Raw genomic sequence first — 127,005 nt, forward strand, 5'->3', positions numbered from 1 at the left:
GTACAACTGCAGCAAGAACATGAATAAGTCATTTGTTTCTTCCCAGATACAATTGGTCAAACTGCCTATCTAACTTTAAGATAAGAACAGCTACTGTAACCAGCAGCATAAATACAAACACCAAAACTCCACCCACTTTTAGAACCCTAACTTCAGACTCTAATCTTCCAAGTTTCCAAGCAAACTTTAGCTTCCATTCTTCATTGTCAATTGAAGGGCTTGCTCTACCATCACATGTGATCACATCTTCTTCAAGAATTTTATCAATCCACAAAAGCAAACCACACCACTTCTTGCCTACAGTCTGCACCAAGGTAAAAGAATCAACCAAATTTATATCCAAAATTACAACAAACAACAACAACAAGCGCTTATATTGTAGTTTGGGCAACCCATGAACGGTCTCTCTGGATTAGAATCCGTTGTTGACCATTGCAGAACTGGTCTCAAACCGCATCTACACCATTCTGGCAAACGCGAGTCCCTGTTCCTGTTCATTCTTCTCATGATGCTTCTAAACGATCGTGTGTTGTTCAAGCTCTCAGCAGCGTTGCTTGCGCTAGCAATTGCCGTTTGGGTATCAAGATGCTGAAGAGAAACCAACGGAAGAGACCAGAAGAGAAGAGAAGGGCACTGGAGATTGATCTTTAGATTTGGGAATTAGGGATTTTAAACTTCGAATTAGGGACCAAATTGAGTCAATAAATTCGTTCATCCACCTCAGCTAGCCGTTAGCATTGCCCAGGTGTCACCAACTTAGCCACATCAGCTTTCCGATCACGCCAGCTGGAGAAAATGTGCCAAAAGGACAACACTGGGTCCCGGACTGTAACTTCAGGTACTATTTTGGGTAATTATTAAGTTCAGGGACTATTATGAAGCACGAGTGTAATTTCAGGGACCACTCTGAGGCTTAGCTCTTAAATTAATGGAATCAACGTAACTCTTATAATAAAAAATCAAAATTTCTCTCCAACATCGTATTGACCTGGCGAAAAATTAATAATTAAAAATATTTTCTACAAGTCATTAAAAATTTAAAACTTTATAATTTTACCAAAATTATAATTTAAAATTTAAAATTTTTTATTTTAATGATTTGTTGAGCATTTATTAAAACAAAAAATTTAAAATTTTTTTAATAACAATCTTAACTTGTATTCTTAGATATAAGAATTCATAATAACTAAATTTAAAATTAATTAATGTTTTATCAAAATTTAATACTAAATAGAATAAAAATATTTTTATATGAAAACCAATCAATCATCTACATATTATTGTGGTTAATAAATTCAATTATGCTAACTGACCAACAAAATATAATGTTTTTGGCAAATATTTCACTAATTTTAAATATTAAAGACTAAATTCTAAATCTTAATAAATATTTTTAGAAAATATTTGATTTTTAATAATTTATAAAAATATTTATAATAATTATTATTTTTTATTTATGATTGAATGCATTATGAATATTATTAAATGTACTCTTTATTGTACTCTTTGTATACGCTTGGATCATATATAAATAGATGTAAATTAATTCGATTTACTATGGTCCAAAATTAATTCGAAGCAGACCCATTCGAATTACTAGTGACGTCTTAGCGTGCATAATTCGAATCACCCTGATTCGAACTACCCTAAGACTACATGCAAGCATAATTCAAATTGGACAAATTTAAATTACAAGCATTATTACTACTTCAAATAGGACTAATTCAAATTAGCGTTGGTTTGTCTAATTCGAACGAGACTGATTCAAATTACATAATAATGTGCTTTTGAAAGATCCTGGTAGTGTTTTTCAATTTGGTAGAATTGTGTAACTTGGTTCTCCATTTGATTTAATTGTGCATTTTACCCAATATATAAGGTGCCTATAATAACTATGATCAGATATAAAGTATACAACAAAAAATTGTTTGGCAATCAAATATGTTCATATGATATATATAATCATTAGCGCTATATACATCGAAGAGTCATTTGCCTTGGTGGTAACATGACATTGTTAAAACTTTTCCTTCTTCCAGGTTTTTAATAACTATGAATGGAAATACTGAAATTTGCCGGCAGTTTAGAACCACCGCAAAACAAATGTTGTTTTCGTTTATTTGCTATTTAGTGGCGGTTGGCAAAATTGATAGACGTTTAGCGACGGTTATTCCAGTGATTGAATAAAACCGCCGCTATCCGTTTACCCGCGCCCCATCTTCCGGCGTTTCATTAAACCGCCGCAAATGAAATCGCTGCAAAATGTACCGCCGCTAAGTGCCGCTTTTATTGTAGTGTTCTTCCATGATGTAATATGCAAAGTTCGGAAAACTAATTGGTCATCATATTGTTCTAATTATTAGTTTATCAATTTAAGTAGTTTAATTTGATTTAACCGAAATAATTGTTTTATAATAAAATAATAAATAAAATATAAATAAATATACTATTAAAATAATATTAATAAGAATAAAGTATATTTTTTGTTCTTGAAATTTGATAAAAGTTTTAAAAATTATCCCTAAGTTTTATTTTGTTTCAATTTTATTCCAAAAATTTTTTATTTGCATCAAATATACTTTTAACGGCTAAATTTTCAAAAAAATTAAGACCAATCTAACAATAATACATGAAAATTATGCTTAATTTGCTTGTGTTATTAAGGGTTGTTCTTATGAAATTGTTGTTAAATCGGTCTTAAAACTTTTTGAAAAATTAGTCTTTAGGGGCATATTTGATGCAAATCGAAAATTTTTAAAACAAAATTGAAATAAAATAAAACTTAAGATTATTTTTAAAATTTTTATCAAATTTTAAAGATAAAAAATATATTTTACCATATTAATAATTTAATTCTAGTTATATCACTATTGAAAGTATTAAGAAAGTCACAAAAATTACCAAAAATTAATGAGAATGAACACAAAGCTGATCATAATGAATAAATTCTCATTATATCACTATTGAAAGTATTAAGACAGTCACAAAAATTACCAAAAATTCATGAGAATGAACACAAAGCTGATCATAATGAGTAAGTAATAGTCTTAAATTCATCAAAAATTGAATGATTTATAAATTACGTACTTAGTAATAATATTAACATTACCAACTAAATAATTTAATTAATACACCACTCCAAACACTATCATCCATAGAAAATTACAAGCGACAAATTTACCTGAATTTCTAATGAAAAAATTTTCAAATGGATTTCATAAAGTTCCGGAAAAGGAATGATTCATCTATCAATTAATCACACGTATTCAATCTACTTCATATACTCTTTAAAAGTAGTCTCGGATCATCTGCAAAATAACAGTAAATAATTAGCAAAAGTTATCAATTATGGTATGGCAAAGTTAAATTTTCAAAAGTCTATGCTGAATTAACTAATTTAACAGTCTAATTAAACACAATTAAGCCCGAAATATAAATACAACATTACATGATATTTCAGTAGAACAACATTACGCAAAAAAAGCATAAAACACAAAACAACAGTAAAGTAGAACAGTCAGAGCTAATTAATAATCAATTAATCATTCAATAAAAAGTAAAAACACAAAACGTTCAATAATCAACATGATTTCTAAATAGAGCAGAAAAAACAAAGAACAAGCACTAGTAATGAGTACTGACCTTCAGTCTAAACAATCTGGATAGAATATGACGGAAAGCAGTTGAGTGCGAAGAATGATGACAACCAAACAAGGACGAGCAGAATGGCGACCAGACGACGACCATGCGATTGATGAATAAGGAGAGGGGTTGGAGGATTGGAGCATGGCAACTAGACAAGGACGGAAGTTCCTAAGCCCGAAGGACGGCAACAGGAGTGCAGTTGAGCAGACTAAGACAACAAACCTCGAGCTCGAGGAAGAAGCTGCGATCAGTGAGAGCGAATAGGAGTTGGAAGCTTGGAGCACGCCGACAGGGCGAAGAGGGAAGCTCCTGAGTGCGACGAACAATGTCAGTGTCCTACTTCTTACGACGGTGGTGGAAGCTAAACGACTAGTTTTTTTGTTGAGGGCAGTGCAATGTTCTAATTCAGAAGGAAAGAAAAGGAGAAATGGGCTTGAAGGTGCAAGGAATCAAGGACAAGGAATGAAAGTATGGTTTTCTTTTTAATCAAACTCAAACAACATCGTTTCATGCAAACCAGCATATCTAGGGGTGGCAATAGGACGAGTAGGGGCGGATAGTAAAAAGTTAAATTCTAACCCGCTCCTGTCGAATACCACCCCCCTCTTATCTATCTCTATAATTATTAAAATCCAACAAATAAAATTAAAATTTAAAATTTATATAACCATCATTACATACATAATATAAGTTAAAGTAAAAAATTTAAATATAATATAATATTATTAATCATTTTACTAATTTTAGTTTTGTATTTTTTTTTTAGCTTCTTAGTCCGGATGTTTTGCCAAAAAAAAGAAAATAACAACAGAAACACATGTTGCCCATAACACGGTGAGAAGAAATATGTACAACTGTGTCGTGAATTCACTCAAAAAGATGATTAAAATTATATCTTTAAATTTTTATTAAAACATATATTTAGTATTTATATCCTTTTATTTTCTAAAATAAAATGTAAAAGGACTTTTAAGTTATGGATTTAACTGCATATACAAGTATACAACTCTTTTTTGAATAAGGCTACTGCCCTTATTAAATTCAAGACGCAGTCGGTCTCGGTCTCACATTTTATTTGAATGTTGAAAAGACAGAAATTATTTTTAATATAGAAATGGAGATGGTGTTTTGGTTGAATATTGATATTTGAAGTGTATTATAGTATTGTGGAACTCATTCAACACGCCCTCCACGTGTTGGTCAATACGCTGCCACGTGTCCAATACGCCCCCACGTATTAGCCAGGATACTGACACGTGTCCAACATGCTCCCACATGTTGACTTTTCACCTACAAAATCCATCCATCTGTAATTATACCAAATAATTTCATTTCCCAAAAAAATACCAATATTTCTTCCATATAAAAAAAAATCAGCCAAAAAAGGAAATGAAAAAAAGAAAATAGAAAAAAAAGTTAAATTATTTGTATGTTGTTTGGATGAATGGGAAATAAATGAAAAGAAAATAAAAAGAAATTTTTTCTTTGTTTAGATGAAAAGAAAAGTAAAAAGAAAAAAAATCATAATAATATAAAATTACATTAATACCCTTATCATAAAATAAAGTATAAATATTTTTATTTATTCATGTTTATTATATTTTATAAATATTATAAAATATTATAATTTTATATATTTAATTTAAATTATTTATCTAATACATATAATATTTAAATATAAATTTTTATTATAATAATATATTAAAATTAAATTTATATTAATATTTGTCAATAACAATATAACAAAGGGTAATATTAGAAATACAAAATTATAATTTTTTTTGTTTTCTTACTTGTGATGGAAAAAAAAATTTAGTGGGATCCACACTAAAATTTTCTTTCCTTCTTATTTTCTTTGCTAACCAAACAAAAAAAAAATATCATTTTCCATCTATTTTTTTTTATTCATTTTCCATCAAACCAAACATAATGTCAATCTCAACCCATAGAAAAGATCATAAATAGTTAAATACTAGTGGCTTAATGTAGCATTTCTAGCACTACGCTTTTATTGTCCCAAACTTAAACTGGATTCATTTCAATGGAACATACACACATGCAACTATGCTAGTATGCAACATAAAAAAATAAAAAGCCTCTTATATAGAATCAAAGATGTGGAGATCTAATAAAAGAAAAAAAAAATTTATACTCTAGTACTCTACTGTAAAAATGTTACAACAGCAAAGAGAAGTGTAATAAATAGTGTAATAATTAATTTATTATTAGTAGGAACGTTCTTTAAAGATTTACTATGAGATTTAAATTCTCGACACTTATTTAAACAAATTAGTAAGATAATCACTAGAATAAACTGATTTGATTTTAAAAAAGATATTCTATTTTTTTTATATAAAAAAATCCAAAGCCTAAATCCAAAAGAAAACTATAAAATAAAAACAAATCGAGATAAAGTTACCCCTCTACAATCATTTAGGATTAACTTAAGATTACAAAAAATATTTATTAATAAATTAACATCCTAATAATGATTGGGGAAAACTCTGCGTACAAGCGATTAGGGCTTGTAAGTATTACAAGCCAATTAAACTCTAATCCCCAAAATTCGCTGCAAGTGTTACGTTCCTTACACGCGCTACATCCCTTCTTCTTCTCCTTCTTTTTCGATCGTTCTTTTCTCCTCCTTTCTCACTGGTTTGTTCTTCGTCGTTGACGTTAGTTCCTCCACATACTGTTACGGCACGTTTTCATTGCACCTTCTTCTTCTTCTTGCTGCACGTTCTTCTTCTTCTTCCTCTTCTTCTTCTTCTTTTCTTTTGTTTCTTGCCTTCTCTTTCTCCTTATTCATTTACGTGCTTTTCTCTCTGTTTTCTTTTTTCGTTATTCTCGATTTCTATTATTTTTTGACATCAAGCTCTGAAATCGTTTTTGAAGAAGAAGAAGTAGCAGAAGATGAGGAGGAGAAAGAGAAAGAGTTCTGAATTATGCATGATTTTGGGTGTATTTCTTAAATCATTTGGGTGTATTTTCTGTAATCTTTTGGGTGTATTTCTATAATCGTTTGGGTGTATTTCTGTAATCTCTTGGGTGTATTTTATGTAATCGTTTGGGTGCATTTCTGTAATCTATTGGGTGTATTTTATGTAATCGTTTGGGTGTATTTCTGTAATGCTTGCCATTTTTTCTGAAATGAAAAATACACCCATAGATATTAGTAAGATACACCCATAGATATCAGTCAGATATCACTCAAATACACCAAAATGATTACAGAAATGCACCCAAAGGATTACAGAAAATACACCCAAACGGTTACAAGAATTCACCCAAACGATTATAGGAATACACCCAAAGGGTTACAGAAAATACACCCAAAGGATTTAAAAAAATACACCCAAAATTCGTTGAAGTACATCTTATGCATAATTCAGAACTCTTTCTCTTTCTCCTCCTCATCTTCTGCTGCTTCTTCTTCTTCAAAAACGATTTTACCATGAAAAAAAAAAAGAGAAAACAGAGAGAAAAGACGTAAATGAAGAAGAAGAAGAAGAAGAGGAAAACGAGGAAGAAGAACGTGCAGAAACGAAAGAAAAGGAGAAGAAGAAGAGTAAGAGGAAGAAGAACGTGCAGCAAGAAGAAGAAGAAGAATTTCAGAGACCATGAAAATCGAAAAAAAAACGAAGAAGAGGAAGAGGAAGAGGAAGAAGACGAAGACGAAGACGAAGAAGAAGAAGAAGAAGAGAAGAAGAAGAAGAAGAAGAAGACGAAGAGGAACCGTTTGAGTGGGGCGCGTGTAGTTACGCTCCATTCAAAATGAGTTAATGCGCGTGTTAATAAAGTTTGGGCTGATAACTTGTAAAACTTGTACGGCCTTTTTACTTGTATGTGTAGCAGGCCCCATAATGATTTTAGACTTTTCCTGACCAATTAATTTGTACATCTATTACTTTTTCTATATATATTTTCTATTCTTAGTTTCCAATTCTTTTTCATCAAGTTTCCAATGCTTCTCATTAGGGGTAATCTATTTTATGTATCTATTTTATGCAGAAAATTTAAACCCAATTTAAGGGTAAAGACTAATCCGTCACGGTACTGAGCTCCATTTAAGAGTTTGCTGTTGGCCAATGAATTGCTACAGGGATAATCTATTTTATGCAAAAAATTTAAACCCAATTTTTTATTAGCCCATTCAACAAAGAAGCCCAATTTCTCCAGGCCCAACAAACATTACCATGAAGCTGCGATTTGCCAACGTATATCACGTTACTTCACAAGTCACAACAGAGTCACAGGTTACGCATCAGAAGGGAATATGTACAACTGTGCCATAGGATCCAAAAAGAGTGATTAAAATTAAATCTGAATTTAGCAATCTTATTAAGGTCTAATTTAAGTAATTAACTTAATTAAATTTTTTTTGATAAAATAACTTAAATAATAAATGTTTATATTAAAAGTAACTTATAAATAAATTATTTTGTGTTTGGATTTTTAACTCTAAAAATATTTATTTTATAGAAATATAATGAAAAGTAGAAGTATTATGAGAGAAGTCATTTTTTTAACTTCTCTATAAGCTCCTAAATAATATTTTAAAAAAATTACAATTTAATTTTAAAAATTAAACCAAATATTAATACTAATACTTTTCATAAGTCAAAAATTAAAAAAAAATTATTTATAAAATTTCAAACGCGCCCTAAATCTATCTCCTTAACTTTTTATTAAAACATATATTTAGTATTACATCCTTTGTATACAACTCGAGTTTTGATTTTTGAATAATGCTACTGTTCTTGTTAAATTCAAGATGGCACTTGGTCTTAGTCTCAGTCTCGGTCTCGGTCTCGGTCTCGGTCTCAGCCCATAGAAAAGACATACTAGTGGCTTAATGTAGCATTTCTAGGACTATGAATCTTTCATTGTCCCAACAAACAGATTAAAATGGAACATGAACACATGCAACATACATTCAGAGAATCTTTGACTTCTTTTCTCAATTATTATCAATTATATAATAAAAAAATAAAAAATATTATTCGTGTATTAAAATTAACTAATTATATATTTATGTATAAATATATATAATTTAATTTATTTTTAATATATATTTTATGTTTATAGTTGATTAATTTTAATGTACATGTAATATAATTATACAAAAATAGAGTAAATTACAATAAATTTTTAAAAAATTTAAAAAAATTATAAAAAGAATTATATATTAAATATATATTCTAAAATACGATTTTAAAAATCAAATTTTAATACAATTGTTGTAGTTATTATTAAAAAAATAATAAATTTTTATTTTTTAAATTTAGTAATTTTTTATCAAGTAATTTAAAAAAGTTTTTTTTATCGTGAATGACTACTTTTTTAAAAAATAAAAAGAAAAAGTTAGAGATTAAATTTTGTTTTAGATTTTTTTTATTTTATAAATATTTATTCAAATGTTGGCACAAAAATTTAGATTTAATGGATAAGTTATTTGTTAAATATAAAATTTTTTTATTACTTATAAAAAAATTATAATAATTTATTGATTATTTTTGTCGTATTTTTAAATCATTCAATACTTATTTTGTCCATAATATATTTAAATTTTTTTTTATCAACAGCTAAATCTTTAAAATATCGAATTAATAGTTAACCCAAAAAAATATAATAACATTCACAGTATTTTGTTACTATAACATTTGATTAATATGAGAGAAGTACTAATAAAGAGTAAAAAAAAAATATACTTAATTAAGGACTTATTTGGGTGACCTTTTAAAAAAATATATTTTCTAGAGTTATCTTTTTTTAAAAGATTTTATAAAAAAGTAAAAGTAATTTTATGCTTTGATATCTCATACAGAAAGATTTTTTTATCTATTAATTATATTTGGATATAATGATATAAAAATACTTATTTATTTATTTATTACATGAAAAACATATTTTTTTTAAAAAAAATCTTTAAAAAAAGATGTAAATTACAACTTTTCAAAAAAGATATTTTTTATTTTTTTAGTACTTTTATTTTTACTACTAAAAATTTACCGAACATACTAAAAAATAAAAAAATCTTTTTTTATTAAAATTTTTTTAATCAAAATAATGAATTACAAACAAGTATTATTATAAAAAGTTTAAACCGTGACAATTTTAGTTATTAAAATAAGTAATCAAATCAACGTCCATTAAAAAATGTTATATACTTACATATAAAATCAATGACTAAATTATTTATATATGAATGATGTATTATTTAATTTTTTTAATATATATTTTATATAAATAAAATTACGTACATATAAAAATTAATCGTTAAATTAATTATTCATATTTGATAGCTTACTTTTTAGGTGCATGTAAAATTCTTATTTTGTATTTTAATATATATATTAATTGCTGTTTTAGTAGTTGGGCAATTATTTTCTAATTAATTTAGTCACAAAATCTTTTTCCAATTCATTAAAACTTTAAAGAGTGGTGTTTAAGGGTAAACACTAAACAGTAGGTAAAATCCAAACGTGAGGCTTTGAGTTCAGAGTGACGAACTCAGTCGAACTCATCTCTTTCTTTCTATCTCTTTTTTTTTTTTTTTTTTTTCCGATGGAGGACCCAAGAAGCAGTTACGGGCAACTGTTCATTGAAGACTCGGAGCTTTATAACCGCATTGTTCTCGGTGCCTTCTTGCCTCATAGCGCGTGGGCTTCACTCCCTCGCTTCTTCCAAACATGGCTCCGCAACTACATTGGTGGAGTCCTTCTCTACTTCATCTCTGGCCTCTTATGGTGCTTCTACATTTACTATTGGAAGCGTAACGTTTATGTCCCCAAAGGTAAGATTTTCCTCTTCTCTTTTTTTGATTGTTTGATTCTGTGAAAGATAGATACAATCTTTGTTATTTGATGTAATCTGGTTCTTTTTGTGCTCTGTTTCAACCTTTGTACTGACATCTACATATTTGGATTTGGATCTATAATGCTGTGTTGTATTGTAAGTGCTCAGTTCAACATTCGTTTAATATTGTTAGAACTTAAAATTTTGGTCAGAATCTCTGTTCTTTATGTAGATTCGAGCCAATGTTTAAAATTTTGCAATTACTCACCAGTCACCTCCTTGTGAACAGATTAATGAAAACTCTCCCTAATCATGATCATAACTAAACCCATATATAAATAAAAAAGAATAAAGAAGCTTGATGCTTTTCAATTTGTCCCTAAATTGCAATTACCGAGGCAGACAAACATGTCCGAGAATATTGACTTCAACAACCCCTAGCTTTCTCTCTCTCTCTCTCTCTGCTTTTTTTGATAAGTGAACTCCACTTCTCTTTTCTTGATTGTAAGTGCTGGATTTAGCTAAGATTGGTATTTCACTCTCTCTTGAAGAGAAAGATGTTAACAGCTTTTAAATGAGCAACAGGTAATTATTGTGAACTTCTGTTTTGTGATGGACGACTATTATCTTTTCGGGGGATTTCGTTACACTGTGCTATGGTTTTTCAAAGATGCAGCAGTAACGTGTTTTCTGTTCTCTTTTTCTAATCATCTTTATAAAATCTTAGGATGCATTTAGTTTGTATTTTTATTTTCAGTGTTTTCTGGATTTTGTGAAAGAAAAAGTGAAAACAGGAGCTGAAAATAGAAAACAGGATTTTATTCTTTTCACTGTTTTCCTTCACAAAAAATTCAGAAAACAGAAAACATTGAAAATAAAAAAAGAAAATGAAAATGCAAACAAAATGCACTCTTAATTATTTTCCTTGATTGCGGCTTACTTTGGCAAATCTCACTATTATAAATACTATTTTGATCTTAAAGCCAAAAACCATAAATTGTACTATGTTCATACCTCTGTGATTGTTAATATAGTCTAATCAATCAGAATGTTCATGCTCATTAACCCCATTAACTAGAGCCTCATTTGAATACTTATAAATATTTTTCATCATTTTAGTTTCACCAATTGCAGTTTGATGGGCTGTATAAATATGATATATGGATTATTCATTGAACATAGCTTTTCTATGTCATTATAGTTGGGCTTAATAATCCACAAAGTCAATGTATCTATCAGTGATATTCACCAACATAGCTCTAATCGCTTTCTTTTAGTAAGCTCGCATGTGATTTTTGCACATCTGTCTCAATTTATTTCTTAAGTTTAGTGTTTCAGTTATTTTAAGAACTTATTAGTATTGTTTTCTTGATTTCTGAAAACTTACTTTTGCAGATTCCGTTCCCTCACGTAGAGCCATGCTCTTGCAAATTTCTGTGGCAATGAAAGCCATGCCTTGGTACTGTCTGCTTCCAACTGTTTCTGAGTACCTGACAGAAACCGGCTGGACAAAGTCTTTCCCTAGAATATATAATGTTGGCTGGCTTTCCTATGTTGTGTATTTAGCAATTTATATGATTATTGTAGAGTTTGGTATTTATTGGATGCACAGAGAGCTCCATGACATAAAGCCACTTTACAAGTATCTTCATGCTACTCATCATATCTATAACAAGCAGAACACTCTCTCCCCGTTTGCTGGTGAGTATGTTAGATATTCCATGTTTCAAATTTTCAATAAGGTGTTACATTTATGTCATGCTCGAATTCTGATTGCATTTGATTATTCCTTATGTTATATTGTAGTTGATATGTATATAGTTTATTAAATCCCAAAAATTAGCACTCATGTCCATTGTTTAGTTATTGATGGCTGATGCATATGCTATGATTGCAACAACAGTAAGCTTTTGTTGATCAAAATGATTCAATGTGTGATTTTGAGCTATTGTTTTCTTGATGTGCCTTCAAGCTAATCACTCAAATCAATTTATATAGGTGGAACACAAATTCGATAATTACAGTAGTTACTTCAGTTTGAGCTTAAATTCTTGCATTAGCTTTGAAGTAAAGGAGTCCTTCTGAACCTTATATCATAAGATACAGATATGTTCTTTTCAGTTTGGTTAGTCCAAGAGCTAGGTAGGTGGTGATCCTGATTGATAAGCTCAAGGAGAAGTCTTGGAAGCCCTTCCAAAAGCTGTGATTTTGTTTTGAAGCTAAAGGAAACTTTCTTTTCTTTTACTCTTTTTGCATGTCACCTCTTACCAAATTAGAATCTTGTCACTTGATTTTGTTTCCTTATTATTAAACAACCCTTAGAAATGGAAGGAAGTGCCTATAATTGAAGTAGTTGTGACTTGTGAGGATACAACTAGGAATGGAATTATGAACATCTTGAAAGGAGACTGGTTAGAAACAAAGGGAATAGTGGAGTTTTTGGGAGGATACAAAGAAGGATATGAGCACAATCAATCATAGAGTAAAGACATAAATCTGTGCAGATGCAAACAATTTACAAAATGAAAATAATAGGTGCTTCTTTAGGAATGAAAAAGTAGATTTTTCCTTCAGTCATATAAGGTTCCAGTTGAAATTCCATTTGAGGTGACTTATTGTTTTGATAAAGAATGTTATTAGTTTCCCAGATTTAGGGTAGGGATCATAGTATTAGTCATTTTGCATAAGTAAAATTCCTCTGATTCAATATTCTGAATCCTCAGACCCCAAATCTTTTCAGATAGAAATTACTGGAGCAGTTTCATCTTGTCCCTTTCTATCCGGTTCTGTTTGTTTCACATTTTAAGGCCACCCCAGTTGAGAAATATTTTGTGTGTCCAGGCAGATAGTGATTCAAATGTTGTGATGTCATTATTTCTTTTCATTTTAGTGGATGTTAATTGCATGTATTAGGCCTAACATAAAATGACTGAACATTTGGTCAGAATTCTTTCTTAAATGCTATTTTACAAACAAAAACATGTAACTAATATCCGCGAGTTCAGTTTTACTATAAAATGTTTTGCATCTTATATTTTTGCTTGCTAGAAGCAAAATTTTCATGCATTGGCTTGTTTTGTTCTGCATAATATTGGCATGCAATTCAACTCAGGTTCACAATTCACATTTTGATAAGTTTAATCACCTTGTTTCTGCAGCTATGAATCTATATTCTTATCATAATTCATAAATTTGGCCTTTAACTGTTTTTTGCATGTATCAAAGGTTTGGCATTTCACCCTCTTGATGGGATACTCCAGGCATTACCACATAGCCTTTCTCTATTTATCATCCCAGTCCATTTTACTGCACATTTGGCACTCATATTCATCGAAGGCATCTGGACTGCGAATATTCACGACTGCATTCACGGAAAAGTGTGGTCTATTATGGGTGCTGGTTACCACACCATTCACCATACCACATATCGCCATAACTACGGCCACTACACCATATGGATGGACTGGATGTTCGGGACTCTTCGTGAGCCTGAGGAGGACGAAGGTAAGGCGATGTGATGAGTTACAGTCTTACATTGATATTTGATTATCCATTTGGTTGCATAGTCTTGAGTTATCTTTTACTGGATGGTTGAAATGTGCTTTTGTTTTTTCATGTAAAGCATAAAGGTGTTAAGTGTATTTTTGTTTTTCTTGTGTGCATCACTAGAAGATTCTAGAAATTAGAGAATGTTTTAGGGTTCATGTGGATCTTCCCTGTATATGACTCAGATTGTGTGTATGCCATAACTTATGTGGTTGGTGTTATTTTGTTTTTGGAGGCAGAGTTTGGGATGAAAGAAAATATATTTTTTTCTCGGGATCAAGTTTTTTTTAAGTGAAGAGATCCGTGAAATGAAAAAGTTAAAAAGTTGTGTTTAATTGCTCTTAAGATAATGGGATTCACATAACCCTTTATTTTATCACTTTATTAATTTTCTAATGAAAGAAAGGCATTCATGGTCCTAGAATATCACAAAGTTTGAGAAATTTGTCAAATTTTGTGACAATCAAAATTACTTTAATTTATAAGAATGAAAACATAGTTAGGTTTAAAAATAATTTTCTGGTGAATATGGAGCAAGTCTTTGGGTTCGATTTATAATCAGAATGAGCTGGCGGCAAGGATAGAGCATGTAAATGGCATTGGATGGATTCAGATCTCATCTCAAGGCCTTATTAGAGGGAATAACATGTTAATTTTAGGAAGATTTCAATACTATTAATATATAATGCTTAAAAGATTTAATTAGGGCAATAAAAGTTGAATACTAATTTTGTTGTAGGCATCAAGCCCTTGAACCGCATGTGATCGCCAATAATGCTGTGTACATTCATAAATGCGCATACTTAAACAAAAAAATTAGGAAAAAGATTCTCTAAAGTGACAATGTTAGTAAAGTAGTAAAATGATGTTTTAATTATTTTTAAATTTGCAGTATTTATTATTTGTGAGTTCCTGTATCTTAATCCAAGGGTGATTAACGATGTACTTTTTCTCTAAAGTGACAATATAACTTTAGAGGAGCTGAATCCAAAAAATTATTCCATTACGTGGGATCGACTATATAGATTAAACGATGTCGTTACGTTCTATTATACATCATGTTTACGATGATTATACATAGATCTCTTTTGATCAATTGTATATTTTTTTAGGTCTTTTTCTATCATTCGCCTCTTGTCTACTTTCTATTTCAGCCATCTTCCTAACCAAATGTTATGTTGATCTTCTACGAAATTCTACCATATTCTTTTCAATAAACACTACTCTAATTCTCTTTTTTACATATCTGTTCCTTATTTTGTCCATACGTGTGTGGTCATTCATCTATCTCAATATTTTTCTCTCTACCACACTTAACTTATGTCCGTACTCATTCATTGTCACCTAACACTTTATCTCATATAACATAATCGGTCTAATGACAGTTTTAAAAGTACTATTTTATGGCATATAAAATTAAATGCACTCTACTATTTTGATCAGTCTACTTATATCTATCATTTTTAATCTTTCTATTATTATATATGATACACCCAAGATATTTAAAACACTTTATTTACAGCAAGATGGTTTCTTCAATCTTACCGCAAGTAATCATGAAAACTTAATATGAAAGTATCATGCGGATAACAAATCCCTCTTCAATCTTCCCAGCAGCTTCCCTCACCTGCTCCTGTTCAAACTCTCTATACCTTTTTTACTTTTTCCAATTTTAATTGCGCGCACACACACACATATATTCATCTTACTTTCACGCAATGTTCGAATTTAAACCTAGTGAAGTTAAATGTACCTATCTACTCTATTATAAATGTAGCTAAGTGCATTATCCACAATTTAAATCCATTTAGCCACGCTTCAAGTGTTGTGAGAGACCTAGTTAGTAGTTAGTGTAGTATAAAGCATGCCACGCAGGTTATAGTTAAAATATGCAGTTGTAAAAAGAAGAGTAAAGGTCTAATTTGGAAACTGAAACAAGAAGTATATTTTGTTTTAGTCCTTAAATTATTCTTTAAAGTTGCATTTTCAAAGGCATTTTCATTTATGAGCTGTCAATTATATATTAACATTTGTTAATATTGACTGATAACTTGACATGTCATGTGGCATAAATAACCAATAATGTATCATATTATAAATTAATGTAACATGGCATGAAATATCATTGGTCAATGTTATGTGATATGCCACATTATTGTTCAACTCTATGACAGACCATGTAGCATGTTGATCAATGATTGATTAGCATAGGATCAAAATAACCTATATATTCTCACTTCATGGACTAAATACAACAACAACAAAGTCTTTGTCCAACCAAGTGGGATCGGTTACATGAATCAAACAGCGTCATTAAATTCTATCATATATTATGTTTATAGAGAGACCATTTACATGTAAATATTTCGTAAACTAAAAATTTATGAAATTTTAGAATGGAGCACATTTACAATTTTAGGAACCAATCTACTCGTTCAGAAGCTCTCCTAATCAAGGGCACAATCACCAATGTTCAAAGAAATAATATGAGGCCGATAAAAGAGAAAACATGTATAAAAATCTTGGTGTTAGGCATCTTTTTTTCTTTGGTCCTTTCATGAAAGGCATGAATATATTGTCAGGTCTTTTCTCCACACCCACTAGAAAAGGAAAGGGTTATCTTGGTGGGAAATGATTCAGCATATGTCACCAAGGTTATGACTTATGAAGCAAATGCAGTGATAAAAAGTTTTGAAAGAATGATAAAGGTGTTGCATTACTGCCCTAGTGGAGAAGATGGTATCCAAAATGGCTTGTCATTTCATTTTAGGTCTTGATTTTTGGTAGATCTTTCTTTATTTAAGTGCCACAAAACACATATCACAGTCAACAACTTATCATTTAAGCCAAGATTGTGGTCCAACATTAACTAAAATCTGAAGACCATCACATCCATATTGCTAATCTTTATTTATTTTGGTCCTGATTGAACTACCAACATTCAGATCTTATTAATAAGAACTTGTCTAATCCAACTTGATTTAACTGAAATTCCATTAAAGGAGTAAAAGTCTCCCAACTATATGAAATTGATGCCTTTATAGTATAAAACTTTAATAAAATGGAGGATGCACGTAAGTTTTTATAATCCCTATTTTTTATTGTATTTATTAATATATAGAATTATAGACTGGAATACTTTATTGTAAACTTTATTGGCTGTGCTGAGCCTTACAAATCCCCTTTCAGCTTTTCCTTTATATCCAAACTTTTTGCTATACAGTGATTTACAATCAGCTGGAGCAAAACCATCGTCCATTTGACCAATGAAGGAAAAGGAGGGGGAAAAAAAAAAGAAGAAAAAGAAGAGGGGGGAGACCAAATCTGAAGATCAAGCTGGTATTTTACCGAAACAAAGTATCTTTATGATTACATTTAGATCAAACGATTGATTTTACATGACATTCAATTCATTACAGCTGAATTATGGAACAATTAAATAAGCAAAGAAAGCATAAATCTCACATTAATACATTCATTTAGATTTAGAATTCATTACCTGAGGAATTGGAATTAGATTACCCGCCACGTTTATACTTAAAAGAAAAATTTATTCTTCTGGATACTGTGTTGTGTACAAACACTACCAAACTAACCCCTTTCTTCTCCTAAACCTATCAACATGGTCTGTGCTCATTCGTGATTTTTCTGGTTGGTTTGATTTTTTCGACTTCTCGAGGCGGCTATCTAAACTGTTTCTCGAAGCTTCTGGAAGATCTTTACTAAGCTCAGATGCATTCGAAGTTCCAGATACGACTTCATTGCTAGCTGTGGTTTGGTCATTGGTTTGTACTACTGTATCCTTTTTAGAACCATTTGATGTTCCTTTAGATTTTCCAACTGTCTGTACAAATTTCTTTAGATGTTTAATGAATTCTGGGTAAAGCTCAAGATTACAATGCCCACCACCACTTACCCACAAGGGTTCATACTTTTCCTTGCAAAGCTCCCAGAGCTGTTTCCCATGGGATACATCCACGACTTCGTCGGCTGTCCCCTGAACATGAAAGAATGATCACCATCACTATTAACTACGAAAGAAATATTTGTATGCTCTTAAAACAAATTTAATGTATATTCCATACACAGCTGTAAACACTTCCTTCCATTCATAATATAGAAACTACATAGAACATAAAGAAATGGGTGATTGTAACTGGTCTTCTTGATAAAACAAGTAATTTGAAGTTTACATTCAAACGCATTTAGCATAAAACCTTTCATACTATTAGTAACAAGAAATATTAAGGTTTTTCATGTGTGCCTAGTTAATTGTCTCTTTAAAAAAATGAAACACCATTTAGATACTAATCGTGTAAAATGCTTATGACTTTATAAGTTAACAAATGTTATCAAATTATTCAATTCATAAATCTAGGTCCTCATATCATGTTTATGACTTTACAAGTAAACTCCTACAACTGAGTTTATGAGCTAAACATTACAATCCGAGTTTACCAAACCTACACAAATTTAAGTTAATTCTCGAGTTTGATCACCTTGATTAGCACAAATATAAGTATTGAACTAATCAATAGTGAAACATGCGACTAAACCAAACACTCACCTTATTGCAATAAGAATTCCTTTTTAAGAAGAGCTAGCTACAATAACAACCAAGGCTCGGATTTTTGGCATTTAACATAACTACAGGATAGAGAATGACTTACATGTATAACCAAAACTGGACATTTGACCAGACCAATCTTGTCAATATTCTGGATAGAAAAAAACAAATTGCATAAAGTCCCCATATATATTGAATGAAACAAATTGGAGTACAATCACGGAGAAAACTCTACCTTGTAAATATCAAACCAGTATGTCCGTTTTACCGGGTACAACACTCTCAGCCCTGACAAAATTGGACTATGCAAGACAACACCTCTTAACTCTGGTAACCGTGAAGCCAGATCAAGTGTGGGACCACTACCAACAGATTGGCCATACAGTATCAACTGCTCATCTTTCACTCCATATTGCTCTTTTAGGCATTTATATGCAGCATCAATATCTGCATATGTATTATATTCAGTTGGCTGCTTCAACAGACAAAAAGGGTAATTGTCAAATTACAAAACAATATTTAACTCCACAACAACCATCATCTTCAATAGAACGAGTTATGAAATCTTAATTGTGACAAAACCATACTTACACAGTTCAAGAAGTGTTTTCTTTCTTTCTTTCTTTCTTTTTGGTCTATGTGTCTGTTTTTCTTTTCTTTTTTTTTTTGTGTTGTTGTTTTTTTTTGGGGGGGGGGGGGGTCAACCAAGAATAGTATGATTCTTTCTATGAAAGGGAAAAAAATATGAAGGATATTATTAGCATTTTTGTTATGTTAGCATTTAGCAGCCATTAAAAATACTGGTATCCACATAAATACTAGTATAAACAAGAGTAAATGTTATGTCAATATACCGGATTAGTATATCAATCTAATATAAGAATGTAAGAACATATACATGTAACCAATACTAACCTATTGAACAAATATTGGTTACTATAACGAAAATGCAAACACAGAAGCATCATGCTAATACTGATACATGTATTTAGATCTATTAGTCAATTACACTACATTGAACTAACATATAAGTGGTTTAATTACTTAAGAAAAGTAGGAAAACTATACCTTGAAACCTAGCTGTTGAAAGAGAAGAATCAATCTCCTTAAATACAACATCAATCATTCCATACTACTTCATATGGGAGTATGTGTATCCCATAATACCGAAAACACTACCAAATGGCTATAGTTTATATACAAAGGTTTTTGTATTTGAAGTAGCAATTCTGAAACCTAGGGTTTTATAAACCTAAATTTCATAAATCAATATTTTAAATAGTTTTCTAAGACAACTTATCCAAATAAGGGTAGGTTTGGTATTCATTGCTCATTGAGTGGGTGCTTGTACTTATCAAAACAAATTGGCATTTTATGTTTGGTAATGAAAAAGTTCGAATTATTTTGGAATAGCATAAACAATTTTAAATTTTGAATAAATTTAAATAATTAGCTAGCACCGGAAAAAGTAATGGAACTATTAAGCTAATGGGTAATGTTAAAATGTCGAGGAATTGATTTAAGTCCCCCCCCCCCCCCCAAAAAAACAAAAAAAAAAAAGGCACCCACACATTTTTTTTTCTCAATATTTTCATGGAATGCTGTGTTATATTCCCTTTGGCTAAAATTGTTTGTGCTTTGTGAAAATGATTTGCTTAAAGAAGACATTTCCAATATGTAAAAATATACCTCATTCTTTAAATGTAGGCATGTTGTAAAAATATCATATAATACTATCATATCTCTCAAGTCCTATAAATTTAGTAAAATCATAGTCATATAACAATACTATTAAAAACACCTTTATGTTTTTCATGGCCATAATTTCTAAGCACATATGATCAAAACACCATACAATACTATTAGAAACACCACTTTAATTTATGTTTTGGTTCTAGCCAATAATTTCTAAATATATATGACGACAAGAACTCAGTCTTGGGGTCTATTTGGTTAAACTTAGAAGAGTAGTAAAACTGAAAGTAAGAGCAAAAATAGAAAGAACATAGGTAAAAGCTAGAGTAAAAGAATGTTTTGCATTTGGAGATAATTACACACGTACTTTTTAACAAACTAAAATTGTTCAAGTGTTTGGATGTCATAAACATGGAAGTAGTTCTTCTTGTAAAATTTCAACTAAGTATATGGAGATAGGGTGAAAATGAGGGTAGGAAGAGAGTAATAGTTAAAAATTTTTAAAGATAAATTTGAAATTCTAAAAGGAGAGTGTTTGGTAAATATTCAGGAAACAACATTCTCTCTCCTACATCCTCTACTTCTGGGAAAAGTAACTCCCTACCCACTCAAAAATTACAGATTGGTCATTTATACTACTTTCTTCTTAGAAGTATAAATAAACAATCCAAAATTTATCAGTACTTCTTTTATAATTATTGAGTAAAGAGAATTTCTTTTTTTAATTTAAAAAAAAAAAACTTTTTACTCTCTTAAATAGTACAAACAAGTGGCCCTCTCTTAATCAAGTGCCAAGAGTTTGATTCTCACCTTGGGCATGGATAAACTTCAAAATCTGGACTAGCTGTCCCAACCATTGAGATGCTAACAAGCCAGTAAGGGATTGGCCTAATTGTGGACCCCCAAAAAAAGAACAATCACATGCATGGATCCTTCTGTGCTTTTGGCTACATGGATCCTGTTCTAATTTATAAACCATGACTATATTCAAATTATTAAACTGCAAATCCATTTTGGCAGTGTTATTTAGTTTTTTCTTGGTGTCCTCTATCTTTATCTATTATGACACCCTCCATCAAATACACTCTCCTCATTAACAAGGTTTTCGCATCCTTCTACACACATGAACAAAATGAGAGTGGTAACTGGTAACATCCACTCCCTAATAAGTGCTACTCCAACTTATCCTATTTTAGCTTAGTGTACCCACTTAGCTATTGAAACTGTACCTGTATCCACTCTCCTCTAACCTAAAATTACTTCTGTTAAACTTGTATTCTGTGAACTGTTGTACTTGTACATATAGGAACACCATCTACCTCCAGACCTTGAGCTTCATAGCTATAATCCTCTACCTTCCCTCTAATTTCCTCCCTCCCTCCCATCCTCAAATCTCCTATTGGAGAAGACTTCATACTTAGTAAATAATAATAATAAATAAAAAACCCCTTAAATTCTAGCCACAACATGGTTTATGTAACTAAGGATTACTACTTGTAAGGGAAAAATCTATAAAATTGCACCTAGAAAATAATTTATTAATGTTTGCGATTGTTGGGGAAAAACAGCCCACTATTCTCTTATATAGAAGGATGGTTATTCCAAGAAACCAATCCAAAAAGGAATGAGTCTTGTTTATTTATCTCTGTTGGTCATAATTATGATTCTTTTTCAAATTTATTCAATGCACCATATGAACAAAATGGAAAAGAGTTGATGGCAATTTTTACTGTGTATATGAGAAATAACGTGGTTCCTACTTTAATGTGGCTTTCGGATTATCTATACCAAAGATGAATGAGAATACTAACAGCCATTAACATTTGGCACAGTGCCCTTGAGGCCATCACAGTTCATTTTGCACTGCAAATAATCCAAAGGCTGCAACACCAAAAAAAAACTACTATGTGTACAGTAAAAGGGCCGAATGGATTATCATTTCCATTACGCAATTTACTTCAGTGTCCCCACAATAATTGTATTGATTAAATTAACATTCAAATTTGCAAATAGGGAAGGAAGACAAAAGACCTGTTAGAATTAAAAAAAAAAAAAGATGAAATGAAGAAAAACTAAAAAGGGTAAAAAGAGAAGAAAAGCAATATAAAAATTATTATAATAAGTAACGAACCTTTCCAGTTGACTGTCCATAACCAGAGTAATCATAACTGCAGAGAAAATAAAAATAAATAAATAAATTAAAAAAGGTATAAATAAAAGACACTGTTAAATTTCCTTATGTTCACATTTAAAGGAATTCAATAAATAAATACAAAGGTAACTATTTACTGAAAAAATATATACAAAGGAAAATTTGTAGCAAACCAAATGATCTACTGTATGGAATAGCTAACTTGTGAAGAACAAAAAATATTGGACAACATTACAAGCAACACTTAGCTTATTCCATTCATCCTCAGAAACTTCAAAAGCTTATTTTTCTAGTGAAAAGTTTACTCATTAGCAAAACTAACATTAATACTTCCATGAAGTATAAATCAATCTACTCCCTCCTTCGCAACTCTAGGGCCTCTACGGAAAAAGAAGGAAGGAGGGAAAATGAAAAGAAGGGTAAGACAAATACTACCAACAAATACAATACCATGTACAATACAATAAGAAATTATCATAGATGATGGAAATTCGACACAGGAAGATATTTGTAAACTCAATTAATTCATTTATAAACTCAAGCCTAATATATTTATCTACCTCAGTTCATATCCTAACAAGCAAAGGAATAATCTCATCAGAATACAATTTTGCAACAAGATTACAAGAACCACAATTGCCATGTGAAATTGCACCAACGCAAAAGCTCTCTCTCTCTCTCTCTCAAAGAGCCTTTAGATATTTAGTGAGTACAAGAACTAATCACCTCAGGAACTTGTAACTGAAATGGTCTTGTGACTTAACAAATGACAATGACCATAGTTCCTTCATTGTAAAATTCCACAAAAGAACAGAAGTTCCAACGAACTAAATATAAAACCAATCTATACAGTGGGAATTTTCTGAACATTATCGGTTTATGAATTTTTCTATAAAAGATCTCTTTTAGTTAGTTAACAAAGTTCTCAGTTGGGAACATTTTTGCTTGAATCTATTAACAATTTGACAAATAAATTTTTCTAGAGTATATTCCATCAAATGAATCAGTTGCAAGTCATTCAAACTAAATACTAACATCTGAACAATTGAAAACACATTCAAAATGGATAATTTTGGTCCCTAGACTAGATTAAAAAAATGCAGGGAAAAAAAAACTATGCTACCATACTAGTTTGTATTCTACTTCAAAATGGCCACAAAGCACAAATTATGCTTATAAACTCCGCCTCTCCTTTACTATTTGTACGATGTAAATTGATGCCATTTCCTACTAAGGGGGAGACCGAATTCGTGTCAAATTACTGTGGTTCAGGGACAGGAATTAATTTCATTTGTTCACTTCTAACTGACTTATTTGAAGTCATATTCTTTAGAGGAGACAGGAACTGAAGTGATGTCACCTCTTTCATTTATCTGTTTGATTTCTTATTTTCATATCCTATCCTATACTTTTGGGATTCAATTAACAAAATAATTAACAACAGAAACATGATTTTATTTATTTCTTAAATTTTTTTTTCTTATGAACAAGAAAGGATTTAATTCATATACCTTGTAAGTGAAAATAATTTTTTGCACAAATAACAATTATAGATTGACAGAAGCTTTTGACACAACCATCTAACTTAAGAAGTATTATAATTTCAACCTAACTCGGTCCACAGCAATTAAATTCCATTCGAATACATGGAAATGAAATTAAAAAAAAAAAAAAGCAAACAGGAAATTGATGTCAACCCAATGTTTCAAGATCCAAAATGTGGAGGAGTATCTATCTGAATTAATAATTATGCTACGATTTATCCCAACAGGATAAGAATCCATCATCAATAATCCAACATGCCATTAAATAGCTGACTATTCTCCAGAGACAAAATAAACCATTCTCATTTCCATTTAACATCACTGCCCTCATAAAGCCTTTGAAAATTACACATTACCCAAACAGTTGTAAGTCATAACCTTCCTTGAACTGAATCACTTCCCCCATTACCATAACCATCACAATCGCATTATTGTCGATTTCAAACACCTAAAGTGCTAAAAACTAAATTCTAGCTTAATCATACAAGTAAAATAAAACTCATCCAGATACCCATTTTAGCATAATCCACGATACCACCTTCAATACATAAACTATAAGTGGACAATTGATGAACATAACACATCAATTAACTCGGCCACCATTAACACCCATTCCCATTAAAATTACACTCCTAACTACAATAAAACAATAAGTCATTAACATTTTGATAAATAAAAAATTAAAAAAAATAGAACCAACAAGAAGAACAACTTAGTTGACTCAGATGGTCCAATACTCTTCCATTAACCATCTCAAGCCAAGATAGTCAAATCCAGTTGACCTCAAATAATGGTAGTTTTAAGAGGAAAACGAAAAGAAAATAGCAAAATGAAAGACGCCATACTTTAGAAAATAAATAATTAGATTAAGATTAATCAGTGAAAAGAAATCTCAATTAGTAACACGAAAACAATGTGACGTAGTCGTCATGTGCAGCTGGCAATTTTAAAATTAAGATAAATCATGAACACTTGATTAAAGGATCTTAATTAAGTAGCAATGAATAAAATTAAGGAAGAAGAAGAAAAAGGTACCCCATAACATTGAGGCGAAGACGGTTACTCAATTCAACGAAGAGCTCAAACATCTGACCCAAATCGGCGGCATTTCCGTGAGAATAGAGCATAGTGCAAGTTGGCTTATGGTACTTGACATAAACCGCCACGATTTCGTTCCCTCGACGGGTTCTAAGCTTCAAAACGTCGACGTTCTCCTTCTTCGGAACCTCGGGAATATAAAACCGATGAGAAGCACCTCCTTCGCTGGAGGTGTCGGCTACCACCGTGTACGACGGCGGCTGTGGCGGGAAGAACGCGAACTTCGCAGCGATCGAGGAGGTTACTCCGCCCATGGCGGCGACTATTCATATGCCTCTAGACGGCTGTCGGTGACGGTTGTGAGCTGAGATGTAGACACAGAGAAGGAAGTGTGTATGTGTGTAAATAATAATAATAATAATAATAACAATAAAAATAATAATAATGAAATAAATAAATAAATAAATAATAGTAGTAGTAGTGATAGAGTAGTAAACTTTTTGAATTTGAAGCTTATTAGAGAGAAAGAGAGAGAGAGAGTGCGGAAGAAGAGAGAAAGATGAAGAAAGAGACTGTTCATTGTTGGTTTTGTCGAGTGAGGTTTGCTTTTATTGCAACGCTTTCTCTAGACATTGGGACAACTACCTACGTCTGCGGATATATCAATAATGTATTAGTGTATAATGTATTAATAATGTGAATAATTTTTTCAAGAATACAATATCCTAATTTACTTTCTTTCAAACAATACAAAAATTATTTAAAAATGATATAGAAATTTTATAAAAAGTAAATAAAAGTTTTTTTCCAAATAACTCATAACTTAGTCTATTTTATAAAAAATTTATGCGATGGTAAAATTCGTATTTATATACACATATGTGCAAGAAAGTTATAACTTACACAAGATTAAAAATTAACAAATTTAGTCAACTTTATTTCTGCTAAGCTTACTTTTAGTTATGGAAACACCTTAATTGGGAACGCCTATGCAGGAGTTGCGTATTGTCAAAGGCAACGTGCTTTGCCAGTTCAACAAAGGTGGTTTTAGAACAATGATAAAGCCACATCGTAGACGTAGAGTAACAAAATTGTTTGACAGAATAGGTAACATTTTCTAAGCGTAAGATTTTAAATTCATAAAAAAGAAAACTTGTGTATGCATAAATGGACTAATATTTAGTGATTTGGAAGCTATATATTCAGAATTGCCGAGGCAGCAGCATCGTGTAGGAGCGGTGGCCGGAGGAGACAGCCCATTTTCGGTTCTTTACGTCCAAACCGGACCCGATCCGAACCGAACCCGCCACTATTTGAAGCTGATTCCAACCAAAAAGGCAGAAATCAAAATCGCAATTCACAAAGCCACAAGTCAAACCCTAGCGGCCTCTTTCACAGTTTCACTCTTCGAAGTTGACTTTCTATCGCCATTGTTCTGCTACTGCTCAGAAAGTTGCAGAGAGAAGAAGAGAAATGGAAGGGAGTTCAGAGAGGGACCTGATGGAGAAGAAGGAGATCGTGAGGTGACGGAGAAAGAGGAGGAGAAGCTGCCATGTCTAAGCCACTTCCTCTGTCTTGCTCCGCCTCTCTCTCTGCCACGCCGCCCGTAACTGTGCCGTCAGCCTCCGTTTTCTCTCTTCTGTAGTTCTGCTCTGCCCTTGGTCTGTTCTTATCGTTAATTTTTTTTTTACAACTTTATTAATTGAATACTAAAATCAATACCAATATAAAACATATATCAAAAATTGAAAAACAAAATATGTTAAAAAAATAAAATTATACTAATTCAATGAATTATAGTTTAAATAGCATAATATTCTCGTCCTCTTTTAAAAGTTTAGGATTCACATCTCACTCTTAACTTTAAAAAAAAAATACACTCAAAAATAGTATTTATGTTTTTTTTATTGTCCATATTTTTATAAACTTATTTGGATATTGTGAAATTATTAAAAAATATATTTTTAATTAAAAAATTAATTTTAACATATTTGATAAATTTTTAATAATAAAAATAAAAATATTTAAAAATATTCTTTTCAAAGTTATAATTTATATTTTTTAATTTTTATTTAAAAAAATATTTTTGTATAATAAATAAATAAATAAATATTTTTATATTATTATATCCAAATATAATTTATAGATAAATAAATTTTACACGAAATATTTAAATATAATTTTTTTTAAGATCATTTTAGAAAATCACTCGAAAAATTTTTTTTCCTTAAAACTCACCCAAATAAATTCTATATCTATGTCTAAGAAAATTCATTCTTATATTGATAATGTATTTTTTTTTTACAAATTCATATATACATATAACGCCAAAAATATCATATATGATACCCTTATTATTTTAATGTAAATTTAATATATGAAAAGAGTAAATCAAATGCAGAGAGTCCGGAACTATGGACCCTTTTGAGTTTTGATTATTATGTTATTGTTATTGTTATATTAGTATAGGAGCAAAGGACTAAGGTTATTCAACATCGAAATAAGTAAACATTAAGCCATAAACTCATTATTTTTACTTACTTTTTGTTTTTAAAATAGGCTATCTAAATAGAAATACCTAGACAACACTATCAACATTGAATAGCTAGTGATGTTTCAATAGTCTCTCAATTAATTGATTATGTTCCTTGGTTTTTTGCAGAATTCCAAATATTTTTGTTCACAACTATACTGTCAACAATCACATTCAATTAAACAACCTTCCATGGCAGGTAATGGCAATTTGAAGAAAGATCAGAAATACATTAAGGAAATGCTATTTGTCACTATTAATGCAACATAGAAAGCAAGATAAGATACCAAGAAGAAAATTGAAACTTATGAAATAAAATCAATGACCTTGTTTTCTTTGGCTGTGTTTGGTAGTAAAAACTGAGACTGATACTGAGACTATAAAACTAAAATTCAATATTATGTTTGGTGGTTAGAGATTAAAATTTTATTTTTTACATTAATTTAAAATTTTAAAAAATATATATATAAATAAAAGATCAAATAGAATTCAAATATCATATTGTTTACTATTAGAAGATAAATTTATCAGTAGTATGAATCCATTTTCAATAATCTCATTTATCTATATAAAATTATGTTACTTTTAAATATACCACCATAGTTAAATTCATTTTGCTACAAGCTGAAACCAAAATATTTAGCTGTCACACTGCAAAATATATCACAGGTAAGAGAATTACATTATGCCATTAAGCCATTTAGAACATACAACAAATCAAATACTAATAAGTAATAACAACTAGTGGAACCTGCATCAATGCAAAGCATGATTCCTAGACCCAATAAATCATCAACCAATTGATTAGTGGAACCCGCATCAATGTTATCTCATTATAGTAAATATTTAACCAATCAAACACAATTTGCTTGTATATAAGTAACACTGACTAACTAAATGAATATTAGAATTCATTTTTTTTCAAAAAATTAATTTTGAAATGGCGTTTTAGTAAGTGTAATTCACTAATATGGATGATTTGAATGATTTACAATTATATGGAGTGGTTTGTTTTTCATCTTCTACAAAAAACGGGCTCTCAAAATGATGTGAAAAGAAAAATGTTTTATATTACTATAGCTTATACAAATCAGTGCTTCTGATTTATTTTATTTTTTAAACAAACAATCACAACTCGAACTTTCTGCATGGCTTTGCTGAGAGGTAGAAGACAAAATTTTGCAATCTTTGTCCTAGAGCCATACCTGACAATTTATTTTACCATTAATAAACCCTGAAGGGGCATATAAATATATAATAATGGTTTGACAAAGTTTATTATACATAAGATTTTAGTTACAGAGACAAATTATATTTTAAACTTATTTTTTTAAGAATTTAGAATTTAGTATTTTTACTTATTTCTTACATATATTTTAGTATATTTGAATATGAGAGATCAAGCATAGATCTGAATTTTATTTGATTTGTGTTTTTGAAAATAAAAAAAATTAATGTTAAAATTAGATAGTCTGATTTTTATTTTAAAAAAAAATAAAAATAAAAAATACAAATTGAACCTTTCGATTTGTAGTTTATTTTTTCTTTAAATAAATCGGACCTTTTGATTTGTAGTTTATTTTTTTCTTCAAACAAATCGGACCGTCCGATTTGAATAATACCAATAAAAAAATATCATATAAAAAAACACCTAATCTCCCTGTAACAATATATTACACATATATTTAATCAATATAAAAAAAAATTAGCCACAAAAAACGTGGCCTATATCTATGTAATACACTTTTATGATCCATTTTAGGAAATTCTTCCCCTCCATATAATTCAATGAATTAATCTTTGTATGATTTCTATGTCAAAGCATGAAAACAACTGGTAATAAGAAGACAAATAAGTATTTAAAAAAATTACCATAAATTTATAGAACTTTAAAGTTTAAACAAATATATCAAGTAAAATAAGAAATTTTGGGATAAAATAGGTCTCTGAATAATTGCAAGTTTACAACTCTGTTTTATAGGATTGTGAACTAATTTCATTGATTTTGAGATTATTTTGTTTACAAAATTTCTTTTGGACGTTATTTTTGTAGTTTATTCTAATAACGTTTATGATCATGTTGTATATATAAACATAAGTGTCTAGGTCCACCAGTATCTAATTCACAAATTTTTGTATTAAGAACTAGCTACCTAGAACATTTGATATAATGTGGGGCAGTCGACAGTCGTTACTATGAACATGGAGAAATCTATTATGAAGCATAATTTTGACATAATTGAAAACGGTTATGCTACGTGTACATCAAAATCAGTCATCAAACTCATCAAAGTCAATCACGAATATAAAATATATATTAAAAATAAATTAAATTATACATGTATTTATATATAAATATATTGATAGTTAATTTTAGTGATTGATTTTGGTGTAGGAATAGTATTTTGGAATTGAAAATGACAAGACTATATAAATTAGGTAAAATACATGATAGCTAGATGCACTGGAAAGGATCCAAAATAATTCTGATATTCACATGGGAACAGCATTGAAGGAGAAAATCATATAACTGATATTTGACATTTGATTTGATAGGAATAATGAACCTATCATTATATGAAATCGATAATCTATTTTTTGTTGTATTTAATTGTTGGATAGTAACCAAGTTGGGTTGGTCTAGTGGTTAGCTCACTAGTCCGCTTAAGCAAGTGTCGAGAGTTCGAATCCCGCCTTGTGCATGCAGCAATCCATTGGCCAGCGGCAAACCCTTAAATGGAGCTCAGTACCGCGACGGATTAGTTCTTGACCTGCCGGGTTGGGGGATACCGTGGGAAACCAAAAAAAAAATTGTTGGATAGTATTTAAAGTATTTCCATCAATTCTATTTTTACCCGGTAAACGAGTTTACTTATTTAACTAAATTTAGAATAAAGATCTCATAAAAACGAGGATTCGTTGGGAGGAACTAAGTATTGAACCAAATCATGACAAAAAATAAAAAATAATAATAAATAAATAATAAGTATTGAGCCAAATTATTATTTCCCCTTATCTTGTAACACAAGCATATGACATGGAGCATGGTTCCAAGTTCCAACTGGCTAGAATTTGGATCATCAATTCAGCGTCACGACAAGAGTATGAGATTAAAATTAGAAAAATAATATATGAAACTTTAGAGCATTTTTTTATTTTAAAGTTTACAAAATATCATATTAATGTTTCTGAAATTATTTATAAAAAACACTCCCAACATTATTTTATTGGATTTACTGTTAACTCGTCTCTTTTCAATTACCTCTCTGATTTCCAAATAAAAATTTTTGAAATTCTATTATTTAAATATTAAAAAAAATTAGGAAAATGAAATACATGGCACGTGATTTTTAAGAGATAAAATAATACCACATCATATATATGTATGATACGATTTTAATTAATACATAAATACAAGACCTTTTTTTATTATCTTTTTTATATGTTCAGAAAGTGTTCAATGTATAACTAACTTTTAATAGCCAACAGTCCAACATATGATTCTTTTACATCAATTTTAATAGCCCATAAGTCCATAACTCGAACATAGCTCCCTCTTTTCCGCATTGTATGGATGGTTGATATAATAAAATACAAAATATTACTTATATATTAAAATTAACTATCAAAATTAATCATAATGTATTTAGTTGTTTAACTTATTTTTAATATGTATTTTGTATTATAACTTATATTTTATATTTATGATTGATTTTGATAACTAATTTTAATATACACGTAGTATTACTCAATAAACTATATCAATAATAGTATTTATGTCTCAAATAATTTTTGATATTTGTATAAAAGTATAATTGTTATTAATTAATTGTATATTTAAATTAGTTTTTAATTAATAAAATAGAATTTAATTTTAATACGATGTTAATGAAAAAAATTTTATATGTACATCTAATTACGTAATAATTATATTAAAATAAAATTATTTTTTATATTAATCACATAAATTATCATTTAAAAAATAAATGTAATTAGACGAATGTATAAAATATTTTATATTATTAATACATTAAAATTAATTAAACTTAACAAAATAAAGAAAACATGGTTAGTTGTTAAAAAAAAAATTGATCAATATGATAAGATATCTAATAAATAATAGGAGAAATGCTAAAAGGTTAGTAGAATTTATTATTTTTTGTCAATAATTAGCCGAAAATATTTAAAAGTATAAACTAATAGTATGTTGTTGAATTATTAAACTAAAAGAATTAGACTAATAACTAAAAATATTAAAAATAATAATAAATTCTGCTTTACTTTAACTTTTCTCAAATAATAGTATAGGTAAATAAAATACTTCTATCATCTTTTATCAATGAAACAATTTCAATCTCATAGTAATGATTTGAAAGTATTAATACATAACTTTCTACACCAATTATGGCAGTAGAAAATTGGTTTGTACCAATAACAATGTTACCATTGAGAAATGTTATTTGTACACATTAAAAAGCTAAAAACTTGTAGACAAACACAAAATGATGAGAACAAGAAATTGTGTTCCCCACTTATTAAAGACTAGAAATGAAGCAGATAATTTTTCCTTCACACAAACAGTTACAAATGGTGAATCCAAGGTGATGTCTTCAAATCTTGATCATGTGGTAGTATCCAAAGCCAAGATGGTGCTGAGGTTCATTGGATTCATGTACCTAGTAGAAGCATACATTATTTGTTCCACAATAATCTTGTTGGCCTTTTCAGATGGATGAAATGCATCCCAAAACGCATACAAGTCTCTATTTGGGCACAAGTTTGAGAGAGGTGTGCATAGTCCAAGACCATTGTAAGGTCCTTGCCCACAGCATGCTATTTTTGATGTAGTAAATCCTATACAACACAACCTAATTGTCAGAGACTAGCATCACAATGAATTATTACATCACCAAATTGGGATTAAAAAATGTTACATCTATGTGAAAAAATCCGTCACTGTATATTTGTATATAATACATTGTTTTATATGTGTATTTTATATTCTAATATATATTTTATGTAAATAGTTAATTTTTTATATACGTATAATATGATTGATATGAATAATGATTTTGGACAGAATTGTAAAAACATGAAGATGATAAATATTAAAAAAGAAAAAGTATAGGTAGTAATGAAAATACTAAATAATGTGACTAATGGATATATCGGATGTTTAATTCACTAGGTGTGTAGATGATTATCTTAATATTAAGATTTAGGTGGATAATTTAAGGGTGTAGTGTGTTTTTACTTTATTTGGCCAATTTTAGAGCCCATTGTTCACGTTGCTCACAAAAGCCATTGTCTACCTAACAAAGTCTATTAAAAATTTTGAAAAAAACGACAAATAGGTCTATGTCTTTTTAGCTCAAAAATAAATAAATACTTGATTAATTGAAAATACAAAAACATTCCTAATCTTTTAAAATGCGAGACATCTAAGTCCTTTTGGAGACCTATTTGTCTTTATATATTTTAGATGAAATGACATAGATATCTTGCGTTTTAAGATGTAAAGAATATTTTTGTATTCATTTTTATATTTTTAATTAATTAAAAAGTCAATAACTTATTTGTCTTTTTTTTAAAAATTTTAAAAGTAGAAATAGAAATATAATTTTTTTTGTACTTTTTAAATAAGAAGTTAAGGTGCATAAAATGAAAAGTTTGTGTGTTTATTTGAAGAGAGGAAGAGTGATAGATATTGGTAATTACCATATGCTACAGGATTAGTAATGAAGTTAAGGTGCATTTCTGCAGTATTTGCAGCAACAAAAACATCCCTGCCGATTTTACTGTTGAGATCTTGCAACATGCGTTCAAGTTGAGGATTGTAGAGTGAAGAAGCTCGTTGTAATTCAACTGAACATTCTCCATTCCTGCCACGTTGTGCTAATTCCGCAGGAACACACCCTAGTGGACCCGTCCCTGTAACTAGAACTCTTCTAGCTCCCAATTCATATAGTTTCTGAAACAAAAACAAATTTAATATTTCAAATTAAACAATACCAAGCAATGAAGATGTTTTCATCTTAGAGAATCATCGTATAATTTGATATATTTGACTAAATTTTTTAACATAATATTTGTTAATATTTTAGCTTTTTTTTTGTTTTCCACCTGTACCACAGACTATAGATTAATCGGTCATGGATTGGAACTCTATTTAAGAATTTGTTATTGGCCAATAAAGTGAAAACTTAGGTGCAGTCGACTTCACGTGAAGTTGATACCTGAGAGCTGTTAGATGAAAATTTAGTCAAATAAATCAAATCATCTAATGACTTTCAGATATTAACTTGTGAAGTCGACTCCACCTGAATTTTTTACCGTAAAGATATCTTCAGGTGAGTAAATACCGAATATTTTACCTCTAGAAGCTTTCTGTACTCAGAAATGAGAAACTTGACATATTGGGGAAGTGGATACTGTTGGGACCTTACAGAATAAGGCACCAAATAGTAGTTGTTAACGAAATCATTGCCACCCACGGTTATGAGAACAAGTGCTTGATTCACCAAATTTTTTGCCGCTGAAGCACCAATTATACCACTCACTTTCCTCTGGTACTCTTCAAAATGTTCTAGTTGTCTATACATTCTGATTATGTTTACCTGCAAAAAAATTGCATCAACCATTGCCATCTTCAAAATTCAAAAATTAATCGAAATTTATATATTAAGAAATATTTATATCAATATCTACCACAATCTTATTAAATTTTAAATATAATTGTACAAAACACACGGCATGTATTTATTGAAAACAACTTTTATTTTAATTTACAAAATATAACTGTTATACTTTTAAAAAAAATAAAAATTTTACTAAATTGAGTCTAGTTAGACTGTAAATTAAAAATTCTAATTTTCTTATTTCAGATTTTTGTAAGATTTATAATCTAATAATTAAAAAGTTTACATATGGTGAGCATAGATATAGTGTGCATATATATGACACGTTTTTACAGAAATAAAGTAATTAGATAGTAGCCAATGAACTATAACTCAAATAGTATAATTTTTTTGTCTCATCTATAGATTTTAAATTCAAATCTTAATCCTAACTTAAAAAAAAAAAAGTAATTAGATAGTAATAATGAACTGACAAATTGAATTCCAGTGTCGTTAAGGATTCCAATTCCGGCTGATGCGAAATTGGCACCAATTAGGAGCTTCTCTCCTCTCAATTCAGGGCTCAAATATGGCAATACTGACTCCGAACCCAGTCGTTGACCTGCAACAAACAAAAAACAATTTTATTATATATACTATGAATATCAATATCATTAACTTAACTAATTGAACCCAAGATGTTGGATTCTTCATCTTTTTAGTTTCGGTAGTATCTTTTCTGCTCTTATATTTGAGTTTTCTCATTTTTTTTATCTTTACGAGAGTTTAAATTTATAATATAGTATCAAAATTCTATGTTTGAAAAATCTTGAATTTAATCATCGATGGACCCAAATGACAAAAAAAACTATAAAAAAATCAAACAAATCTAAAAAGTCTTGTCCATGTATATCCAAACATAATACTGGACATTACATTAGTCTTTTGTCTATCATATCTAAACACAATACACAAAAGATAATTTTTAGTATTTCTATTCTATTAGAGATATAATTATTCATATTGCCTTCTCCTATCAGGTTAAACTTTTGGTACGAATAGTATCATGACATAAACTATGAGGGAAAAAAAATAGAAAGCAAAACTCAACTGATGAGATCAGGAATGTTGAATCCATTGGAGAAACGTCCACTGGGTCTATGAGTTGGATGATCAATTCCATAAGGAGGAGCATCAGCACGTGCAGTGGTTGCTAAGTAATTGTTGTTTCCACTGTCCACAAGTGAGTCTCCAAACACAAAGAATGCTCTTGCTCTATTATTATTATTATTATTGCTAGGCCTGGATTCTGCTCCATTAACAATGGCACCAATCACCAAAACCAAACTAATAACTGTAATAGTCATCTTCAAAGGAACAAAATTTGATAATCTTGTCATGTTTAAAATGATTTTTTAGTTGGAGTTGTGTATGTATGATTATATATTAAGTACTAGCTAGTGTTACCATTGAAGGATTGGATTTCTATTTTTGGTGTGGATGGAGAAATAATAGGACCATTCAAGTATTTATATATAAACATCTTTTCTTGGATATTTATTTATGCATGCATTTCATCATAATCATACTTGTTTCTGAGGTGGCTTTTCGGTGCTCTTTAAATGTTGCCATTCTCACTTACACGTTGTTTATTAGATAACTTAGATGCTACATGAAACAATTTATTTTAACATTTTTTTTCTTTTCCTTTTAATAAGTGTTCAAGTTACTCCTCAAAATTTTACACTTGAATCAAATTAGTTTCTTAAAATAATTTTTTTTTAAATTAAGAAATATGTTTTCACACTTCGTAAACCGAATTAACTACTATTTTCTACCAAAACAAACAAACACTTTTAATTTGTACATGGCTACGAAGTTTGTGATTTTCAGAAAAACGGTATAATATCATTATTTGTTGAAATATGCATGATGACCAGAAGTTGCATTATCATATTATATTTTAAAAAATAATGATGAATTGTAATTTTAAAATATTAAAAAAGATAATTTTTCGTCGACAAATTCACTTTTCGAAAATTAAAAAAGACAATTCGCCATAAAAAAAAAAGACAATTTGCTGACAACGAAGCGAATAGACAATATGTCGAATTTTAAATTAAAATTTACAATTCACCAAAGACAAATTCTATTTGTTCCCATATTTTTTGAAAATCACCTATAATCTCTATTTTTTGGGATTTTACCTCCCAATAATTCATATGTATGTTTTGTTTTCAACAAACAAATCCTGAAGTTAAATTTTGGAAACTAACTTGATTTAAGTGTAAAATTTGTAAAATTTCAGGGATTAACCTAAATATATTTTTTTTACTCCTTTTCATAAATTAAAAAAAATTGGATAAGTGAATATTTTTCTGCTTTTTAAGTTATATATTTATCAAAGTATATATCACATATCCTTCTTCATAGACGTAATTAGGTACACATAATTGCTAAGAAATGATGGATTAATTAATTTAATTAACAAGCAACTTCAATTCAGAACTGTAAAGCATTGATGTGAGTTTGAATAACTCTTCAAAATCAATGTTTTTAATAAGAACTTCCATAGGTCAGCTCCTGCTACTAATTAATCTTTGAAGCCTTGTGGATTTAATTAGTAACCTTTCTAGTTGATGACTAAAACTCTAACAAGGAATTAATTAATTCTGGAGGGAAATTACGGTGCAATGAATTTGGTAGAGGAAAAGCAAATTAAAGATAAGAGGAGAGTTAATTATTAAGAAGCCAAGCCACTCATTCCAATAATGTTATGAAGGTGTGTTAATTCATCTATATGTCTATGTGATTTAGGGAATGGTGCATGGAAGATGGAAATGATTTAGAACTTTATAAGAATGTGGTCCCTCATCAATTCAAAATTTTTATTTTGTTATTATAGAGGAACTTTTTGGTAGATATATATAATTTATAAATATTTTTTAAGCAATCATTAATAAGCTTAAATACATGTCCTAGTTTTGGCAAGTTAATTGACAAGTTTCTTTTTTACTTATAATTAATTATCAATCTTAGCTTAAATTGTTTCAATATACATAAAGAAACAAAAGGGAGTTCCAAAATGAAAGCATATTTTGAAGTAGGTACTAGCTAGTATTTGAGTCAAGTCATTTAATTAAGGATGAACAACGAATTAGTAGTTGGGATGAATTGAATATGAAATTATGAATAAGCTAATTAAGACACCATTATCGTTCTAGTAGTTTTTGACTGGTCCTAAAATATAAAAGGGACATAAGAAAGAGAATTTATTTCAGCAGCAAGAGCCGAATGAATCGGTGTCTTAGTCTAGCAGCTAGCTACTACTCACCAAACATGTATCTAAAAAGAAAAATGTAACGTTATCTGCATGACTGCATATCTAAACTAAATAAGGTTTCAACTGTTACAGGTCATTAACAAAAAAATTATAAAAAGTATACAAAACTTAAGTTTTTAATATATTTGGATAAAACATTTAAAAAAATTTATTAATAATAATTTTAATATATACTTTTAAATTTTAATGCATCTACTTTTTCTCAATTCGATTGGAGTAGTAATTATTTGATCTGGTACAAGGCGAGTTTTCATTTAAGCAGATTATTGAGTAGGATAGAGACGGCGGGTCGATTTTTGAAAATACCGATTTCTCTATATATATATATGATTTGATAAAAAATTCAATTTAAAATATATATTCATTTTTAACATTGTGTGACTATTGTTTTAAATTTAAATTATATTTGGATAATGTTCAAGGTTTTATAAATTTTGAAATTTTAAAGATTACAGGAACAGATAGAGTTAGGATAAAAGTTTTTACTATACGCAGATAATAACGTAAAGAAAACCTATTTTTATCTGTTCCATTATCATGAAGTTAGCTAAACTCATTAAATAAACAAGGTGTGAACAGAAAAAAAAGAGCAAATATATGTTTAGTTAATTGGTGAATAGGGTATTTAATCATTAATTGATTAGATCTAAATTTTCATGTTTTATAAAACTAATGGATGAAATTGAGTATAAGTAATTAGGAAAATGCAATTTCGCAAGTCCTGGAAATTCTTAATTTGGGATTTAGGATTATGAATATCGATCATTTTAATTTTGTCTTGATATTATAATTTAACTAGTTCACTTTCAAAAATATAGGGTCGCTTTTTGGTTTTAAATAAAGAGTTTAATTAATTAATTTTAGTTGGTTTAGTGGTAAGTTCATTCGTCTACTTCAATAAGTGTCGAGAGTTTGAATTCTATATTGTATATATAACAATCCATTGACCATGATAAATCCTTAAATGAAGTTTAAATTCGTGATAAATTAGTCTTTGACTTGTCAAATTATAGGATACTATAAAAACAAAAGAATAGAGTTTAATTTTGATCATTCACAAAATCAATATAAAATATAGTTATTTTTATTTACATAATATTATGTAGTTAGATAACGTGTAAAATTATTTTATATATATCAAAATTAAATTTTTAAATAAAATTTAACTTAATTTAAATGTCATGACAAAAATAGACACACGTGGATATATCTTTTACGGTTCCGCTACGTTACCAATAGCATATCTGCCAACTTCTGCCAACTCTTATTTATAATTGTGTTTCATAAAAGTATGTTTGTGGATGTGTCTAATAAAAATGTCTTTTTTATAACTGTGTTTAATAGAAGTGTCTTTATAGATATATTTTCTGGATGTGTCTCTTTATATATATATATATTTAAAATATATTAATTATTAGACACATCTACGAACACACTTCCATGAAACACAAATATAAATAAGAGTTGGCAGAAGTTGGCAGATAATATGTTGGTACCCTATACTTTTCCTATCTTTTACAACTATGAAAAGAGGTTTGTATAATTTTGTTAGGATGAAAAAGCACTTTTATCGACAAATTTATACAGAATTATTGTATATCGCTCATTTTTTAAATAAAATTTTAGGTAAAATTTTGCTAAAATTTATTAAATGGGTCTAAATTTATATACATAAATTCTGGGGAAAAAAAAGGGACTCTTCATTATATATCTTGGCGGGAAAAAAAATAACACAATAAACTAATTTGTATTTAGACAATTGAAAAGGTTCTAAAACCTTTTATTTCCGGTACATAATATATAACACAATAACTACCTTAGGAGTTACAATGATACCCAAAAAAGCAACATAAAATAGCCAAAATTATAAACTATAGTATCCAAGAACAAGGGACAACAAATAAACTAAGATAGCACTTGGACTTATTTGATTTGTGGATTAATTTTTTGGTGTGTTTCATGTGGTAGCATCCAAAGCCAAGATAGTACTGAGGTTCATTGGTTTCATGTAAGTTGTTGTACCTGACATAATCTCCTCCACAATAAGCCTATTAGCCTTTTCAGATGGATGAAAAGCATCCCAAAATGCATATAAGTTTCTGTTTGGGCATAAGTTTGAGAGTGGTGTGCATAATCCAATCCCATTATAAGGTCCTTGCCCACAGCATGCTACTTTTGATGTAACAAATCCTGCTCAATTCAACGGCATAAACATTTTGTGATTAACCTTTAATTCAGTATGTTAATTGATCAATAATATCATAAACATATTTATGGTGGCAATGATTCTATATAGCATATATTGGAAGAATTTGAAGATCTTTACCCTTGGCTAGGGTGGTGGAATTCTTTTTTATCTAAACTCTAATTCTCTATTCTTTACCCTTGTTTTTAAGAAATTATGTAAGAAGTTTAAATTATTAGTCTAGCTGTACTTTTTAGACCAATTATATTTAGAATAATGTTATATGATTAGGAAATATTATTATTTTGAACAAGTATTTGACTAATAATAATTTGCACCCATATAATCATATTAACAAAGATTTGCACAAAAAAAACACATATTGTGCATCTATATTTACCAAACTTTGTATATATAAATTAATACAGTTTATATCTATATTTTTTAGAATTTACACACATAAATTAATAAATTTTATTTATTAAAAATAACTTAGTGTCTATATTGACTAAATGCTGGCTAAAATTGCTAAAATCTGTTAGCCACAAAAATTTTTTGTTATATTTATTATTTCTAACGAATAAAATATCTATTTTTGGTGTAAAAAAATTTAAAATATCTATACAATATCATTAAATTATTTGAAAGACAAGGAATGTCATGAAACTATTCACAATATAGTTACATTTAAAATGATTGTTTTTGAAAAACTACGAGAGAAGCTCAAATGATTAGACAACCTTATTGTATTTTTTAGACTAATTATGTTCATTGTTTCTAATATATATATATACGGTGGAAACTTAGATGCAATTAATTTTATGTGAAATTGATAATTGAGAGTTGTTAGATGAAAATTTAGTCAAATTATTTAATTATTCTCAACTATTAATTTTATGTAAAATTGATTGTAACCGAATTTTTACCTATATATATATATATATATTTAACTTCACGTAAAAATATCTGCAAGCGAGTTTTCAAGTAGTTATGAAGAAAGAATTACCAAATTGGGCGGGGTTGCTAACGAAGTTATTATGCATTTGTGCAGTATTAACAGCAATGAAAACATCCCTTCCGAGTTTGCGATTGAGTTGCTGAAGCATGGATTCAAGTTGAGGGTTGAACAAGGAAGCAGCACGTTGCAGATCAGTGGCACATTGACCATTTCTACCACGCTGTGCCAATTCAGAAGGAACACAACCCAATGGACCCGTCCCTGTCACAAGAACTCTCCGGGCTCCCAAATCATAGAGTCTCTGCAAAAGCTTTTGGTACTCGGAGATGAGGTACTTGACATATTGAGGAAGTGGATACTGGCGAGATCTTGCAGAATAGGGAACCAAGTAGTAGTTGTTAACAAAATCATTGCCTCCTACGGTCATGAGAACCAGTGCTTGGTTGACGAGTTCTTTTGCCCCTGTTGCTCCTATCACCCCACTCACACGTCTTTGGTATTCTCTGAAATACTCTAGCTGCTGGTACATTCTGATTATGTTTACCTACATTCATACATTAAGTAATTGCATGTCCAACTTTAGTGTTTAGATGGTAACTTAATATGAAAGTTTATATTCTTAAGTAGTATAATAATTTTAAGGAGAAGTATAAGGAGCCAATGAAATATCTGTACAATGTTTACAATGGAGGTTTAGGGATGTTCAATTCAGTAGAATATCAGATGTTTATTATTTCTGGTACCCAAATAGTTATTTTGGATAGTATGGGTGTATTGTGTTTAAGAAATTAATAGTATTTTACTTTGGATGTTCAATTTTTAACTCATATTGGATTAAATAAATAGCTCATTATACACATTGTACAAATACTCTATTTGCTATAAAATAGGTCGTGTATATACTAAAAATTAGTCATTAAATCAATTATTATATATATATATATAATTTAACATTTTTTATGTGTATTTTATACTCAAATATATTATTCTATATAAGTAGTTAATTTTTTATGTATATCTAACATAATTGTTTCAAAATATATAAAGATATATATACTTAAAAGGCTTTGAAAATTATTTTGATTCAGTTTTTTAAAAATTTAATTAAAAATGAGACAATTTTGTTTTTGTAGAGATTGAATTTTGCTATAGCTATTTTATACTTCTTTTAAGAAATAATTGTTCACATATTTTCATAAATTCGAATCAAATGCACAAACAAATAGCTAAATATGAAAATTTTGAATACTATTTTGTGGTGGCTTAATTTAATTAGTTCATTGCCAAAATAATAAACCAACTTACAAACTGAATTCCGGTGTCATTAAGGATTCCGATTCCGGCGGAGGCGAAGTTGGCGCCAACTAGAAGCCTCTGCCCGTTTAGTTCCGGGCTCAAGTATGGCAAAGGTGACTCAGGTGAACCAATTCGCTGACCTAAAAGTCCCAAATAACCAAATCAAATTAATACCTAATAAGATAATAATAGATAAAAAAAATAATATGAAAATTTAGGTGCGGTTAATTTTATGTGAAATTGATAGTTGAGAATTGTTAAATGATTTGACAGATTTGACTACATTGTTATCTAAGGATTCTCATTTATCAATTTCACATGAATTCAACTGTACCTGAATTTCTACCTAAAAGAAGTAACAATTAAGAAGAATCTATGAAATAGGAAAAGAATGTAACTGATAAGATCAGGAATATTGTATCCATTGGAGAATCTTCCAGTTGGTCTACGAGTTGGGTAATCAATTCCATAAGGAGGAGCATCAGCGCGTGCAGTGGTAGCCAAGTAATTGTTGTTTCCACTATCAACAAGTGAGTCTCCAAACACAAAGAATGCCTTTGGCCTATTGTTGTTGTTATTGTTAGGCCTTGCTTCACTTCCATTCACAATAACACCAACAACTAGTACCATGACCAAAATGAGTGTTTTACTAGTTAAGGGAACAAAATTTGACAATGTTATTGCCATTTTGAAAATTGGAAATAAACTTATGAAAAAGCCTTAGCTTAATTATTAATTGGATGATTTTGATGTGTATGTGCATGCCTCTATGGCTCTATATAACAAACACTTTCCCTTGGTTTTATGGTGATCTCACTTGTATTTGTGGCTTCTTTATTGTCCTCTTTGATTAAGGGCTTTTGTTTTTATCTTTTGAAAATGGATCAAGACTCAGGAACCTAATTTCTGTAGGGTTATTAATGGAGAACCAACTAAAAAGAGTTAAAGCCTTGTTTCCTATATGTGTTATCTCTCTGCTATTATAGAGGTGGTTGAAATAAAAATGTAGGATGGATTCGGTGGTATAAATACTTTTTGTTTCGTTATTTAATTAGCGGTCTCAAATTTAGATATTTTGATCATTGTTTTTTTTTTAAAGTTGTTAGATACTTTTAGTTAAAAAAATCATGGAAAATGATTAGTGTCGGCTCAAAGGCAAAATAAGAGAAATTCTTGGGACTAATAACTTTTAGTATTTTTTATTATTATTATTTAATCAGTATAAATATTAAATTATTTTTAATAAATAAATTTTATTATTTTATGTGTGTAAATTTTAAAAATTATAGATACAAATTATATTGATTTATGCATGTAAATTCTGATAAATATAAGTGTAAATTATGTATTTTTTATGTATAAAATTTCTGTAAATATGAATATAAATTATTACGTATCAAATACTGATAAAAAATAATAATATTTACTGGTAATGTAGTATTATTCAAATAAAAAATATTGGTTTTATATTCTCTGTTCAAAAAATTTTACTTTGTTCCTAGAATTATACAGAATAAATAATTTAGTATTCAAATGTTGTTTTTAAATATATAATAAAGACAGTTTATTTATAAGTTAAATATTAAATATACAATCTAATTATGATAATAAAAAAGTTAAATCTAATATAAGATTAAAGTATCATAAAATCTAATATATATATATATATATATATATATATATATATATATATATATATATTCTAATGTAACGGATTAATGGACTTCTTAATAAGATTAGGATAGAAAATTCTCACTAGAATCAATGACTTGTTTGACTATGAAAAGCGTCTTTTGTAAAAGAAACAAAAAGATATGATTTTGAGAGAAAATCACTCAGAAATGTATGTTTTTATTGGTAGAGGAAACAAAATATCAGTGTCGCTAATAAATGGTGTTACAAAAAATTGGTCAAGAGTTTTTTTATGCTTTGTGTTTTAATTTAATTTTATGAATATGAAAATCTTAAATTCCTGTAAAGCATAATAATATGATATAACAATATATATTTGAATTTTATTTTTAATATCTAACCTTTGTGATAAAAACATAAAAAGTTATTTATGCATCTTCAATAATTTAAGTATTTTTATGAAATTTTAAATAACTAAATGTGTTTTTTATTCATCAATATCCAAACTTCTTCAAGTTTCATTTAGATCTATTCAAACTTTTTGTTCATGATTAACCTTTTTCCACTTCATCATCAATTGGTGTTATTTGGATCTGCTCCCTAAATAATTTGATAAGAATAATTTGTAAGGTACAGTAATTAAAATATCGATTTAACTCTTAAAAATTAAAATTTTTTGATATTACGATTTTAAATAAATTAATTGATTTTATAAAATTTGTACTAGGTCAAATAATTTTATGATTTAAATTTTATTAAAATTTTATATTTTACGTATTTAATTTATTTTTTTGATTTTATCTAAAATATCGATTTTCACTACCTAATAACTTCAAGAGAATTTTATAGAAACCTTGCATATATTAGGGTACTTTGGTTCGTATTTTTATTTTCAGTATTTTTTATTTTTAAATTTTATAAAAAAAATAAAAACAGTAAAAACAATAAAATTCTATTTTTTATTTTTATCTCCTATTTTTAATTTTTTCACAAAATAAAAAAATAAAAAATATTTAGAAAACAAAAGAAAATAAAAAATACAAATCAAGCACACTCTTAATGTTTCAAATGGGTGCATGTATAGGCTGGCTAGCTAGGTTAATCAGGACAAGCAATTGATTATAGACTTATAGTTTACAAATCAAACTAAAAATATATTTATGAATGTTTGTCAATAAGAAAATATTAAATTGCCTAATAATATGCGTAGGTTAGCTCATAAATAAAATTATTACGCAATATATGAGTTTCATAGAGCCTAGGTCCACCCGTTTAAGCTCATCAGAGTTAAATATGCCAACTTGAGTAATTTTTGGTGAGTGTGAAGTGTCAAAGGGCTAACTTCACCTGTTTAATAATAAGCTCACGGATAAATTAAAATACTTATTTTTATGTTTATTAAGTTTGATCTTTAGATGAATAATTTTATTATTTTTTATATATAACTAGTTTTATAAAATATGCATTTATAAACGTTTGTTATAAAATTAATAAGCATCTATTATCATAAACATCTGTTTAGTTTCTTCTTGTAGATACTGCTGGGACAAGGTGCGGTAAAGATTAAGAATTTTAAATATGAATTTAATTTATACGATAATTTTATATTTATTTTTAAATCAATGAAATTATTTTAAACAAACATATATACAAAAAATTCAATTATGTTAGATGTATGAAAAAATTAGTCACTAAAATTAATCATCATTATAAAATGCACATAAAATACATTAAATTACACATATATTTATACACAAATATATAATGATTAATTTTTTATATACACATTAGCATTTTTGTAAAACATTAGCTATAAAATACATATTAAAAATTTGTAAAATTACACATATTTATACACAAATATGACTAATTTAGTGGCTAATTTTATGTGTGCATATGAAATTTTTTTAATTTTAAAGCATAGATGATATACAATCTAGTTTAGTTAATAACCATGCTACTTGCATACAAAAATTAATAGAATACATATTAAAAATTAGTTAAACAGTATATGTATTTATACACAAATTTATTTTGGAATTGATTTTTTGTGTGTAAATAATTTTTTTTGTGTGTGTTAATTGTTAAATATCTTTAGTGTTTGGGGTTGGTTAAAGGCTTATTTCAAACATTTTTCTAATTTTATACCTAAGGTTTAAATAATTAATGAAAGATTTTAAAACATAGTAAAAATTAGCTATCTCAATTTACTCAATTATATGAATCAAAATAAAAAAGAGAGAAGACTAACATATGGTAGGATAAAAAATGACTATAATTTGTTAAGAACGTAGACGAATTAAAATAAAATTTACACATAACGCTAAAATAAATAATTTAAGAAAACAATAGCAAAAGGCAAACATAACAAGAAGGTGGTCACTCAATTTAATTTTTATGTGTATATATAAGATCACAAGAGAGTAATTTATAACTAAATTTATTTGAAATTATTGGAATCAATATAAATAATATAAACAAAATAAATCAGTTTTGTTAATTCAATTGTTTCTCTTTATTGGATTGCACCTCAATATTGATTTATTCTTTTCCAATTTCAAAACATAAAGTTATTTATTTTTAATTTGTCTGATAGAAATAAATTTTAAAAATTTGTAGAGAATAAGAATTTGTTAATAAACAAAATGTTTGATCTAAAATTTATTAAAAATAAATTAAATATTTATTCTTAATTATATATTTAATTGATCCATTTTAACCCATTTCTTTTTATCAAATTAGAATCAAATTTAAATCTTAAAAATTGGAGGTAAGTATTGTTTTGGTCCTTAACGTTTAGGGTCAAAATTAACATCGTCCCATATGTAGTTTTCGATTTAAAATCGTCTTTAATATTTTATTTGCTTTTAAAATCGTCCTTTCTAATAATTTTTTTTATAAATGACGAAGCTACCCTTTTCAGCTTTTTTGTTTCGCGCGAAACACTTTATATCTTCATTTGTATGTAAACTCTCAACATTAACCATAACATTTTATAAACCAATGTGATTGCTTCATGCCCTAGCCTAGAATCGAAAACAACGGAAGCTGTTCTTGGAGAGAAGAGAGCAGGCGAGTTCGGGTTACTTGAAAGAAGGGACTTGACCAGTCGGTGAGGCAGTATTTGCAGGGTTGGCATAGGTATAATTTTCTCCCTTCCATTGACTATGGTAGCTCTCCTCCTAGTAGTTAGTTTTGGGTTAGAAGGTTTAGGTTTTGGTTGTTTGTTGATGATTGAATGGAGGTCAAAGGTGTGTGTAGTGAGACTAGGGATTAATATTACCGTGAAATAGGGATGTCTGCGTGTTTTTTTTTTTAATTGTTGCAATATGGTAATGTGTTTTGATAGTTATTTACTCATAGGGTGTTGGAGAAGACAATAGGATATTTTAAACTGAAAATCTACCATAGAGGATGGTTTACTTATTAAAATAGGCCATTGCAGTATGTGGGAGGAGAAACAACAGTTATAGAAGAGATTGATTGTGATCGGTGGTCTGTATTTGAAGCTTATGCACAGCTAAAGCAGTTTGGTTAGGTTGAGGAGAATATCTCAGCGTTGTGGTTCAAAGATCCTATATTGAAAGACATGGATAAAATTTGATGTTGTTTAAAGGTGATGCAGATTTGATTGTCATGTGTAAAATAGCTGAATTAAGAGATTATGTAGAGTTGTTTGTTGTGCATAAGGTTGAAGAGGACGACGTGTTTCCTGCTACTGGCTACATTGATGTTGGGGAGAATCATGGGATGTTGATAAAGGTGAGGGACAAGAGCTGGTTGTGTATGCTGGAGAACAAGCGGGACAAAACTAATCTGAACCAGGTGTTGTTGATACTAAGGCAGAGACTAGGGACAGTGATGATGATGATAATCACGAAGCTAAGTTTGGTCATTTTGGTGATAGTGATAGTCTCGATTCAGAGTATAAATCATCTGAAGAGAAAGATGACAGTAAAGATGATTTGCACTTTGCCGACAGAGAAGATGATCTTGATCCTGATGTAAGTGGGTTTGAGAATGTGAATGTCATCACTGATAGATGTAAAGCTGTGAAGAAGAAGGGTGTGGCAACTGAGAACTTTGAAAATGATGAGGGAGCAAACAATGATGAGTTAGATTTGGACCACGAGGTCAGACCTTGAGGGAGTAAAGTATCCAGTTCACAAGGCACAAAAAGACATGAAGTAATACAAGTGAAAAGTTGGGACACTATATGCATCTCAAGAGGAATTCAAGGACACTGTGACTGTATATGTTGTGCAAACCGTAAGGACAATTACATTTAGGAACTGTGATCTGAAGAGGGTTAGGGCAGTTTGTTCTGGTGAGTGTTCTTTTTGGCGGTATGCTGCAAAAATGTGAGAAGAGGATACTTGCAGCTTCATAGCATGAATTTGACTCACACATGTACACAAGCACACATGGTGGACATTTTACATTCAAAATGGCTTGGCAAGACATTTAAAAAGAATGTTGAATCAAATCCCAAGGTGAAGATAAGGGAGTTGGTTTCCAAGGCTAAAAAAAAAATAGAACTTGACTATCACTAAATCAATGGCAACGAGGATTAAGCAGATTGCATTAGATAAAATTCAGGGAACCTTCTGAGAGCAATATAAGAGGATTTATGACTATGGACATAAGCTATTGAGGGTAAATCCAGGCTCCTTTATTCGTATACAAGTGTAAAAGTTCTCTGATTTTGATAATGAAGCACAAACATCATTCATGACAAATTATTGCATCTTCCAGAGGATCTACGTGTGTTTGGAAACATGCAAGCAGAACTTCCAACATTGCAGGTTTTTCATTGGTCTAGATAGATGTTTTTTGAAGACGCCTCAGAATGGACAATTGCTCACTGCAATAGGTTGAGATCTGAATGACCAAGTACTGTCAATTGCATATACTGTTTTAGAAGTCAAGATCAAGGACTTATGGACTTGGTTCTTTAATCATCTTGCATATGACATTAAGATTGATAAAAAAAAAAGAAAATTCTAAGAAAATAATTCACCACTCCATTAAAAAAATTTCATACTACTTTATACCCTCAACTTAATACTTACTATTATAATTTATTTATTATTCTATTCTAAAACAATTTTTTTAATTAAACTATCCGTTAGATCAATTAAACCAATATACAAATAAACTAATAACTAAAACGATTTAATGACCGCCCTGTTCTGAGAACCTTCAAAGAGGTAAAGAACTCAAAAACCCAACCCTCCCTGTAGTGCGATGAGTGAATCCATGTTTATGGCTGCTGCATTAAACCCTCCCAAATCCCCCTTCAAAATCAACCTCACACCTGCTCTTCCGCCTCCGCCAACCTCCTCCGCACTCACTTTCAAACCAAACAACAACTTCCCCACGCTCTCCGCCGCCGCACAACCACAACAACAAGAACACGCCGCTCTGCTCGACACTCTTCTCAACAGCACACGCAAGAACCAAGTGCTCCAATCCATCAGAACCACCTCCCCCTTCAACTGCCTCTCCGAAACAAATCTTCACCATACGGTTCCCGCCCTCACCTCCAAAACCAGGGGAAAGGTGCATATTTCCCTCTTTAATCCCTCTCCAATTTATCTACTCATTAATACAAATGAATGGAAGTCGAGATTTCTGGTAAAATTGCAACAGTAATATAAAAGCAGAAAACATTGACTAAAAAAATCATCTGAAAAATTGTTGAATTTGGTTACTTGTGGTCTTATGGCACAGGTTAGAGACATATATGATAGTGGAGAGTACCTTGTTCTGGTTACTACTGATCGCCAGAGTGCATTTGATAGAGTCCTTGCTTCAATTCCCTTCAAGGGACAGGTTTTGTGTTCTTATTCTCTATCCCTGTTCTTTGTATGAACAGTTTACTTGGTTGATCATGGATCACACTCAATGTTCTTTATTCCCACTTGCAGGTGCTTAACCAGACAAGCTTGTGGTGGTTTGAGAGAACCCAGCATATAACTGCTAATGCCGTTGTGTCCACTCCTGATCCTAATGTTACCATAGCAAAGAAATGTTCTGTTTTCCCTGTTGAGTTTGTTGGTGAGTGTTTTGTTAATTGGTATTTCGGATTGGTGCTTGCATACACATTTTATCAAATGATTTCAATGGCTATGAATTGGCATATATGTTTGGTATAGGTTGTGGAGGAGGAGTTAGTTTGCTGGAAATGATAGCTTGAAAAGTAGGATAGAAATAGAATATATTTTCCCGGAGCAACTGGGATAAAAGTAAACATTGCACTTATCATTAAGTGCTCTAAGTTTATTCATGCTACCCAAACTTCAACATGCTATGCTCATTCTTTATTCATGTTGCTATCAATATTATCAAAATATTTTCTTTACAAAAGCGGAGATGAGGATTCTAGAAACTGTTTGTTGACACTTTATTACTGTTGGTTGGTAGCTAGAGGGTTTGTGACCGGAAGTACTGATACTTCATTATGGACAGTCTACAATAAAGGCATCCGGAACTATTGTGGCAATGCCCTCCCAGATGGTGAGGTCCCTATATTTTTTGTTTTGCATTCTTACAATTGTTTGTCTCTTTATTTAATAGGCTATAATGTTATATAACACATAACAGGTTTGGTAAAAAACCAAAAGCTGGCTGAAAATATACTCACACCTACAACCAAAGCTGCAGATCATGATGTTCCTGTAACTCCAGATGAGGTATTACTCCTTGTACTCTCATCTGCATCTATCTTTTCAATACAATTGAAGTTACAGTGAAAGACTAGTTTTAGAGACCAAAGGAATGAATAGGCAGATCAAATAATGTTGCAGGAATAAGAAACAATAGGCAGATCTATCTTATTATGCTGTTTTTTTCTTCCCTTTTTTTAAAAAAAGACAGCGTCAATGTTTTTCTTCAGGTGGATAACATTTTTTTCTTAAGAGCCTAGTTCATATCATACAGTACAGTTGCTTCTTGATACTAGTGAGGTTATGATTAATGATGGATAATGTTTTTACTATTTTTTAATAGTTTTCTTTTATCTAACCTTCTCAATTCTTTTTATAATCCATTTCCCTTGCAAATTATAGAAAGGGGATTAATGACAAGAGCTGATTATGAGGAAGTCAGCAGAAAAGCTTTAAGTCTGTTTGAATATGGTGAGGTAATTAAGCATTTTATCATGTCATTTGTAAATTTTGTGAAATGAAAAAAGTAACGGCATGCCTTCTCAATGTATCCCAAGACAGTAACGACACATTCTCAATGTATGTGCTATCTGTTATTTGGATTATAGAGATGAATAGATGGTGTAGACTTATTTTTCAATGAAAATCTCTAACTTGTCCATGTATTCTTTTCAATAATGCCTTACTGGAACAAAAGTATAAATACCATCTCCTTGTGATGAGTGGGAAGCTTATCTTTATTATTGCTATGATGCAATTTGACTTTTGACATTGGCTTGCTTTGATGAAATTTGAATTTCCAGCATGTGGCTTCAGAACATGGCCTTATATTGGTTGACACAAAGTATGAATTTGGGAAGGCAGAGGACGGTTCAATTATGTTGATTGATGAGGTTCAGTGAATCCCCGATGCTTATTAGATTCTGAAATGCACTCCACACAATTTATGAATATAGAATAAAGTTTCGTTTTTGAAAATTGCAGGTGCACACTCCTGATTCAAGTAGATATTGGATTGCCAATTCTTATCTTGAGCGCTTTCAAAATGGTTTGGAGCCTGAAAATGTTGATAAGGTGGTCTATATATTTTATTTTTTTGCTTAAAGGTTTAGGGATATGTTAGCTTATTCTGAATTACTAGTCTTTGTTCTCTTCATTCATAAAATATAGACAGTTAAGTAATCTGTTGATCTTTAAAAAATATATTTTTAGGAGTTCTTGAGGCTGTGGTTCAAAAATCACTGCAACCCTTATGAAGATGAGGTATTTTTTATTTTATACTTGTAATTAACTAGATTGTATGCTTTAATAAGGTTTCAAATCAGACTAATGAATCTTGTTCAGGTTCTTCCTGAAGCTCCTGAAGATCTTGTTTGCGAATTGTCTTGGCGGTATTTCTCTAAAACTTCCTCCTTTTTTTTCCACTTGATATGTGCTTCTTTGTGATAAATACACAAATAAATTGCCTATAGAATTATTTGTTTCTTGGTTTTCGGAATCAGAATTGCTTGAATTAATCATTCAATTTTTTAACGAAGATGCTTCAACCATGGTTTTGGTTGCATGGCACGTCTGTCATGTCTAATCCTCATTCAAATAGGTCTACCTGCTGCTTTATTTCTCCAAACCAACGTGTAATCTTGTCGTTATACTAATTCTGTTGGACAGATACATTTTCTTGTATGAGACTATAACAAAATCAAAGTTTGAGGTGCTGTCGTCTGAGGTAATCCATATTTTTCAACATTTCGTTTTGGCTATCTATTATCTGATAAAGTCATAGGAATATAGCTCCATTTCCTTTTGCAGGAGCCAATACATGAGCGAATATCACGAAATGTTGCATCTGCACTGGCATCTTTGAAGTAGCCTGGGAATCTCGGGACTTTTTCAGTTCTGTATTCTATAGACCCCTTTCTGAGGATATATTTAAAAGTTACAAGTAGCAGAAATTCTACCAAGAAGTGTTTTTTTAAATAGAAGAAATTATATAAATAAAGCTTAAAACCAAAAGACAGATGAACATTTAACTCTCATAGAAATCATGCTTGGTCTTTGCCAATTGCGCCATGTATTTAACATGTATACTTGTCAACCAAACCGATGTCTTTGGCACACATTGTTACTGAATAATGAATGATGAATATTTCATTAACTTATGTCACATATTGCTCTGGATCTTTCTTTCTTCTTATACTCTCTCTCTTCACATGAAGTCTCAGGGAATATTGCTCTGCCTCTTCGCTTGGTAATATGACTATGATCAATCATCTTTGTAGTTTAGGGAATTTTTTTATCTTAATTTTTAAGGTTAAATAGGCATATTTTGAAGGATATCAAAGCCATCCTTCTTTTTCGGGTATTGATATCAAAGCCATCTTTATCCAATTAGTTTTCCTTTTGGATTAACAAATTAATTGAGAAGACAAAAAGATGGAAGGAGATTCAGTGAAGTTAATAGGATTTTGGGGTAGTCCAGCTGTTCTAAGAGTGAAGTGGGCACTAGCAGTTAAAGGAATAGAGTGCCAATATGTGGAAGAAGATCTCAGCAACAAGAGTGACATGCTCCTTAAATACAACCCTGTCTACAAAAAGGTACCTGTTCTTGTGCACCAGGGTAAGCCCCTTGCTGAATCACTGCTCATTCTTGAGTATATTGATGAGACTTGGAAGCAAAAACCTCTTCTTCCACATTCTCCTTATGAAAGGGCCCAGGCAAGATTCTGGTCCAAATTCCTTGATGACAAGGTAAGAGAGCTGCAGCACCATATTTAGTATCAATCATTTATAGAACTGAGAAAAATGGTCTTAGAGACTATTATGAATTATCAAATCCTCTGAATCATTTAGTTACTAAAAACACTGAAAGCATTTATTTTTAGTAAAGATATATTCAGACACAAAATATAGAATTTTTCTGTGTGTGCTATGAGAGCAGATAAATGCTCTTACTCTTGACTATTTATTGTCTTAGTTTGATGTTAGTTTTTTTTTTATTAATATTTTTATTTTACCTGTAATGCTAATGTGCAAGACAATTAATTAATGAGAGCAAGAATAATGATTTATTCTCCAGACACTTAAGAATATCTCCAAAATATAGAGACAAAAATATGACATAAAATTGTGTTTGTGTCTTTATTACTAGATTTTAGACATATTACAAATTGCACAAATTTCTATTAATAAGTGGTTATAATTAAATGTGGAGTCAAAATTGTGTACTTCACGGAGATGATAGAATTTCTTATTACAATTGAAGGGTAATTTCAAAAAATATTACGTACTTGTTCATGAAAAATCAGCTTTATATATATATATATATATATATATATATATATATATATATATATATATTATTTAACTTGTTTTTAGTATATATTTGTATTCTCATATGTATTATATGCAAGTTGCTGATTTAGTGGCTATTTTTTGTGTACTCGAGTTAATTTAATTGTGTGCGACTCTTAAATCTTCACACAGTGTATGCCAACGGTTGTGGCAGCGTTTTCCAAGGTAGGAGAAGAGCAACAGAAGGCAGCAGAAGAAGCTTGAGAGGATCTGAAGAGGCTCTAACGTGAACTTGAGGGAAAACGCTTCTTTGGAGGTGATAACATTGGCTTTGTGGACATTGCCATTGGCTGGCTTCCATACTGGATTGGAATAGCTGAGGAAGTTGTGGCCATCAATCTTTTTGATGCAGAATCAATGCCTAAGCTTAACTTATGGTTCCATGCTTTTATTGACATTCCAATTATCAAAGAACTCATGCCTCCTCGGCATAAATTGCTCCATCACACCAAGACATTCCTTCAAGCGTAGACATCATCCCCTTTGAAGGCTATTTCCATTCACATATCGTATATTATATGTGATGCCATCTTACCAAGTTTATTGTTAGGACTAAAACTAGAACAACTAAGAATTAAAGAAGAATGTAATAAAAGAGGAAGAGAGGTGATTGTGATTGTATTGAAATTGAGATGAATGTTAGATCTATTCGAGTATAACCAAGAAAAACAATTATCTTTAATTCAATTCAAGTTAAGAGTGAAAATTCCTCGTAAACTGCTAAGGTTCGTTCAATTTTCCTAAATTTTCTTCCTATTACAGTAGTGTACATTTTTTTAGGAAATTACTCAGATAAAGACTCTTAAAATGTCTTTTTTTTAAAGATATTTTTAAATAATTAAAATTTAATACATATAATTGATTAAACTATGTTATTTTTATTAAAATTATATCAAATAAATTGATTTGGCTAAAAAATCGATAAATTATATCTTAAACTGGTCTAAATTAATATTTTTTTATAAAAAATAATTACAATATTTCTATTATAAAAAATGACTAAAATATATATATATTTTTAAGAACCCTAAATTTTAATTTTTTTTTCTGTGTTGTTATAGGGTTAAAATTTAAGATTTTTAAAATTAAAAAAATATATAATAAAAATATTTTAGTCATTTTTTTATAATAAGATTATTGTAGTCATTTTTTATAAAAAAATATTAATTTAAATCGGTTCAAGATTTAGTTTATCGATTTTTTGACCAAATCAATTTGTATGATCTAATTTTGACAAAAATAATATAATTTAATCAATTATATATATTAAATTTTAGTTAATAACAAACATCTTTAAAAAAAGACGTTTTAAGCATCTTTATTGGAGTGTCTCCCTTTTTTATTATATTCTTCTTTAATTCTTAGTTGTTCTAGTTTTAGTCCTAATAATTAGGAATAGAAACATATCAGGGCAAACTTTGCTTTTAACAGGTCGGATCTGTCATATAGTTAATTGGTTTAAACTTGGCATATAGCTTGTTATAAACTTTTTTTTAAGTACTAACTCTGTCTGTTATTTAGTCTGATCTGACTTGAAGTCTATTAAAAGATTTGATAATTTTTTTTATAAAAATAAAAATATTATTTATAATATTATTTTTTAATAAAAGTATTTATATATAATATGTCATATTTAATATTTATAATAAATTTAAAATATCTCATAATTTTATTAATAATAATAAATTATTTATATATTTAATTATATTTTAACAGGTTCAGACAGACCTGATAGACTAATAAGACTAATTAGTAAATTTACCTATTAATGTATTAAAACTTTTACAAAAATTTAAATCGATAGTATTTTATGTAGACTCCTAACAGAGCATCTGACCTTTTTTCACTCTCTAAATATGCCCGTTTATTTATACTATTTCTTGGATTACTAATATCTAATAACCAATTATTTCATAATTATCCCATTATATTTAGTATCGTTTAACCAAGTAGCTGCCAGTTTTGTTATAACTAATGAAATATATAGCAACTCCTGCTAAGGGTACAGGGTTGGGACTTGGAATAAAATGGTTTTCTAGTTTTAGCTTCCATGAAATTCCTTCTACCATTTTCTAAAATTTTTTTCCTACAATAAGTAAAGAGATTTAAATATCTTTAATGTATTATATATGATAATAGAAAAATTAAAAAAATATATAAAACATAAAATTTAAGTAGGCTAGTCAAAATAATAGGATGTGTTTGATTTTACGTGATAAAAATTATTTTTAAACTTCAAGGATTATATTATATTATATTATATTAACTATATTATATGAAATAGATCGTAGTAGTAGTAAAATTTGAATATGAACATAAATTTATTAGTATGGCAAAAATGAACTACTTAGATGGATTATTGGGAATAAGAAATATGACCACAATTTAATTAATTATGTGTCAAATAATTTGTTATTGTTATTATATTAAAATGTTAATATAATAAAGTCCTTGATTAAATTTAGAAATTTATCATTGTGATAGTGATCATAATATTGAGAGATAAATTTTTTATAATTTAATCTAAATTATTCTTGGTTACAAAATTATTAAAAAGGACATTATAATCCGAAAAGATCAAAATATATATATATATATATATATATATATATATATATATATATATATATATGACCATTGAACTGATTCACTCTGAAAATTTTTAATAGTTATAATTACCGCATATTTGTTAATAGAATATTTTTAAAATGAATATAGTAATAGAGTTTTTTTTTGACCTACAACTGTCATAATAATTAACAATGTATTTATTATACTTTGATTCCGGACACCTAATACCCTATGATATTAGTTGAATGGATATTGGGTATAATTTAAATACTTGTAGAATTAATGATTAGTCAATAAAGAATCCGTCAACTTTCGGTAAAGAGTTTGAGCTCTATGATTATAATGACTGAGATGAATAAAACCTTAGTCAAGGGGATTGAATGAATGAAGAAATGATTTTCTTAAGTTATTCATAGTTCATTATAATAATGGTAACAAATTAGAAATTGACAATTAAACCATACTCCAAGAGTTAACCATTTTAAGGTTCTTAGTAAAAATATATTACTTCGTACTATCGGGTCGTTGAGGAGTGTTGTTAGACGCCAACCTTGATTAGTAATTTAGTAGGTATTGAATTTATTGGGTCACACACTAACGAATGTTCTAATCTTTGTTATATAATTATTTAATTATTATTTTGATTTGATCAAATAAATAATTATATTAATTCAAAATAAAATATTATTATATTCTTTACTAGCACCAAGAATATAATAATAGTATGATAATTAAGAATATTAAATGAGATTTGAAAATAATTAGTTATTCTATTTCTAAATTTGAATGGGATCCTAACTGATTCTGTTTTAAATTGAGTTATGATATGATTCATAGATATAAAGGATTCATATTTAGAATTTTAAGATATAATTTAAATTTAAATTGAAGTTCAAATTTAAAATTAGTAATTCATACTATATATACGTATGCCAAGAGTACAAGAAATATAAGAGAATAAAACACAATGGTTTTATTCCTTTACCTTTACACACATAAACGTATGTGAACCTGGATTTTTGGAAAAGAGTTGTATAGCGTGCAAAAAGTTGCAAGAGGTTTTTCAATTTAGATCAGATGTCCATTGGTCAAAGAGTTAATTGCAAAGGTTGGTTTCGGTGTGGATACGCATAATGCCTTCATACCATCAAAAGAGAAAATAATTTTTACTAACGTAAACAAGTATTAGATCTAATTTATATATTATTTATTTGAATAAAATTTAAGTACAAAATAAATTTTTAAGAATTACTATATTTTTTTCGTTGCGTGTATGAACACATGATAATTTTTCGTGGATGTCCAAACATACATACAAATAAATCAAATAAAGAATTAAAATATAAAAGAAAAAGTTAGAATAAAGTCTGATATTAAAAAATGATAAAATATTTGTTTAAATAATTTAGATGTGTGTAAAAAACATCAGTAGAACATATCAAATAAAAAAAAGATTAAATACATGATGGATAGATGGCAAAAAATAGAAAAGGATACAAAAAAATTATATACAAAATAGTCGAAGAAGATATATAAGTACTATGTAAAAAGCTCACATATATAAGATAGTTTGATTATGGTAGGTGGATATTAAAATTAGTTATTAAATTTAATTATTAATATAAAATATATATTAAAATATAAATATATATTAAAAATAAATTAAATTATAAATATATTTATATATAAATATAAATATATTAACTGATTTTAATTTATAAAAAATATTTTTTAAGATAGTTATATATACCATGCAATTACTAGTTCCTAACTAATTACAGCTATCAGACTTATCTCCAGTTACTTTTCTCTCCTTTCTTAGGTTCTTAATTTGGAAACCGTTTTCTTTTTTATGATTTCTCATGATTTATAAGTATTATTGCTATTTTGAATAGGCCAATTCTCCCATATTTTTAATTTTGGTACTAAAATTACTTTTTTAGTAAGTTTTAAATATTAAAAAATTATTTATTTTTATATTTTTTAATTTAAATATTAATTTTTATCTCTTTTTAATAAATTAAACAAGTATATATAAGTATCATAGCATACACTTTTCGAATAATGGCTTAACGATTCGAAATCATTTTACATGCTAATTTTGAGGTATTCATACGAGTCTGGTTGCTTGAAGAGCAGTGGCTGAGAGATTGAGCTGCAAGTAGAGTTATGACATGTGGCAAAGAGTATTGTGATTCAAAACATGCAATTAAACGCAGAGAAAGATGTTGTTGCGGTAACTTCTGAATGTAACCATGTGCGCAAGAAGGGAAACTCAACACCAAAAAATTAATATTATCATCTGGGCCTTGGAGGACATGTACAGAAACTGTGAAAAACTTAAGGTAGAGGGCCAATAAAATCATCCTATCTATCCTATTAAATTAAATTGGTCTAATAATTAATTTATTAATTTATTAAATAAATATTAAAAATTTAAATTTTATTTTATATATATAATAATTTATTGACTGACAATAAATTTTTAAATGGAATTCAGTGCATCATCATTATCATGCACTCATAGCAACCAGCAGTGAGAAAAACATATATAGTTAAAAAAATATATTTTATTCTATTATTATTTATTTTTTATTTTAGTATATTCAATTGTTTTAATCTCAAAAGATTAGCTGTATATCTAAAGTCTGAATAGGGCAATTGTCCCCCGCACGACCACAATTAAGAGAGCGGATCCGTGGACTTTTCGCTAAAATAAAATAAAAAAATTTATTATTTTTTAAAATTTTAATTTTTAATTTTAATTTTTTAAAGATGATTTTTTTTTAAAGTAAGTTTGCTCAATTTCGACAAATTCTATTTTAAATTTTAAAAACATGACTAATTCAAACTTTTAAATTTAAATTACGTGGGATTTTAAAAAAAATAAAGTGAAGTTTGGAGAGTGTGACAAACTCACCTTAAATTCAAAAAAAATAAATCGTATTTAAAAAATTAAATTTAAAAAATTATATATGATAAAATATTTTTTTTTCTGAAAAAATTCCGTGAGCCCGTGCCTGTTAATGTAGGGAGGTCAAAGAGTGTCGCGATTGTCTTAGTGTTACGGATAAGAATAAATAGTTATAGGATAAGGGTTAGATGTTATACGAATACAATAATCAGCAAAGATAATGTATTAACTATTAAAGTAAGAGAACCTAAGTGCCTTAGAAATAATATAGTAATCTAATAGATATAATTTTACTAATCCTACCTCGAGATAGAGAAGTCTTATGAGGGCTTTTATTTTTTATATTGGGACACCGGGTTATGGGGGTGCAGGGATTTCACGCGCAAGTGTGACGGCTGTAATTAGGAGTGATAATAGGTAAGGTAGGATATAATTTGAAGCTAATTTTAATTCTATTCGTAAATTGGAATTTTATATAAACTCAATTTTACTTTATTCGAAGGTTGTTAAGAATATTTTAACTTTAATTTTATTCGTTTTCAATCTGCGAGTACTCGACTCTATTCCCGGGTTATAAAAAAAATGCAAAATTATTATATAATTTCATGATAATTTAAAATAGAATTAATTTTTATGTAAAAAAAATTAATTATCAATTAATGATATTTTTTTAGTGGCTAAGGATCTTTCACATTTAGTGAGAAATTTTTTATTCAACGTTCACTTAAAACATATTTTTATATAAATATATAACATATACATATATAGGGTGCAGGTTGGTAGAGTAGGGTTGAGGCTCAACCCGCACGAGAACTCAACCCATACCCTACCCTACCCGCTGCGGATCGGGTTGACAACCCTACCCAATCGGGTGGGATCGGGTTGGATACCCGCGGGTAGGGTACATGTTGCCACCCCTAACTGCGATCAATAAATCAGATGGTCCGATTTAAAGAATAATAATCGGAGAGTCCGATTAGAGATTGGACAAGTATACAAATTGGACCGTCCGATTTGTGCGCCTAGTCACGTGTCAAACATGCATCAATCCGTGTCATCTGCTTGTATACACACCATTTGAAAAATACCCCCTCTCATTTCACTTTCGTTCTTCTTCCCCAAACTCCACCTTCACCCCACATTCACTTTTAGCCTCCATTGATGCATGATCAGTTTGAAAAAAAAAAATAAAAAATTGGACCACTAGTCTTTAACAATACTAAGAAGAAGTAGAATAAAGACGTCAATCATTTGGAGTTTCACATTACTAATTATCTTGATCATCCTAATTATGTAAGTTTTTATTTTTAAATATTTTAAAGAAGGTTACATTTGTTTAATGTAGTATATATCTACGTTTTGTAGGGTTCACAGATGTTGCAATGTAACAACTATTTGCCGTCAGATCCGGACAATCAAATACTGGAGGGACATTTACGGGACACTGACTTTTATCACGTTTCACATATTGGAGTTATCAAATGTCAGTCGGTATTGGTTAATGCTCTGACCGAGAGATGGCGCCCTGAGACTCACACATTCTATTTTCTGGTTGGTGAGTGTGCTGTGATGCTGAAGGACATGGCGATGATTCTTGGTCTTCCGACGAATGGTCTGTCAGTCACAGGACTGACACTCAGTAGTTATGAGGCGTTAGAGGTTGAATGCTTGGATCAGTTTAGTGTTGAACCTAGGAAGGCAAATTGTAGGAAAAGTTTCATCAAGTTGACGTGGTTTCGAGGATTGAAGGATCGTTTAGTGTTGGTTGATGATATTCAAATTCAGAGGTACGTGAAGTGCCACATAATGTTATTGTTTGGGACCGTTATGTTTGGAGATAAGTCTGGGACAGGAGTGCACTGGAAGTTTCTACCGTTACTCCGTAACTTTACTGGGATCATACAGTTTAGTTGGGAATTGGCATGCATGGCACTCCTGTATAGAGCGTTGTGTAGGGCAACTCGTGTCGACTCTAAGGAGATTGATAGTCTACTGACACTTTTACTTACCTGGGCTTGGATCCATCTACCATTTATTGCGTTGATTCCTGGCAATCCTCGACTCTTTTCAATTGCAAACAGGTAGATTTAGTTACTACATGCTTTGAAAAAAGTGTATTTTAAATTTGATTGATAAATGTTAATTAAAGAGTCTGATGTTAGGTGGCGTAACTGGGATCGTGAGAATCAGTCTTACAGATTTTGTAGCCTTTCTCACTTTAGGAGAGTATTGGATGATCTGCAAGAAGGACATATTTGTTGTAATAAATAAGTAGTTGTTTTCGTTTAGTCATATTATTATTCGGTGTGTAATCATCTTTTACTTGCATAATGTGTATAGTTTATTTGGGAGGCTTATGCAATTGGTTGGGTCGATCCAGACGTGATTCCTCATGACATCCGTTAGCATTCACCTATTTGAAATGCCTCAGTTCTGTTTATATCTTTTAAATGCATTGAGTGGCATGCATCTGATAGACTAGGGAGGCAATTTGGCTTGACTCAGGGCGTTCCTCATCAAGAGCGGGATCTAAGTGAAGCACACGGCGAAGTTCTAACAGGTCCCAAGAGTCAAGATTGGTCTGGAATCCACTCATTTTGGGTAATGCATTGGACGAATTGGTATAGTCATGTTCTTGTCGAGCACATGGTGCCCTCACAGCATCATCTAGATATTTATTTGTATTGGTACCGAGGTACATATGGTGACCACTTGCATCTGTCAGATCTCGTACCGCAAGAAAATCAGGAGAATCAACAAGTACAACCACTACCACTGCCACCGCCACAAGAACAAGCACAACAAGAGCCTGAGCAGTTCACACCATTCATTCCTGACACACATTCTGCGGGTTATTTTACGCCACCATATCCAGTACATCAACAGATTGCTCGAACTCAATATACAGTTCGATGAACGATATTCGAGACCGACTTTCAAGATATAATGAAAATATTTCTTGCATACTTGCTTCACCCGTCACGTATTTCGTTTGAAATTGAACGAACCCATCAAACACAGATATAAGATATTTGTATAGAATACACGACACTCTTTTAGATATTTGAGAACCTATCTTCTCACAGATCACACCTTTTAATTCTTCAAATGACAGTGTGAATGGAATTATAATATCTAATGAATTTTTACACACAAATTTCACTCATTCAGATGTTTGTAACAAAATTTGGTCATGATAATACACTTTTAATCTCTCTTATATATATATATATATATATATATATATATATATATATATATATATATATGAAACTGAAATTGGATCGTCCGACCGCTTTCTTGGTGATTCGAATTTGTTTGAACATTAAAATCGGACAGCCCGATTAGTGAATGGTCCGCCAAAAAATTGGAAACCCAGAAATTGTTGGGTCCGATTTTAGTGTCCTACCAAATTTTGGCCCAAAAGCGTTAAAATCGGTGGGTCTGATTTCTTTGGACCAAAAAATTTTTACCATTCATGCATGAAATCAGTGGATCCAATTTCTTTGCACAAAGTCATCCATCTGTCACAAATTGAACGGTCTAATTTTGTCTATTCTCACATGCAAAAAATTGGACCATCCAATTTTTCTCCGTCATCTAACCGCTGTCACAACAGCGTAAAACTCCCCTAAATTCTATAAACAAGCGTTACACAAAATTTAGTATCATATGCAAAAAAAATAACCATCTTATAAAAGATAGAAAAATCATTAAAAATATTTTTTTAAAAAAATAAACAAAAAAACTACATGCAAATGATAAAAAATCTTTAAAAAATAATAAAATATAAAATAAATTAAATTTTTTATTAATATTTTTTTATTTTATCTGTTAAAATAAATATAAAATATTAATTCAATATCTCTCAATATAATATTTTTGTTCATATTTTATTTTGCAAACATGATTTTATTTTTTTATATTTTTTTATCTCATAGGGTAAACAAAGCAGCCTAGATCATGGCCCCACAATTTAAAAGGTTTTCAAAATAAAACTGGGCTTTCTCGCTCATTTTCCATCAACTAATATGCTTTATTTAAATTAGTTTAATAATGATTGTTTTTGGTGACTATTAGTTTAATAATGATTAACCAGAGTGGAAGTAAAATATAAAAAAATATTTAAAAAAATTCTGAAGCCGCTTTACCCGTTCCCCCCATCGACGACCGGTGAGCAGTGATCACTTTGAACATAAACAATTCAAAAATTGAAAGTAACCATAAACTAGAAAGTACCGCTACTTTTCTGATTTCTCTGGTTATGACTTTTTGTTTCTTGCGTTTTCTATAATCGATTATATTCGAATCTGAAAGATCCTCTATCTTTCTCTGCACTGCGATAACAAATCCAGAATATTCCAAAAACGCTATGCTCCATCGCCATCACTGTTATCCGAATCCAAGGTATCTTCACTAATCAGTATCCACCGATTCGCATCTCGAACTCGTTGACTCCAACTTCACCTTTTCTCCTATCTTTTCTTCTCAAAAACTCTCTTTCTTTTTTTTTTTGTTTGTTTCGTAAACGTAGTTTTTCCCTGAATGAAACAGTCAGCACTGTTCGGATCTTCTACAACGCAATGTTGTTTAATATTCTTTGTTTTTCGCATGCTGCATTCATGATTTTCAAGAATTGAAGCTGAGTTCTCATGGCAAATTCATCAATTAGGGTTACTTTTCGAGGTCACCGAATCTGAGGATGTTCCATTTTTTTTTTGGCATAAGGTTTTCCTTTTGGCCTGGTTATGTACTTATATTAATTATTTTCTAGAAATTTCAATTATTCTTATATAATATATAGAGAAATTAGGGTTGGATTTTGGTTCTAGTTCAGGCTCTGAATCTGAGCGTGTTGACTCTTAAATCTTAATTAATACGGTTCAATAAGGTTTAAAATTTGACGTATTTTCCATTATTAGTAATTTTAAAATTTTTCCTTTGCCTGCTGAACTGGACTTTATCCAGTTTTGGAAAACAAAAACGGAGCTTCCGTGTGTTGATTGAGTTTGAAGACATGTGGCGGCTATTTTGTTTTTCTCTGTAATTATTGAGTTTGCTTAAGGAGGAAGTGCTTCTTTTAAGTCGGTGAGATTCATACGAATTGGTCGTCTGGATACATTGAGAGTTTGCTTGGAAATTGAGAACTTCAACCTTGAAGAAGATACTTTTATTTTGCTTATTATACATCTTGGATTGGATTCTGAATTCATTTTAATTATCGGAATCTTTTGATTAATTTCGATTGGCTTTTGTTCTCTGTATTGATAAGGAGACAATTGAGTTGATGGGGGGAAACAATTCTAAGCAGGACAATAATTGGAGGCAGAGTTCATATGGCCGTTCAAGTTCCTCTTCATCTTCCTGGAATTCATATCCTCAGCCAGCTTATGGTCAGGGGGGTCATGCCTATGAGCCACAACCAACTCCTTATCCGACGGCACAACCCTATTATGCTCCTCCTCCTCCTACTACTCAAAACTATGGCTATGAACAATCTTATACTAGTGGTGAAGTCACCCGCCCCGACAATAGAAGGAAGTTAGAGAGGAAGTATTCGAGAATTGCTGATAATTACAATTCCATAGATGAGGTAAGAGATGCTTTAAGCGTTGTAGATTTATTTTCATCAGCTGATGCTGATCTAGACTAATATCATGAACTGTGCAATTGACTTCTGAATTGCAGGTATTATTCATCTTTTGAGTTAATTCATTAGGATTTTAGGATCATAAGAGTCAGTAGGTTGAAAGTAGCTTGTCATGCCTTGCCCTTAAAACTATTAGGGAATGGCTATCTGTTCATCTAGCTTCCAGTTGTGGCCGTTGAGTTTCAATAAACTGAATGCACTGAGGAAAAACATATATACTCCTGATGAATTTAGAGATGTAGATTTGATGAGCGCATTTTTTTTAAAACGATTAAGCATTACCTAGCTTGTGATAGTATTCCCTTGCACTCTTTAAATTCCTTTGTCAATGATGGTGCTCCTTTCTCTTTTTCTTGTGTATATTTTAAGAAAACTGGTAATTCTGTAACATTATCTTAAATTTTAATTGTTAACATTCTAGCATTTTCCATGCTTATATTTCTGTATAGGTGACTGAGGCTCTTGCACGGGCAGGCCTTGAGTCTTCCAATCTTATTCTTGGTATCGATTTTACTAAGAGCAATGAATGGACAGGTAAGGTCTTGTATACTTTTAAGCTATAGTTGGAAGCTATGCATTGTGTTTTACCGAAAAGTTTGCTGAATAATGTTTGCAGGAAAGAATTCATTTAATCGTAAAAGCTTGCATCACATTGGGAATGTTCCAAATCCATATGAACAAGCAATATCTATTCTTGGGAAAACATTGGCTGCATTTGATGAGGATAACTTGATTCCTTGTTTTGGATTTGGAGATGGTATCTCTCTCAAAGCTAATACTAGTTCCATTATATAATTGTTCTTTGAAGTTTAAATTTTTTAATAGTGGATGCTATAATATCATGGCAGCATCAACACATGATCAAGATGTCTTCAGCTTCTATCCAGATGACAGGTTTTGCAATGGTTTTGAGGAAGTGTTGAGTCGGTACAGGGAAATTGTTCCTCATATTCGACTTGCAGGTTATATTTCTACTTCATGTTCTGTTAATCTTCTGGGATGTCTGATGAATCATATTAGGTATTGTAGTACTGAGCCTAATCACACTTATGGATTTATTTTAGGTCCCACTTCGTTTGCACCAGTTGTTGAAATGGCCACGACAATCGTTGAGCAGAGTGGAGGCCAGTACCATGTTTTGGTTATAATTGCAGATGGCCAGGTATTCTATTCTAAACCCAGTATATCAAGTCATAGGACTCCAGTTCCACGATTATTTTTTGTTTCCCTTCCGTTCTTTCTTTCTTCCTTTTTGTTCCCTCTCTCAACTGCAATGCACCTTGAAGTTTCTCATCTTCCTCATATTGCTTTAATACAAACATAAGCCTAGGCTTAGTAGGTGCTTGAGGTGGGATTTTGTTCTGCCTTTTGACGTTCAATGTGTATGATTTACACACAATCTTTTTTATCTTACATCTATATGCCAACTTCCAACAATATCTGATGCAGGTTACAAGAAGTGTTGACACTGAAGGTGGGAGACTAAGTCCACAGGAACAGAAGACTGTAGATGCCATTGTTGAGGCAAGGTGATTGTGCGGTAGTTTTTGCCTTAGAATGTTTTATTTCGTCAAAACATAAAATACATTTTCTTATGTGCCTGGTTTGTCGCAGTAAATATCCTCTTTCAATCATATTGGTTGGCGTTGGAGATGGACCTTGGGACATGATGAGAGAGTTTGATGACAATATTCCAGCTCGGGACTTCGATAATTTTCAGGTCCGTAAAAGAATGTACAGCATATTTATTTATTAATAATAACTTACATACTTTTGTTAGTGGATATTGATATTCTGGCTTTCTCTTTGCTTCTTTAGTTTGTGAATTTCACAGAGATTATGTCAAAGAACATTCCTCCTTCACGAAAAGAGGCCGCATTTGCTCTTGCAGCATTGATGGAAATTCCTTCTCAGTATAAGGCAGCTATAGAGCTTAATCTACTTGGGTAAGTTTTTTGGTTCCACACAGTTTCTATTGGTTTTAATATAGATTCCATCTACTCATTTCTGCTTATAATTTGTGTAGCACTCGGAAAGCCAATGCTCCACAGAGAGTTGCCCTTCCACCACCCATGCATGGTTCAGCATCTCTTGGTGCTTCAAAACCTTACGGATCAGCATCTTTTGGCACTTCAAAACCTCATGCTGCTAATTTTGAGCCAAGTGTTCCCACTTATCCGAGTGATAGCAGCCTATCTGGCACGACTCATCCGGCCCCAACTCTGAATTATGACAATCTGGTAAAAACTAAAAAATGTTTCTGCTATTAATTTTCGTGTCATGTTCCATGATCAGGTCTTTCCGAGAAACTAGGGTTTCTTTTGCTTTTAGTGACCTAAGTTTTTCCTTCATTTGGCATGATCTTCCCATGCTTCAATTAAGAAATTAGATGACTTGTGTAGAAAGCATCAGTTACCTGATTGGTTTTGTTGCTTCTTTTCCAACTCTTATTGTTCATATTGTTCATATTGTACATATGTGGTGTAGGGCCTAGGATAGAGACTGAATTTGAATTCGTTCATCTTATGCATTGATTATTCCAGTTGTGACAATGTACATTTAACGAATTAAGTTGGTTATGTACAGATTTGCCCCATATGTTTGAACAATGCAAAAGACCTGGCCTTTGGATGTGGTCATCAGGTAAGAATAAAATGTTGAATTTGTTGCCTAATTATTTTGATTTCTAATAAGGTTCCAAGGAGAGTGCATGTGACACCTTTTATCTTTTGCGTGACAGACATGTTGCGAATGTGGCCAAGATCTTGAGACGTGCCCCATCTGCAGGAGCATCATTCACACCAGAATTAAGCTTTATTAGAAACTTGTTTGGTTTAAGCTAAAATTCTTTGAATATTTTTTCATTTAAATTCAATTTTAGGGTTAGATTTGGTTGTGTACAAATTTAGATCAAATGTGTCTCCACCGAAGAAATGTGGTACCTCATCTGCCGTTTGAGTTGTAAGTTGTAATGTGGTGCTACTCTCTACATGTACAGTGTGAAATTGCTGTTGAAAAGATCTAATGACCAATAAAAAGATGATGAAAAGATATTAATTTTTGTTTAACTGGTTTTGTGGAAGTATGTTTTTATTGTTATATGAATCTGTCTTTCCAATCTCCCTCGGTCCGAATAATGTAAGTCATTTTATTTAAAATTTTGTTGAATGTGTTACTAGTTACTAGTTACTATCCCTATAATCCTATTGGAATGCAAAAATATTGTATAAATATATATAAAAAATAAATATGAAATTAGTTATTAGGACAATTTACCTAAATAAATCTATTGAATCTTTTATCCATATACACAAAACACAAACTTGTTACGTACATGTGCAATTTGTGTTATTAGGTAAATCATGGGAGCCAACCACGGTTTCTACTCTCTACATAAATTGTGACTGGCAGGGACAATGGTGTCAAAATGACAAGCTACCACGGTTTATTGAGGAAGGAAAATGTACATAAACCTTTGTGAGTTGCAGCGGTTTATGAGGAGTGAAATTTTATATATTTGTGGTCATTGTGACGAAATAGGTCGTAACCATAGATGGTAAAACGTATATAAATATCAAATAAATAGCAGATAACATTTCACACAAGTCCGAAACATATAACCCTAAACATCATTCTAAGTACATAAACCAACATAGGACGACAGGACGTGAATATAAGACAAAACTAATCAAAATCCTCAATGGTGTCACTGTCGTCATCGTCAAAATGACCCAAGCAGGTGACCTCCGGTCCCACACAAAGGAGGACGCCTCACCCTCCTTGGTCTCTGGGCCACCTCTGGTGCTGCTGTCTCTTGGGGAGCGGTACTGAATGCTGAAGCTGGGGTCCCTCCTAACGCAAACCATGGGTCAGAAGGAGATGCTGCAGGCTCGTTGAGGTTAACGGCCAACTGAGGCTGAATATCGGGAATAGGTGGCTGCTGATCAACAAACTCGGAATGAACCTCGGGTATCTGTGGCCTATAATGGGTCGCATTGTCATCCCTGAGCATGTCTGCTATATCCCTAAAGAACTCTGACTGACTAACAGGATCATCGATGTCTATCCCGGCAGCCGCGGTAGTAAACTCAGCAAATGCCTGTGGCTCGAAACACCCAAAGAGCTGAGAGCTACTGCCCACGTCGTAGGTGGACTGATCTATCCCTGAAGCCGAACCACCTACATCATCACGAACACCGTGCTGAGTATCCTCATCCTCAACGGAAGTTCCTCCACCTCGAGCTCATCCACGACCATCCCGGGGAGCCTGTCGTTTGGCTCTACGACGAGGAACACGATAATCCACCACATCTCCATCATCAGCAGCGGGTTGGTCCTCTTCTAAACGGTCGGCCAGCCATCGCCACTCTCAATCCATGGTACGGGTGTCTATACGGCGACGCCGATCGACTCGCCTGTTATTTGGTCTGTCGTAAACCTGCACCATGGAGGGGGCCTAGGACGATCCTCTGTGACGAGCCTCCTCAGTCAATACAATCGGCCTCGGATCCTGAAATGCAACATCTGGGGATAGGAATCTGTGGGCCACACGGCACCACCAGTCCAAGTACTAAGCTGATGGACCGGGGTCAAGGACTCGATCGACCGGTATGACTGAATAAAGCCGGTTCTCCCAATCCTCATGCCACTCCTGAAAATATCTGGGGAACCATCGGTCCCCACCCCTGCCATCCTTGGCATGTAGCCAATCTATGTTCAGTGCTGGCTGAGGAAGATGCTGAACACCGCCGAACTGAGGTAGCACCCTCTCCACCTGATGCCACTCAATCGTAGCAAAATATATTAGGCTAGTGATGACCGTCCATAGCCTACGGTGCTTGTCAATTAATATCTCCGGATGAATAACAGCAGCAACCTCGGCAGAGGAATAAGGCTCCCACACAAACTGTATCGGAAAAAAATAGTTATGTCAGACCATAAAATTTAATCTAAACCAGTCCAAGTAAGAGCAATAACTAAATGACTCACATCGTGGACACACAATCGATCCAACGAAAGGTGTGCAGACACGACTCTTTCACCCACTGCATCGTTTCTCGGTAGATATGTAGCCCACCTACAATTTTAATTGAAATCATGTACTAACAAAGAAGAACATATGATGTTGAACAAGTTATGAAACGAAAATATAAAACCGTACCTGGATTAAAGCGGAAACCCGAATCCATCAAACCCACTAGGCCTCAAAGTGGGAAACCTCCAGAAAATCCAAGACTGTAGAAGTTGAAATGGCCCGGCCAAGTTAACAACATTTTTATTTGTCCCACGACAGAGACATCTATACAACCAGGCCAGTACCGCCGAGCCCCAGCTATATCTTCCCAACTCGTCCAACGATGCCAAATAAGGCAACCAACGAAGGTGGACCCGGTTTGCGTTCTTGTCCACAAACAGCTGAGAGGACAACAACATCAAAATATAGGCACGTACGTATATACGCACTGTCTCCTCACTAGCATCTGCTGGGAGAACCCGGAACCTCTCATTGAACCATGTGTAGCACACTGTCATCTGCTTTACTTTATTCTGCGGAGGTAACTCCCTAAACAACTCGCGAAACCAGACCCATGCCGGTCTTCCATGTTCCACCAGACTCTCAAAGTCAGTCAGGCACCCACTAACAGGCTCCCCATCGATCGGCAAACCAAGCTGATATGCCACATCTTGCAAAGTGATAGTGCACTCACCAAAGGGCATGTGGAAGGTGTGGGTCTCAGGACGCCACCGCTCAATAAATACGCTAGTAGAGGCTCATCAACCCAGAACCAGTGACTGTTTAGCCTAGCCAAATGATACAAGCCCGCAATCTCCAAATACGGTATGATCCGCTCGCGTGAAGGCATATTTTGTTGTCTCCTCACGCCACTAGTAACCCTAGTAGGCTGCAAAATGTGGGTAACAAAATTCCTCAACATACGAGAAATTATTAAATACCGACATTGGTTTTCTATTTTCTTTAATGATAGTTAAAACAATCACGAAGCAATAGAAATAATAACAATACGAACAGGAATAACTCTACTAACAATAACAATATTTTTAATACTAACCGCTCACAGTACTAATAAAAATAAAAGTAATAATGATAACTACCATTATCATAAAAGTAACAAAAATAATGATAGTAACAATGACACTACCACTACTATCAACTCATAATAACAATGAAAATAAAATTAATAAAATAATTTTACTACAATAATAATTATAAGATAATAATAGTTATATAAATAATCATAATATTAATATTACTAATAATAATAATAATAACTAACCTCATCGATAGATCCAGCCACGTGAGTAACGCCATTTAGTCGGTACAAGCGAGTTTCATCCTCCATGCCTCCACCACCCAAACTTCACCAAAACCTACAACTCTCTCTCTCAAACTCTCTCAACCAAGAAGAAGCTGCAAAATGTTTGTTTCCTCCCAAATGATCCATCATGAGCATCATGTATTTATACTACTAAACACGTAAACCGTGGGAAGCAAGGGGGTTTATCTTTGAATGCCTCCTCTTCATAAACCATGGTAGGCAACTACGATTTATGCCAGCCAGTTTTCCTTCCTAATCCGTGGGACTCAGCCACGATTTACAGCCATTGTTTTCCACAAATAATCCGTCCCTGTCAGCCACGGTTTATGTAGAGAGTAGAAACCGTGGTTGGCTTCCACAGTTTACCTAATAACAAAAGTTGCACATGCACGTAACAAGTTTGTGTTCTGTGTATATGGATAAAAAATTCAATAAATTTATTTAATTAGGTAAATTGTCCTAGTTATTATCATGTACTTATACATTTATATATTTTACTTCCCATATTTTTATAACAAAGTAATACTATTAAAATAATTATATTTGACATAATAGAGTAAGCAACTTTATCATAAAAAAAATAATATAATTTGTATGATAGTGAAAATTATTCAAACTTTTGGTAGAATTATTTGATTAGCTTAACACTTAATTAAGTGGATAAGTAAATTGATTATTCAACTAATTTAAATTAGTTAACCGATAATTATAATGTATTGATCCTGTTTCATTTTTTCCATAATATAATTTTTTTTTTATCAAATAGATTGAACAATTCTCAATTTAAGACATTACATCACAATCTCACACACCTTAAGCAGTCACACATACAATATGATAAATAGATAAGGTCCGTTCAAAAATAACACCAAACTCTAGCCCATCCAGCCCAAAACCAAAACCTAAAAAAATAGATAAGGTCCGTTCAAAAATAACACCAAAAATCCAAATCCCAAGGGTTTTACAAGCTCCGTGAGAGAGAAACAAAGACGGGAACTGGAGTGAACTGATTCCATTGCCATGAAACTCCTTCAATCTCTCATAGGCACTCTCTTCCTCCTCTTTCTCCATTCTCAAACAAAAGCAAACATTAATTTTCCTAATCTCAAATTTACGTTCTTTATTTTTCCTGATTTATTTTTATTCCCATTTTGCAGCTCGTCGCGGATCATTGCGTCGGGTGGTGGGTTCGAGAAACTTCTCGGCTTCCACCGAAGAGTACAGTAAGAGAAACTACGCTGACAATGTCGCAGAATACAACACTGTCTTGGGTTCTCTCACAGCTAAAAGAAGGTTTTTTTTTTCAAAAATGTATTTTTTTCCCCTGTTTTGGTTAATTTGAGGCACATCATTTATTATTTCTTGGTTGGCGTAGGCATTACTTGCTTAGGGATGCGTATGATGACATGGTGCTTGATGGGGTGATGCCAAACCGTGACACTTTCCGTTCCCTTGTTGTTGGAACCATGAAAGGGTCTAGATTGCAGGATGCTTTCTTCTTCATTAACCAAATGAAAACCATGGGTCTGGTTCCTGATGTATGTGCTCTTTCTTCTTATGTTTACTTGTATATATAAATGTTTTATTTGTATTGTTATTTTGGGTTATGAATCAAGTTAGTTAGGTAGTATTTGTTTCTGGATACTGGAGGTGAGACTGGGACTGAGGGACTGAAATTTTTGAGACTGGAGACTGAAACTTTAATATTTCTTTTTACAAATACTCTAATTTAATTTTTCAAATTCCAAATCTACCTCTCAATTTTCATATTTATGGTAAACGTACATTTTACACTAAACACAAGAGACTTAATTTAGTCTCAGTCTTTCAATTTTTGTCTCCCCTTTTCCAAACATAGTGTTCGGAGTGTATATTTAGAGGGACAGAAACAATGGTGATATAGACACGAAAAGAATAGTATTTCTCTTTATCTTGTTTGATAGTAATGAGAAACAAGACACACAAGAAAAGTTTGCATATTGTTGCCCTTTCCGGTCAACTGCTGCTGGCCACCAGAAATGTCGCTAGTGGCTGTCAGCGGTTGTTCAGTGGTGGTCCAGTGAGGTAGTGTTGTAAATAATTTCTGTCCCCATGTTTTGTCTCCAATATCCCGACCTGTTGGAAGTACATCAAAATACAGAAATTTCCTGTCCCATGACATAAAAATTTTAATGTCTCTGTTCAGGTGTCCATAGCCAGATATGACTGTCTTTTGTCCCACCCCTGTATATCCATCGTAGAGACAGGAACAAACGCTGCCCAAACGAATCAAATGAAAACTATTTCCTCTTTTACTTGCGGAAGTGTCGTGCCTCTTTGTTGTTAATCCCTTTTGAAGTGAAGTCTATCCTATTATAAGTAGAGCAAAATCATGGTGTATACACTTCCATTTTCAGTTTTTGTATCACTGAATCAATGATTTGTCTTTTATTGATACATAGGTTACTTTATACAACTTTCTAATTTCAACTTGTGGGAAATCCAGGAACTCTGATCAAGCTGTTCAGGTACTTATCATTGCCATGTAGTTGTTGACATTTAAAAAAAATCTACTACATTAGAAGTTATTTCTGTCTTCCCGCTAGCCATATAATGGTTTTCTTGTTTCCTTTTGGATAAAGATTTTGGAGGAGATGAAGTGTATGCAAGTAAAGCCAAATGTGCAAACCTACATCTGCTTGCTAAACGCTTGTGCAGCTGATGGACGCTTAGACCGAGTGTATGCTATAATACTTCTTCTTTTGTAATTTTAATATAATTTCCCTTTTTTTTTCTCGAAGTGTATGTTGTAAATAGTAATAAATACCCTTCTTTTATTAGCTATAATTTTCTTGATTAAAATTTTCTTTTTCTACTTTCTGGTTTTAAGCAATTCTGTGTTACTTTATTTGTTCTCCTTTGGGTAAGGTTGAGGAATTCAGGCTCCTAGTCTTTTCTTATTTACCTATATGTTCATATTAGAGTCATCAAGTATTTTATAGTAATGTTCAAAATATTAAATTCATATAAAATTTATTGATGCAGGTATGCAATTGTCCGGGATATGACTGCAGCTGGTCTAGGATTAAACAAGTTCTGTTATGCTGGTCTTATAATTGCCCACAAGAACAAAACACCTGTTCCTGATGATTTTGATACAAAAGTAGTTATCTTATCCATTCCTTGATTTGACATCATTTATGCTGTTGTGACTTTTAACCTTACTGTTCTGTGGAAAAAGGTTATTGAGTTCGTGGAGAGGTCAAAGATGTGGTCTTCAGTTGAAACTGACAGTGAAAATGCAGAAAATGTGATGATGGGTGTTACAGATGAGGAGTTATACAACTTACCAACAGCAGAATATGTTCATAGACGATTATTCTTGGCTAGGCCACTAACAGCATATCATACTGCTTTTTATGCTGCTGCAGACCTGAAGAATGTTCAGGTATTTGTCATCATCTCTTGAGATCTAATTAGATGGTTCTTGCTTCTTAGATTTTCTTTAACCTTCTAGGATAAGCTTCTTTTTTTTTTTTAGTTTGTACAATGAACTAATAAAATCAATTAATATATTATGGTCATACTCATGAATGGCAACAAACACAGGTATTATCAGGATTAAAAAATTAATTCAAATTATCTGTTAGTTCTGAAACATACTTATCTCAGTATTGATCCATCTTTTATTGATTTGCTCTAAGTTGATTTCATTTTCAAATTGTTTCATATCTATTTTTGTTTTTAAAGTGTTGTATGAGATTTGCATGGCTGATATCTGATTGTGGCAGTTGATGGAAACCCTTTTGGATACACTGAGCAAGGATAGAAAAACTCCCGATGGCTTTATTATGATGCAAATAATTAGGTAACTAATTTTCAGTTATTATATTTATAGTTTGTTCTGTGCAAATGGATTGTAACCATGTATACTATGAAACTATACATTTATATTGGTATGTAAACAACCAACCCCATTACATGGAGTTTATGGTTGCTTACACTGATTATATGAATAACTTATGCATTGATTGCTTACTTCTGTTTTACTGTCCTTTAGTGTGTCCTGGTAAAGGTTAGACTGAATTTTGGCTGTCAATGACTTGTGATTTGTGATGTACTGATGTCACATGCTGTGTACATTAGATTTTACAAGAAATCAAACAAAAGGATGAAAACACAGGCACTAGAAAATTTGATATCTCATTGCATAGTTTTAAAATTTTGGGACCTACTTGTGCATAATCTAAGCTGGAGGCCATAAACTGGATACTTCATTTAAACAACCATTCAACCATATACCAAGAAACATAAAATAAGGGCTTTTAAATGAAAAGGTTTCTTTGTTTTGAGAAAGAAAGGAAGTCAAAATATTTATGACAAAGCAGTCTTTGCCACTGGTGTATTTGGAAGGAGCATATCTTTTGTATTTTTAATTGGATCCAAATAAGCAAGTTTTGTGGGATAGGCGGTGCAAGACACATGGCCTGCTAGAGGGAAACCTGTCTCTAATATACAGGGAGATTGGAGAGCTTTGCTGTTTTGATGTTTCGTCTATTCCTTTCCCCTATTGAGGTTATCTTATCCTCCAAACCTCTTATGATATCCTTCTCTTCACATTAATGGAATTTATTCTTTTATAAGAAAAACAAGTGTTTTTTTTTTTAATCTGTTACTATTATTATTATTAATGTTGCAGCCCAACAGCATATTCTGTGCTCACCCCTTAAGCAACCGTGTCTAAAGTAAGTAGTAATGCCCCCGTGATCTGTAGCCTACCTCAAAATATTCCAATAAGCAAGGCACCAAGTACTCATTATGATTTATTTCTTATTGTTATTTCTATTAGATTTTGTTAATCAACAAAATTGCATAAGTGTAGATATGGAAGCTGGTAAGAGTTGTTTTGCTCTAAGTGCCCTATTATGTTAATGATCACTTTTGGCTGGACCTGTACTATACTGCAACTAGTGCACCACATTAGTTATTGACTTATACTAGTAATATTAAGTGTAACATTGGTAATTGACTTATATTGATAATATAAACTCAAACATTACATCGTTAGTTATTATCAGTTGAAACTGCTTTCTTTCCTCAGTTTCGTTGCAATTTCACTTAATATAAAGCCATTAGATGATACCAATTATCGTCTCTTGTTGAAAATAGGCTATGAATTGCTTGTAAATACTTGTAACCATCAAATTTGGTCAACTTGGTTCTGTTATGCTTGATGAAGGTAGCAAATACTGTTAGAAGTTAAACATGTTTTGTCTCTAGAGTGGACAGTTCTTCCTTGCTCCTGTTTTATTCAATAGATATCTATTTTTGCTGATTCCATTATAAGATAGTTCAGTATCTCTGATTAACATTACTATGCAGGTGCCATTGCAATGCAGGAGATATTGAGCGTGCTCGTCAAACTTTAGAGGATTACAGAAATTCAGGAAAGCCTTTAGCTGCAGATCTTTTTGTGGTGAGTTTGGTTATGTGCAGTTTCTGTGATTTTCAGTACCTAATATCGTAATTCAAAGAATGCTGGTGTTTCTTTGCACAATCTCAAGGACCTTATGAATATGGATAAATGACCTTTATTACAATGCAGTGGGCATGTGTGAATTTTAAAGATGGCAATTGTTCTCCTTAGTTCTGTTTATCTTCATCTATATCATTTATTCTGTCAAGTATCAATTAATTGTCCACTTTGTTAATTTCGTCTCTAGATACATTGGTTTTCCAGTGTATCAAATTACGTTAGTGCATATATAATGGATACCAGAAGGGGAAACTTTCAACATCTGTTAATAGTTCATGTGGCCGGCAATTTGTTGTCTAATTGCCATAGTAGTTTCAATTTTTGGTGTTGTGGTCATGGTGTTTTCCTTATTCAGCATCTGACATTTATTGAATACCAATTTTGGTTACAATGCAAACCAATATGGCTGCAGACACTTGCAGAGGGGGCAATGGTTGGGTACACTGAGAAAGGAATGCAAATTGCTCAAGATGCACTGGTAATTGTCATAGCTACTTTATCAACTTGGTTACACAGTGGATTTTCTGATTTGTTCAACAACTTTAGAATACACGCCTATAAATGCAGGTAGCGATGAACCAAAGAAACTTTTCGTTAAATCCTAGAACGGGAAGTGATCTCCTGCTTATAGCTGCTGGTGAAAAGGTATGCAAACTTTTCCGTTTATATCCTCTTTGTATATATTTCATATAAGATAAATTATATTTCTTCCCCTGGGTTTAAAATGTATATTCTGGTGTTTATTTCTCAAATGGTAGACTGGTGGATACACTACTGCTAATTTCATATGGGACTTGATGCGAGCTCGTAATGTTACTCCTATCCTTCCTGCAGTAGAGGCATATTACAAGGGCCTAAAAGTAAGCTATTTTCCTCAATCATAAACTTGTGTTCTTTTAAATATTATTTCCTGTTAGTTTGTATGTTCATGTGTTGTAAAGTTTTTAAAAGTTGTAGAATGCATGGAAGTTGCAAAATATCTTATGTCAGTTGAGAATAACAATGAGTATCATTTTAATTTTTTGTAAGAAAACAAGATTTCATTAGAAAATAAGAAAAAAATTCAAAAGGAGATTAGACATCTTCAAACAGACACAAAGAAGCATGTCAATCCCTTTGTATATTGTATATCTGCAGCTAAAGATAAAGGAACACTATGGAACTGATCATGAGGATATCACCATATAGATGCAAGAGTTTAATTTTAATGCACTGATAGTGTAAAGTAGTTTTACATAGTCATGCAATCACATCCGTTCTTTTGGATGACCATTCACGCGGTCAATGTGAAAGGTAGTTATTTTTACTCATGTGTCATTATGTAATTGGATGCACATGTAAAACTACTTTACACTGACAGTGCATCAAAATTAAATTCATGGATGCAAAGTAATTCTATTCTCAATAAACTTGCAAAGCAATCATATAGTTCTAGCATTCCTTTCAAACTAGATTTGTATTAAAAAAGCACTGATGCCAATACCACTAGAAACCAAACTCACTACCCCTTGAATATCTGTCAGATATGGTTGATTTATCATGTTACTTCATGTTAGGGATTTCTTTGTACCAACTAGAGAAGTAAAAATTTCCCTCTTTATAATCTTCTCTCTTTATTTTGGGGAGAAAATTTTACATTCCGGGTATGGTAAAGTACTCATGATCTTGAATATAGTTCCCCAATAAATAATGCACAGTATGTAAAAAAGTTGAAGGGAGTGGAGTTTTAAGTTTTCTATTATACGGTTAAGATCCCTGAAAGTTAAATACTAATTGCCAGGTACTCACATAATCAAACTTTTGTATGATACTACAAAACTAAATTTGAGTACTATAAGCTTCTTATTTTTTACTCAATGAAATCCTAATGGAGTTGTTTCAGTCAATATATGATTATGTTTGGAGTTGGTGCTGATGAAGTTTTCCGTCCTCTTATTTGATTGGTTAACATTTTCACTTATTTGGTACTGCAGGAGCGTGAGATACCTGAAAATGATGCAAGACTCTTGCTGGTTTCTCAAACTTACGATAACCTTCGCTCGAGGTTTGGGAACAGGAACTGAATTGTAGAGGTTTAAGGTCTTCATATATTATCCTTAAAGCCTTTAGCTGCCAAAGTATTTATTATGTTGAAGGAAGAATGCTTAATTCGCGGTGGTTTTTGTTTTGTTTTTTTCCTTCTCCAATTCATGGATGAGTTGGTATGGGTTCCTATGGATGATTCACTCATAGTTGTGATTCTTCTCAAGAGAAAGTTGAGCTAAGCTCTTAAAGATAGCTGCTAGGTTGTAATACCTTTTTGCTCTCAATTTGATAGTACACGTATTTATTCTTAATGGTTTCTTTGTTGTAGAATAATTGCCATTGTTTTAGTTTTGTTGTAATAAGAAAATTGTAAACTTCTACAAAGTATTCTTTAATCCTAATTCTTCTTCTTCTTCTTCCTCGTTTTTTTTTTTGTTTTGCTTCCAAGTGAGAGAGGGGATTATATCTGTACAAAATCGATAAGTATTATTCAAGGTTGCATTTGCATAAGCATTTCATGTATTAATGTGTCAAACCCGAAAGTTTTATGCTGGTTAAAAACTCTTGGTGCACAACCCCACGCAAAAGAATAAAAGGCATATTACATGGCCAATAGTTTTGAAGCGAGTGCAAGAAAAAACAAAGAAATCAAATATTACTTCCTCTGCTTTTCTTAAAGGAGAGTAAAAAATGAAATCTTGTTAGTTGTTACATGTTAGCTAAAAAACTGTTGACCATCTAGTTTTTTTTTTTTTTCCAACAATTTATTATTTCACTTGGCTTATAAGTTATAATTGAAGTTCCTTGCAACAATACCCTAATTGATGAATTTTCCAATACCGTCAGCATGCATGGATTAATTTTTCTGAAAAGGTATTTTTCAAATTCATTTTTGAAAGATTTTTTTAATCAAATTGGTCATTTAAAGATTGTGAATTAATTATATTTGTCTTCCAATCACTCCATTAACAATTTTTTTCAAAGATTGATGTAAAACCTTAATTAATAACATATATAATACATGATATGTCTAATTAGATATTTTGATCAAATATGTTTATAAAAGTTTATTAATTTAATCATTTTCTCCAATTATAAAAATCTTATTCTTAATATAACCTAGTGACTAAATTGATAGATTTTTGTAAATATATTTAGTCAACATCTAATTGAACACGTTACGTGTCATGTATGCTATCAGTTAACATTTCACATTATCAATTGTTGACAAAAATTGTAAATGGAGTAATTAAAGGACATATATGATTAATTTATAATATTTAAAGGACTAATTTGATTGAAAAAATCTTTCAGTGACGAATTTGAAAAATGCCTTATCTTTCAAGAACTAATTTGATTATTAATCCTGCAAAAAAAATTGACTTCTTTTTGTAAAAGATAAGACTTAGAGGGAGGGTGGATATATAATAATACAAGATTTGTTGTCATATGCTTTTCTTTGGTTTCGCTTAAAGTCTTATATGGTGTGAAATCACACTTCACAACATCAACTGAGAAGAAAATTGAAAAAATCCATTCCAATATAAAAGCCTGAGTGGAAGAATTTCACAATGGCATTTGACATTAAATAACACTACAGATGGTATTTTCCAAACATTCATTCAGTGGATCAGTGGATGTGCTATATAGTCAAATGTTTTTGAGATTAGATCTATACATGAGATTGCAGTATTATCCAAAAGTTTCATTCCATGGCAAGTCTAGAAGTATATTTACTCTCTTATCACAGGGAATTCCAGATATAAATTCACAGAAAGATTACACAGAGTTTGAGTTTCTCATAATCAGCTGCAACAGCCACCCCCAGTACTAACAGTTCCATCTCTTGCACCGTTTTGATTTTGGAGACGTAAATACCCTGGTTTTATACCAAATGACTGCAATAACAATACATATTCATTGCTAATTTTAGTCAACGAACCACACATGGCATCAGAAAATTTTCCTTTTCACATTTGGGGAATAAAACAGGTTTAAATAAATTTTTGGTTCACGTAAATACATGTGTGTGTGTGTGTGCATGTGGACCAAAAATTTGACACTTACCTCATTGGACACATCAATGACACCACCTTGAATATTCTGGAGAATCTTTGCAGCAGTCTTTATGAAGGCCTGTAGAATATAAAACAATTAAAAAATCACATTATCCATGGGGCAATGTAGCATACAGGATATGTTATAAATTTAGGGTCTTGTCTTGCTATTAATTGGGATAAATCACCTCTTCCACATTTTGAGCTGTCCTAGCAGAAGCTTCCAAGAACAGAAGTCCATTTTCCTTTGCAAATTGCTCACCCTCCTCTTTGCTCACTGCCCTTCGGTGAGAAAGATCACACTTGTTGCCTATCAGCATGATTGTCATGATAGGGTTGGCATGCTGCCGAGCATCTTCCAGCCAACTTGCTAAATGATTAAAAGTCTCTCTCCTAATCAACAAATAAACCCTTCTTGTCAGTTGAAGGAAAGATTTAAGAAAAGGATCAACCTCATATTTAGGTAACACATCAGACCACTGCAATCCAGAAAAATACATGGAAGAGGTTGGGACACATTGCTTTGTATTGAAGAAAATTGCACTGCATACATGCATAAATGGAGAAAAACCGTACTGACCATGAAAACATGTTGTAAAGCAGTATTAGAGCCCCTCGCATGAGCAATTTAAAAACAAAAAATTACATAAGGTGGCTTAAAAATCAAAACTATACTAAAACTCAAATGATCGAGAGTAAGGCTGGGTTTGGTAAAGCTTTTTGAAAAGGTGCTTGTGCTTTTTAAAAGCACAAGTATCTTATTTTGCGTTTGGTAAATTAAAAAGCTCAAGTGCTTACCTAAGAGGGAGTTTTTCAAAGTTGGCTTCTGCTTATCAAAATTAAAAAAAAAACTAATATAATAAATATTCAAAATTACCATTATTAATTATTAACACCAGATTTTATTTATTTTCCCACACATATTTTCTGCCATTATATTGCCATTGAAATAGTCATATATTTCTAATTTCTCAACCTAACATTCACAAATTCTAATACAATCTTCATATATTTTTTATTTTTCAACCTAATCTTCACAATTTCAACACAAATACATCTCTATCATGTATTAGGTATGAACTCTATCTATTTATATTATTTTTTGTGCGTTGTTTTTGTATTTTTTAGTAGATGTTTGTTTTTCTCTATTTTTTAAAACGTGAAGGAGACCTGATTTATAGAAACTAATCATAAAATTTTTGTACACCAACTTTTATGAACATTAGTCAAAATTATAATAACAACATATATATACATATGTAAATATAGATGGGTAAAAGTGAGTCAATATATATAGATGGGTAATGGACGTATCAGTACTAACATTGGATTGCATACAAGTTTTATTATTGACTAATGATAACTCTATTTATATTAATATAGAGAGTAAATCAAATAAATATTTAAATTATTGGTCTCTAAAATTTGAAAAAAAAAAATTCTTTGTTATAAATATGTTTATTATAATTTTTAAAAACTGTTTTATCAAACACAATTGCAGTGCTTGTGCTTATTAAAAGCTATTTTTAACGTGATTTTACCAAACGCAAGTGCTGCCGCTTTTAAAAAGCTGTCTTTTAAAAGGCAGCTTTCATAAGCTACTTTCAAAAAGTAAAAGCTTTACCAAACCAAGTCTAAGACAATAATAATGCTTCAGGCAGCTGCCAGAAAAGGTATAAGAAGTAACTGGACAGCATTTCGCATTTGTCACATCCATTACGAACATCTCAATTCTCAGATCACTTGAGAATTATGAGTTAGCATTCACAAAAATGGAAAACAAGAAGAAACTTATGTTCATTTTGAAGGGTCATATCATGTAACATTTGGCATTAGTCATGCTGAGACAATTCATAAAGCATCACCCACCTAGTAATGTCATAAACTAGAAGTGCTCCCGCTGCTCCTCTGTAGTAAGATCTAGTAATGGATCTAAATGACTCTTGCCCAGCCTACGGTTAAACAATGTATTATGCATCAATGTTCATGTACTATTGTTGAATACCATAACATAAAAGAAGAGACTTGGAAACAAGTTATGACTAAGAATTCTATATAACCCAAACCTAGAAAAACAACTGTGCCACCTTATATTGTGTATTTGAATTCTATAAATGTGAATTAATGTCACGATCAAGCAGAGCAATTAATACATTCTTACTATATTGATTCAATCATACCTGGCAATGCCGGACTGTGGATCAAATGTTTGATGCTATACTAAACAGGTCAAATATTATTTATGTATCTAGTTTTCCTAGGCATATCTTGCTGAAATGCATTAATGATACTTCTAATCATATCCATTCACGCTAAAAAAATATATAAACAAAAATATACAAAGAGAAAAAAGTCAGTATCAAAAACTAACTACAACTTTAAGGTAACTTCGTTCTGAATCACTCTTTAGTTTATATTTTATTATTTTCATTTTCTTTTTCCATGTTTCCTATTTTATGTATTCTGTGACAAAACATAAAAACAATAAAATCATGTACTCATCTTCTATGTTTTTGCCATTTCCTTCACAAATTCAACAAAATCAGAAACATCGAAAACAAAGACAGTAACCAAACAAACCCTAATAGCTTGTCCGACATCTCTCTGCGTGTATATATATAAGCATAGATTGCGCTTTAATTTTCCTTTTAACCTAAACAAATTCAATACCTCAAAAGATATGAACAAATACAGACCCTTGTTCCTAATCATAAGTTCCAGAAACGATTAAAATCAATTCCAATGTCCTACTGCAAAATATGTAAGATCAGTTCTCAACTAGTAATTTCAAGCACGACAAGAACAAAAAAGGAATAAAGAAAAGCATAATTAACTTACAGAAATAACCACAAAAATAAGAGAGAGAACTAACAGTGTCCCATATCTGAAGCTTGATAGGTCGGGAATCGATGGTGACCATGCGAGCACCGAACTCAACGCCAATGGTGAGATCATGGACGGGTTGGAATCTCTTGTCGGTGAACTGCAGGAGCAGGCACGATTTCCCTACACCTGCGCCGCACCGGATAAAAACAATGAATAAGAGAAAATCAAACACGGAAATGGATAAAAGAGAAGGGAAAAAGGAAATTGAATTTGAGAGAGAGAGAGAGAGAGAATAGAACCTGTGTCGCCGATGATGATGTACTTGAAGAGGTAATCGTAAGACATGGCGCCGAAGAAGAAGAAGCAAAGAGAAAGTAACGGTGGTTGAGTGGGTGTTACTGTCAGTGACAAGTTAGAAGTGAGAGTGATGAAGAAGACGACGACCATGAAGGAGAAAAAGAGAAGGGGAATGTGCGATAAATGGGGTTTTAAAAGAATACAAACAACGGAAATGGCGTGACGTGTGAATGTGGGAAACATCTCTCACAATTTTCTTTACCATTTCCTCTCCAAATGGCCAATTTTGGATTAATATTAAATAAATTTTTATATTTTAAAAATATTAATTTATTTTTCATTATATATATATATATATTTATCTATTTCCTACTAGTAATTTAAATATTAATTCATATTTTATTTATATGGTAGATGTTTGGACCTCTTGAATAAGTGAATATAAATGATCATGGATGTTGCAAATTCGCAAGATGTAACTTCCAATTCTCTCTGTAAATTCGCACTATAGTCTTTGTACAAATACACTTCGAAAAATATTATTAATCATTATATATAGTTTCTTGGGTCACTATAATAGCTTTTTAGATAATATTATAGTGATCCAAGAAGCTATTCAAACTATGAAAACAAAGAAAGGGCCTATTAGTTATATGGTGGTAAAAATTAATTTTAAAAAAGTTTATGATCGCCTTAATTGAAACTTTATACACGATACTGTCATGGAAGCTAGGTTGCCTAAGAACCTGATCGATCTTATTATTTAGTGCTATTTTTCGGCTAAAATGAAAGTTCTTTGAAATGAGATTCCCTCACCTTCTTTTTTTCCTTTCAGAGGTGTTCGACAAGGTGATCCTATTTCACCGTACCTTTTTGTCCTCTGCATTAAATAATTGACCCAAATTATCTCTGTTGCAGTTAATAATAACCTGTGGGTTCCTATCATGCTTTGTTGTGGAGGTCCGAAGCTGTCGCACCTCTGTTTCCCTGATGATTTTGGACTCTTTGGTGAGGCTTCTTTAGAGCAGGTGGGTCTGATTAGAGGTATTTTAGATTTCTTTTGTCGTAGCTCTGGTTAAAAAGTGAGTTATGAAAAATTGTGTTTTCTTCTCCAATAATGTGTCTTTTACTAGGAAGCTAGAAATGAGCGACGCCCTTAGTATGCGTTTGACCTCTAATTTAGGAAAGTATCTTGGTGTCCCTTGCTTCATGGGCGAACCAAGAAGGATGATTTTCACTTTATTGAGGAGAGAATGCAGAGTAGATTGAGTATTTGGAAGACAAGAAATCTTTGTTTAGCTGCACGAGTAACATTAACTCAATCTGCGTTAACTACCATTCCATCATACATTATGCAAACCATGAAGCTTCCTTTGAGCATATGTGATAAAATTGACAAAATTTGTCGAAATTTTATTTGGAGCTATGACTCTAATATGAAGAAGCCTCATCTAATCAGTTGGGACAGAATATGCCAACCCAAGCAACAAGGAGGTTTGGGCCTCAATCCTGTTCTAATGTGTGGAAGGAAATCTGTCAAGTTTGGAAGCGGTTTGAAGGGAATCTTATTTGGAGATTAGGTGCTGGTAATACAACTCGATTCTGGATTGACCACTGACTGCCTTGCGTGTATCGGCTTGCTGATTTTGTTCAGAATGGTATATCAGAGGATAGGCTGGAAGAAAGAGTTTGTGACTATGTTTCGAGCTCAAATTGGGATCTTAATCATATTTTGGAGTTACTAGGTTCCCATTTTGCCGCGACAAAACCTCCTGAAGTGAGCTTTGCGGATGACCAAGTGGTTTGGTTGCGCTCAGCAAATGGCTTCTTTTTCATTAAGTTGGCCTACTCCATTTATCTGGAAATCCCTGAGGACTCGGCAGCTAGTTTGTTTTTGAAGGTTTGGAAGCTTAATGGTCCCCAAATAAAAAATCCAAGGTTTCTGTTGGCTGATTGCAAATGATGCCTTACTCACTAATGCTATGCGTTTTAAAAGAGGGATGGCTCAAGATGATATTTGCAGGATCTATAGAAACTTTTTTGAATCTGTGCTCCATGTCCTCCGTGATTGTAAAATTACGTACACGACGTAGAAGAGCATAGACAATTCATTAGGTCTTGATAATTTCTTCAACAAACCTCTTCAAGTTTGGCTTTTGGAGAACCTATCATCCCAATCCACCTACCAAGTTATTCCTTGGCCACTACTTTTCTCTTATATCATGAATACTCTTTGGTTTTGTCATAATACGTATATCTTTGAAGAGGATCGAACTATGCCAAAGGATACTATCCATTTGGCTGCTCTTCGGCTAGCTCGAGATTACGCTGTTGTCCTGAGTTTATCAGAATAAGAAAAAATGTTGGTTCTTTTATGAAAAAGCAAATTTATTGGTCTCCCCCAACCCCCCTTCTTTTATTAGACTAAATACAGATGGTTCAGTGTCAAAGGAGGGAAAGGCTGTATGTGGTGGCATTTTGTGGGATCATGAAGGACAATTCTTAGCTTGTTTTAGCGCCAATCTAGGTGTTTATACTGTTACTGTGGCTAAATTGTGGGGCATACTTCTTGGTACGAAATTAGCTATTCATTTAGGTATTACTAATCTCGTTATTGAGGTTGATTCTAGAGTTGCAGTTTCGTTGTATCTGAATGATACTATCAATCTCCATGAAACTCACATGCTCATCGATCGTGGCTATTAAAGACAGGTTCAGCAAGTTTTCAAGTTAGGAGCTTCACCATAAATTTCGAAAAGCAAATTGGTGTGCCAATAGTTTAGCATCTAATGGTCACTCTCTAAAGTTTGGTTGTAATTTCTTTTATAATTTATCTTTCTGTATTTCGTCTTATTTTCTTTCTAATGTCATAGACGTCTCCTTTTTTAGAATAATTTTTACGTAGTGTCTTTGGACTTTTTGCCGCGTTGTTTATCAAAAAATATATAAATTATATTATTTTAATTTAAATGTTATCAAACACTTACTATTTTACGGTGTGGATATTTTGAATTCAATTTCCACACTTAATTCCTAAGGATTTGACGCAGAAATCTCAAATTTTTTGGATAACTAAAGTCCAATAACTTATATTTAACTTATATTAATATCATTGTGTATAATTATTAAATTTTTATTTTATTTTTATTCATTATTTTTTCTAAATAGAATTTATTATACTTATATTTATTTTTAAATTATTTATGAATTATCTAAAAATTTTGGCAATTTTAACCTATTTTAAAATTTAAAATTAATTTTATAATTAATATAAATAGGTAACAATATTTTCTCGATATGTAACAACAATATATAATAATAAAAATCCTTCAACTTTTCTTTTCTTATTTTTCATACTTTTATTAATAATTTACATAACTATGAGTGTATATTATATAGAGAAAAAATTTAGTCACCAAAAAAAATATGGAGAAAAAATTTAAAATGAAAAATTGGTAAAATAAATAAATAACAACGATCCTAAAAGATGGGAAAACATCCACATGAGGCCTTAGCTAAGACGCTCATCAGTGCTCCCCGACGCCTAAGTGGCCGGACCAATTCCCAGCAACTCTCTCCTCCGTCGCTGCAGCCTTCCTCCGACGGAAACTTCGGCAATGGCGCGGGCTCATTCCGTTCTTGCCTTATCTTAATGTCACTCAGATCCATTTGCAACGGAAACTTCACTGTTCCAAACATCCCATTGTAACGCTTATTGGAGCTGCAGCTCTTCCGGCACCGCCTTTCCATGCAGGACGGTGATCTAAGCAGGGCGGTAAAGCCGTTGGTCCGACCGGAGTTTTGCTTGGCCAAAATCTCTGGTTTAGTCAGCTCCGAATCCGGTCCGGTTTGACGAGTTATGACTTTGCCACAAAAAACGATGTCGTTGGGAACGGTTGGGGAAACAGCTCTGGGGAACTCGAAGTTGGAGTGAGATGCAGGTCTAGTTTCAAGTAAATTCTGGTAAAGTTCCATAATTTGTTAGTGGCTAATGGATTCACAGTGAAAATTCAAAATTGTTTGAAGCTAGTTGTGGATGTTAGTTAATTGGGAGTGGAAAGCATTTATAATTGGTGGTGTGGTTCAACGTTTATGACACGTCGTTTTTTTTTTCTCTTTTTTTAAAATTATTTTGTGATATAATAAAAAATTTACACGCAGAGTAAGAATTACTCTTCCCTTTGTAAGAGCTAAGACATTTTTTCTAGAATAGGGATTGTAGAGGAAAGTTGACTGGGTAACGTTTTGTTTCCGCGGTATTTCCTTCAACAGCACGGCTAGGGTTAGCTCAGTTATAAATAAATAAACTAAGGAAAAGTATGAGAAGACAATAATTTTATTGTACAATGTATACAATAAGGTTTAATTGAAATTAAAATTAAATTATGGGTTATTAATTAATTTTGAATTCTTTTTAATTTAAAATTTGAAACAAATTAGGGTTTTCATATTAGTGAATTGAAGATCTGCAACTAGCCTCTCAGCTTATCTTTCTCTCGCTGGACCCTCTCACCTACTGGACGCCAGCAATTACCGTGCATCCACAGCCGACGCCGCCCCCCTCTACGGCAATCTTCGAGCACCCGCCGTCCCCTAAAAATCTTTTTCCCACATGAAATTGATTGGCACAACGTGTAGCCCACCGCGACTTCTTTCTCTGCCGCGACTCCCACACCCGTGAGGCGAGACATCTGCGGCTTCTTCCATGCACAAAGCCACCCCCTACACCACCGCGATTCTCCCACTCACGATGAAGAAATCCAACCCCAAAACGGCACTCGAAAGTCGTGCCACTGCGCTGCAAGCCACAACGCATCTGATCCCCTGCGTCGCCTTCCCGACGATGAAGAAGATTGCCCTCTGTTCCGATGCGCCACGCGTTCCCAACGAAGAAGGCTGCCCTCTGCTCCCCTGCGTCGCGTCTGTTGAAAGGGGAACATAATTTGAGCATGTGAGCATTTAACTAATTAACCTGAGTCTCTTTCCCTTTTTGGCTTAGATTTGGTTGCAATTGGAGCTTTCTTATTTGTATTTTTATTGTATTTTGGGGTTGAATAATAAATGAATAATTGCTTTTTTTCCCTCTCTGTATTTATATTGAGGCATGCCAGGGCTTTAGATAAGCAGTTCTTCATGCTTCAAATGGAACTAGCAGCTGCTAGGAGTTCTCATGGCAGGATCTCAGACTCGAATAGCACGGCCACTACCATGGGGATATCCGGGGAAGGTGTTCCTAGGAAGAAGGCCTTTGTAGTGATTGGAATAAACACAACTTTCAACAGCAGGAAGAGGCGTGATTCGGTTCGAGAGACTTGGATGCCTCAGGGTATATTATATTTCCCTTAGAAACTGTTTCTGCTAAGAGTCAATGTTGGTATCTACCTTTAAAAAATGGGATAAAATATTAGAGGAAAAGTTTTATGCTGATAGATGTTTATATGGATCCTAACATTGAGAGGACATTGAATTAGAATGGCATGGCCAACTTTAATATATATCTAATACCTATTTGAACAGGAAAACAACTTCTTCAGTTAGAGCGCGAGAAGGAAATTGTTATTAGATTCATTATTGGTCACAGGTAATTGGTAGGAACAATTCTAGTTTAGTGTGACTGGAAATTATCTTGACAATATAAGTTGTTAAAGTTATCCTTTCCTTTGAGGTTTAAATGTATGTTATTGTATTTTTGTGTAATTTTTTAATCCTAAATACTTACTAGGATAATAGTATACTCAAACTTATCTTCACTATTTATTTTTGCCAATTCTATTTCTTCTATATGCCTATGTTGTGCAAATAAATTATGTGTTTAGTTGTTTGAAGTTATCCTTTCCTTTGAAGTTTTAATGGATGGTTAATTTCATTATTAATTATTTAGTTGTTTGGATTGGATTCAAGTAAATACAAATAAATTATGTTGGATGTGATGAAACTGAGGCATGAGGTTCAAATTTTAACTTATTGTTGATTTAACAATAAGTAGATTTTACAATCTAGTAATATTCATATGTGACATTGAGCGATGTTTGTTGTGAATTGATACATAGTTACCGAATCACAATGGCCTCCATAAAGAAGAAATACCAAGAGTTGGATTGCGGTTTGATCTTTGCAACTGGAACATGATTTTTATGCGAACTATATAATGAAAGTCAGTTTTGTAAGTAAGATTAGGATTCATAAACTAAGTGATGTTTAGTTTTTTGTATTGGATTCAAGTAGACCAAATTAAGTTATGCTGTATGTTCATTTTACTAGGTCTGTAGATGGTCAATTTCATTATTAAGTGTTTAGTTGTTCGGATTGGATTCAAGTAAATACATTTAAATTATGTTAGATGTTCATTTTACTAGATATACGGATGGTTATTTTCATTGTTCAGTGGATGTTTGGTTGTTAGTATTAGATTCAAATAAATACAATTAAATCATGTTGGATGTTCATTATACTAAGTGTACAGATGGTTATTTTCACTGTTACGTGGATGTTTGGTTGTTAGTATTAGATTCAAGTAGATACAATTAAATTATGCTAGATGTTTACTTTAATAGGTATGCGAATTGTTATTTTCATTTTCAAGTAGATGTTTGGTTGTTTGTATTAATTAGTTATTATGTATCTTATGTGAATACATAAAAAAGCAAAATTTTCTTATAACTTTAAGGAATTTAATTTTCATGCACTGATTGTGTAAAATATTTTACCTAATTGACTAATCACACCTATCTTTTTAGATGATTATTCACGTAATCAAAGTAAAATAGTACTAACAAAAATTGCATAAAACTAATTTACACTGACAATATATTAAAATTAAATTAAGTTTTTAGTCGTTAGAAATAGTTACTAGAAAATTTTATCATTCTCAATATATATAAATTTTATTGATAGTGGTATAAATTAAATTGTGACCAAGATTAGATAAGAGTGAATTCTCCCTTGATTTTAATGTTTTTCTAAATTAACCTACATCTATATATGTGGTTTATGCACTTGCATCATTCAGATGATTGCAATCCTTTTTAAAGTATGATATATTTGTGTCATCAATGCATGAAAAGTAACAATAATGAAAAAAAGAAAGGTTAAGTAATTAATTTTTACCCTTTAGAACCCAAAGAAATAATAGAATAATAAAATGCATGAAACAAAAAGAGTGAGTCAGTTTTGTCACAAAATAGTTACCTTGCTATTGTTGGCTAACTGCAGTACATGATCATTGATCACTAGTAAAATGGCCAATTCCAAATCATAATTTTTAATTACGATACGACGGATGTTCAATTCACTAGGTATGCGGATAGTTATTTTTATTCTTAACTGGATGTTTATTCGATTGACAAGCAAAATAAAAAAAAGGAATATCTATACATTTGTGACTAAAAAACATCATACTGTCTTATAACTAAACTCTAACTATTCAACAAATAAACAATATCAAAGAGGATTGTACTATTTTCACTTTTATTCGACTTATTTTTTTCTTCTTTTGTCCGTCTTTTTCTTGGATAATTCTTTAATCTATTGTGTAATGGTCCTCTTCATGGGTAAGCCACATATAAAATCACGCAATATGTCCTCTGCAATCCAATGCAAACATGTTTTCAGTTTATACACAAGTAAAAAAATTTAATAACGTAGCAAATAAACCTTGTAATCATTCCAACCTTGTACTCTTAAATTTATAAAGCAGACAAATTTTCATATCAAGAAATATAGAATTATGAGTTTTATTTTCCTTTTCTAAAGCAACATCCAATACCTGAAGGTTATGAACAATATTATAATAAAACCATAAGCTAGGATCCTTTTTCATATGATTATGCCTATCATGAATATAATGGAGAAAATAATCAGCTTTTGAACTTTCAAATTGAAATTACACAAGTTAGTCATAATAAGTCTCACATTAATAATGATGTTCAAATAAATGATGACACTGCACAAAACAATATACGTGATGATACTGCACATAATGATATAAATAGCACACATACACAAACAGTGACAACTCCTGCACCCTTAACTCAAACACACAAAAACCAATCCATGCACTCACATGCCCTATACCAAGAAGGTCTAATAGAATTAGACAACCTTCATCCAATCTTAAAGACTATAAGTGCTAGAATCTCACCACCAACAACAATAGCTCAACCATGAATCACTTCCGTAGGTATTATTTATCTAACACTAAATCAATTGCAACCATCTACACCCATAATTTATTCTACACGTTCCAATATACTGAAATTGCAACAATGGAGTTCTTCACTAGGAACAACCAAGTATCTAAGCAAGATTCATTGTATCTAAAATTAGAAGGAACAGAAACAGTAAACCATCTATAATTAGGATGAAAAACTAATTCATCAATACATATATCAGCAGATACACAATACAACTGACCATCCACCCACTTAACTAACAATCAAAATAACTATGAGTCATGTCAAATATCACTAACAATCGAATACCAGGAGCACATCTTTCAACTACAAGCATACCAAACATCAAGGAAAATTAGTTTCACACAATTCATCAAGTAGAGAGCTCCATATATTGTTTTCTTCCTTCACTAGAGGGCATACCAATAAATGATTCACAAAAAAGCTATTCACTTCAGGCAAGTCTAACATGAGCATATAGAATTGAAATTTTTATTTAACAATCAATAATCATACAAAAACCAAAAGATAAAATAAGCGTGTTCATTATAAACTATTGAATGACATAATAAACAAGACCGTTTAGAAATTATAAGATGCACCAAAGACACAATTATGGTTTCAGTCCTCTTTCTAGCACAAGATTCGGCGACGGCACTTAGCTGTTCATCAGTAGGTTGGAACAAAGATGATAGATACATGTTTCAGGCGGAATCTTAGAAGCCATCCAACAACGCAACAAATACAAACATATAGAAAGCGGACACCGGGATATCAAGTTGTATAAACCAACATGCATGTTGTGAGAATTATTATATAAGGAAAACTAAACAAAGGGGATTCACCTAATAGTAGGTTAACACGCTTGATTTGTTGAGAGCCTGAACTTGAGATAGAATGGTTGTTTTACGGCTTCCTGCGGCACAAAAAAAATTAATACTGTGTATTTATCCGGCTCATGTAGCTGGAAGCAGGATTTAAGTATATTAATGCATATAAAGTCAAGCTTGTTTTGCACAAAACAGCATGATACAAAGATGCCTCGCAAAGCCACCAACACATTCCTTTGTCCATGTAGCAAACATTACCTTGTTAGAGCATACTAACTTTAATTTCTTCGCTCAGGTCTAAAAATCAGGGGGTCCAAGCTTGAGAACAAAATTCTTTTAGTGTTATTACATATCAATATCATAAAGAGAGGTTAATTATTTGGTTACAGTGACAAGAGAAACATATTTGGTAGCGAAAATTGACCAATCTTTATCATACTAAAGTAACCATCCGTGATAATGTCAACGAAGATTCAACAATGATCAACCAAGAAAACGTCAAATTAGATGCACATGGTCCACACAGATACACACCAAAAAAAGGAAAAAAATTAATTTAAAATGATATGAAACCAAAAGGAACAAACTTTTTCATACTTTTCCCGCGCTAAAGTTAAATCAACATGAATTGCAACAACGTAAATGAACTGCCTATCCCACAATCTCCAGGATGCTACCATGGCACCCAAAGCTTTCTCACCATGGTTAAACGCTTATATAATCAACAAAATCTATCTCTAACGCAACATGCAACAGCAATAAGCATTCAAAAAATGAACAACTACAGATACTAACAGATACTTCGAGAACGCGGTTGTCCACGCGAGTAAAACTGCTAGAATGCTCCTTTCGGTCGTGAGCGCTCCTCTGCCTTCAGCTCTGACCAAAGGCACAGCGCGGACGGTTTCCGGGTCGGTGACGGCGGGGTGTTCAGCCGCCGCTCTCCCTTCGGCGCTGATCAGAGGCGGGGCACGGACTTCCTCGGGCGATGAAGGCGGGCTGTTCTCCACGTCCTCGGGTGGTCACGGCGTGGTTCTCTCGACGGCCTCGGGCGGTGACGGTGGGGTCTTCTCGACGGCCACGGTTGGTTGGCGTTTGCGGCGCTGCGGAGTCTTCCTTGCAAAACGGCGCTGAGGGGTCTTCTTGGTTCTGTTCAACAAATGCAAGGTTAATTGATTGGGAGTGAAACGGCCTCAATCTCCTTTATTAGGATTTTGGGAAAAAATGTAATTAATTATAATTTTGTGGTATGGTTAATTAAACATCTATAAAAAATTAGGGTTATTAATGGGTTAATTTATCCTATTAAACTAAATTGGACCTTATAAAACAGTCCATTATAACCATTGTAGACATATTTCATTGTCTCCCTAGCGTTACCCATAAACTAATTCTAGAAAGTAAGAAACAAAAGGGGATCCAGAAGAATTGTACTGTATTTCAAAATGGTTCTAGAATCCGTCCTTTATTTATTTAAACCAGCATTATTTCTTACTATCGTTTATTGACTCCAACAAATATTGTCTTTAAGACTCCTTAGTCCTTATAATGGAATATATTTATCATTCTTTAATTAATTTATACTTATATGCTTTTTTTTTTAAGATAAGTTCAGGTGAATTTGACATTCGTAAACTCGCCAAAATTAGGATATATGTCTTCATGTTAATTACGTGTATGAAGATAATTACAATTGTGTTTCAACTTCCAAACCTCTATTGTCAATCCTCTTTTGCTTTCTCATACTTTTACTAAATATTGGTAAATGTTATTTAGTTTGTACAATCGCATAAATGAACATAATATTGTTTATAAATATTAAAAAAATTAGCGTATATTTTTATAAATAACTTGAAAAATTTTATACATAGTACTACCTAATCTCAGGCAACATAAGTGAAACACAGCAACTTGCTGTATATAAAAGAATCTAAATTAGTTTTTAAAATAAAAAATGGGAAAAGATTAAGAGTAACCATTTTTTTAGCCAATAAACAAAAACAACTATCTTTTTCTTTAAACTTCTGTTTATTTCTTAAAAAAAAGTAAAATAAAATTACATGAAAGGTGATACCATCAAAAGCATGGCCAATACTACTATTGCAATTCAAACCGATAAAAAATTCCGACCATAAGCGATTTAAGAATCTATGTTAGCGGTACATTATATGGCCAATACCAACCAGGCACAAAACCAACCACCATATGGCTTAGTACAATGACATCTAGATTTGTAAACTCAAATAGACAATGAACAATGCCTCGTTAATTTGGAGTCCAGCTACTAAGACTGACTCCAATATCAACATTTATGGTCATCGAACAAATTGTTGAACAATTCAAATGATCAGCATACTGCCTCTAGGCTTGATCTACTGTCCCATGTTAGGGGGAGGTGGAGGCATCCGGACACCCTGATTCTGCATTTGTTGGGATGGGAAACCTTGAGGTGGAGGTGGCATTGACGGCGGTCTAGAACCCATGTTGAAACCTCCTGATGTGCCACTGCCAACTGGGGGAGGGGGCGGGATAGATGGCATTCCACCAGGAGGTGCAGGTCTGGGACCATTTGCCATAGGAGGAGGGGGTGGCAATGATCCTGGCATTGGTGGTGGAGGGGCTCTAGGAGGATTTCCAATAGGTGCACCAGGAGGTAGCCCTTGTGGAGGAGGAGGAGGTGGTGGTGGAGCTTGAGGTGGCGGGGGCATGGGCCTTGGTGGAACACCAGGTGCTGCTGTACCATTGGCTGTAGATGGGGGCTGTGGTTTGTTTGCCTCTGGTGGCTTGGATTTAAAATACAATTGTAGCTGCATAAAAATATCAATTTCATCATCAATGACAGGTGACAAATCGAATATCATTGAGCACGCCATATGAACAAAAAGAACAAGCAATAGCCGGAAAGAAATTAAACAACCAGGTGGCTGACAGAGGTGCGACAAGTGAGGGAGAGGGAGATGGCGGCGCGACGACTTCAGAGAGGGAGACGGCAACGTGACGGGTGCTGAACCATGGAGGGAGGAGCGACGATTGAGGGTTTGCGATACAGAGTGAGTGTCGACGGAGGGTTTGCGATAGGGAGTGAGCGCCGAGGGAGGCCTTACCAGAGTGAGTCACCGCCGAAGGAGGGATAGAGGTTTACAGGAGAGACGGAAGGAGCGCCGACGCAGGTAGCACCGGCAGAGGTGGCACCTACGGAGGGGTTGCGAGAGAGGGTTGGAATGAGGTTGACCAACGAGTGTTATTGGGGGAGAGAGTAAGAGCACCGATTATGAGCTCTATGTTTATGTTAGGTGAAGATCGCCGCCGCCGTTAGGGTGATGAGCTCAGCTTTTCACTTTTCAAGGCATTGTTAGGAAGAAGTGTGTGTGTTTCGAAGAAAGGAAGGAGTGTTGTTAGGGCATTGTTGTGTAAAAATGTGTGTTTCGAAGAAAGATGGATGGAAACTTTTTTTTTTTGGTTTATGGTCACGTTTTTTAAGCGTGCCCAAAGAGTTAGAGGAAATGGCCATGCTTTAAAAATGTGACGACAATGAAACCATTTCGTCACATTTTTCAAACATCCCGGTTTTCTTTTATGGCCACGCTTTTTAAGCGTGACAAAAAAAAGCGTGGCCAAATTTCAAATCAGTGCCACCCCAAAAAAGTGTGTCAATTTTTTTATGGCCACCCTTTTCAAGCGTGGCAAAAAAAACGTGATCAAATCACAAATCAGTTACCACCCTCACAAAAACGTGGCCATTGACTACTTTTGGACATGTTTTAAAAGCGTGGCAAAAAAAAGTGTGCCGACAGACTTTTTCCTTGTAGTGATTTGATAAACTAATCTCAATATAATTGAGATATTCCCATGTTAAATATGATGTTACATAGCACTTACACTTGAACCTTTGCAGAAATTGCACTCGTAGTTTTATAAAATCAAACTCGTCTAAAACATAAATTATCTATCTATCTATATATAACAAGTAACTAGTGCATGTTTAGGTGATTGATAAGTTTCATGGCCAATTAAATGACACATGTCTATCAACTAAAAAAAAAAGTAAAATGTCAACATTGAAAAGTGAATGGGTAAAATAGGTATTGTAGCTGTCAAAATAATAGCTCCAAAAAGAGTGTGTTTGACAAAAAAAAAAGTTATTCCGTGAGACAGAGTAATAGAAACTTCAAATCACATAAGATTGCAAAGGAGATTTTGGCTATGAGTGGGTTCTTTCTCTTTTTTGGGTTAGAATTCAAATTTCAAACACAAAATTTGAATAAGCATTCCAAATCAAAACTAAGTGAATAAATTTAAACTTAAGGTTTTATATTTCAATTCTTCCATCCTTGATTTTTTGTCTCTCTCTTCCCTTCTTTCTTTCTACTTGGGCGCGCGCTCTCTCTCTCTCACAAAAGAAAAAAAAGGAGCTCACCGGTGATGAAAATAGTAACTGGGATAGAAGATAGAGAATGGGCGTGCTTAGTGCTGCGGGTTAGGAGAGCGTCTGTCGAAGAAAAAAGAATACGACGACAGAAGCTCCGAATCTATTTCCGGCGTGTTAGAAATAAGAGATTAAACGGGAGAAAAGATTGTGTATTATTGAATGTATTCAAATTGTCTAAAATAATAAGGGTATTTATAGGTGCTAAGAGAATCGAAATAATAAAGACGTAGTATCCTATAATAAATATTCAGATATGTTAAATAATGCTAATTGATCCTAATTATATTCTAACATCTCCCCTCAAACTCAAGTGACAATTTGAGTTTGAAACTTATTTAAAACAACAAAATAAAGAGAAAAAAATGCATAAACTGATAGAACGGGTGCAGAAGAAATTGCCGGAAGGAAGCGCAGATGGAACTGCCGCTTGTCTGAAGGAAGTGCAGATGAAACTGCCAGAAGGAAGCGTACACAAAACTATCGAAAGAAAGCACAGACGTAACTGCCGGAAAGATGCAGACAAAACTGCCACAATAAAACGCAGATGGAACTACCACAAGAGAACGCAGACGGAACTGCCACGAGGAAAGCAGACGGAACTACCGAAAGAGAGCAAAAATTATATGATTTCTTCATGAGAATAGAAAAACAGCGGATGACATTGGTGTTTGATCATTCGAATCGGAAAGACACAAGACGGAGAGAATAGACTAGTCGATAAGGTGAAAAAGCATCGAAGTGACAAAAAGGAAGGGGAAAAACGGCACGGGAGAAAAGCATGAAAAATACGGTAATTTCAACTAAAGAAAAACAACCTATTCTCTTCAATACCATGTTAGAAACAAGAGATTAAACTGGAGACAAGATTGTGTATTATTGAGTATATTCAAGTTGTCTAGAATGATACAATATATAAAAGGGTATTTCTAGGTGCTAAGCGAATAAATATTATATATGCTAAATAATGCTAATTGATCCTAATTATATTCTAACAAGGCTAATAGCAAAGATGAAAAACAATAAATTGGAGGTGGCGGCGGCTGTTGATGCAGCTACAAGGAGAAAGAATAGTGGCACGGTGAGTGATGTTACTACCGTCAAAGAAGAAGGAGCAATTGGCAACAAGTTGACGACTTCAGTCAAAAGAATGGAGAGCTCCGAGATCCTGTCGTTGGTGGTGTAGCAGAGTAGTAAATTTTCTTCTTTAAAAGTAGAAATTTTTTTTTCTTTTTTCTTTTTTTCTTTTTAAAAAAATTACAGAAAATGCCATTAGGGTTCGGGATGCAAGGAGAGAAAACGCCGGAGCTCCGGTGCAATGTTTTGGTAAGCGTTCCAGCAATGTATTTTTGTGGTGTGGTATTATTAGTATTTTAGTTTACTCTATCCCCTGTTGCTGTTAGCAAAATTTTCTAACCAATAAATATGATGGAACATATTCTTCTTCCTTTTTTTAACATTTTTATTAGAATTTTTATATAAGTAATTTGAAAAGTTGATTCCTTTTTTAAGGAACAACTTCTCTGGCAAAGCTCAAAGTGTGAAACTTGCTAGCAAGGTGCTCTGGTTGAAGCTGCGCCTGCCAAAACGGTATAAGTGATGCATCTGTCTTAATTACTATTTTTTTTTACCTTTCTTTTATTTATATTATATCATTTTTGTCTCTTCTTTAGTTTGTTCAGTTTAATTTTTGGATGGCAAACATTAATATTTAACTAAGTTTATATGTATTTAACTAATTTTGTTCTTCCTTTTCCTTCCATAACTTTTGTATATTTGGTTTTGAGTTTCCTTTAAAAATGAGTTTCCTTCCATATATAAATATTGAAAACTCAATGGCACACAGATAATGCAAATGGTTAAAGTCTTGTATTACATGCAGCATTTTGTGAATATGCAACAATAATACTAGTAATAGTTCATAATTTATCTGCTTTAATTTACCTTTTCTTCTGCCATACATGCATAATGAATGTACCTTTCCAATTTTTAGTTTGCATTGCAGTTTCTATGAACTCAGTATATACCGCTGCTACAGTTCTATGTTATGGTTTGTCGGCAGCTTTTTAATCATTGAACCATGTTCTTGATTATTTTCTATAACTATAACAATTTAAAAATTATTATATAGATTTCCTTTCCCGTATTTTGAAAAGCAAACATTTTTTAGTTAACTAATTGAAATTTGAAAAATATGTCACTATGTGTAAAACAAACATTTTTAGTTAACTAATTGATTGTTAGCATTATATTAGAGAAGAGATCATGAACTTGAATTTTATAGAGATTCCATTAGCATGTGTACTAGAGTTCAATTGCATCTTTCTTGTGTGCCCTTGATATGATGAACTTGGATGTAGCAGCTCGATTGTGGTTTAGAAGTACAGAGAAGAAGGCAGAGATAATAAGAGATGTATTCATACTAATTTTGTGCTATTACTAAAAGTTTTTAATTGCTCTCTCTTGCCTTTTGTGTTGTTCCTCCCCCCTTTGATTTGAACTTTTATGTTTATTCAATTTTCATGATTTTATTTTCAGCTTAGATAATACTGCTTAGTCTGTTCACCATTCAATTTGCACCATTATATTGATCTTTAGAGATAATATAGTTGTTGTGCTACTAATAATCTCATTTTTAATTATTATATAATTTGTGCTATGTTATTGTTTCAGAAATTGCATAAGAGGTTAGTTACAAAAAGCAACAAGCTCCGAGTGAAGGCCAATCAAGTGGCACCCTCAGTTGAATTGGTTAGGTAAACATCTTTTGGATAAAATATTGAACATGATGTATTTTGTTTTTATTATCAAATGTCAGAGATGTGTTATTCTCTATTCTCTATGACTTGGTGTTTCGGTCTGATAATCAATTAGTACACAATTATTAGCATAATTTCATAATGATATATATGCAATGGAGGGGAGAAGAGAATAGATATAGATTACACACTAAGAATCACAGTTTTTGAGTATATATAGATGGATGATCATATCAGTTAAAAAATAGATTCATGGACCAAATTCTTTTAATGTATACAAATGATTTTTAGGAAGATTGTATAGTAGTAAATAAATTATTCGGGTCATTATATGCTTTTAGGATCTTTGAAACTTTATACTAAAGATATTTAAGTACAGATTATCTATTAATTATTAAAATGATTTCTTTTGAAAGCCATGGCTCGACCATGTGATCTTATTTTATAATATTTGATGCTGCTATAGTTTGGGTAATGGAAGTATGGTATGGAAATTAAATTATATCCATGTCTCGATCTTAATGCTTTGTTAGAGCTTGATCCTGTGACTGTTGGCTCATAATAGAGACCTGTTTAAGATTAGGAAAGAAATATTTGGATACTCACATCTAGATGTGTTTTTGATTTATATGTGATTTGAAGTTAGCTTAATTACTTTTGATACAAGGCATATTGGTGTAAAGCTTAATCCAGAAGAGAAAAAGTAAATGAATGATATTTTCATATGTAAAATATTCAATTCATCATCATGAATAAGTTTCTGCTTCAAATCTTATATTCGAATTAATTAATGGTTTATTTGATAACCTAATCTCAATATAATTGACATTTACCCGTGTTAAATATGGTGTTACATAGCACTTGCATCTGAATTTTTGCAGAAATTGCACTGGCAGTTCTGTAAAATCAAACTCGTCTAAAACATAAATTATTATATAGCATTTTATGATAAATACATATTCTAACTAAAGCCAAACACGATTGGTATTCATGTCTGTATGGTTCAGTTCGATTCATAAGGAAGCTACTTAAAAAAATGGAAAAAACAAGGCACCACATAATGATAATAAAGTTATGGATTGAAGAGACCGTGCAGGATATTCTTCACCAAATGAACAGGCTTAAGAGATTATAGGCTTGGCTTAAATAACCGCATTTCAGATGAGCAAGTTGGAAGACCAAAGTGCGAGGGTGAAACTAAGCTTTCATGATAGATGTGATATGTCCTTCCGCCTACACCCCGAGACAAAGGACGGAGTTGGGTCATGCCATCACCGGAGCTGTCAATATTAGGAAAATCTATGCTGCCATCGTTTAAGTTACATAAAACAAACTTGCAACTAGGAGAAAGCACCAGTAGAACATCATTTTTCAACATGTACACAGGCACTAATGAAAAATTTCTAGGAGGATCAACGAGTAGTGGGTGGTGGGGGATTATGGCCATATCCAAGATTGAGGAACTCCATACTCCTTCATCATCCAGAGAGTCCAATGAGTTTTCTTAGTCTCATAACAAACAGCAAGACAACCCCTCAAGGTAGCCAGTTGGGGAAACACACGGAGAGAATCATCTGAATCCCTACTGGGAAGGGAAATCTGACTATAAGTCTCTTTCACCAAGTCAAGGGAAAGAACTGCTACAAAACTAGTACGACTGCTGCAAAGAAGCCAATTAAGGGTGCCAGTGCCACTAACAAAAAGCCCTACCGGAGCCAACAGAATAGTCTTGTTATTGGGGTCATGTAGTCTATATGGGAAATCCTGAATTGTTCTCCAGGTAGATTTTGGGCCGAATGTGAAAATTCTGGTGAAAGATTCACCTGATTTCTTTTCCACAATGACGAAAAGCTTATACTTGTCGTTCACATGATCATAACCGAATCCATAGACGCTGAATATACCGCCAATTTCAAGCGGCTGAGATGTGAATCCGGTGCAGGGGTTCCACAGCATGGCACGAGGGCTCAATAATCCATCCTCACGCTGCTTATCGTGCAAGCACAGCAATCCATTACAAGAGCCAATCATGCGAAGGTGGCGTCGTCCCTCATAGCCAACTACTTTGGTGGGTTCGTGGGGACGGTTCTCGAACACAGATCGGACGGAGAAAACTCCGATTGTGGGGTATGAGTGCCAGAAGCTATAATAGGCAATACGCGGGTGGGTCAAGGCTGGATCCACCGCCATTGAACGTCGAAGGTGGTCCTTGGCAAATTGGGAACTGGAAATTAGGGTTCTCCATGAACTGCAGACGCTGTTCCTTAATCGAACGAGAGACCTTGCCGGAATCCTCAGCAGGATTTCCGCTATGAGCTCGTCCAGAAGGATAGGCGGTGGTTTTGTGGTGGTACAGCGGAGCAGTTCCGGCCACCCCTCGGTGGTTGTGACAACCTTGCCCTTCCTCGCAACAGTATCATCATCATCATCATCAGGAATGGGACCCCTCTTCATTCTGTACAACAGCAGGAATAAGAAATCAAAAACAATATAATTCTAACAAATCTACTCTCAAGATAAAACATACATTGAGATGAGATAGCGGAGGAGGAAGACGGCGGTCAGCAGGGGCACGGGGCTGCCGCAACTTCTTCGATGAAATTTTGGAACTCCGGAATCCGGATCTATCCAATGGGCTTGTTTGGGCGAACTTGTAAGAAAATATCTTTTTTCGAGTTATTTTTTTTAAAAGATCTTATAAAGAAGTAAAAGTAATTTTATATTTGGATATTTCATGTAAAAATATCTTTTTATTTATCAATTATGTTTGGGTATAACAATATAAAAGTATTTATTTATTTATTTATTATATGAAAAACAAAATTTTTTTAAGAAAAAAATCTTTAAAAAAAATATAAATTACATTTTTTTTAAAAAAATCTTTTTTTGATTTTATTAGTGCTTTTACTTTTACTACTAGAAATTTATCAAATGCGTTAAAAGATAAAAAAAATATCTTTTTCATTAAAAAAAAATTTTTTTAACAAAATAATGGCGCTGGACATGCAAAATGTTATTTAACTAGTTAACCACTTATCTTATCTCTCCTTCTCATGTATTCAACATATTTATCTTTTTTTCTTTTCAAAACAGAATTTTAAATAATTTATTTCTTAATTATTTAATTTCCATAATATCTTTGGTTATTCCGTTATGATTTTACTATGCTCAAGTGATCATCAAAGATTTTATCTTTGAATTAAACATAGACAATATTAACTTGATCAAATTGTTTTAGCCTATAAAAAAATATTTTTTCAATAAAAACGATTTGTTTTTCATTTATTTAGTGTATTTGTTAAATTTTAATAATAAAAAAATATTAACAAAATAATTAAAAAAATCTTTTCTTTCAGTAGATTGTAGATGAAGTACATGTTGTTCTACTTGTAACGGATTTCTTCAACAATTTCAACATTTTTACTTATGATAATTTTTTCTACTAGTATATTGTAGATAAAGTGCTGTACTACTTTTATAGAATACACAGGAATGCAGGAATGGATCCTTTTTTTTCTAATGGAGTAAAATATAATTTTTTATTATTAATTTTATAAGTGAGACTAAAAAAATATAAGAAAGAGAATAATAAAGAATTAAAAATTACACTTTAGTTTTTTAATTTTTTTTTACAATTAAGAAGATTCATTCTAAAAAAAATGATTATTTTTATAGTTATTATCTCCTTTAAATAAGAGAAGATCATGATTTTATTATTATTTATCAATCTTACTATAAATTACTAATAATGACTATAATGATTTGTAAAATTTCTTGTTCCTCAAGCTTATATTATAAATTATAAAATTTTAGGGTAAAGTAATAAATTGGTCTCTATATTTGGGTATAATTCTGTTTCAGTCCTTAAGATTTAAAGTATCCTATTTGAATCTAAAAAAGTTTCATTTAGCGTCAATTTAGTCCCACAGTGAGGTCAAAATTAAATAATTAACGGAATGTCTTACATAACAATAGTACAAAAATAAAATCAATAATATGGAGAATAAGTACAAGCTTCAGAGACACAAAATCAACCGTGGAGGCATCAATACACTCATTTATTATTTTTTTTATAATATAAATAAAATATTTTCTATAGAACTAAAGAGAATGATAAATAAATGTGTTGATGCATCAACGGTTGTTTTGTGCCTCTGGAGCTTGTACTCATTCTCTAGATTATCGATTTTGTTCTTGTACTGTTGTTATGTAGGACATTCCGTTAATTATTTAACTTTGACCTCATTGTGAGACTAAATTGATGCTAAATGAAACTTTTTTAGATTTAAATATGACACTTTAAACCTTAAGGACCAAAACAGAATTACGTGCAAATACAGGGAAACAATTTAGTACTTTACCCTAATAGTGATAATGTTAGAGATTAGTAGTTTATTATAATGATAATGTTAGAGATTAGTGAAGTAATATTTTTAAATATTTTGATTTAATTAAAATATTAGTAATAATATTAGAGATTATTATTTGATTACAGTGATAATGTTAGAGTTTAGTGTAGTAATAAGTTTTAAATATTTTGATTTAATTAAAATAATAGTGATAATGTTAGAGATTAATTATTTATTATGGTGATAATATTAGAGATTAGTATAGTAATAATTTTTAAATATTTTAATTTAATTAAAATAATAATGATAATTATAAATATTAGTAGTAATAAATTATAGTGATAATGTTAGAGATTAGTGTAGTAATAATTTTTATTAAGATTATGGATGTATGATAATAAATTAATTATTGTTATTAATAGATTCTAATAATAATTTTTATTAAAATGTGTAGGTATGATAACAAAATAATTAATACTAATTGTTATTAATAAATTTATTGCAGTAATAATTTTTATTAAGATTATACGTGTGATATAACAAATTAATTATAAATTGTTATTAATATAGTAATAATTTTTATCAAGATTATATTATGCGTGTGGGATATTAAAGGCATTAATTATTAGTATTAATTGTTAGTAATAAATTTGTTGTAGTAATAATTTTTATTAAGATTTAGGTACGATAATAAAATTATTATTATTATTATTATTATTGTTATTATTATTATTACTTTTGCTATATAAATATAAATAGAAAATTAGGAATAAGAGTTGTTATGATAAAATAATTTTGAGTAGTTAATAATATAGTTAACATGATTATGTTTTACTGGTTATGGTTATGTGATAATAAAAATTTGATTATGTTAAATTTAATTTATTAACTAAATAAGATTATATTTGTTTAATGTGGTCAGTGGCTACGTTTTGTAGGGTTCACGAATGTTGCAATATGACCACTACATGCTGCTGGATCGGCACAATCAAATTGTGGAGGGATATTTATGTAAAAATGGCTTTTATCACGTTTTTCAGATTGGAATTGTCTAATATCAGTTGGCATTGGTAAATGCTCTGATCGAGAAATGACGTCCTGAGACTCACGTTTTTCATATGAAGCTTCCCAACCTCAAAAAATTGACTTCACTGCCTTCTGTTTTGCCAACCATACTTTGCGATAATTTATGGTGTAGTTAAACTTCGACTGTATTTCTGCAATCACTGATTTTACTTTTATAGATGGGTCAACTTCTACTAACAGCTTTATTGTTTCTGCAATTGTGTTGGAATTCAGCTTCGAATGATCTTGAAAAACGACGGTCCTAGTACAGGTGTGACTACCATTGTACCTCCTTATCTCCCAACAGTACTTCCTGGACATTTTGCTAACCCTGATCAGCCAATCACAACCTGCGCCGTATTGGGTACATTTAGCATAGAATGTCGTCGGTTCTGACTCAAACACCCGATAATCTACACCTCTACGGATGGTATAATCTTTCATCGCCTTAATTACTGCCTTCCTAGAACCGAATTCCATTCCCACGGTGAATTCCCCATCCGTTATAACAGGGAGCTCTGCTGCAATCACACCACAAAATTTATATTTCGATAAATAATTCTTAAATACGTGTCGCATGAAAATAGAGAAGAAGAAGAGAAAGAGAGATGCGAGCTTAAGAGATTTGGAGAATGTGAGAAGAAGATGAAGTAGGTTTGCTCAGTTCTCGGTTGGGTATATATTAAACTGAAATCGGACCGTCCGATCGCTTTTTTATGATTCCAACTTTTTTGAAACCTAAAATCGAACATTCCGATTAATGGAATTGCCCGCCAAAAAAAATCAGTCTCCTAAAAATTGATAAGTCTGATTTCATTGTCCATCAAATTTTTGTCTTATTGGTAAGTCCGATTTTTTTGCACACACACCTTTAACAATCACAAATCAAATAGTTCGATTTATGTCCTCTTTCACCTGCATAAAATCAAACCATCCAATTTCATCCCGTCTACTAACCGCTGTTACAACCGTGTAAAACTTTCCTAAGTTCCATAACCCAGCATTACACCAAAGCTTTGTCAATATATAAAACAATTAGCCTGATCATGGATGTTGCAAATTCGCAAGATGTAACTCCCGATTCTCTCTATGAATTCACACTAGTCTTTGTACAAATACACTTGAAAAAATATCATTAATCGTTATATATAAGTTATATTATTTTGATTTAAATGTTACTAAACACTTACTGTTTTACTGTGTCGATATTTTGAATTCAATTTCTACACTTGATTCTTAAGAATTTGACGCAAAAATCTCAAATTTTTTGGATAACCAAAGTCCGATGACTTTTATATTTAACTTTTATTAATATCACTGTGTATAATTTACATAACTACGAAGTATATATTAATATATTATATGGAGAAAAATTTAAAATGAAAAATTGGTCAAATAAATAAATAAATAAATAAAAACGATCCTAAAAGATGGGAAAACATCCACATGAGGCCTTAGCTAAGCCGCTCATCAGTGCTCCCCGACGCCTAAGTGGCCGGACCAATTCCCAGCAACTCTCTCCTCCGTCGCTGCAGCCTTCCTCCGCCGGAAACTTCGGCAATGGCGCGGGCTCATTCCGTTCTTGCCTCATCTTAATGTCACTCAGATCCATTTGCAACGGAAACTTCACCGTTCCAAACATCCCGTTGTAACGCTTATTGGAGCTGCAGCTCTTCCGGCACCGCCTTTCCATGTAGGACGGTGATCTAAGCAGGGCGGTAAAGCCGTTGGTCCGACCGGAGTTTTGCTTGGCCAAAGTCTCTGGTTTACTCAGCTCCGAATCCGGTCTGGTTTGACGAGTTATGACTTTGCCGCAAAAAACGACGTCGTTGGGAACGGTTGGTGAAACAGCTTTGGGGAACTCGAAGTTGGAGTGAGATGCGGGTCTAGTTTCAAGTAAATTCTGGTAACGTTCCATAATTTGTTAGTGGCTAATGGATTCACAGTGAAAATTCAAAATTGTTTGAAGCTAGTTGTGGATGTTAGTTAATTGGGAGTGGAACACTCAGAGAAGCATTTATAGTTGGTTGTGTGGTTCAACGTTTATGATACGTCATTTTTTTCCTCTCTTTTTTTAATTATTTTGTGATATAATAATAAATTAATACACGCAGAGTAAGAATTACTCTTCCCTTTGTAAGAACTAGACGTTTTTTCTAGATAGAGATTGTAGAGGAAGTTGACTGGGTAATGTTTTGTTTCCACGGTATCGGCACGGCTAGGGTTAGCTCAGTTATAAATAAACTAGTTCTAGAAAGTAAGAAACAAAAGGGGATCCAGAAGAATTGCACTGTATTTCAAAATGGTTCTAGAATCCGTCCATTATTTATTTAAGAGGAATGTTAGGAGACAACAATTTTTGTGATTTGCAGCCATCAAATAGCAGTCAATGATAGTTTTAATGGTGTGAGATTAGTGTGAGCTTTCATCCAATGGTTCACTTTTTTTTACTGGTTACATACTAGCCAGAATTTAACAAAGTTACTGGCTCCCTAAACTTTTCCTTTATTTAAACCTGCATTATTTCTTACTATCGTTTATTGACTCCAAGAAATATTGTCTTTAATACTCCTTATATATGGAATATATTTATCATTTTTTAATTAATTTATACTTATATGCTTTTTGTTTTTTTAAGATATTGATAAGTTCAGGTGAATTTGACATTGCAAAATTAGGAGATATATCTTCATGTTAATTACGTGTATAAAGATAATTACATTTGTGTTTCAACTTCCAAACCTATATTGTCAATCCTCTTTGGCTTTCTCATACTGATACTAAATATTGGTTGATGTTATTTAGTTTGTACAATCGCATAAATCAACATAATATTGTTTATAAATATTAAAAAAAATAGTGTATATTTTTATAAATAAATTGAAAAACGTTATACATAGTAACCTAATCTCAGGCAACATAAGTGCAACACAGCAACTTGCTGTATATAAAGGAATCTAAATTAGTTTTTAAAATAAAAAATGGGAAAAGATTAAGAATAATCATTTTTTAAGCCAATAAACAAAAACAACTATCTTTTTCTTTAAACTTCTCTTTATTTCTTAAAAAAAAAAAAAACTAAAATAAAAAAAAATCATTGTTGCTTAGAAAAGAAAAATTGAGAAGGTGGTGAAGCCCATGCAGCTTCGTGATCACCATCTTCATCCACAACGTATTCAACTTGTTTCTACACTCCCATAGGATACTGGTAGTAGACGCTAACGGATGCGCATTTGTAAAAGCTACATGGTTAGAACAGCATAGGTACTAATTTGTCCCAAAAGACTTGCCAATTAACACATGTAACACATTGACATGATAAAACCATGCAACATTCCATCTATCACCTTCCATTATAAGATTCATTACTTATGAATGGCGAATATCAATACATAGTCACACGAAATGCTAACTATCGCCTTCCATTCAAGATATATTACTTACAGGTAATTTAAATGTTCTCGTTTTACAAAATTACATGAAAGGTGATACCATCAAAAGCATGGCCAATACTACTAGTGCAATTCAAACCGATAAAAAATTCCGACCATAAGCGATTTAGGAATCTATGTTAGCGGTACATTATATGGCCAATACCAACCAGGCACAAAACCAACCACCATATGGCTTAGTACAATGACATCTAGATTTGTAAACTCAAATAGACAATGAACAATGCCTCGTTAATTTGGAGTCCAGCTACTAAGACTGACTCCAATATCAACATTTATGGTCATCGAACAAATTGTTGAACAATTCAAATGATCAGCATACTGCCTCTAGGCTTGATCTACTGTCCCATGTTAGGGGGAGGTGGAGGCATCCGGACACCCTGATTCTGCATTTGTTGGGATGGGAAACCTTGAGGTGGAGGTGGCATTGACGGCGGTCTAGAACCCATGTTGAAACCTCCTGATGTGCCACTGCCAACTGGGGGAGGGGGCGGGATAGATGGCATTCCACCAGGAGGTGCAGGTCTGGGACCATTTGCCATAGGAGGAGGGGGTGGCAATGATCCTGGCATTGGTGGTGGAGGGGCTCTAGGAGGATTTCCAATAGGTGCACCAGGAGGTAGCCCTTGTGGAGGAGGAGGAGGTGGTGGTGGAGCTTGAGGTGGCGGGGGCATGGGCCTTGGTGGAACACCAGGTGCTGCTGTACCATTGGCTGTAGATGGGGGCTGTGGTTTGTTTGCCTCTGGTGGCTTGGATTTAAAATACAATTGTAGCTGCATAAAAATATCAATTTCATCATCAATGACAGGTGACAAATCGAATATCATTGAGCACACCATATGAACAAAAAGAACAAGCAATAGCCAGAAAGAAATTAAACAACCAGATTCAAGGCCATGTGGCTGTAGAGCCATGCCATTTTTCCAATATTAAATGTGTTAAAGATCTCAGGATCAGTGCATATTATTTCCTTGGCTTAACATACTATAGGTTCTGCTTCTAATTTTTCGTCCAAAAAAAGGGGTTCAGAAAGATATAATTAATTCAATGCTCTTAGATCACTTTCCCAGTTCCCTAGGGAAAAATATCAAATTATTCCCCAATTCCACGCAAAATATGTACTTTCATAAAAAAAATATGGGAAACAGGAGGAAAGTATACCGTGAACATCTTTGAATCTGGGTCCCAGTGTGAGAAAAATTTTGGTGTAGACTTATCAATCTCCGTGCTAGGGACCTGTAAATACAGATTAATCAACAAAAGAAAGAATTTTCTCAACTCAGCACAAATGGACTAAGGCCCAATAAAAATTCACTATAATTCTTTTTCCTTAGATAAAATATAAAAAAGACAAAAAGGATAAACAAGAGTAGTGATTTACCTTGAAAGCAATGATTTCATATGGTTCAGCCGCAAACAAAAGATATTGATATCTTTTATCAAATGGTTGCACCCTCTGTGAAAAAATGTGATCAGAGAGGGGGAAAAAGTAATTTATTTTAGACCATGCTTTCATTGAGGACAAAAAGAATGCAACCTAACACAGAAAGATAGTGATAAGCCAATAAAATGACACAGTCCCACCTGCTCATAAGAAGACATAAATCGGTGCCTTGGCTTTGTTAGGTCTTCAATCTCAGGATATTCAATCTGTATAAATTGGAAAAATAATCAATTAAGAAAGTTACGAGGCAGAAGGGAGACTGAAGAAGTGAAGATAACCTAAAAAATACCTGGAAAAGCAGAGATCGTTGCTTTGTCTCTGGATCATATTGCTTTGTCACCCGATATCCAGGTCGACCAATCTTGACTGCCAAAATATAAAATATTTCCGCATTATATTCTTATGTTAAATAGGGTTTCTTCTTTTATAAAATAAAAAGATTTAAAAAAAATCAACCATAAAGTAATATTGACAGCATCTTGCATCTCACTCTGTATAAAACCACTCTCATAGTACGCAAGACACAAATCAGTTCAAATGGAATAACATCATTTCATTCATCATTATAATCACACAATTATGGAGAGCTACATTTGTGTTGTTTTCTAATATGTCCCATAATTCCATAACATATCATGAAGAAAATAATAAGTTGAAGTCCCACAAATAGGCATGGATACTAATCTCATATTCTGATCAAGCACAACATAGCTATAAAGAAAACCCCAAGTTGTGAAGTTATCCCCGTTCACTAGGTACGCCGAATTAGCATTCATAATCCATATAAACCACATCAAAATATGTAAAGAAAATGTTTGGACCTATAAAATCAATTTGAAAACTACGGGCGGAGAATGATTTTTTAGCAGTCCACTCTTTATCTCTTACAAGAGAAGACCAGTAAGTTCTACCCAAGTAGATGTCAATGAAAAATTGAAACTTTAGAAGATATCTGAGGGAAAATTGACTGGTCTCTGAGATCAGAAATGTTAAAGAATCGTCTCCAGATTCAGATATCCCTAAGCTTCAGTCATCAAAACAGATAAATACTATTGATAGTCCCTGTAAATATTGTTACCCCAAACATCTATTTGTCTAACATCCCATCACACGAAATGATACTTTCATATGCTACATACAACCACAACCACCAATGCAGAATGGAATGTACCCTTACGTTGAACCATGAAATTCAAGATAAATAAATCACAATTGTCACTGACGCTTACAAATTAGTATTAGTATCATTTTCATGCCAGATATTTCACTTTAGCTATTATGTTCTTCTTTTCAAGAGAAAGGGTAGTCCTTAACATTGTGTCCTCGTATGCTCTCAACTCAATCAGTACTTAATTTACTAACACAGACACTAATCTGATTGATAGATTGATATCTATGACTAAACTAGTGATATACTATTTTGATTGAGAATTAGAATTACAAAAAAAAATTAAAATAAAAAAATAAAAACCTGTTTTGCGAACGGAAACTTTGCGCTTGTGAGGTTGAGGTTGAGCTGGAGCATCTTTAGCTTCACGAGCAGCACGCTTCGCCAAATTCGTTTGATGTCGTTTCCCCTGCGTATGGGCCAAGTAGTTCCCTTCATTGTTGTGCAAAGTCAAGCAAAGCTTGCATTCGTAGCTGAGAAAAAAAAAACAAGCAATTCAATTTATTGAGAATCGCTCGCAACAGAGGAATATTTTCAGAGCTAGGGTTTTAGGGAAACTAGGGTTTTTGTTTACCTTCCGAGGTGATTGCGCATGAAATAAGGATCCTTGGCGAGATCAATGGTCTCGAGGGCAAGCCGCCGGAGACGCTCGCGGCGGTCGATGGCTTCGTTCTGAGCGGAGGCGGCGCCGCCGCTCCCTGGTTTGGAACCCCATTCTCGATCCATCTATGATGCTACTCAGTAGAGAGCGGGAATAAGGTAGTGAGGGAGGATGGTAATGGCGAAAGCAGCAAGGCGGTGAGGGCAGCCACGAAGGCAGCAATGGAATAGAAGAGAGGGAAAGTGAGTGACTGCAGTGATGGCAGAGAAGAGAGGAAGTGAGATTTGAGATTGGGAGTGAGGCAAAGTTGAGACGAGAAATTGAGCTCGAGAAAGAATCAGATAAAATGAGATTAGGTTTTTTTTGTGGAAATATATCTGGGGACAACTTAGTAATTTCAATATACCTTTTTTTGTTTTTTAAAGCAGGGAGAATTGTGGAGAACTATGGAGAGAAATTAACTTAAGTAAATGGTTAAATTAGTTTTTTAAAAAAAATTATTTTTTAAATTTATTTTTAAAAAAAAAATTTATTTAATTTATTTTTTAAAATTTTTAGTTAGTCAGGTTAGTCTTTTTATCATTTTGGTTGTTAAGAATGTTAAAATTTGCAAATATAACATATTAAGTGATATTACAACACATACATATTAGTTTTAATTAACGATTAATATGATAAATTTATAAAATTAGATCAAATCAATCTCAAATTGAATGATTCTAATGTCTCAAGGTTTCTTTAATTAAATTTTGATTTGATATAATTTTATGAACTTATCATATTAATAGTCAATTGAAATTTTTAAATGTATGTTATGGTATCATTTAACATGTTACATTAGCAAATTTTGATGGCGTAAACAAAAAAGTGGAGGAAGGACTAACATGATTAACTTAAAATTGTTGAAGGATAAATTTGACTGAGAAAAATCTTTCGAGAACTAATTTAAAGAATAAGTAATCTTTCAAGAACGAATTTGACTATTTTACTCAATAACTTAATAAGACTTAATCAACTTGGTAATTTTTATTAAGTGGAGAACTATAATTTTATTATTTTCTTTTCTGCTAACAATCTCTAATACATAGGAAATCATTAAGCATCCTCTCTCTTCCATACCTAAGAGACTCTCGCTTTGAGGGCTGTCACCACTGCTCAACCTTGGCAGCGATGGCCTCTTCTCAACCTCCAAACGTCTCCTCTCTTTTCTTTGTTCTTTTTTACCTCACCTACTCTCTTTGGTATTCTTCTCCGAATAAATGACCATTTGTATCCATAAAAGTTGAAAATACTGACATATGTACTCACACTAGATCGACACTAAATTTGTACCCACGTAAGAAATCTTCTGTGTGACAAAAGCACCCTACGTGGCACTCCAACCCTCCAGGGTACTTTTGTCACATGAACGGCATCTTGCGTGGGTACAAGTTTAGTTTCGATTTAGTGTGGGTACATATGTTAGCATTTTTATCTTTTATGGGTACAAATGGTCATTTATTCTTCTTCTCCTCTTCCAATTTTCCTCTTGATTTTCACTTTTTTTTTCTTCTAGTTTGGTTAGATTCGGAAAAATCATCTCCCTAGCCTTTTTCTTACTTGTTCCTTTCCTTTTCTTTCACTTTCTCTTCTCTTATTTTTTTCTGGTTCTAGTATTTTCTTCTGATTTCAATTTCTGATTTTTTTTTAGTTTCAGGTTTATTTTAATTTCTCTTTTTCTCTGTCTACGATTCTCATTGTTGATTGTTATCGGACTTGAGTTTAACTTTGTGTTCCTGATTTTAATAATCCATCCGTGGTGTTTTTTCTCTTTTATGGTGATGCTTTTGGTTCTTTTTATGGTTGCTGCTGGTGATTTAATCCACATATCTTTTCAAATTTAGAAGAAAATTTTTAGATTTAGGAAATATTCAAATCTATGTGGAGAAGAAGAAAATATATTTTACTGTCTTGCAGTACATCTGTGTAAATTTAAAAATAAAAAAGACTCAAATTTTTTTCTATTTTTATTTTTTAAGATTTTAGTAATCGAATATTATGCTTTCTATCAGATTATAATTTAATACATAAGATATTGAACATAAGATATTGATCTTCTTATTATCGATGTAAAACTGATATCTATTATATTTGTAAGTGTTATTTGGCTTCTTTATGAATAAAAATATTTCTTTAAAAAAATTAATAGATTAATTCAATGATAATAAAACTTTCACATTATCATTTTACTATTTTTATCAGATTTATTTTTTCTCTAACTAAAATAGAGACCACAATTATTGTAAAGGACAATTTACTATAATAAATAATGTAGGAACCTTTCTTACCAGAATGTATAAAATGGAAAACGGATATCAAAATGCATTTTTTTCATAATCTATGTAAATCGCGACAGGAGTTCCGCAGTTTACGAATACACGTAATCCGCTATAGAAGTGTTGCGAATTACGTGCCAGAGAAAATAAGCATAAACCGCGACAAGAGTCTAGCGGTTTATGCGTTAGTGAGCAGTTTGTATAAACATAAAACAAAGTAAGTCTATGGTTAACAAAAACATACATAACACACACCTAATTCCATGGAAATAAACTAAGTACAAACACATATAATACAAAAGTACATGATAAATCTGACATACACAGTTTACGTCAATGAAAACATAAAATAGTAAGCTACGGCTCCTGCCTGTCCTCACGATGGATATGGACCACGAAGTTGGGAGTTCACAGTTCTATTCCGACTTTGTAGATCTCATCCGGGATGACGACTCTCCGCATTTTCAGCAGCAGACCCCACAGAATCAGATGCCGGAGACCCAGCCCCAGATGGACGTTACGCAGGAGTACCGTCCAGATATGGAGAGTATGCAGCGGTACCAGCCGCAGATGTCTGACCCTCATGGGTTCCAGCTCCAGTTTCATGTAGACCTAAATGAGCCTGTTGCCAGCCTGTATGACTGTTGGTTGGGCATGGGAGGGACGCCTCCATCTGCATATGGCGTGGGCATGCCCGTCGAACCTCCAGCATAGTAGCGCCAGAGGCCAGCCAGAGTGAGACGGGCCGATCGATGTGGTACAGGGTCGCATCTCCTGGGAGCTCGAAACATGTGTAAGAGGAACCTCCTGGGTCTCCGCCCCCTGCCTGTTCAGTGGGTCTATCACCAGGACCACCAGATGCAACCCCTGATGAACCACCCCGACGCTGAGGACGGCCACGCCGAACACAGTGATCGGCATGTCCAACTCCGTCGCCACCAGATCTGTCATCCTGAATCATGTCATCCAGCCATCGCCACTCCCGGTCTGTAGCCCGGGTACCAATGCGTCGTCGCTGCTTGATGCGCCTGTCATCAGGCACGTCCGGCATCGAAACTCTAGAAGGTGCATGTGACAACCTTCTCTGAACAACATCCTGACTGATCTCCTCAACTCTAGGATCGGCAATCAAGGAATCAGGCGACAGAAACCTATGGGCCACTCTGTACCACCATCGCAGAAAGTCTGCGGACGGCCCAGGATCAAGCACCTGGGGGATACTCAGGACAGCATCAACCCTGTTCTGCCAACTAAGGTGTCATACCTGATAGTAGCTCGGGAACCATCTGTCCCCACCCCTCCCATCCTTGGCATGGAGCCAGTCTATATTCGAGGCTGGCTCAGGCTCGTGCTGGACGCCACCCAGCTGTGGCAGCACCCTATCCACCTGGTGCCACTCAATGACGGTGAAGTATATCAAGCAAGTACATGCACGCCATAACCGACTGTGCTCCTCTGTGAGAATCTCTGAATAAACAACAGCCATCATGTCGAGCGAAGCATAAGGCTCCCAAACAATCTACAGACGTTGACAAAATACATTTATTAGTCCATTAACTAACAAATATATAGTTAATTACTAGATAAAAATTGAAACAAAATGAATAAACTTACATCTCGATCACCTAAGCGGTCCAATGCTAGGCGACACTGGACGACTCTCTCCTCCTTGCGGTCGGATATCGGCAAGTAGGTGGCCCACCTGAACGAATACAATGTTATACAATATTAACAGGTAGAACCATAATAAAAAAAGTTACAGTTCAATTCTAACTACACAGATATGTATACTTGGAAGCCAATGGGAAGGAATATGTGTCGAATCCTCGCGGCCTGAGGCTAGGAAACCACCAAAAAATCCATGATTGCAGTAGATGCAGTGGGCCTGCCAAGTTTGTCACGTTTCTGTTGGCCACCCGACACATGCAACGATATAGCCAGGCCAACGCTGCCAACCCCCAGCTATAACTGCCCATATCATCAAGCCTCGCCACAAAGGGCAACCACCGCCGTTGAGCCTGTAAAGACTGCATGCCTCCGCCATAGTCCCGACTCCGATCTCAAATCAATCACCCCTACACTTTTCTCTCTTTTCCTCTCTCTAGAAAACCTCTCTTTCTTTCTAAAAAACTTTACAACCACCACAAATGTAATTCGCGAGACTCCTAAAGCGTATTTATACTAACACATAAACCGCTAGACTCTTGTCGCGGTTTATGCACAATAGTCATTCACACGTAAACCATGCTTATTTCCCCTGGCACGTAATCTGCGACACCCCTATAGCGAATTACATGTATTCATAAACCGCAGGACTCCTGTCGCAATTTACATAGATTATGAAAAAAATACATTTTGATATCTATTTTTCATTTTATGCATTATGGTAATAATAAATCTTACATTATTTATTATAGTAAATAGTAAATTGCCCGTATATATATATATATATATATATATATATATATATATATATATATATATGGCATGTATTGATCTTATTTTTTTTTAAGACAATACAAATTTTTTTGTCATTTTAAAAAAATACTTAACTATCAAGTTAACGGTTAACATGCCAAGTTGGTTATTAATGTTACGCTCTAAGACGGTTAGATTGGACAATGACTATTTGTCTTTCTCCACGTGAACAAAAAACGAAGTTATTCGGGCTTTCTTAAAACAATGCTTTAAAATTGGGGATAAATATTCACCTCTACCAAAATCACTCACCAAAATTAGTCATTAATAAAACAGAAAATGAGTTAAGTTAGCTCATAGATCTGTTCAAACTCGACTCATTAATAGCTTGATAAGATGAACTCGTGAGCTGAACTTGAACTTGGATTTGAGCTTATAAATTAAATGAGTCGAGTTTGAGTTTAGATAAGTTCAGCTCATTAGCTCGTGAGTTAGCTCAATTATATATATAATATTATAATATATAATTTTACATATATATTAATATTTTTAATTGTTTAAAATTTTATAGTTATTTTTTATATATAATTTTAATGTAGTACATAAATAAAAAATTTATAATTGATAGATAGCTAATATATTAATTTTTAAAAAAATATTTTTAATATATATAAGTTATAATTTATTGATATAGAATTATAGATTATATTCGTATTATTTGAGTCAGTTCGTGAGCTTTTGTTGAGTCGAATTTGAGTTTACGAAATAGGTTCAATTGTTAATGAGTCAACATGAGCCAAGCTTAATTTTCGTGAGTTGAATTTGAGCTTCGTCTAGCTCGACTCAACTCGACTCACTTCTAACCCTAGTCACCAGTATAAAATACATATTAAAATATAAATACACATTGAAAATAAATTAAACCACACATGTATTTATACAAAAATATATTAGCCACTGATTTTAACAACTAATTTTAATATAGAAATAGCATTTTTAAATATTCACATAGCAACTTTTTCATAAAATCCTTTTGCTCATCTCTCACAATTACTAAGTTACTGTGAGACCCAGTTTTTTTCTTTCCATTGTTGTCCACCTTTTGAAATTGGAGGGAGCTACTAAGTATTAAACTACTCTTTCATCTTATTTCATGACAACAATAAATAAATTTCATGACCCACAAATTCAGTCCAATTGAATACATAAATTCAATTATAATTTTAGTCTTTATTTTATTAAACTACTATTCCTCCTTAGTCCATGACAATAATAAAAAAGTCTTGTGGCCCAGAAATTCAATCAAACAGAATACATAAATTCAATTACAATTTTAGTCTTTATTTCTTATTTTTTTAAGAAAAAAAAGCTCCTTTAATATATCATTTTTTAGATACGAAAGATTTACATCTTAAATCTTTTGTAAAGAGAAAAAAAAAACTCTACATCCAAACAAAATATTTAACTAAATCTAACTAAATTGTTATAACAACTTTTTAAATTACGCGCTGCTTCCTCTTTCTCGTATAAAACTGATGGTGGAGTTTATGATTAACAGCACTACTATACCCAGAAAATCTTGCGAATCCGGTGGCTCATTCTCTCCAATTGCTAATGCAATGGCCATGATGGCAGCTAGTTCCATCACCCATGAAAGAGGGTTCCACATGAAGCCCAAGAACTTGAGCACCTTGCTCTCCTTCTTTTCTTCCAATCTCTTTTGGCCTTTCTCATTGGTGAGTCCATTCTTGGTACAGTTCAATTCTCGGAACACTTCTTCAACAGGAATCCGCTCAAGATCAACAGGTCTCCTTGATGTCTTTGTGGCTCGTCATCTTATTGTTTATTGCTTATTATTTATTGGTTATGATAAAATTGTGAAAGAATAGAAAAGATGAAGAAATTTTTATTGATTGTTAATTGATTAAATTGAATTGTAAATTATAAGGGTAAAACTAAATATATATAAAGTATTATCTTATGAAAGATAAGAACAACTAAAGATAAAGTAAAGAAAAGATAAGATAAGATAATAAAGACTAAAATTGTAATTAAATTTATGTATTCTGTTGTGTTGAATTTGTGAGTCGCAATACTTCTTTATTCTTTATTCTCGGCTTGGGAACGGTGCAACAACTTAGCCTATGACAACAATAAAGAAGTCTCATGTCCCATAAATTCAGCACAACAACATAAATTTAATTATATATTTAGTCTTTATTATCTTATCTTTTCTTTATCTTATTTTTATTTACTTTTATCTTTCATAAAACAATGCTCTATATATATTTAATTGAACAATGCTTTATTTTAGTTTTTATTCTTTCATAATTTTATCACTAAAAATATTTATGGCTTTGACTATTTCAAATAGTATGTCGAGTCCAATTGATTTAGATTAAATTTGATTCAATTTCATCGTGATTTAAGTTAGATTCGAAGTCTAAAAATTTAGTCCAATTAAATCATTCAATCAGATTAGACCTAATATTCAAGTTATTTGGCTAAGTGTGATTGACCCAAATATATATATATATATATATATATATATATATATATATATATATATATATATATATATATATATATATATTTTGATGTATTTATTAATTTTTTGTTAATCAATTCATGTAATAATATTTTATATTAAAAAGAGACTACTTTTTATATGTTTTGCAAATATGACTAACACATCAATCCTAGAAAGAGTAAGTTGACAACTTTAACACCAAATTATGAATCAATTGATGAATAATACCTGTAATTTTATGAAATTTAACGTCATAGTTATTTGTGATTGAAATATTTTGTTGCTATTAATTATTTCAAGTTTCAAAAATTTATTTATTTTGATACATGGCATTGTAAAATATTTTATACTGTCGTATAATCATATCCGTTTTTTTAAATTATTATTTACGCAGTCAATATGAATAATGTTTATTTTTATTGTATAGTATTATATAATTGAATGTACACATAAAATTACTTTATACATAAAAATTAAATTCCTAATTCTTAAATTATTACTAAGTTAATGTTATGTTGGTTATTAGTTTTGTTTTCATAGTCTTTTAAAGAATTAATGTCTAATTGACTTGTTTTAGAATTAGTGGTGATTATATTTTAATTTTATCTTTTAATTATTACTTGTTAAATATCTTTTATGTGAATATTGTAATTTTGATATAAATTTTATCTAGATTAGATTTTTATTCGGTTTCAATCCAATGTTAATGTGACTTAAAAATAATAAAATTTTATTAGATTTAGAATTGAATAAAATTTTTTAAAATAGACTCAATTAATATTTAAATTCAAATTCGAGCCAAGACAAATATAATTTTATCCTATCTATGAACACTCTTAGAAAAGTAGAAATTACTAACAGTGCTATTAACAAGGTTACTGACTTAGCTGCTAATAGTATGGTTGATAAAGCTTGAAAAATTAAACTAGGCTATTGACGAAGCTTGAATGGAGTTGCTGAATGTGCTTAAAACCGTCCAAGTTAACAATTTTGTCAAATTAAATAAACAACTTGTTAAACAAGCATGTTAATTTGACACTAATTTAAATGCAACCTTAATGATCGTCCTCAATTTCTGGTTAGGTTAATTTAATATAATTAAAATCTAGTTTTCTCGGGTAAAAGTACACTTTAAATATTTAATTGTGTATTTTTATATCGTTAAAAATAACTCATTTTTAAATTTATTATTTAAAAATTAGTTAGATACATAAATTTCATTTTAAAGTTATGTAAAATTTTTTATGAGATAAGCATATTAAAATTAAATTTATATAAAATTTTGCAGTGAAAAATTTAAATATTTAAGTATTTTAATGCATTTATTATCTATTCAATGAAAAAATAATTAAAATGACATTGCAAGAGAAGGTGAAATCTATTTTTTGTCTTTAAAATTCGTAAAAAATTTTAAAAATAGCTAAATTTTAAAAAATTTTAAAACTAATTTAGCAACAATTTTTCAAAGACCAATGCAAGCAAACTAGACACAAAATTCTTGTTCTTAAACCTAGTTGCCATGTTGAATTGGTCATAACCTTTTGAAAATTTAACTGTGAATAATATATTTGATATAAATTAAAAATTTTTAGAATAAAATTAAAATAATATAAAATTTTAAAATATTTTAATTTTTTCACAAATTTTAAAAATATAAAAATATTTTATTAAGAATAATTATCTAAATTAATTCTTAAAAATTTTAAAAATGGATTTTTTAGTCCCACTAAAAAAAATTAATGCACAAAAATATTTTTAAAATTTTTCTCTAGCAGACAAATCAGTTTACCATAACATGCTTTTTTCGTTTGTATACTCAATAGAAAATGATGAAATGATACGTTTAGACGTGCACATGACACGTGACGTGTAAAGAGGACAAAGATGGACAAATAAATCCCCGCTCTTATCAACAATACGACGATGTTTTATATTTATAAAAAAAAACTAAGGCCTTTGAAACCCCCTCTCCAACTTTTTCTCTCATACTCACACACTCAACGTCTCAATTCTCAAGCACACAAAGTCTCAATTCTCTCTATCACCGCCTCTCATCAGCCTCTGTCTCGGCGCCGCGTTGCTCGTCCCTCGCCAACCTAATCTCTCACACTTGTAGTGTTCAACACACGATGGAGGCAGAACTCAAAGTCTCAACCTTCTCTGTCGTCGCCTCTCGCCAACCTCCATCTCATTGTTGTGCCGTTAACCAGCCTCTCTATGTCATGATGCCTCTTGCTGGCCCCTCTGTGACACCGTGCAGTCTCGTTGCTCGCCCTCACTGCTCGCGGTTGCCCCCTCTCCTTGCACTCACTACCCATCACTCAATCTTATTGCGACCGCCACGTCCCGTTCCTTCTTCCTTCTCTTTCTAGATTGGCATCGAAGCTCATCAAATTTCTCGTCTCTAATATCTTCGATTGTCTAGGATTAATCTCCAGCTCAATTGGCTTTGCCTCCGGAGCTTCCAGTTCATGTTGTTCTGCCTCTTCCCTATTCCGATTCCGCTGTTGCTACTGGAGACACGTTCCATGGTTGAAGGTGTTGTCGTTGCTACAAGTATTGGCGATGATCCCAATGCTGTCTCTCATAAGGGTGTATGCTTATTGGATCGGATTGGATATGACCAAAAATTCGATCTGATCTGCACAATTCCTATCGAATCGAATCGGATATGATATCCACGTTTTTTAGTATCAAACCGGATATCGAGTATTCCACGTAATTTAACCTTCTCTTTTTGATAATATTTCTATATAAAAAAATTCAATAAAAATATTTCTTTCACACTTTTAAACTTATTTATTCCTAAAATATTTTTAATCAAATTTTTTCTAAATAACAAAAATAAAATAATACAATATATGAATAATAATTACTAACTAGAACATATAAATAAGTAAATATAATACCAAACATTTTAACAAACACTTCCAATAATAAGTGAAGAAAGCAAACACTAAAATACTAAATGTCTCATTTAAGATAAAACAGCAACACTATAACTGTAAAAGTCTAAACAATATACAAATGCTTAAAATATAACAATAGTAAAATAAGTTGATCCCTTCTTAAATCAGCATCAGGTAATTTCAACAACCATGTATTTCTATTAAAAAATAACAACTTTTATGTTTGAGGTCTTGGAAATGGAGTGGAGGAGTTGGTGGAGGTTGCTGCGGCGAGAGAGTTTGATGCAGAGGATGCGTGGGTGGAGATCAGCAGGAAGTGCGACTAGAGGGAAGTGGAAGAAGGTAATGGAGGATTTAGGGTCTTTTATTAGAAGGTCAGGGGCTATTTTATTTTTCTCATACACGTAGATACTTAACTGTTACGTGTATGAGTTTAGGTGTCAATTCAACATTTTTTGTTGATGAATTATATAAAAAAATAGACGAAAGATTGTTATGTTTAATAAAAAAAAATGTTGAAATTATTCTGTATATTAATTTTTAAAAAAAATTAAAATATCTATTTTTAAAATTTCTAAAGATGAAGTAATTATTTTTTTTATTAAAAAAAGGGTTTTGTCAACCATCGCATCCTGCTCGTACGGCGGGACAAATCCCTTTCCTTGATTGCTCCTTCCCATGTGGCCGGCCGATCATGTCTAGAAATATGTGGACTTTTTTCCCCTTGTAATGCCTAAGATTTCTATCTTATACGCGTTAACCTGACTCACGTCAAAATCTTCTAGTTATCAAAAACCATAAATTTCCTTTAAAAACAAAAGAAACCTGAATTTAGTCTTTCAAAAATTAGATATTTAAGCTGGTCTACTTTTGTTTGAGTAGATTGATGACAAAATGTACAATAGATTGTAGAATGTAGGGAGATGAAATAATTTTAATATATCAACTTCTGTAGTTGTCAATGAGATACATCGGCAAGGTTTAAAATTAAAATTTTGCAAATACGTGTTTGCATGTACATTTATTTACTGGTTATTATCCTCCATTTTTTTACAAGTTATTAAATTAGAGTAAATAATTTAAATTATTTTTGAAAACAAATGAGTAGTAATTATTTGTCATGAATATGTTTTTGGTTAATAATCAGTAAATTGTAATATAAATTTTACAAGTTGATATATGTAATTACTAAAGTAACGTTAGAATTCTTTTTTAATAAAGATAAAGATACTTAAAATTGCACTTTTTTTAGATTAATATGAAGAGACTGTCATTTAAATTATTGCTAGTTGCTTAAAGTAATGTTAAAATTGGAAAGAACTAATTATAAATATTAATTATTGGATAACATTAAACTCTAAAAGACAATTATTCATCGGTAAAAGACAGTATACATTAAACATGTATCATATGCTTTTGGTGAATAGGATAAGACAATATATTAAAAATAAGACGAATAAAAACATAAAATTTAATATTTTTATATTTTATTTAATAATAAAATAGAATAAATTATAAAAATTTAATTTATTTTTATTTTTTATTCAAAAATTTAAGAAAAAATATAATAATAAAAAGTAAAATTATAAAAAATTAATAAATATAATAAAAGAAAAAAAAATAAGTTGTTTCTTCTATTATTGTCTTTCAGTTTTTGTGTCTTTTTTGTTAAAATGAATATAAAATATACTAATTCAGTATTTCTGAACATAATATTTCTATCCATGTCTTATTTATCAAACACAATTCTATGTTTCTGTATTCTTATCTTAGAATTGTAAACAAACACAACTAGGACTAAGAAAACAAAAAGAAAACAACCAGAATACAATATTATTTTATAATTTTAGCTAACAAATAATATTTTTTTCACTATTTTGGTTTTTAAGAAAAACAACATAAATGTTAGTTAAAATAGATATATGTGTCCGTGACTCCTAGTTGATAAATAATTATTCATTCTTTTTACTACTTTTTATATTTTTATTATTTTATTAGATTACTTAATAATTAATATATATATATTTTAAAATATTAAGTGGTTTTTATGACGTTTTTAATCACTAAAATCAGTTTTAAAATAATAAGTTTTTTACCGTAATATATTATTTTATGAAAACATTTTATCATATATTATTGTAATATTAATATTTGAACATCTAATTATCTATTATGTCTTACCTTATGCTTATAGTGATAAAAAAAAATTAAGGACGTAATTGAATAATGATTTAAAATTAGTTTACAGATGTAATAGTCAATTATATATAAATTATAAATATGATAATAATTATTAATAATAATAATAAATTTAAAATTAGTCAAGATATTTTAAAAAGATAAATTAAACAGCAAATCACTCTTATATAGTTATATCCCATTATATAATAGACAGATACTAAATATATATCTTAATTTTGATGAGTTTAAGAATGTCAAATTCACTTGTACTTTTCAGTATCTTAAAAAAGCAAAAAGCATATAAGTATACAATTAATTAAAGAATGATAAGGAGCCTCAGAGAAAACATTTCTTGGAGTCAATAAATGGTAGTAAGAATACAGTGCAACAAAAGCTGGTTTAAAATAATAGAGGGGATTCTAGAACCATTTTAAAATACAGTGCAATTCTTCTAGATCTCTTTCCATTCTTAATTTCTAGAATTAGCTTATAACTGAGCTAGCCGTGCTGTTGAAGGAAACTCCGCGGAAACAAAACATTACAAGTCAAACTTTCCGCTACAAATACAATCTCCATTCTAGAAAAACTGTTTAGCGCTTACAAAGCGAAGATTAGTTCTTACTCTGCGTGTATTAATTATTATTATATCACAAAATAATTAAAAAAAAGGAGAAAAAAATAATGACGTATCATAAACGTTGAACCAAACCCCAATTATAAATGGCTCTCTGAGTGTTCCACTCCCAATTAACATCCACAACTACCTTCAAACAAATTTCAAATATCCCCTCTAACTGAATTATTAGTCACTAACAAATTATGGAACGTTACCAGAATTTACTTGAAGCTGGACCTGCATCTCACTCCAACTTCGAGTTCCCCAAAGCTAATTCCCCAACCGTTCCCAACGACGTCGTTTTTTGCGGCAAAGTCATAACTCGTCAAACCGGACCGGATTCGGAGCTCAGTAAACCAGAGGCTTTGGCCAAGCAAAACTCCGGTCGGGCCAACGGGTTTACCGCCTTGCTTAAATCACCGTCCTGCATGGAAAGGCGGTGCCGGAGGAGCTGCAGTTCCAATAAGCGGTACAACGGGATGTTTGGAACGGTGAAGTTTCCGTTGCAGATGGATCTGAGTGACATTAAGATGAGGCAAGAGCGAAATGAGCCGATATCATTGCCGAAGTTTCCGGTGGAGGACGACTCCAGCGACGGAGGAGAGAGTTGCTGGGAATTGGTCCGGCCACTTAGGCGTCGGGGAGCATTGATGAGCGTCTTAGCTAAGGCCTCATGCGGATGTTTTCCCATCTTTTAGTATCTTATTTATTTATTTATTTTACCAATTTTTCATTTTAATTTTTTTTTACATATATATATTTTAGAGTTTTGTAAATTATACATAGTCATATTAATAAAAAGTTAAATATAAAAGTCACGGGACTTTGGTTATCCAAAAAATCGTGGGAATTGTGCGTTAATTCCTGAAAACATACTAAAAATTCTAAACAGTAATACTACATCATTTTTTCAACCATGTCAAACAAACTCGAGTATAACATTTTTTCTTCTTTTTCTCCATGCTTCTTATTGATAGAGGAAATAAATTTTGGGGTTAAGTATTGTTTTTGTCTCTAACGTTTTGGGTCAAAATCGAAATCGTTTACAATCATTTTTCGTTATTAAAATCATCATTTTCTAAATTATTGGATCAAAATATCCTCATTATCGTCATTCTCCTCTTCACCTTCCTCACCCCACTGCCTCCACCATATCTACTGCCACCATAACAAAGGGAGGGGCTGCTGTTGGGTTGCCGCTGCCACTGGGTTGCCATTGCCGCTACAAAGTTATCGTAGGATCACCGTTGTCGCCGCTGGTTCATTGGAGAAGAGAAAGAGAAAAAAGCGATGCGAAGAAAGGAGAGAGAGAAAAAAGCGATGCGAAGAAAGGAGAGATGGGTTGCTGCTGCAGGGTCGTTGCTGCTGCCGTCGCTGCTGCATGCATAAGATGGAATTCAAACTCCCGACACTTGCTTAAATGGATGAGTGAGTTAACCACTCGACCAACCCAAGTTGGTTAATTGCTTCTATTTAGTCCTCAAATTTTGCTCACATGATTCATGTTAGTGCATAATTTTTGACGTACAAACATTAATGGAACGCTGACGTGGACAGCCGGATGCGATGTAAAATTCTGTAAAACGATATCGTTTTTGTTTTGGCACTCAAATAACTTAAGAAAATATCGTTAAGTGGTATTCATTGAAATTTTTAATCCTAAAGCAAGTGATCTAGAGTCATTTTCGAAATCAAAATGGACGTGGTTTTACAAGTTCTAGCTTGGCATTTGGTTGTCCAACTTCATTAGCGTTTTTGTGCCGTAAATTATTCTAAAGACTAATGTAAGTCACCTTTGTAATGTTTGGGGACTAAAAAAAACAATTAAAATTTCAGAGACTAAATTGAGACTTGCGTACAAGTTGAGGGACCAAATTGAGTACACAACACATAAATTTATCGATATAGCATAAAAATTTGTACACATAACACATAAACTTATAAATATAGTACAAAAAATTTTTTGCATATAGCCCAAAAAAATATGCTAGACTTGTGCTACTATTTTTT

General features: G+C 31.8%; 12 protein-coding genes and 1 long non-coding RNA gene across 22 annotated transcripts; 7 read left to right on the forward strand and 6 right to left on the reverse strand.

The window, feature by feature from the left end:
• Positions 1-10,098: 10,098 nt before the first annotated feature.
• On the forward strand, positions 10,099-14,210 carry LOC112716721 (delta(7)-sterol-C5(6)-desaturase). Of its 2 annotated transcripts, none has more exons than XM_025768701.3 (3): positions 10,099-10,441; positions 11,839-12,144; positions 13,669-14,210. In XM_025768701.3, the coding sequence occupies exons 1-3, from the start codon at positions 10,213-10,215 to the stop codon at positions 13,959-13,961; spliced, it is 828 nt and encodes a 275-aa protein (XP_025624486.1). In that variant the 5' UTR covers positions 10,099-10,212; the 3' UTR covers positions 13,962-14,210. The 2 variants fall into 2 exon arrangements, with proteins under 2 accessions (XP_025624486.1, XP_025624488.1); XM_025768703.3 differs by lacking the exon at positions 10,099-10,441 and adding an exon at positions 10,839-11,028.
• A 3,104-nt stretch (positions 14,211-17,314) lies between these two features.
• On the reverse strand, positions 17,315-26,655 carry LOC112716719 (uncharacterized). 4 transcript variants are annotated; one of them, XM_025768697.3, is made up of 6 exons: positions 26,483-26,655; positions 24,983-25,349; positions 22,383-22,419; positions 18,792-19,028; positions 18,660-18,707; positions 17,315-17,986 (listed from the first exon to the last, which is right to left on the reverse strand). In XM_025768697.3, the coding sequence occupies exons 2-6, from the start codon at positions 25,297-25,299 to the stop codon at positions 17,573-17,575; spliced, it is 1,053 nt and encodes a 350-aa protein (XP_025624482.1). In that variant the 5' UTR covers positions 25,300-25,349; positions 26,483-26,655; the 3' UTR covers positions 17,315-17,572. The 4 variants fall into 4 exon arrangements, with proteins under 4 accessions (XP_025624482.1, XP_025624483.1, XP_025624484.1 ...); XM_025768698.2 differs by lacking the exon at positions 26,483-26,655 and adding an exon at positions 25,559-25,903; XM_025768699.2 differs by lacking the exon at positions 26,483-26,655 and adding an exon at positions 25,483-25,561.
• On the forward strand, positions 25,882-27,853 carry LOC140175945 (uncharacterized). 2 transcript variants are annotated; one of them, XR_011867067.1, is made up of 3 exons: positions 25,882-26,092; positions 26,180-26,646; positions 27,648-27,853. It is a non-coding gene; the product is annotated as an uncharacterized lncRNA (long non-coding RNA). The 2 variants fall into 2 exon arrangements; XR_011867066.1 differs by lacking the exon at positions 27,648-27,853 and having other exon boundaries at positions 25,957-26,092; positions 26,180-26,864.
• Positions 27,854-31,849: 3,996 nt separating this feature from the next.
• LOC112716723 (GDSL esterase/lipase At5g33370) lies at positions 31,850-35,658 on the reverse strand. Its single transcript, XM_025768705.3, has 5 exons — positions 35,247-35,658; positions 34,630-34,757; positions 33,893-34,135; positions 33,237-33,489; positions 31,850-32,372 (listed from the first exon to the last, which is right to left on the reverse strand). Exons 1-5 carry the CDS (start codon positions 35,533-35,535, stop codon positions 32,140-32,142), a joined length of 1,146 nt encoding a protein of 381 aa, XP_025624490.1. The 5' UTR covers positions 35,536-35,658; the 3' UTR covers positions 31,850-32,139.
• Positions 35,659-39,157: 3,499 nt separating this feature from the next.
• LOC112716724 (GDSL esterase/lipase At5g18430) lies at positions 39,158-42,668 on the reverse strand. Its single transcript, XM_025768706.2, has 4 exons — positions 42,316-42,668; positions 41,927-42,057; positions 40,670-41,165; positions 39,158-39,668 (listed from the first exon to the last, which is right to left on the reverse strand). The coding sequence occupies exons 1-4, from the start codon at positions 42,602-42,604 to the stop codon at positions 39,436-39,438; spliced, it is 1,149 nt and encodes a 382-aa protein (XP_025624491.1). The 5' UTR covers positions 42,605-42,668; the 3' UTR covers positions 39,158-39,435.
• Positions 42,669-48,796: 6,128 nt separating this feature from the next.
• Positions 48,797-52,381, forward strand: LOC112716726 (phosphoribosylaminoimidazole-succinocarboxamide synthase, chloroplastic). The gene is made up of 12 exons (XM_029289438.2): positions 48,797-49,111; positions 49,283-49,384; positions 49,480-49,609; positions 49,976-50,068; positions 50,156-50,242; positions 50,611-50,693; positions 51,021-51,110; positions 51,202-51,291; positions 51,430-51,480; positions 51,562-51,608; positions 51,886-51,943; positions 52,027-52,381. Exons 1-12 carry the CDS (start codon positions 48,797-48,799, stop codon positions 52,084-52,086), a joined length of 1,206 nt encoding a protein of 401 aa, XP_029145271.1. The 3' UTR covers positions 52,087-52,381.
• Positions 52,382-52,634: 253 nt separating this feature from the next.
• LOC112718370 (glutathione transferase GST 23-like) lies at positions 52,635-53,772 on the forward strand. Its single transcript, XM_025770144.3, has 2 exons — positions 52,635-52,965; positions 53,701-53,772. Exons 1-2 carry the CDS (start codon positions 52,651-52,653, stop codon positions 53,770-53,772), a joined length of 387 nt encoding a protein of 128 aa, XP_025625929.2. The 5' UTR covers positions 52,635-52,650.
• A 6,655-nt stretch (positions 53,773-60,427) lies between these two features.
• LOC140175776 (serine/threonine-protein phosphatase 7 long form homolog) lies at positions 60,428-61,969 on the forward strand. The gene is made up of 3 exons (XM_072204329.1): positions 60,428-61,134; positions 61,216-61,313; positions 61,485-61,969. The coding sequence occupies exons 1-3, from the start codon at positions 60,428-60,430 to the stop codon at positions 61,967-61,969; spliced, it is 1,290 nt and encodes a 429-aa protein (XP_072060430.1).
• Positions 61,970-63,155: 1,186 nt separating this feature from the next.
• On the forward strand, positions 63,156-67,771 carry LOC112716727 (E3 ubiquitin-protein ligase RGLG2). 5 transcript variants are annotated; one of them, XM_025768709.2, is made up of 12 exons: positions 63,156-63,460; positions 64,326-64,646; positions 65,153-65,237; positions 65,320-65,460; positions 65,552-65,665; positions 65,768-65,865; positions 66,153-66,232; positions 66,318-66,423; positions 66,522-66,649; positions 66,730-66,943; positions 67,290-67,346; positions 67,444-67,771. In XM_025768709.2, the coding sequence occupies exons 2-12, from the start codon at positions 64,341-64,343 to the stop codon at positions 67,522-67,524; spliced, it is 1,410 nt and encodes a 469-aa protein (XP_025624494.1). In that variant the 5' UTR covers positions 63,156-63,460; positions 64,326-64,340; the 3' UTR covers positions 67,525-67,771. The 5 variants fall into 5 exon arrangements, with proteins under 5 accessions (XP_025624494.1, XP_072061610.1, XP_072061611.1 ...); XM_072205509.1 differs by having other exon boundaries at positions 63,165-63,460; positions 64,329-64,646; XM_072205510.1 differs by lacking the exon at positions 63,156-63,460 and adding an exon at positions 63,498-63,781.
• A 4,136-nt stretch (positions 67,772-71,907) lies between these two features.
• Positions 71,908-78,997, forward strand: LOC112716728 (pentatricopeptide repeat-containing protein At4g35850, mitochondrial). The gene is made up of 13 exons (XM_025768711.3): positions 71,908-72,086; positions 72,199-72,334; positions 72,417-72,579; positions 73,483-73,548; positions 73,663-73,760; positions 74,066-74,183; positions 74,262-74,468; positions 74,812-74,888; positions 76,403-76,496; positions 76,969-77,034; positions 77,124-77,201; positions 77,315-77,416; positions 78,530-78,997. Exons 1-13 carry the CDS (start codon positions 72,062-72,064, stop codon positions 78,617-78,619), a joined length of 1,320 nt encoding a protein of 439 aa, XP_025624496.1. The 5' UTR covers positions 71,908-72,061; the 3' UTR covers positions 78,620-78,997.
• Positions 78,998-80,137: 1,140 nt separating this feature from the next.
• LOC112716729 (ras-related protein RABB1b) lies at positions 80,138-84,030 on the reverse strand. The gene is made up of 6 exons (XM_025768712.2): positions 83,764-84,030; positions 83,511-83,650; positions 82,508-82,590; positions 80,827-81,031; positions 80,649-80,717; positions 80,138-80,479 (listed from the first exon to the last, which is right to left on the reverse strand). The coding sequence occupies exons 1-6, from the start codon at positions 84,002-84,004 to the stop codon at positions 80,387-80,389; spliced, it is 831 nt and encodes a 276-aa protein (XP_025624497.2). The 5' UTR covers positions 84,005-84,030; the 3' UTR covers positions 80,138-80,386.
• A 16,832-nt stretch (positions 84,031-100,862) lies between these two features.
• On the reverse strand, positions 100,863-102,610 carry LOC112716730 (F-box/kelch-repeat protein At3g23880-like). Its single transcript, XM_025768713.3, has 2 exons — positions 102,475-102,610; positions 100,863-102,402 (listed from the first exon to the last, which is right to left on the reverse strand). Exon 2 carries the CDS (start codon positions 102,399-102,401, stop codon positions 101,385-101,387), a length of 1,017 nt encoding a protein of 338 aa, XP_025624498.1. The 5' UTR covers position 102,402; positions 102,475-102,610; the 3' UTR covers positions 100,863-101,384.
• A 6,157-nt stretch (positions 102,611-108,767) lies between these two features.
• On the reverse strand, positions 108,768-112,419 carry LOC112716733 (uncharacterized). The gene is made up of 7 exons (XM_025768714.3): positions 112,000-112,419; positions 111,729-111,898; positions 110,547-110,623; positions 110,398-110,463; positions 110,195-110,269; positions 109,975-110,049; positions 108,768-109,586 (listed from the first exon to the last, which is right to left on the reverse strand). Exons 1-7 carry the CDS (start codon positions 112,149-112,151, stop codon positions 109,152-109,154), a joined length of 1,050 nt encoding a protein of 349 aa, XP_025624499.1. The 5' UTR covers positions 112,152-112,419; the 3' UTR covers positions 108,768-109,151.
• Between the last annotated feature and the right edge of the window lie 14,586 nt (positions 112,420-127,005).

Source organism: Arachis hypogaea, chromosome 10 (assembly GCF_003086295.3).
Source record: "Arachis hypogaea cultivar Tifrunner chromosome 10, arahy.Tifrunner.gnm2.J5K5, whole genome shotgun sequence".
Lineage (NCBI taxonomy): Eukaryota > Viridiplantae > Streptophyta > Magnoliopsida > Fabales > Fabaceae > Arachis > Arachis hypogaea.

Coding starts and splice junctions, on each gene's coding strand:
- LOC112716719 (XM_025768697.3), bottom strand. CDS start 25,299: ATGGGCGGAGTAACCTCCTCGATCGCTGCGAAGTTCGCGTTCTTCCCG. Junction 22,420..24,982: donor CTTCGCCTCAATGTTATGGG/GTACCTTTTTCT, acceptor TTTTCTCTGCAG/TTATGATTACTCTGGTTATG. Junction 17,987..18,659: donor GTCCAGTTTTGGTTATACAT/GTAAGTCATTCT, acceptor TTTCATGTTCAG/GGGACAGCCGACGAAGTCGT.
- LOC112716730 (XM_025768713.3), bottom strand. CDS start 102,401: ATGAAGAGGGGTCCCATTCCTGATGATGATGATGATGATACTGTTGCG.
- LOC112716728 (XM_025768711.3), top strand. CDS start 72,062: ATGAAACTCCTTCAATCTCTCATAG. Junction 72,087..72,198: donor ACTCCTTCAATCTCTCATAG/GCACTCTCTTCC, acceptor CCCATTTTGCAG/CTCGTCGCGGATCATTGCGT. Junction 73,761..74,065: donor GATGGACGCTTAGACCGAGT/GTATGCTATAAT, acceptor TTATTGATGCAG/GTATGCAATTGTCCGGGATA.
- LOC112716733 (XM_025768714.3), bottom strand. CDS start 112,151: ATGGATCGAGAATGGGGTTCCAAACCAGGGAGCGGCGGCGCCGCCTCC. Junction 110,624..111,728: donor AGTTTCCGTTCGCAAAACAG/GTTTTTATTTTT, acceptor ATATTTTGGCAG/TCAAGATTGGTCGACCTGGA. Junction 110,464..110,546: donor AACGATCTCTGCTTTTCCAG/GTATTTTTTAGG, acceptor CAATTTATACAG/ATTGAATATCCTGAGATTGA.
- LOC112716727 (XM_025768709.2), top strand. CDS start 64,341: ATGGGGGGAAACAATTCTAAGCAGGACAATAATTGGAGGCAGAGTTCA. Junction 66,944..67,289: donor CTCTGAATTATGACAATCTG/GTAAAAACTAAA, acceptor GGTTATGTACAG/ATTTGCCCCATATGTTTGAA. Junction 67,347..67,443: donor CCTTTGGATGTGGTCATCAG/GTAAGAATAAAA, acceptor TTTGCGTGACAG/ACATGTTGCGAATGTGGCCA.
- LOC112716724 (XM_025768706.2), bottom strand. CDS start 42,604: ATGGCAATAACATTGTCAAATTTTGTTCCCTTAACTAGTAAAACACTC. Junction 41,166..41,926: donor ATGACACCGGAATTCAGTTT/GTAAGTTGGTTT, acceptor GTATGAATGTAG/GTAAACATAATCAGAATGTA. Junction 39,669..40,669: donor TAGCAACCCCGCCCAATTTG/GTAATTCTTTCT, acceptor TGAATTGAGCAG/GATTTGTTACATCAAAAGTA.
- LOC112718370 (XM_025770144.3), top strand. CDS start 52,651: ATGGAAGGAGATTCAGTGAAGTTAATAGGATTTTGGGGTAGTCCAGCT. Junction 52,966..53,700: donor CCAAATTCCTTGATGACAAG/GTAAGAGAGCTG, acceptor ATCTTCACACAG/TGTATGCCAACGGTTGTGGC.
- LOC112716726 (XM_029289438.2), top strand. CDS start 48,797: ATGAGTGAATCCATGTTTATGGCTGCTGCATTAAACCCTCCCAAATCC. Junction 49,385..49,479: donor CAATTCCCTTCAAGGGACAG/GTTTTGTGTTCT, acceptor TCCCACTTGCAG/GTGCTTAACCAGACAAGCTT. Junction 51,292..51,429: donor AGCCTGAAAATGTTGATAAG/GTGGTCTATATA, acceptor ATATATTTTTAG/GAGTTCTTGAGGCTGTGGTT.
- LOC112716721 (XM_025768701.3), top strand. CDS start 10,213: ATGGAGGACCCAAGAAGCAGTTACGGGCAACTGTTCATTGAAGACTCG. Junction 10,442..11,838: donor TAACGTTTATGTCCCCAAAG/GTAAGATTTTCC, acceptor TTACTTTTGCAG/ATTCCGTTCCCTCACGTAGA. Junction 12,145..13,668: donor CACTCTCTCCCCGTTTGCTG/GTGAGTATGTTA, acceptor CATGTATCAAAG/GTTTGGCATTTCACCCTCTT.
- LOC112716729 (XM_025768712.2), bottom strand. CDS start 84,004: ATGTTTCCCACATTCACACGTCACGCCATTTCCGTTGTTTGTATTCTT. Junction 82,591..83,510: donor AGCTTCAGATATGGGACACT/GTTAGTTCTCTC, acceptor GTTTAACCGTAG/GCTGGGCAAGAGTCATTTAG. Junction 80,718..80,826: donor CAGCTCAAAATGTGGAAGAG/GTGATTTATCCC, acceptor TATATTCTACAG/GCCTTCATAAAGACTGCTGC.
- LOC112716723 (XM_025768705.3), bottom strand. CDS start 35,535: ATGACAAGATTATCAAATTTTGTTCCTTTGAAGATGACTATTACAGTT. Junction 34,136..34,629: donor ACGACACTGGAATTCAATTT/GTCAGTTCATTA, acceptor ATTTTTTTGCAG/GTAAACATAATCAGAATGTA. Junction 32,373..33,236: donor TACTAATCCTGTAGCATATG/GTAATTACCAAT, acceptor TGTGTTGTATAG/GATTTACTACATCAAAAATA.
- LOC140175776 (XM_072204329.1), top strand. CDS start 60,428: ATGTTGCAATGTAACAACTATTTGCCGTCAGATCCGGACAATCAAATA. Junction 61,135..61,215: donor CTCTTTTCAATTGCAAACAG/GTAGATTTAGTT, acceptor GTCTGATGTTAG/GTGGCGTAACTGGGATCGTG. Junction 61,314..61,484: donor GCAAGAAGGACATATTTGTT/GTAATAAATAAG, acceptor GAAATGCCTCAG/TTCTGTTTATATCTTTTAAA.